This window comes from Erpetoichthys calabaricus, chromosome 14, assembly GCF_900747795.2.
Source record: "Erpetoichthys calabaricus chromosome 14, fErpCal1.3, whole genome shotgun sequence".
Classification (NCBI taxonomy): domain Eukaryota; kingdom Metazoa; phylum Chordata; class Cladistia; order Polypteriformes; family Polypteridae; genus Erpetoichthys; species Erpetoichthys calabaricus.
In genome coordinates, this window is record NC_041407.2 from 85,737,462 (window position 1) to 85,881,640 (window position 144,179).

The following is a 144,179-nucleotide window of genomic DNA, read 5'->3' on the forward strand; positions in this document are numbered from 1 at the left end:
GTTATTTTTGTGAAATTAGGTGGATATTAATTGGCCAGTGTTGCTGGGCTGAATGGCACATTCTCGTCAAAATTTTTTCGATGTTCTAATGTTCTAATATTTGCCCAATGGATTTAAATATTATTCAATAATGCCACAAATTAAACAGTCAATGTAATCATAAGCAGGTACGAGGAAATAAAATGGCCTTTTTATAAAAGTATTCATTTTGTATTTCTGATGTTTTGTAACTATTTTTGTTATTATTATTTTTTTTTATCCTTTGGGGGCATTCTGTTACATACAGTTAAAATGCACAGTGGTGTTGGGGCGAGTGATATTTTACATGGAGTATAATCTTTTCCCTCGCAATGGCACTTGTTTCTTCAGTTGCCAAGGAACCAGCTTCTGTCTGGTAATCTATTATCAGCCCTTGGTGTGCTGCCAGCTTCTTCTTTCATTTGAAAAACATCTTCATTGTCAGTATTTCGTTAATATTAATGTCTACTGTGTTAACGATTGACTTAACGCAAGGAGACAGTTTTCAATCAATCAGTCAATTTAGTCAGTTAAGTCCCATTAAGTGTTTTTTTTTCCCTGTTAATTCATTTTGTGGATGACCCAGTGTCACAACATCAATTCTAACTTTATTTTTAGGTAAATGTTAGTATTTCCTTTCATTTTATTTCTTTACAGTACATTTAATAGTGATTATTCACGCAATGCACTTCAAATACCAATCATAAAGGCCACACCCTGTCCATTGCAAATACTGAACACTAGCCACGATACCTGTCAAATGTAGACAACAGAATAATTTAAAAAATATGTGCTATCTCTTGCTCTACACATACCTTCAGCAGCTTTCCTCTGTATTTGACTGTGTGGACGTCTCTTCACTGTTGCTCCGTCTCTCGATTGTGTTCCGGTAAAGCCTGCTTCTCAGAGTCTGTCACTATTTTTGAGGCACTTTTCTCACCTCCTGTCTGGTTTTATATTTGCCATCTTTGAAGGCGACTCTCTCAGCATTCCCCTTTACATCTCCTCGTGTGTCTCACACTCACACTTCCTCTTTTGTTTCATCACTAAATCCAAACTGACCAATCAGAATGCTCTGAGGGACTGGACACATAGACCTTGCCTTTTTATTATATAGTAGATCTTTTTTAGTATTACCTGAAAATGATAAATTTAGTCTGGCTCCTCAGTGTATCATTGTATATTACACATTATCTATCAGTTTTTATAGTTGGAGAATAGTTATGTAATTATTAATGGGCAACAACCCTTGCCATATTTCTGGGTGATACGTTTGAATAAGGAAAGTACTCTGGAAGAATCATTTCAATTTGACCTTAGCTATAGGTCCCATTACTGTCTTCCTTCACACGCATCACATCACAATATTAACATCGCCACTAGTTTTCTGCTGTCCTCTCTACCAGCATGCTTTGTTACTGTTCCTCAGAATTCCAACATCATGTCACACCTCATGTTTTGGTGAGACTCTGGGCTATTTATGAAGCTATGATTCAGTTTTCATCTAATTCTTACTGAAAATGACCGCAGTTCACATGTGAGGAGCTGGAAGAAGGCAGTGAGCATTATGGATTCCAGTTGAGTGAAGTGACATAGGAAAGTTCTCTAATGGTACTAAAGAGGAGCAAGTGACTACCCTTCCTGGTAAGTGGCACTCAAGATCTGTAGTAGCTTAGGCCGGGGTGTTCTACTTGCAGAAGATGAAAGTTGTTTTGAGAGAGAATGGAATCAGAAGATGACATGGAGAAGTGAAAATTTTACACAGAGATCATAACCAGGAAGACAGTAATTAACAAACTGGTCAGAGGTGCGGTCAGAGAACACAGCAGTACAGGGAAGAAGAATATAAGGGAAAAAGGGTATACGTAACCAGATGCAAGAAATATAAGACGTACATCATTTTTTTCTGAGGGCAGAAAAAAATCCCAAAACCAGATATTCAAAACTAAGAATATGAAATGATAGAAAAACTTTTTTGTTCATAAATCCAATCTTAGATGATCAGATACACTGGGTGAAGGATTTTAAAATGTCATACAACCTCTGGGAACTGTATCCCATTAACGGGATGTTACAGAGTCCTTAAGGAAAACAGCACAGCATTGTGGAATAATGTGAATCATTTTTAACCTAGTTAATACACTAGGAAGCAGAAAATAAATACAACTATTAGATTCCCTGGTCACAGAAACCCTGAAACCATAGCGGAAAAAAAAGAACTAATAAAAAAATCATGAAATAGTACCCCTCTTAATGCATGGCTTTCAGACGCACCCATCAGGCTTGCCAGAATTTCGTCTATGAAATCTATTTAATGACCCTCAGCCCAATGAGCCAAATACTCAATACAACCACCCTGATGTTGTGAATCTAATATTCCTTGGATCTCATATTCCGTGCTCCTTTCTGTCTGAATGGGAAGAAGGGCTGGTTGAGGCCTGTAATAAGAACTTCTAAGTACAGGTTTACATAACAAGACATGAAAAACTTTGGGTGAATTATAAAGGGAATGGTCAGCTGGTAAGTGACTAGACCCACTAATTTGTAAATGTAGAAGGACCAATATGTCTGGGTGCCAAAACACAAGCGCCCTAGCAACAAGTCTCCAATGTGGTGGTATCCACAAGGAAAATAAGATGGTGGTAGAGAAGAATGTGAAGTTAAAAACATAAGAAAGCAAAAAATTTACATGACCACTAGAGTCCTTGGCATCAGAAACCCTGAAAACCATCATCACATGATTTTCAGAGGCCAAGGAACAGTTGGAAAAAAAAACCCCACACCTTTAAGCCAGATCATGACACAAAAGATTCATCTAAATGCATTCCATTTTAGTTCTCAGGAGCATTTTCTGGTGTGTGTTTAGGACATTGTGAGCATATGACATCATAACTTGACATGTGGATTATGCAACACAAGTAATGTGAAATTTTTTTTTCTTAGACCTTTTGATATTGTTTGCTGTTGTCCAGCATTGGTTCCCATTGTTGGACACACATCCATCCATTAATCCAACCCGCTATATCCTAACTACAGGGTCACAGGGGTCTGCTGGAGCTAATCCCAGCCAACACAGGGTGCAAGGCAGGAAAAAAAAACCCAGGTAGGGCACCAGCCCACCGCAGGTCGGACACACATTATATCAAAATCATGTTGGAGAAAACAAGTGGTGACCATTCAGTCACACAAGTTTGTTTATTTAGCTAATAACTAAGGTATCCCAATGTCTCCACCAGATTCTTTTTAAAGGTTGTCAAGGTTTCTGCTTCTCGGTAGTTTGTTGAAGAGTTCCACATCTCTTTGTGTAAAGAAGTGCTTCCGGGCTTCAGTCCTAAACACACTTCCCCTTAATTTCCAGTTTTGTCATCAATTTTGTGATTTACTGTTTAAATGAAAGAAATTTTGTGGATCTACTTTATCATTGGTGTTGAGAATTTTGAAGAACTGGATTAAGTCTGCATGCAGTCGTCTCTGCTCGAGACTAAACAGGTTTAACTCTCCGAGTCTATCACAGTAGGACATGTCGTGGGATGCACCTGGTTGTTCTCCTCTGCCCAGCTTCAAGTGCTGCTATGTCTTTTTGTAGCCTGGTCACCAGACTTACACACAATATTCCAGATGTGGCTTCATTAATGTGTTGAATGGTCTTTGTGTAATGTCCCTTGGTTTAAACTTGACAGTTTTTATGACATCACCTAACATTTTGTTTGTCCATATTGGGTGGATGATGAGAATGTTGTGTTGACATAAACTCCTAAGTCCTTTTCAGAGGTTACCTCCTTTAGCACAGTGTCTCACATCCTGTATTTATAATTGACATTCCTTTTGTCCACGTGTCACACTTCGCCTTTTTCTACATTAAACTGCATATTCCAAGTGTTCACCTGTTTTGAAGCTTGTCCAAGTCTTCTTGAATTGTTTTTGCTGTCTCCTTAGTTTCTACCATTCCTCCAACTTAAGGATCATCAGCAAATTTCACAAGTTTGCCAACTTTTCCCAAATCTGCGTCATGATTATAAATCAGAAGAAGTAACAGACAAACAGTTAAGGTGTGTTCTTATGTTAAGATCTGTCCTTACTCCATGTGGAGAATTCTACTCTTATCTGTACTCTTTGTCTCCTACCTGTTAACCAATTTGCATATTTTATGATAGAATGGGTTTGACATTTAAATGTGTTGTAGCAGGGCCAATGAAAAGGCAGGGCAAAAGCCAAATACTTGGGTTGCCAAGTATCCCACTTAATTTGAACACAAATCATGAAAGTCAACATAAAAGTTTGCTGTTTGTGAGGTTTAGCTTTCCTGTCAGAATTGTTTGGCAGCAGGCTCTGGTCTCAATCTGCACATTAGAAATGTCAACACTGAAATGAGACGCTGCCACCTTCCAGGAGCATTCTGCTTTTATACTGGGTGGACCAGAAGAGGTTTTGAGGAAAAAAGGAGACAAGATCATTAAAGACAAACACCCCATCTCATCCTGGGCTAGTACTACTTACTGACCCTCTGGCGCACAGATCTGATCCAAGCCTCGTGAAATTGTTGCAAACTGGTACTAACCGCCACATCACCCACTCTGAAAGATGACACTTAAAGACAGACTGGTCGAACATTTCTGATGCTTCATTTTCACCTTTCTCAGGCTATGAGTCGGGATAGTCAATGACCAATTGAGATTAAAGCGAAGCAGGGAGTACCACACTGTAAGAAGACTTTCATCCAGTATATTAGATTAACTAGTATATTGCCCATTTCTAATCCATTAATTTATAAAAACATATTACAATTTATGGGTCAGTGTCCATATTGGGCAGACGTCACTGATCTAATACAGACCAGCTACAGTGGACAACTTTAGAGGTGCCCATCAATTTAACCAGCACATCTTTGGAATAAGTGAGTGAGACCAGCAGGAGAGCCCAAACAAGCACGGGGAGAACAAGTAAACTGTGACTGGGCCGAGATCTGATCCAAGCCTTGTGAAATTGTTGCGAACTGGTACTAAGTGCTGCAACGCAACATCACCCACTCTGAAAGATGACACTTAAAGACAGATTGGTCGAACACTTCTGATGCTTCATTTTCTCCTTTCTCAGGCCATAAGTTGGGATAGTTAATGACCAATGGAGATTACATGAAGCAGAGAATACCACACCTCTGCTCAGGAGAGTCTGTGGTGCTCCATTTACAGAAACAGCTTGGCTACTGAGTGACAGAAAGAGTGTATGTAATAAAGAGGCACTCAGGCAGTGTTATATATTCAGGATCTCGAGCACCATATGAGAAGAGCTCTTATGTTGTTTGTCCTAATTTTGGGAGTGCTCATTAAAACCAGGGGCGATGGCTGCAACAAAAAGATCTTCAGCTTTTGATTTTTTGTTTTTTGCTCTGGCTTTCAGCAAACATCTTGGTATTTGGCATAACATTAAAATGAAGAAAAGCAGAAGGTGGACTTATTTGTGACAATACTACAGATGCATTTTGGCTGATTAGATTGCAATTATGTGGTCCTTCTGGCTAAATGACTCTACACATAACATGCTGCTCTTCTACAATTAATTAAGAATGATTTACCCCAAAGTGTCTCCATATAATGAGCTGTTCAGTACCTCACGTGTCAGTGTCTCATTGGGGAGTGAGCTGTCCTTTGTGGCTTTGAGTACTAGCTGGCAGGTGTTAGAGATCAGTTCTCACGTTGTTAAGCCACAGCTCCCTTTAAATAATCTCCACTTCACAAAGATCGGTCCTGACATGAGCAGTTTTGAAAAATGACAGATGGTAATGTCAGCATCATTGTATATTTATAATATCATAAACAGAGCAGTCGTTGACTTAATGTGGTTATTTGGAGATTTAAGAGCACGTCTGATAGTCAGTCCAGACGCGTTCTGCCCTTTCTGCAGCTACTATGTGTGGGTGCAGCCATCCTGGTGTCATGTCATCCATCTGGCCCCTAACAAAATTAAACAAATTCCCACTCAAGTGTAGCAATTTTTTTTTCATATACTTTCACTCTGCTGTCCATTTTGTACAATAATTTGTGCAGTTCTTATCTATCTGTAATTTTTAACACTAAAGGAAATTTATGATTTCAGATATAGATCATCTGCCAATTTTACAAGTTTACCAACTTTACCCAAATCTGTGTCATGAATATAAATCAGTAAAAGTAACGGGCAGACCTCACTCCATGTTAAGGTTTGTCCTCACTCCATGTGGGGAATTCTCTTTTTATGTCTACTCCTTGTCTCCTACCAGTTAACCAATTAGTGCATTTTCTGGTAGAATGTGTTTTACATTTAAACGTTTTCACAGGTTTTCCACTAAACTGGTAAAACATGTTTTTTTTTTATATTCATTCTGCAAGCATGAATGCAACCCTACCCCTAACCCTAACCCTAATTTCACCCAGCATATTGTGTCAACTGGTATATTACTCACTTCTACGTCCTTCCATTAATTTACTGAACCTATTTAATTGGGTCAGTGTCCATACTGGGCAGAAGTCAATGATGTAATGTAGGCCAAATACAGCAGACAAGTTTAGAGGTGACAATCAATTTAAGTTGCACATCTTTGGAATAAGTGAATGAGACCAGAGCACCAGCAGGAGAGTTCACAGAAACATCAGGGGAGCAAGTAAACTCTACACAGAGAATGACAGGGCCGAGATCTGATCCTAGCCTAGTGAAACTGTTGTGAACTGGTACTAAGCGCTGCACCGCCATGTCACCCACTGAAAAATGAAACATAAACAAAAACGGATTGGTTGAACACTACTGATGCTTCATTTTCTCTTTTCTCTGGCTATGAGGCATGCTATTCAATGACCAGATGAGCTTAAAGTAGAGAAGAGAGAATAGTTTTAAAACGCTTCATTGCCTCAAGTACACGACATTAACATTCCCCTTCATCCATCCATCCATCCATTTTCCAGCCCGCTGAATCCGAACACAGGGTCACGGGGGTCTGCTGGAGCCAATCCCAGCCAACACAGGGCACAAGGCAGGAACCAATCCCGGGCAGGGTGCCAACCCACCGCAGGACACACACAAACACACCCACACACCAAGCACACACTAGGGCCAATTTAGAATCGCCAATCCACCTAACCAGCATGTCTTTGGACTGTGGGAGGAAACCGGAGCGCCCGGAGGAAACCCACGCAGACACGGGGAGAACATGCAAACTCCACGCAGGGAGGGCCCAGGAAGCGAACCCGGGTCCCCAGGTCTCCCAACTGCGAGGCAGCAGCGCTACCCACTGCGCCACCGTGCCGCCCAACATTCCCCTTCAGTTTCAGGATATTACTTACTAATAACATAGTGTTTGAAGAGTAAATTCCTTTATAAGTATGTGTTTAATAAATTTTAAGCGTAAAGGCAACTTTGAAAACAAATTTCTGTTAAAACTGATCAATCACTCTTGTAACTGAGTATCATGAGTATTGTGAGACAAGCCCAGACACCATCAGACAGACACTGCATCTTTATAAAATGCACATTTATTTCTCTTCCAATAGACATCATCCCACACAGCACACTGTGCTCCTCGCACCAATCCCCTTTGACACGGGCCTTTCTCTCACTGTCCATGGGCCGCCTTTTCCTCTCTCCACGGGAGCTTCGTCCTGCTCCCACTCCCAACTCCAGCTCACTGTTTGGAGGGAGGCGGCCCCTTTTATTCTCACCCAGAGGAGCTCCAGGTGCTCTGCCTGACGACACTTCCTGGTGTGGCGGAAGTGTCAGGAGAGCACCCGGAAGCACTCCGGGTGTCCCTGGAAAAATCATCCTCCATATTCCTGGGTAGAGGAAGTAGACGTGTCCTGGGCTCCATGAGGCTCGGGGCACCCCCTAGCGGTGACCAGAGGCCCCAATGGGCTTGAACCTCCTTGCTGCCCTTCCGTGGCCCTCTCCCGATCCAGGGCGGTTGCCCCCTCGTGGCCCGGAAGACGAATACGCCACCTCCCGGTCCTTCCAGGCGTCCCGGCCGGGTCTGTCCCCCAACCTCCTGCGACAGTATATGATAGCAGAAAGCAAGTCAAAGCCCCATTGTAGTGTTTACAGGAGAAGAGCCTTTGCAGTAGCAGCTCGGAGAACAAGGAAGCTGTACTATCATGGAAGAGTGAGACTTTCCACTTTCATTACTAGGATGGTCTACTCTTGCACCTTAAGATTAAAACACATACACACACACACCCTATTCACACAACTACTGTATGTTTGAGTGACGCTCTGTAGTATTCCACATAGGATCTATCCACATAAGTATGAGTACGTGATGCCTACACCTCCGTACTCCACACAGGGACTCGCTGTCTCCAGCACTAACAAAGTACGGGTGTCCCTGAGACACATGAAGGCTCATACACTTTTTTGATTATATTCCATTTACCTACCAATGGTGTCTTACTTCTACCAGACTTGTTCTTCCTATTGAGGTGCGACCCATCAGCCTTGATGAACACTGCAAGGATGAGCAAATGGCCATCTCCCCTGCACCAGGTGTCCTAATATTTACTTTATTACTTCAACTACTCTAGATACATAATATAGAAATGTTATAGCAATTTGATATTTATTAAAGTATAAGAATACTAACAGAAGAAAGTATAATAAAAAATAAAATTGATGGCAAAAGTCTTAGAAAAGCTTACTGAGAATCAGTTAAGGGTGGATGCTGAACATGTTTGATTTATCTTGAGTTATGTTCTTCACCATCCAAATTAAATGGTCTCTCTCATTTTTTTTTGTTGCGTCTTGGTCCATGATGTTGTTTCCTATGTCATCTCTTTATTGGACCCTCACACCAGCCATATCTTTATATATAATACGCTACCGTGGCTGTTTGTTTGTCTGTCCAGGATTTAAAATCACCTATTGACCTGAAATTTGGTACACATATACTACGTGACGTCTACTATCCGCTTTCAGGGGTAATAATTGACCTCCAAGGTTATTCCTCTTTTTATTTTTATTTTATTATAGAATCAACTCTCGCCAGCAGCCATGCAGTGCATGCATATGGGTGCCGTTCTCATCCCTACCACCTTCGCCATCACTTCCCCTACCCCTTCATATCTTAAATCATTCTTGAGGCAGATTGAAGACTTAAGTGGCAGCTTAAGTGAAAAATTAAGGAAAACATACTAAGTAACTGCAACACAAACACCGACTTAATCAGTTTTAACACAAAAAGATGCAGACGAAAGAAGAGAAGCAGCGGGCTGCTAGGGTAGAGAAAAGAAGAGCTGCTCAGGAAGCAGCAAGCACATCAACCTCTGAGCAAACGAATGGTAAACGTACAGAGAGAGAGGATAAAAACTAGGAATGCTCAAGTCAAGTGTATTCACTGCACGATTGCAGTGCGCCGTTACTGGTTTATTTAATAATATCACATGGGCACTCCAAAACATGTGCCATTCTTTTTGAAATCTTCTCTGCTTGTATCTGATCTTCCAGACAATGGAATGGTTGATTTCCAGTTGTTTGCCAATCTTTTTAAATCCTTTCCCAAACTCATACGCAGCTATGACCTTCTGTCTGAAGACCTCAGTAAGCTCTTTTAATCTTGGCATGTAGACAACACACACTTCAGCTATGAAGAGCAAATGAAGCTAAATGTCTGATATTTGAATTAGACAGGCTCAGACAAGATCTTCTCTAATGATGTTCTGATCATTTGCACCTCATCTGGTGTCACCTGATTCTAATGTTAGGGTTTTTGAGGTAGTGTAGGGGTGTACTCACTTTTTACATTTATGTTTATCTAAATTATATAGTGAAATATGTCATTCATGTGTGTAGGAGGTATGTGATAACCCACCGGGGCGAGAGGGGGCGCTGTTGCTAACATTTTCTTCTCCTTCTCTCCCCTCAGAGTGATCCCACTTAGCCCCGCCCCTTCCAGTTTGTGTGATATAAGAAGCCTGGATGCCTGGAAGGAGGCGTCTTTTGCACTAAGAAGAATCTGCCAGACAAACCTCCAGTGAACGACCCCTTAGAGCCATATGCCATGTTGTTTTGGCCGTAACACTATTTAGAGTGACGCCAAGAGATGCAATTTTAATTTGGACTGCTTTCATTAGATGGGTCAACCTTCTTGGTGTCTCAACTTTTCATTGGTTTGGCCACTTGTCATTCCTTCAATACAAAATTTAAATCTGGCATGATGTTTGTTATAAAATGTCACCTTAATCTCAAGATGCTGCTTAAAAGAAATCTTAATATGTTCATATATGCTAAAAAAGGGAAAAAAACATTTCATGGGGTGTTCTTTCTTTTTCACATGACTGTATGTGGGACGGGCAGGTGGACCTAATAATGTGGCCTACGGACTGTACTGGGTTTGGTCTCCTCTCCAGCCGGCAGCCCCCAGATGAAGCAGTGGATGAATGCTTAGGTCGGGATGTGTTTGGACTGTTCTGAACACAGAAAGCATCAAAGGCTTTGTTTCCCACAAGACACCAACTATAAGAAGCAGCAGCTGGGGAAGCCATGGTTCCATGATTAGGAGGTTTCTGTCACTACGGTTTACATTTTTTTTTATGTAAAATTATACTCAGGTGCACAGATCAGGTACACATCATTTGAAGATCCTGTCCACATAGGTTTCAAAGGATAAAACATTTCCTGGGGTGTACTTACTTTTTCACATGACTACATATGTACATATGTATATGTGTGTATATATATGTATATCTATCCTGTGTAACAAGGTCAAGGACTGGATTTGGCACAACACTACCGCTTGCTTTGCATGCCATATTTGGCATAGGTGGTAGGGATTAGAGGGATTACGGACCCCCTGCCTTAGTTTTTTAAAGGGGGATGTGCATTTCAGATGAGTGTTGCTCTTGAGTTATCATCTCCACATCATTAATTGAGCTGCTGTCTATTTTTTGTAACCTTGATTATAAATAACATAGAGATCCGGACCACTATGACAGTACAGCGTTAAAGAATAAAACGTGACATAACTTGCAGCATGTTGTTAACAAAAATTGGTAGTTGAAATTTTCTAATAAGCTGCCATATCTTTTCTTGAACCAAAAATAGAAGTGATTAACTCAGAAGTCCTTCCTTGAAGGCAAATGACCGCTTCATTGTTTTATAGTCTTAACCGCTCAGTAACTTGGGTGGGTCTGTAACGGTGCTCAATTTGAAAACTACAAAATGAGATTTAATGTAGCAATGTGCAGGTTAGAGAGTGGTCAGTGGCAAAACTAGACCTGGAATTGGGCTCGTCTTTTGTTTTTTATTAAGAAAACAAATCACAAACAGTAAGTACAGCACAGTTCAGTCAAAGTAGAATTAACACAGTATTTCAAACGTTAGATTAAAAAAATAAAAATCCATCAAACTGAACACTCCATCCACCTCCGCTGCCGGCCCTCAGAGAGCTACTTGACAAGCAGTGGTTTCCTCACTTATATTAAGACAACAGCTTATCAGAAGCTTGCTGTTTTTAATTTAGAATAGCATTAATGATTTTTTTGGCAAATTATGAAAAGAACTGGAACCACTTGTTGCAGAGAGCATGTAATATTATCCAGTTTTACATAATACTGTATATGATCTCACTTTCCCATTGAGATATGTGGGGTGAGTTAAGATTCCGGCAGTTAAGCAAAATGTGTCTTCATGCAGGCCATGTTGTGCACTTTACAGCGTTTTAATTGCATGCTGCTACTAGGCCATGTTATTGAAATATTGCTGTTAAATATATTGTGACATGCAGACAGTCACTTGCTGACCTTTGTCTGAGGGAATGAGTGGACTGGAAGGAGAGACTTATAATTGTAAGGGGCAAAATACACCTCTTAGGGTATAGATAGATAGATAGATAGATAGATAGATAGATAGATAGATAGATAGATAGATAGATAGATAGATAGATAGATAGATAGATAGATACTTTATTAATCCCAAGGGGAAATTCACATACTCCAGCAGCATCATACTGATAAAGACAATATTAAATTAAAGAGTGATAACAATGCAGGTAAAAACAGACAATAACTTTATATAATGTTAACGTTTAACCCCCCAAGGGTGGAATTGAAGAGTCGCATAGTTTGGGGGAGGAACAATCTCCTCAGTCTGTCAGTGGAGCAGGACAGTGACAGCAGTCTGTCGCTGAAGATGCTCCTCTGTCTAGAGATGACACTGTTTAGTGTATGCAGTGGATTTTCCATAACTGATAGGAGCCTGCTGAGTGCCCGTCGCTCTGCCACAGATGTTTTTTTAGTCTTTTTTAGTCTGTACTCAGGAAACTGTTAACCTTGAAAAAACATCTAGGATTGTAAAATCAGCAGCAACAGGCTTTTTCACTTCTTCTTAAGTTGTTTTGAACAAATGTGTTGTAATTTTTGGGCATATTACTGAATCCCCCCAAAGAATTGTGTAACCTTAAGGGCGGAGTGGTGGCTCTGAGGCTAAGGATCTGCGCTGGTATCCCGAAGTTTGCCGGTTCGAATCCCCGTCACTGCCAAAAGAGATCCTACTCTGCTGGGCCCTTGAGCAAGGCCCTTAACCTTCAGTTGCTCCAGGGGCGCTGTACAATGGCTGACCCTGCGCTCTGACCCCATGGGGTATGTGAAAACTAACAAATTCCTAATACAAGAAATTGTATAAGGTGAAATAAAGAACAAAAAAAAAAAAAAAACCTTGTCTCATGATAAGCTGTCTCTGTAAGATGTATCAATTATAAAGGGGAACTCAACCCCCGCAAGATTGGGCTATTGCTGGTAACTGTCAGTGACACAAGCTGACAGGGGCTGCAGTGGTCTCTCTGCTCATCAAGAATAAAGAAATTGCTTTTTTACTCTACATCTGCTGTCTGCCTGCTGTTTGCCTCGAACCTTCGTTCACAGCACCCAAACAGAAATGAAATGTTAAGTGAGGGAGCCAAGAGAAGACCAACTTAGTCATGCCATTAAACTCCAACCAATTTCACTCCGACCATTGCTTAATTAAGTGCTGATTAAACCCGTTCTTTAATTCCTTGGCTTGTTGCTGCTCTCATTATGCAATAGCACACAAAATTGTTGATTTTATCTTTTCTAAGAGCACTGCTAAAATGTTTTGTGGACCTGAGCAGATGAACAATTCTGAGACCTTCATCTTTCTTTATTTGCAGATATTGTATGATGGACACCAGTTGTTTTGGCTCATTTTGTATCTCATTATTGTTTGGCTGCTAATTAAGAAAAAGAAACAATAAGGGGTGTGAGTCTTCAAGTGCAAGTCAATGAAAATAAATTCAAAGAAGTTAATTAGCAGCAAAAACAGGTCACTAATTAAGAAAAGGAATAGAATAAAAACCTGCAGCCAACAGGGCCCACCAGGACCAGAGTTGGGGTCTAACTTATAATATTTAAATAAGGATTTCTATCTAGTGAAAAAAACTAATTTCCTTTTACATACACACATTTTGCTAATTAGTGTTCCTGGTAAAACGTCCTCCTCTGCTCTCTATGTATTTCCGATAATGATGTAGGGTTTTTGATTTTTGACCTGATGACAGTGTATTTTTATTTTCCCAGTTAAGAATCTTGGCTTGTGTTTTACTTCATGTCTCCTCTTCTGATCTCTTATTTTAAAAAATATTCTGTCATCCTTTTCCAAGGCAGAATAGGCCGATTCCAACTTTAATAAAAAGGCCTGAGATTGGCACCAGCGCCCCGTGATCCTGACCCAAAAAAGCAGGTAAGACAATAAATGAATAAACGATCGGTGAAGGCAATCCTGCAAATACTTCACTTTGTAAGAATCCAATAGGCGTAATATGTTGACGATTTTACCTTTTGATGCAACATTTCATTGTGAAAATAACTCTGTGCCATCGTGCCAGTTCATTGCTTGTGCAGAAAGGAGAGGAAACAAATAAAGAGTCAGACTGCTGGTGTTACCTCACTTTATTAGTTTCATCAACTGGATTTACTTTATAAACAATTACAGCAGATCTCAAAATGAAACAAGAACAGATTAACAACAAATGCTAGCGACAGCCACTCAAGAACACCGCGTCGTATTTGGCACAGCAGAGTTAGCTTGGCATTTCAGCTTACAGTAACATCACTTCAAAGATGGTATGTACAAGTACAGTTGCTTTTATTTTACAAAAATTAGCCCACATTGTTTTCTCATATTGAGAATTAAACAGAAATCAATGATGAAACAAATGGCCACAGCACATTAGACAACCAAAAAAAATAATAAGTAAAGAAATAAACAACACATTGCTAAGAGAAATCAAATCACAGGTTCTGAATTTCATTAAAATAGCACTTCTGATAGTAATTGTTAAGAACATTGCTTTTGTTAGTCATATGAAGGAAAATGAAATTCACTTTTTATTATATATGGTGCCTTTCACTGCCAGCATTACTGTCGAGTCCTTATGGAGCAGCATCACCATTCAATGCCTTGGTGCTGCTAATCCATAAAGGACTTGTTAGTTTAAGCGTACTGAGTTTCAGCCATCACTACATTCTTTATCATGCTGCTTGCTGTGACATATGTGTGCTTGGCTGAATGTCACATAAAATGCAATGCCAAAGCAAAAAGTAAATTCTGGGCATGGTGGGTTTTTCTCTTTAGACCTGATATGTCATTTAATGCCTCGTAGACTCACCATCTTTTCATGACCCGATAGTCCTGGTAGCTGATAGTCTTGGTCCATTTTGGCACTAACAGGTGTAGAAGCAGACTGGCGCGGGCACCCTCAGCCCCAATGAAGGCACTGGGAGTCTTAGGATTTATTGTACAGTGTACATACAGATTCACTACAGATGCAATGAGCGCCCAGCCATGGGCATCTCTTACATTTATTACAATTCTTATCATACAAGCCATTATTTACCCTCACCTGACTCCTATCATTTCACTGCTCTAATCTTGCCTCTAATTAATTCTATCAAAATTTCTTGGCTGAGGGGGTGTCAAACGCCTGTCTGTCCAACATATCTTTTTGACAAGGCCTATCCTTACTCCCTTTAGGCTCAGCAGTCACCACCAATATTTATAGTTGGAAAGTTTACATTCCCGCTCTAACAGAGGGGGCCCATCCTTTCCAGCTCGTTTGCATGTCTGATCTTTGGCTTATGAAATACTGGTGGTTTCTGGTTCATACAGAATAATAAAAAATATGTAGCCTTTTTAATCCTCTTATATCTTAATACTTAGTGAAATATAATGTCGACTTTTCTCAAGTGCTTATAATACTTTTCTGATACATAGAGATTACAGATTTTAAGAATACATTTTTCAATACAGGCTAGCGAGAAGTTCACTCCAGTTTGACTCACAAAGCCTAATAACAGGGAAGACCCCCCCCCCTAGGCACAGGCAGAGAATGCAAGACTCACCGAGAAGATGTCCCAGCTGGGAAACAAGCCACTGTTCAAGACACAGGAGCCCCTTCAAGCACCTGTGTTAATCCCTGAGGGGAAATTGTCTTTTCGTATGAACTTTGGGGGGCTTAGAGTGCAGGATCAGCTATTGTAGTACCCCTGGAACAGTCTTTTTCAGGTTAAGGGGTTTGCTCAAGGGCCCAAAGGAGTAGGATCCTTCCTGGCAGTCACAAGATTTGAACCAGCAACCTTCCAGTTTGGATCAATCCTTTGAAGACAATGATGAGGAATGCTGGCTTGCGATCATACGATGCTATTTTTAAATTTACTCCAAAACCCTCTTCACCTCCTTAAGGTCATCCTACTTGATGTGAGTGTAGGCGTGCCTGTTAATGAAGCTCCATCAAAACAGCAAACATTTGTTATGGTAGGTCACCTGTAATACGTTTAATTTGACATTTATCAGTATAATTACATGCATTTTTAAATTCCCATACTAATTAAAGTCACAATGATTAAATTACAGAGGAAAGGGCATTTCTTGGTATTTTTTTGTCTCCTGTGTTGCTGGAGAGCAGCCATCCTTAATCAATAAGAGATGCAATATCCCTGGTTTTGCTGACTGCAAAACAAGCTGGGACAAGCCAATCTGCAACGCACAACTACGAAAAGGGAAACAAATTATTTGTTCAGCAAAAGATACGTTTTAATCCAGATTTGCCATTTATAAATTATTTATATGTAAAACAAGATAAAGACAGAAATTACAATGATTGGTGCCACTGCAACGAGCTCCAGGGCCTGGGGTTCAATTGCTTGTTTCTTCAGGTATTTTGGTTACCTTCCACATGTGCAGGTCAGGGTAAAAGAATGAGTGTGTGGATGTGACTGTGCCTATTAGACAGACTGGCACACCCTCCAAGGCTGGTGCCTGCTGCCAATACCTACTGGATAGGCAAAAGTGCAGTGGGTCAAAAAATGGAGATTACACAAGTGAAAGAACAAATGATGGTGGTGCAGTAGTTAGGATTAGGGTTAGGGTTTAGGTTGACTGGCTTTTTTAAATTGGCCCCAGGCTATCCCATAGATAGATGGAATGAGGCTAGGGATCTGCACTGGCAATTGGAAGATTGCCAGTTCGAATTCTACAAATGCCAGAAGTATTTCCACTCCATTGGGCCCTTGAGGAAGACCTTTAACCTGCAATTGCTCTGTCCTGCGTATGACGTTAACCTGCAAACAAGTCCTCCAGCTTGCAGGGAGAACTCGGGGGTTGGCACTCCAGACACTGTAAAAACAAACCTCACACTGTTCCGTTCCATTCCAACTAATGTGGTATTGAGGTGTTACCCGCTTAACTCAAGTCCTAATTTGGGATCCTAGGTATTTTGTCAGGTGCTGGCTGCGGCAATGCGCTGTACCAGTGCATGCCTACAACCTCAATATTACACAAAGCCCACTGGGTTTTTTCAGCCATCACTTCACACTTAGTACACCTTTAACCAAGAGCTGGATGTCCAAGCTGTCTAATTACAATCTGCTCTTTCTTTCTTGCACAAGCAGACTGGCACACCCTCCAGTGCTGGTGTCTGTTGCCAACACTGACAGGATAGGAAATGCAGCAGTGGGTCAAAATAAATGAAGATAACAAAAATGAAAGAACAGATGATGGTGGTGCTGTGTTTGGCACTGCTTAATTACAGATTCAGGATCCTGAGTTTAAACACCACATCTGGTTGCTGTCTCTATGGAGATGGCACGCTTTACCCCATATCTGTGGTGGGTTTTATTTTATGTTGAATGACTTTTCTAAATTGGCCCCAGGCTATCCCACAGGGGTTTTTCAGCCATCACTCCTTCCATGCTGAACCCCCCCCCCCTTATACAAGAGCTGGATATCCAAGCTGGCTTGCTACAATTCTTTCTTTCTTTCTTTCTTTCTTTCTTTCTTTCTTTCTTTCTTTCTTTCTTTCTTTCTTTCTTTCTTTCTTTCTTTCTTTCTAACCCATACACATTACAGTCGTCTCTTCCGGTTCTCCTTGTATTGTATTTCTTAAGTACTTGAATCCCTTCAATTCACCCTTCAATAATCTGAGGACTCTTTTTCCATTACGGCGTCTCTCGAAACTGAAGACGTTAACCCTGGATGGGATTCCAGTCAGTTGCAGGGTATGCATTTGCACCTACTCATAACATACCCACTCAGGATCACCAGTTAGTTGAATATGCACGTCTTTGGCAATCATTCAGTGAAAATGTTGATTGCAAAAAGGCACCAGGAGCTGGTGGAGTCTTTTGTTGACTCGATGATAAAAGTGGACCAAAAGAAATGGACGTTACAAAAATGAAAGAACGGATGATGGTGGTTGATGAAGGAGATTGGCTGTGGCTAGGAATGCAGTACAGGCACTTAAAAAAAATCAAGAGAAGTCACGGTGGCAATAAAAGTTAGACTATTATAAATACTTGTTTGGCCAATTGTAACAAATGGATGTGAAGGGTGGATATTGAGGAATAATGACCAACAGAAGCTTTTGTGGTAGTGCACTCGGAGACTGAGAGGGTTTCTTGGACAGACCATAAAATAAATGAGTGTTTCTTTTACAGCGAGTGTAACAGGGAAGACAGCTGCTGCCCTAGATACAGAAATTGAAAGTAGAACATTATGATCATGTGATGAGGAAACAAGTGTGTTTAAAGTGGGGCATTATTCAGAGATGTATGGGGAAGAAAGAGAAGGAGGTGAAGAGATGATATCAGATTGGACAGGTGTGGATTCAACACAGCTGCAAGAAGAACAGACAGAAATGGAGGCTTGTCCGGCTCAACACCTACCCTGTTGGAGGCTGGCACTACACGAAAAGTGGGAGTTGGTATCTGTGGTGCAATTTCAGTCACCTTGTTGTCAGTCAGGAGGCACAGTAGTATGGTAGGTTAGTGTAAGTATCTCATTGTTCAATAGTTCTGTGTTTCAGTACCCCCTTAGGTGCTATTTGTACAGAGTTTGCACTTTTTTCTTGGTTGTGCGTGGATTTTCTGCTGAGTACTCTGCTCCCCACCTAAAACATCCAAGTGACTTCAAGCAGACAGGAACTGAACTCTCTCAACTGGGCCACTTTGCCACCCTAATGGCTAAAATTGTCTGTTATAATTGACCGCTGACCCTGTGAGGTTTATTTTTTTCCAAAATGGTGCCAACAGGATTTTTTGTTTTCTGATGTCAACTACCCACAGTTCGGTGATAATGTTAACAGAGAGATATTATTAGGTTCCATTTATGCTAATCAGTTTGAAACTGCTTTGTTTTACTGTGTGTTTAAACATCTGTATCTTTATGTGTACTCATTATGTAATCAGTTTCTTGAAAAGTTTATAACTGTATGTCACTTATGGACTTGTTACAGCACTTTGCGATATAAAACCAATCTGAATGGAACTGAATTGAATATTATCCATTTATTTTTGCTGGATTTGTGGGTGTGAGGAGCATTTGACATCATCATTAACTTTTTTTCCATTTGTCTCCTTAGAATGGAGGAGGAGAAAAGCCCAGAAGACCATTGAGGTCACGTCCTTCACTCCTGAAGCCCCACCCCTTCTGGTCACAATTGAAGTTGGCATTCAGTTACAGAACAGCTTCTGAGGGACCATGGAGCACCGAGCCTCTGAAGTCCATTTTCAGCACGACACTAAGCTAATCATTTATTAAGCCAAAATTAAGTGTCCTTTGCTTTACACAATAACGGAGAAGTGATTCTATCGCCAACTCCCTACATTCACTTGTACCTGCCAATATATGGTATCCAATTAACTTAATGGACACTCACTTCAAAGAAAGCGTGTTTACTACCAGTGTGAATGATACAGGGTTATATTGTCTCCTTCAAAAATCAATAGTTTGCCTTAGAAATTGTAATATAGCATAAGCACTTCATAAGTTATGCAAAATAATTTTACATTACATTTATGGCTGACGCCTTTATCCAAGGTGACTTACAGCATTTGTGATACAATGGGTTACATTTCTTTTAGTTTTTCTACACCACACTGTCTGCTGTACCATGCAGAATACACATTATGCAGTGTGCCACGGCCGGGATGCCAACAGAATGGAAAGACCAGGGGTGACAGCATTGGTAAGGCAATACCTCCCTGGGACACTAGAGGGCAGCCTTCCTGGGTGGCTGTGGTGCCATGGGTTCCCACAGGGCTGGAGTTTGGTACAGCCCTGTTTAGGTTCCATAGGGGCTGCCAGGGGGCGGTGCAGAGCCCTATAGTGGACTTCCACCACACCTGGGAGTGATTCCAGGTAACACTGATGAGCCACCTGGAGCACTCCCAGTAGCTGAATAAAAGGAGCCACCTCACTCCATTCAGAGTCAGGAGGAGGTGGAAGAAGCTCACCAGAGAGGGAGAGGGAGTGGAGGTGGAAAGACAGAATGAGAGAAGAAGAGAAGTAAATGAATGACATTTGTATCATGGTGCTTCATACTGTGCTGTGCTCTGGGGAGCGAGAAAAGTGTCTACCCTCTGGAAAATAAAGTGTGTCGCACTTGCGTCTCTGCCTGTCTGTGTTAGGTTAGGGCAGCTGTACGTGCCCCAGTGGTCCACAGCAGTCAACAACCATAAAGTAGCCAGAGAACAAATAGTTGATTTAATGTTGCTTGAGTGTGAAAATATTTATTCTTCCTCAGCTTTTTCTTAATTTGCTGCCTGTTCTGTACCCACTTTTATTGTAGCCCTGCTCATAATGAAATTGGCAATGCAGGGTCCTTCCACATAAAACAAATATTATTTGTATTCATGGAAAACGTATCTATCATATATAATAAACTGTACTGTTATGGACAAACTCCTTCTCTGCAAACTCTGTGATGTAAATACAAGTGTGCACAAGGCCTGACAGCTCCCTACTTCATGCCATCTCACGGAAAGTCATCTGAATCAACCTCATCTTGCAAATTTTCATGTAGCCAGCACTGAATGTTTAGGATGTGAGAAGAAATAAAGTGTCCAGGTAAAACTCACGTGAAGAGCTAGAGCCGACTTTATTGTGTTAATGACCAGGCTGGCATTAGACATCAAGTCATGTAATGGAAATAAGTTTTTGTTATGTTTCAGGCTGGGGTTATGTTTATTTTCTGTTTACTTGCTGTTTTTTAATTATCCTTTTTCATATTTTTAAATAAATTTTGCTATGTTTGTCTATGATTTAACATTTATGCACTGTCACTTTAAATGTTCTTGTGTTTCTTGCGCTCTGTGGGTGGAAGCCCAAGAGGTGGGGCGGGTGCCACCCTAACGTCACTGCTGCTGTGTCCTCCTTATTTATTTATAAATCGGCTCAGCAGTACAGGACTGAGCTTGTGAGTGAGTTTGTAAGGATTGGATTTACTGTTTTTCATTATTTTTGTATAATTATTATTAATATTATTATTTTTGTTTTTTTTTTTTATTATTTTTCATTTATTTTTGGGATCTCGCATATTTAATAGGATATTAGTACTTGCTTGCTTTGGATTTCCCTTTAGGCAAATCTTTTATGCCCTTGTTTTCCCTTTTTGATAAATAAATTCCTAGTGTATAAAATTTAATGCTTACCTTATGTTCACAAGCTAGAGTTTTATAATTTCCCTCTCACCACTTTAGGTATTTTTGTTGCATAATTTTTGAACTTTACAGGCCTTTTCCCATTTTGGGGCCTGTTTAAGCCACAGCCTGCTGGTTGGAGTTGGGGATTGGCTGCCTTAGAGTGAGTCTCTTCATGGTAGGCCAGTGAAGGTCCTGGCCTGCTTTATGGTAATTCTGGAGACCACATATCTCTTTTTTCCTTTCTTGAAATTTCAAATCACAACAGTATTCTCCCCTGACTTCTGTGTTGTAATGGCATTCTATCTTACAGGGAGTTTGAATCTGCAAACCCAACTACATTAGTTGGGTTTCATTTCATAGAAGTTTTTTTTTTTCAAATTTTACTCTTACATACCTACATTCCTGTGTTTTGCACTGCCAGTTATTATTATTATTATTATTATTATTATTATTATTATTATACATTTTTGCAAAGAATTCAAGCAGAAGTTAACAAAAATTTTCAAACTTATTAAATTTACTTCTACTTTTTAATGTACTACTTTACTAGGTTTGTAAGGGATCCAACAAACTAAAGGTGTGAACTAATCCTGGATAGAGTGGTACTCCATCACACACCCACTGGGCAAATTTAGAATTGACACCTTGTTTGTCATGGTAGGGTCCTAAGATAGCCCTATTCCATTTCCATTCCATTTCAGATGCTTTATTATGTAGACCATAACAGAATTCCCAAATCTGATAATTTTACCACACTGTCAGTATTGACTGCTATTGCAGAGTACCAGAACAGACAGGAGAGAAAGTTACAAATGTATTCATGTATTTTAGATAATATACCATAAATATAAGGAAATTGACAATGAGTGTTAGCAAAATAATAAGCAAAATAAAACAGCCTGGATAATAGGCTACCAGGTGGCTCTCTGTCTTATTATGTTGATTGGTTTCTGGTTCAATAAGGTCCAGAATGGCTGTTGGATAGAACTAGAGAATTTGCCTCTCCTCAGGATGGAAAATGGCATAGAGGGAATGCTCTCTACTTACTGTGGCTACAGTCCCTGGCCCATGTCGTGGAATAAGGAGAGGGTTCAGTATACGCCAATAAAAAGAACAAAGAAAGGCCTCTTCAGTAATTAGGTCGTAAACTGCCTTCTCAAATCTGTCTATCAATCCAGGCTTTCTTCCATGGGGAAATGGGCTCAAATATTTTAGTAAAGCATGTCCAGACAGCCTCACACCCACTCAGGTCAATTCTCCCGCTTCCCATTACAGATGAGACAGAGCATTTAACTGTAAATCTCATCAGCGATCACATGACTAAAACTCTGAAGAATAACAATGGCTTTTTTTCAGAAATCTGCTTTTATCTTTATGTCACCTGAAATTACATGATATCATTCCATTATCACTATATTAGATAATAGAAATACACATAAAAATGAAATCCTTAGCTCGGTTCATTATTCTTCTGAATATTTTTATTAATGAATATATTTTAATCACCATAACAGCACCCAAGGGCAAGCATGCTAGGTGAAAATCAAATTGTAGACCAGGTATTTGTCATATGTGTGCTGTTAAGTAAGAAATCTTAACTATAAAGATCGAAAAACTGAGACATTCCTTTGTACTAGACACTGAAGTAAACATTTCAGAGCAAATTAATGCACACTGTGCCACTAAGAAAATTCCTAAAAGTTTACTATTTTACTTATAATAATAAAAAAGCAACCTGCATTGCTTACTGCACTTTATATAGAATTTAGCTGATCCTTTCACAGAGCATGACAAATTTATGCTCGGCTTAGTAAGCAGCAACTATACGAGAGACCTTGGATTATGGCTATCCTATAGTAATGGAGTGCACATTGGAAAATTAATTGAATAGCTTATATGGATTGGTGCCTGGGTGCATTTAATGCATTCATATAGATTATTACTTTTCTGTGGAAACAGCAGTTTGTCTCAGGCACATGAATGCAAAAGCAAGAATGGTAAAGGTTATCCATCCATCCATCCATTTTCCAACCCGCTGAATCCGAACACAGGGTCACGGGGTCTGCTGGAGCCAATCCCAGCCAACACAGGGCACAAGGCAGGAAACAATCCCGGGCAGGGTGCCAACCCACCGCAGGGTAAAGGTTATCCCACACTGAAAAGAAGAAAAAAGTTTAGGGATACGTTTTGAGTGTTTACCTTCATCAAATGCATCTCTAACATTCTTTACTTTTTCCTTTTGTCGATGCATCCCTTCAACTTCTCATATGTGTACGCAGCTTGTGTGCTCCATCGTTCCCATGCACGTCCCTTTGTCAGTTCAATTATCAGATTCCTTTCTGCCAAGGCCTTCTGTCCGTTGGGAGTTTATACAGCCACAGGACAGTAGCTTGTCATATTTATACAATATGCATGATTTTCAAAATACATCACAGATGTTGTAACATCTGGCATGAATGTTTGTATTTTGATGAGTTTTGAAACTATTTACTTTGGAAAATTATAAATAAGTACAAGCAAATTGTGAAAAATCAAATTCACATGACTGGAATTCAACACTGAATTTTGAAAGTAGCAAAAAAAATAAATCATCGGATGTGTTCTCCAGCACACAAGGCGGAACACAGACATTCCTGGTGTGGTGGAGTGGTTTCTAGCATATAAGTTGATAAATATTTAGTATGTCTTTATTTGTAAGCTAGACAAAGCACATGTAATATTAGACAGTGTTTCAGGAGGCATGTTTTACTTCACTGATGAGAACAGAGGTGCTTTGATGTCTACCAAACCAACACCCCTCCAGTCTTTAGGACTAACTCAGAACGTGGAATTTATGGTGAGGGGGATGGAGCATCATACCACCTTGGCAAGAGTCACTGCGTGTGGACTTAAGAGTCTGCAAGCCATCCACCGCAGGAAGGTCATAGACTGTGTCACACACGTGTGAGTAGGGGGACGTTGTGTGGATCAAGTAAAGGTAATTCCACGCCAGGCCAGGGGAGGGCGGGGTGCATTAAACCTTCTCCTGTTGTCTCTGCAGACCAGCTGCGGGAAAACCTATCTGAATCAAGAATGTCACTTCCTGTTCCGGCGCCTAGAAGAACGTCACTTCCTGTTCTGGCGCCCAGGCTGATGTCAGAAAAACACCACTTCCGGTTACCCTACATCACTTCCTGTCTGACCATTTAAAACTGCCATCTTTTCCAACCTTCATCAGTTCTGTCTTGGACTCAGTACGATCAACAACACTGTTGAATGAAAAAGAAAACCTTTGCAGCTAGGAACATTATACGGATGGCTGCCCTAAACCTTTTTTATGTGTGTCGAGACTGTTCCTTTTTACAACTGACTAAACAAAGCAACTGAGGGATGAGTTGTACCTGAGCGTGTTCATTGGTAACTGGCCTGGAAGAGACACGTAAATTACTTCTATTGGTTTAAAGTTTGGCTGTTAATGACTGCTTTTGAATCAAAGGTCATTCAGTACAATGACAACCCACTGGTTTTCTTTTTTGTGGTAAGAATAGTATAAGGTTGGCCTTTAACTTTGTCTTTCTCACCGTTTAGACATGAAGAGAAGACTATGATGAAGGTAACTCTATCTTGTCAGCCATATTGAGATAGGCATGTGACCTGTTTCAGTTCTCCATTCAATGGCCATGTGGTAGCAAAGCAAGCTAAAGTGAAAATAAGACGAGAACCACCTACTGTATGGACTTAAGGTGCACTGTGTAAGGGTATGGTTTACCAATATTCACATAGTATTCTGCTTCCTTGGTATTTTTGGTCATTTTTTATCAATAATACATAATCACATGTGTAACTTAACTCCTGCCTGTTTCTTTACTCTGTCTAATTGCCTGAAGTTACAGATGTAGAAGGGAAGTGGGGAGGAAGTGCTAAGTTACCTGATCACAGAGTGGTAAGATGTGTGGATTTCATAAATTTCATTAAGGTCTACATAATAAAGAGCATAAAGGGGAAAACAGGGTTACCATGGGACCTGTCAAGATAAAACACCTAGAATCGCTCAATAAGAAGAGAGTAGGGTGTAGCTATTGAATTTGCTACTAGGTGTTGTACGTGTACAGTCCGGTTATTCAGTCTGCCGAGTGGCATTGTGTTGAGTTGATCGGTTGTTTATTCTACAATCATGCATGTGACTTGAGATTTTTTTTTATTCTTCTCCAAGCCACCATGGCAGGTTTTCAAGAGATAATGTTGATTTTTTTTCTAACACTGACAGACTTGTTCATAAAGAGTTTGTTCCCTGTGGACAGACAGTTTAATAGCAACATTACATTGAACTGTTGAAGCTTCTGTGGGGAAGTATCAGGAAAAATACTGCCTGGTGTCATGGAGCACCCAAAACTAGATTTGAAAATGAACCTTGCACACACCATGTTGTCAGTCAAAGAGTTTTTGACCAGAAGCAATACGATTTTGCTTCACACCCACCATATTTGCCAGACCTCGCTCTCTCTGTAACTTCTTTTTTTTTTTTTTTTAATTAAAATTGAGACTGAAGGGAAGAAGACTTGCAACCATGGAAGAAATCCAGAAAATAAGGTAAGTACAAGAAATGTTAACAGGAATAGGAGAAGTGCTGGGACAATTCTATATATGAACAGTTAACTAATCTGATCACCTGTGTCTTCATTAATTTTGTACAAAAGTATTTACTCCTAGCTTGTTTCATTTAAGACACAAAAAATGAGAGTGGAAATATTGGAAAATGCTGTGCATTGAAAGTCAGTCATTTTCTAACCTGCTTATCGGTGAACAGGGTCACTGGGGGTGTGGGAGCCTATCCCAGCTAGTATAGGGCACAAGGCAGGAACAAATCCTGCACAGGGTGCCATTTCATCACAAGGCAAAGACACACACACACACACACCGGCCACACACTAGAGCCAATGTAGGATTCACCCATCCTGCCTGTCTTTAAACGGGAAGCAGGAGCACCCGAAGGAAACCCATGCAGACACAGAGAGTTCATGCAAACTCTACACAAAAGGAGGATATTAACCCTGGGATATTAACCCTGGTCTCCTAACTGCAAGGCAGCAGCACTATCACTATGCCACCATGCCACCCTCAGAGTACTTTGTGAAAGTGGTCAAAGAATAACACTAAATTCTGAAAGCAGTGTTAGATGAGCATGACAACCTTGAAATATGGTGCTTTAAAGGCTTAAAGAAAGATGTTCTGTCTTTTATTTTTACCTGACACTGTTTAGTGGTTTGTCCTTTTCTCCATATAAAAATAGCACTCAATTCAATTTATGAGCCTTACTCTGACCTGAGGCATTCAAGGTGCATTGTGCGTAGTGCAAGATGAGCATGGTGCCTGGACTCCAGTGCCAAAAAGATAAGATGCCCCCAAGAGAAAATCAAATGACAGAGAATCCAATGCCTGTCAGATTGTCCTGTGTGGAGTAACACAAAATGAGCAGATGGTGGGGATAAAGGGCACAGCTTGTCATCAGCTCTCCTCTGCCTGCAAAAGCTCACAGTTGAATCATGACTAAAATAAAGGAAATTAAACTTCAAGCTACCTGGGGATCAAAATAAATGAACTAGGAGGCTAATGGATTACATCCGCTTTGGAAATGACATGCTTTGTGTTGCTTTGCTTAGTTCTGTCTGGCACACCCAGTTTTAAACAGACTGGCCATCAACTTGATAAAATAGACAGTGAGGTCTAATGCACCGGGAGCCGGAGCTAAATGAAACTACCCGTGAGATCAAATAAACTTATTCATTTGAAAATTAGCAATGTGATAATAACAAAACTTTAATTATGTTCTCTATCTATCTATCTATCTATCTATCTATCTATCTATCTATCTATCTATCTATCTATCTATCTATCTATCTATCTATCTATACTGCCTTTCAGATCTATCTATTTTTTATGTAATGTTTGAAATAAAAATTGGGAAGTAAGCAAGGATCAGCTACAGGTTTGCAGCATGTGGTTTAATGTCCCGGATGGGAGATGTCTTAGTAGGGATGCTTTTAGTGTGCATAACTGAAAGCTCTCCAGAAACAGTACTGCTGGTGATGCTATAATGCAGGGAGGAAACTGGGAATTGCTTTCTTCTGAGAGGGTGCAGAACAGGGTTGTGTGTCCTTGGCCTCCTGTTTCCTGTTTGTTCAGACAGGTTGCAACAGAGATGTCTGGCACTTCAGTCATCAGGAGGTGCTAGTGGGCAAGCTCAGACACCTGTGCCCAGCGGAGGGCACTGTGAGGGGAAGGGAGGGGGTCAGGTCCTAAAGAAGTTTGTGGAGTTAGACCTATCCCTCTTGTCTACCTGGAAGTAGTTTAGGATTGGGGCTTTAAAGGAATACTCCACACAGCATGAAGTTTTACTTGTGTCTCTGCCTTTCTGTGTCAGGTTAGGGCGGCTGTACACCTTCTGGAGGTCCCCAGTGTTTATATGTATATATAAATATATATATATATATATATATATATATATACACCTACCTACCTACCTACCTACCTACTTAGGTGGCCACCCTGGCCACCTATTGGTGCCCAACACCCAGTCGATAACTCGCTTCTCTCACTATTCTTGCACGGTAAAATTTTTTCTTAAATGAAAAATAAAAAAAAAAACCCATTTTACAATATTTCACATAGGGAGGACCGAGGACATGATCTCAAATTCTCCTTTCTGCGAGACATCCATACTACCATTGTGCCACCTGCATTGCTTGTTGACTGCTAACACACAACTCCACCCCTACTGTTCTTAACAGAGCAGATGTATATAATGTAGTTGTATATATATACAATACAATACAATTTAGTTTTGTATAGCCCAAAATCACACAAGTGCCACAATGGGGTTTAACTGGCTTTGCCTCTTGACAGCCCTGCAGCCTTGACTCTCTAAGAACACAAGGAAAAACTCCCAAAAAAAATCTTGTAGGGAAAAAATGGAAGAAACCTTAGGAATGGCAGTTCAAAAAGACACCCCTCATATATATATATGTTGTATATGTATCTGTGAAATGAAGAGATAATTGGTAGTATTTACTTCAGATTCTACTCCATTTCCTTCACCATCTTCTGGACAGGGTGGGCCCACCACTGCTTTTTATCAAGCTTACTACAAATAGCGCCCATTTTTCCAGAAACACTTAAAGAATACTGAATGCCTAAACAATTGGGTAATGTTGGCAACATGGAATAAATGATAGTAATACATTAAAAATAAGATAAATAACAGTTTCCATCAGGCAGTGATACTATAAACCATGGTTTGGGAATTGCAGTATTGATATTTGTCCGTGAGATGGAGTGGTGCCCAATCTAGTGCTGGCTTCCACCTAACAATAATGACATGATTGGCTGTTGCTTCCATGACTTTGAATTGGATCAAGGAGGTTACAGTCCATTTTGTTACATTATATCTGTTCTGGGCACTTTATGGTTTATGGGGAGTGCTGAAGGTGCACTGAAATGGGGCATCAGAGAGATTCATGGGAAATGTGATTTTGTGTTTGTGAGGTTTTTGCTTGATTATTTTAGTATCAGAACCTTTACTGACTAAAACAATTTTTTTACAGTACTACAACCACAATCAAATCATTTAGCTTCTCTGTTTGGTATTATACATATATTTAGAAAGATTTATATAAAAATAAATATTTTTATTTTGGATTTTGGTTTGGTGTTACTTATAAAAGAAAACACAAAATAAGAAGCTTAAGGAAAGCTATGTGGAGATGCAAAGCTTATGATTATGAAAAGACAACTGCCAGCAGCCTTGGGCTGGATTGTCCTGTAGAGTGCACATTAAATGAAAACGATGAGTGTAATGCAATCGCTGCGCAGCTAGAGCCGCACAGAACATAATGAGAGTGGGCCAAAACGTATTATGGCTGCTTCAGAGACATGATTTAAAGGCATTATAGGGCTATTGCATTCACAGTAGCAACTGTTTCAAATCAAAGTAGGATATTTCTTAAACAGTAAGTATCTTGTAGGATCTTGGCAACCGTTTCTCCAAAGCTGTAAGTGATTACAATGAAGACATGGCTGTTACTAGGGGTCTACAGCTCTTTACAAGACAGTGCTAATTCAGCCTGATGCTATTTCACTATGAAATTCAGAGCAGCTCTTCTGGTTGCTGCAACAAGAACAGAAGGACGATGACTCTTGCTCAGAATATTTTCAAATCAGCTAAAAATTCTCTTATTTTTATGACGGTAAAACGAAAGGCTTCATGTGAGATATCCAACATACATATTAAGATGTTATCGGCTAAAAAGTGCCTGTCCAGCTCCCCTGCTCCCCAATTTACCTTTTGCAAAATGCACCAGGGTTCAGCATCAACAGAATGACTGAAGTCCACTGCAACTTCACATAAAAAAGGTGAAAACAAAAACTCTTCATAGGGTAAATGTGGATGAGTTTTGTGTGCACTGCCAGATTTGAACAACCCAAGTGATGTTAATTAAAAAATATATCTCTTCTGTTGAATGCCGGATTAATTTCACATTGTCCAGTATTGTCATCTCTGGCAGATAATAAATATTCCTTCAGTACTTGTCTTCAGTTTGTATTCAAAGTACATAGGATAGCAATTATTAGCATAAGCTCCTTAAATTCCATTCACGTCAGCTTCTAAACTCGTTGAGCCTTTCAGAAGTCTGTGTGAACGTGATGATGATTGAAATTACACCAAATATAAGAAACTTCTGCAAATGTTTGTCAGTCACAGAAGTATACACATGTTCTCTTATTGTTTTCTAAAGGAAAAAATCCTAATTTCAGAGTTTATACTTTTTTTTTTTAAATGTAATACATCGAAAGTGTTTTTTCCAGGCTGGCATCTATGACCTTTATCAAATATCTAAAAGGACCAATAACAAGACATGGCCGCTGCATTTCATTTGAGAGCTTCTGTAAAAGTCTATGTGATGGGAGAGTTTGTTGGAAACGCAAAGCAGCTCTAGCAAATCACATAAGGAATTCAAAAGGAGAATCCCCGAGCTAAAGTGGGACGTGGAAAAAAGGGCTAACTAGAGCATTGTTATAGGGCTGTGAAATCCTACCCGAGATCACTTGAGCTGCTAGAATTCAGTGGTAGAAATCTGAGTGACCTCTGACTGAAGCTCTTGCTGGGTTCTTCTAGAACGAGGCCTGTATGGCTGCTGATCCATGTCTAGTCATACTGGTTTCTTCCCTCCTTCTGAAGGTGCACAGACCGAGACTGGCTCCCTTGTGGTGTTCCTTCCTCGAGTGAAGCTATTCTGGTCCATCCTGGAGTGAAAGGGGATGCAGAAATCACGGAAGCATCTCTTGAAGTTCTCATCTAAAAAAGCATAGAGGACAGGGTTCAGGCTACTGTTGGTGTAGCCAAGGGCGATGCAGAGGTGCCAGCTGGCAATCACAAATGGGTTCTTCTTGTCAATTTCCATGAGAGTCTTCACAATGACAAAAATGTGAATGGGCGTCCAGCAGATGATGAAGGCAGCTACAACCACCAGGACCATGCGAGTGATTCTCCGTAAGTTTCTATCCTTCTCCTTTGAGCCTGAGAGCAGGCGCACACTTTTCAGTCTGAGGATCATTAACCCATAGCATATGGTTATCACCAGAACTGGCACGATAAAGGCAAAAATAAAGACACAGATCTTGGTTACTGTGTCCCAGTACCAGTCTGGATCTGGAAACTTCAACACGCAATTAATATTACCTGCAACAGAACAGATGGGCAAAGACAAATAAGAAACTGTTATTTAAAATGTACATTCACAATGACTGCAGCACTTTTCCTAGATTAAGCACAGTCAGCCCTGCTGGACACCATCTATTCATTTATAAATATACTGTATAATACACCACTGGTCATTAAAATTGCAAAACTATAAAAACTGCATCGTAAAGAATGGATAGGTCATGGTAGAGTGTGAAAATTATTACAAGTGCAGCACATGTGTAAATGATTTGTGTGTGAGTTTTGACTCTGGACGTTCCCACACTGGGTATAAGAAGTGCCTGCAAGGGGAACCTCATTGAGTAACTGCTGAAATTTATTGTACTCTTAGGATCCAAACATGGCCCAGCAAAGAGGACGACAGCTATACAGCTCTTGGACTTTGAGTGAGGGAGAATTATGGGAATGCAGAAAAGCAGATTGTCTTTCTGGGAAATCAATTTCGACATCGGTGACAAAAGTATGGCATCAGTTGGTATAGGGCATCTTGTGCATATGGCAGTGGTAGACTGAACATTCACATCACAGAATCTAGCCCAACATTTAGGTATTGTTACATGTCAATTGGTGTCTGCATGCAACCATTTGATGCTGTTTGCAGCTGCAGGGCCTTTGGATACCCGTGACCCTAAACAATGAGCATCAGAAACTGCAAAGATGCCAAGAATGCTGCCAATGGCAGGATGACTTATTTTTGGATGAGTTACCCTGTTCAATTTACTGTAACATAATGGACGGATCGATGTCTAAAGGAACCTGAAAGGCCACCAACACTTACCACAGATGAATTTAAACCTATGGAGGTTGCAATTGCATGTCATTCTAAAAACACACATCCAATGTATCTTCCTGTCTATGCCGGACCATGTACAAGTGGTTATTTCGTGATCATTGTGCGTTCCACATGTGTGAAAAGGCCATACAGTACTTCTAATCATGTATGCCATGTATCATAAGCAATCTGCCAGAGAAATATCACCATGTCTTTCTTGGTGTTGCAATTTTAATGGCTAGCAGTGTATTATGCATTGGGTAGAGATGCTCCAATCAAGGATTTTAGGACTGATACTGATTACTGATTTCATGTTATTAGAATTGCTTTTATCCTTTTCAAGTTTTTATATACTAAGTTCCTTTATAACCAGATGTGTAGAAGCCTTATGTTCCAAATTAAATCGTCAGTCTTGCTACTCTTATAATTAAACTGTAGATTGCAGGGTTTACCTTTTCACTTTTTATTAACAAGATTCAATTATGTTGGCTTACTGTTCAATGAATATAAAAAACACAAAATATATAATTTTTTAAACAAATCACAAAATATTTTATCCATAATACATATGGCATAAAAGAAATTAAAATGCTTGTCATTATTACAAGTCACAATTGTAATAAAATGTTCATGTTTATCAAGAAGATACAAGGCTAAAATGCTTAACAAATATTTATGTAAAATGGGCAAATTTGGCTCTTTAGCTAATAAGCCCACTAACAAACGAGGGATAATTCTTCTTTATCTGTTCATTTTGTGAGCTGCTGTGCTAAATACAAGCTCATTCACCATCAAGGACAACGAGTGTCCATCTTAATTAAAGGACACAATGAAAAGGTCTGAACTCATTAAGGCAGCTTCTCTTTTAACATCTCTCTTTTCTTCTAGTTTGAGTTCAACTGGACAACATCTTCGTCTGCTATTCCACTGCATGCACAGAATGACTCCTCAGATTCCTTTTGCCCAGTTTATTCTTCCACTTTCTTTATTATAAAAATCAATATTCTGGTCTTCTCTTTCTCTTTTCTAACAACTGCCTGGCTACTTACTTACAAAAGCTTCGGTTGCAAAACTGCAAGCGTATTTCTTCAGGTACCGTAATATTTTGCGTAAATGAGCAACACAAATAAATTACAGTTAAACATTAAAAAAACATTTAATTTCAGTATCTTCTATTTTAAGATTGGACAATTTACTGACCACCAGTTGAGTCATTGGCCAATTTAGATCGGCAGTTGATTGATCCGAGTATAACTAGTTTTGTGTTTATGTTGTATTTACTTTTTTTCATACTATATTTGTGATTATTGCATAGCACAATGGATTCATAAATGGAAGTGCTATTAATAAGAACAAATTCAACAAAATTGATATTTGGCTTATAAAAGATTGTCGGAAAGATGGATTAAATTCCAACTCACCTTTATCTGTAACTCTGGTGACAGCCATTATCATTATTGGCACCCCAATGGCTGAAGAAAGGATCCACACACAGACATTAATAATCTTGGCTTTCACTGGAGTTCGAAAGTCCAGAGCCCTGACAGGATGGCACACAGCGATGTAGCGATCCACACTCATCATGGTGAGAGTGAAGATGCTAGTAAACATATTGTAGTAATCAATAGAAAGGACGATCTTGCAGATAAGTTCACCAAATGGCCAGGTGTCCATCAGGTACTTGGCACTTTGAAAAGGGAGTGTGCTTGTGGCCAAAGCATCAGCCAGAGCAAGATTAAAGATGTAAATGTTGGTAGCTGTCTTCATTTTTGTGTATCTGCATAAAAGAAAAGAAAAAGGGCTTTAACATTGGGTTCTGTTTAATTCTATCTTGATTAAGAAATCCATCAGCATTTGAAAATTTAAGATCATTCCATCCATTTTCCAACCCACTGAAACCGAACACAGAGTCACGGAGGTCTGCTGGAGCCAATCCCATCCAACACAAGGCACAAGGCAGGAACCAATCCCGGGCAGGGTGCCAACCCACCGCAGGACACACACAAACACACCAAGCACACACTAGGGCCAATTTACAATCACCAATCCACCTAACCTGCATGTCTTTGGACTGTGGGAGGAAACTCACGCAGACAAGGGGAGAACATGCAAACTCCATGCAGGGAGGACCCGGGAATCGAACCCAGGTCTCCTAACTGCGAGGCAGCAGTGCTACCACTGCGCCACCGTGCCGCCATTTAAGATCATTTGTTCCCTGAATTGTTTTCTCCATCAAAATGTTGCAGACAGCAAAGTGTATCCTGGCAACACTGAGCACAAGACCGGAATCAACAATAAGCAGAATGTGAGAAAATGGCGGTAGTACACGTGTACACGCTTATCATCGGCACAATTTTAGATGGCAGTCCATAGCAGAACACATTCATGGACACTCACCGTGCACTTCAATCAGACCAGTTAATGTAACACTGATACATGTAAAAAAAAATTCCCAGAAAATCCCACATAAACACACAGACTGATCCTAGACTTGAATTAAGACCTTTGGAGATGTGCGCAATGTTATTACAAAACACTAAGTCAAAATTGCACTACATTTGCCATGTGACGTGTCAGTACGAAACAAAATGACACCCTGAAACACTGCTAATTATTTAATAATGATAATAACAATAATAATAATTCTTTACATTTCTCACTACTTGAAGAGTGGGGGGTCACTTCAACCACCTCTATTATGTAGCATCTACCTAGATAACACGACGGCACACAAGCTGTTAGGTGGTGAAGTGGTCAGATAGTTAGCCAATCAGAGACAGTTGACGATTAGGGGGCTAGTATGACTAAGCTATGGTGGGCAATTTAGCCTGGACATTGGGGTACACTGTACTGTTTATGAAAGATGCTCAGGGATCTTTTAGTGCCACAGAGAGTCATGACCTTGGTTTTACATTTCATCTGAAGGATGGCACCATTTTTACAGCACAGTGTCCCTATCACTGCACTGGGGCATTGGGATCCAAATTCAGACCACAGGGTAAGGGCCTCCTGCTGGCCTCACCAACACCTCTTCAGGCTCCCACCTTAAACCTTTTTTAAAATTGTCTCCTTAGCAATTTATGGCTGGGCCTGAACATGCATAGCTTCAGGGGGATGACCTTTTCTGAAGTGCATGTGGTATGGCCGCTATTTACAAATGTCTGCTGCCTCAGGGTAATTTGTTGTGAAGTTCATGATATTGTAAACTTATTAAACAGACAAATGCACAATGAAATGTTACATTTTCTGTGCAACTAATATTAGTTATGCATTTACCTACTTTTGCAGCCGAATTTTATAGAAGCATGACTTAACAATTTCAACATTTTATGTACATCGACTAGAAAATCCTCTCAACATGCTAAATGCCATATATAACACTGTTTTAATATGCCATTATCAATAGATAGACTCAAGACAGGAGAAATCTGAAAAAAAAATATATATGTATATTATAATTATATATATATATATATATATATATATATATATATATATATATATATATATATATATATATATATATATATACGATTGAGTGTTACAGTGATGGCCCGGAGAGTCAACAGAGATTTGACCTTAATGAGTGTTTATACTGCCTGAAGAAAAAGATGAAGAGGTGGATCCCAAGGACCAGGAAATGAAGAAGAAAATACCGATGTCTTTAAACATGCCAAAGGTCAGAAACCAAAAAATCAAACCAAGAATTAAAAGTTCCTGATTAGTGTTATAGTCAGAATCTTTTATAAATTTCTTCTGTTTTATTTCTATGTTTTTGCTCCTTTTTACATTTCTTTTATCTCTTTTGGTTTATTTTATGGGCGCCACCATTTTCTGAGTTGGTCACTATGATAACTACTGAGACAGTGTGACAAGTTAAGTCATTGACACGAGCACATAATAGTCAGTCCGAGGACCTTTGGGCTATTGGTGATTTTATTGAAAATAAAAGATGGATATTCTGGGTTACGATTTGTGTTTTGTTGAACTATAGGCTTGATTTTTTGGTATTTGAACTGAGCTCAGTTCTTGATTACATTTTGTCTTCCAGCACCTCAGAAAATAAAAAACAAATTTGCCTTGTCCCTAACATAAGCCGAATAACCAGAAGTCAACGTCAAAAAAAACTCACCAGAAATTTGTAGTAACCCCGAAAATCAAAGAAACTAACACACCAGGAGAATCATTTCGTATCCTCCACAATCTTGGTCAACCTTGAAATTGTGCACTGCTGGCTTTTATACTGTGTGCAATGATGACACTGCACAGTTCCCATTGTCACATGGTAGCAACCACAGGTAAAAGTTCACAAGATGGTGTCATCTATTGAAAAGTAACCTGCTTTTTAATAAATTTTGATCAAAATAATAGGCAATACTGTATAACTGATACTGCATAACAACTCTTCCATAGAAACAAAGAAAAGCTAAAAAATAATTTTTTAACATTCCCTATTTCAAGACATATACAAGAAGAAAACAATTGAATTGAGGGGGAAAATTCTGTGAGGTTTCAAAGTGAAAAGTTATGTTTTAGTTTATCTATTTGGCTGCTGCTTTTCCGTTGCTCTCTATTTTTAGTTCTTACCGTGATGTCAGATGCCAGTGTCAGCGTACAAAATTTCTGTTAGTGTTTCTGTGTTCAAGTTCCCAAGATGTCCTCTTTTCTGATATGTTCAGATTTCTTCATGCTGTCTTTGGGTTCATTTTGTGTTTTAGATTTCTTTTGTAATCTCTCTTTTGCTTGAATTTGGATTTGTGTGACTGTTTCATATTGATTCCTTCCTAATAATATTTCTATCCCTCTTTCCTTAACTTTATTTGACGTGAGTCCTTTTGTTCATTAAACGAGAGCCTCCTTCGCCTTGTACTACTTACGAGGTGAAGTTCCGTATATACTCATGGATAAGTTCTCCCGCGAATAAGTCCGGACTTGATTTTACAGTATAATTTCTGGTATTTTATAATGTCGGACGTATAAGTCGAATGTGAAAAACACACACTATTGGTCCAAGGGATTATGATTTGCTAACGCCCACCTGAGAGAGTAACCACGGAGCACACTGCCTTCAGTGCATGCTCCTAACCTCTCTCTCTCTCTTGCTCGTGATCTCGCTCACGCTCTCTATTATGCCTACGTGACCACATGGTAATACCCAAACTATTCCGAAGCAACGTTTGCACTGATCTGTGCTTTTTGTATCTCACACCATCATACACCTTTATCGTAAGAGCATCCCTTATCTAAGAAAAGAAGAAAATACGAAGCTGGTCTTAAATTAAAAGTCATTGAAGTAGCGAAAGAAATTGGTAACTGCGCTGGTGCAATAAAATTCAATGTGTCTGAGAAACTGATGCGAGATTGGAGGAGGCAAGAAGATGTTAAAAAAAAATGAATTGTCGCATTTTTGAACGGGCGTATAAGTCGAGGTCTGATTTTATGATTGATTTTTCTGGTTTCAAGACCCGACTTATACGTGAGCATATATGGTAAGTCCTTGTGGGCTCCTCTTAGGAGTTTGGTAGATACACCTTCTATTGGGTTAGGGCGCACACCACAATCTCTGTTATAAAGACTAACCTTTAGATTTTTATTTTTTTAATGCACATTTTATTTTCATTTTTTTTTTGTGTTTTACCATGAGTAGAAGCTCCAGAAAACATGTTGAAATCTTTTTATTTCAATTTTGTCTCTGTCCAGCTAGCCATCCCTGGCAAAGCAGCAGCTGTGTTGTCTTGTTTGAATTGGTTCCTGAAATCTGCCCATGCCTCACTGAATGATGAATGCCCAGCTCCTCAGAAGCCATTCATGGTGGCTGTCCAGTCTCTTCAGGAGGCTGGCCAACTTCCTGGTGGTGATTTCATTTTTATATGCTCACTTCCTCAGTGAGAAACCAAGCTGCAAACATTTAATTGACCATAAAATTGGCGTGATTTAAATTATGCTGTCATTTTGGATATTTTGCACATTTTATGTCACCACCTAATTAATAAAAAAAAACAACTGGATGTCTTTATCATGCAGGCTAATACTTTCTAAATGTTTAGATGAAATGCAGTCTATTGTAATGGACGTTTTCCTAGCCGTTAACTTCCACTAAAATAACTGCTAAAGCTATTTTGCAACACATCTTTAAATTTCACATCCTCTTAATTGCTTCTTTATGGCTGCTCCACTTTAATGTGTTTTCATAACCAGGAGATACCTTACAAGTTAGAATTAGGAAGGCTGTCAGTTGTGGCAAATTCATGGCATAGATAAGAAGGCATTAACACTGTGAGCCCACTAATAGTGAGCACCAGTTCAAGACTCTCATATGCACTTGGCATCCCTGGCATAATTCTCAAATTTGCATTGGCACAATCTCCTTCACATGTGCATTCTTGGCGGAACAACACATTTCATGTTTCTGGGCTTAAACCAAGGAGGCAATCATGCAAATGCTTCTTGAATAAATTAAAGTTCTCAGGCATATCCAAAATGTGCTGTGTGCAGATGGAGCTGGAATTATTTGAAAGGATAATATATGATAATTGCTAAATAAATGTTCATTAAATTAAACAAATGGCCGGGTTTGAATTAACTAGGCTGAAATATATTGTTAACCTGTAATTCTTAAAACCTTTTAGGAAATTAGGTTATTAAAATATTAAAATCTTCTAAAAGCAAAATCACGAACAGTTGAAGGTCATCGTATCTGGAAATAACTGAGCATTTGTTTTAAATATTGTATACATGGCATTTCCCTTCCTTTACTTTTCCAACTAAATCTTTGTTGACTTTTTAGGTTATCATTCAGCTTTCATCCATTTTCTGCACAGTATTTGTCATTTTTGGGAGCTGAAGTCTATCCCAGTGGCAAAACACAGACAGACCCAAATGACAAGGCCTGCCGGGCAGAGCCACACACGGTGACAGTAAAACTTAAATTAATAAGGAAGAGCATGGTCAGAATTTTAGTGGCAACATTAAGAAGAAAATGTCAAACTAATAAGAATAAAAAGTTTGAATCAGTGTAATCAGCCTTAATTCAGGGTGTCCATAAGAACTGTAATGATTTACTTCATGAGGAAGAAGATCATGATAAACCAGAATAGTTGCATCAGATACCTGAACGACAATTTAAATGTTTAAAATCTAAATATCCTCAATTTTAATAGAAATGTGTCATCTTTTTCACCCTCTGATAGAGTTCCTTAGAGGGCTCTCCCCCAGTAAGGGATCGTAAATCAAAAATAACATCATATTTATTATCACTGACCTTGAAATAATCTAAAATGATACCCCATATGATTTATTTTTGACAATTTTTCTTTTTTATTGTTTTTGTAGTGGCTCTTATAGGGCTGGGACCACCAGTAAAGAATCGTATATTAAAAATATGATCAAATTCATGATCAGCAACATTGAAATATCGTAAAATGACTTTCCAAGTGCCTATATTACAGATCCTCACTTTTTCAAGGGTTTTGTAAAATGGAGTAACTTTAACCCATCATATCCCATTAGGAGGTGATCCTCTGGGGTCAATTGAGGTCACTTGCACAAATTCATGTCTGACCATTTTTGCTGCAGACTCTTTATCATAAGGGTTTAATTTCCTGCAGAAAATATGGTCCACAAATGGCCTAATATTAAGCTCTTTCTTTGGGTCTAGAGGGTCAAATATAGGGGGAACCCCAAAAGCTTGACATCTTGCATAATGCCCTGGTATACAAAATCTGCAATTTTTTAAAATAATAGATCTCTATATTTTCATTATATTGTGCTCTTCAAACAAAGATGAACTTAAATACAGGACACTTACATGGGTAATTTAGCATCAAAAGCATCTTCTTTTCATGAATTGTACGAGTATCAATCACAGTAACATCTGTTTAAACAGAGTAGAAATCCAGGAGATGCTTCAAGGTATATTGATTACTTTATAACCAGTGAACGGATGGGTGACCCTAGGACCAGGAATCACCGAATTAGTTTACAGCTTGGGAAAGGAAAGTAAACAGATATACTTTAGCAGATCAGAGTCTGAACCAGGACATCCATCATTTTGACAGACAGCCAATCAGACTTCCCATTGTGTATTCAAACATAACATTTTTAACTCCTAGGTGTAATAATTTACATTTACTTATATTAAATTTCATCTGCCACATATCTGTCCAAGTAATGATTCAACAGATTCCTATCCAAATAATTTATATATTAAAAACAGCAGCGGCTCTAACACTAACTCCTGAGGAACGCCACTCTTAACATCAGCCAATTCTGACAGGTTTCTCACATCATCACCCTCTGCATCCTGTGTTTTAACCACTTCTACACACCTCTACCCACCACACCCCTTTAATCTGATGCCCGACCTCTCACGTGAGACCTTATCAGAAGCAACCTCTGAGACAAATTAGAGGATTTATGTCGACATAACATTCTCATAGTTTAACTAATGTGTAGAAGCAATTCTAAAGTAAATAAAATGTTAGGCTATACTGTATAAACTGTTGGATGTAAATCGAGGGATGTTAGAACATATGATACACTCGTAAGACACATCTGGAGTACTGTGTGCAGTTCTGGTCACCACACTACAAAAAAGACACAGTTCAGCACTTGAAGCTGTGCAGAAGATAGCTACCAAGTGCATCCCAGGACCTAAAGATAAGTCTGACAGACTCAGAGAATTAAATCTGTTTAGTCTCAAATAGGGGAGACTGCATCGGGACCTAATCCAGGTCTACACAGTTCTGAAAGGCATCCATAAAATCGATCCAGTTGAATTCTTTCAACTAAATGGTGAATCACTTACTGAAGGACACCAGTGGAAATGAACTTGAAGTACATTTGAGACTGAAGCCGGGAAGCACTTCTTTAGGCAAAGAGCTACAGGAATCTGGATTAAACTACTGAGCCATGGAGTTAAAGTAGAAACCTTGACAGACTTTAAGATGTATCTGGGTGAGATTTTAGGAAAATGTACCTATCAGCCAAAAAAATTAGCCTGATGGGCTAAACGGTCTCCTTTCATTTATCAAATTTAATTGTAAGTTGTAGCACGCAGGTCATCATATTGTGAGTCAACCTAACATTCACGTCCTCTGATAAAACACAGGGAAATAAAAACTGGAAAATACCTTCAAGGTAAAAGAAGCGATTATACCAGGGAGCAGATGGGTAGTATGAGTGAATGAACTGCACGGCAGAGTCAACTACTTAACAGGAGATACATAAAAGTCATTTCGGAAAATAACGTAAGGCACATTTTAAGATGTAATTAGAAGATTCACATTGACAAAGCTTCAGAAACGACAAGGAGAGAAAGAGTAAAAGCTACAAAGCCAAGTGATCATTTAATTATCCACCTGCTATGGATTGTTGAATTTAATGGCTGCAGTGCAGCCATTTTTGTCCTTGAAAATAAATCAGCCAGACATAGTTCTATCAATTTGTTCTTATGGCTGTTTTTTGATTTTTTTCACTAAGCTTAAGGAGTAAGGTTTACTTTAATTTGCTGTTTTCCAGAAGGTTTGGGAGTGTTTATACTAATTAAGGCAAAATTTATTTTTTATTAGCGCAGGAAATTTTTTAAAGATTCACAGACACTGCAGTGCTTTCTGATTGCTGGGTCAAAGTGCTCCTTTGATGCAGAACGCTTTCATAAATAACTGAAAACTAATGATAATGTCTGTTTGTGTTCCTGTTATATTAAAAGTGTCTAGAGCTGTATAATATCCTTTTAAAATTAGCTGAACTCTTTGAATTTTTATTTTACTATACCATATAAAACACCTTTGAACAGCAAACAAGATTACGTTACAAAGAAACACATCCTTCCTTTTACTGAACCCACTTCATCATATTTCATGGGTAACATGTGGCACAGGGCAGGAACTGACCCAGAATGAAGCACCATCCATCAGCGGGCACCCACTCACTCAGACTGTCACTCATTAACCTTTATGTCTTTGGGCTAAAATACATGCAGAAATGGAGAGAACGTGTAAGTTAAACATTGACATAGACAGAACAAGGATCTGAACCCAAAAATCTAGATTTGTCAATTACGACACCCTAATTAGAACATTAATGTGGGTAATAAAGAGTTGAAAAAGAAACTTCAAAGGAATGAAACAGCTGTATGAGACGTATAAGACTAGTAACTCCATTGTGAATCATAGGGAGCATGAGAACTTGAGGGAAACCATTAAGAAGGATATTAGGGAGGCTAAAAGACAGTTAGACAGGAATATAGCAGATCAGGCAAGAGATGACCCCAAGAGATTCTTTCAGCATTTGAGTAGTAAAAGAACAGTCAAGGAAGAGGTGAAGTGCATCAGGAATACGAACGGGCAATTAAAAAAATACAGACAGTGAAATATTAGATGCTCTTTTATTTTTCTGAGGCCTTCAAATGTGGGGAAGTAGATAACCTCCCAGCAGTTACAGGGACTACTAAGGAGGTACTGAGTGATTAGGAAATTGTGGAGAGAGAGAAATACTTCCTAGATTAAACAGGCTAAACTCAAAAAAAATCATCAGGGCCAGATAATATGTAACCTCAAGTTCTTAAGGAGGTAAGCGAGTACAGATAAAAACCCTTGACTTATATTTTTAGGACGTCACTGTGCACTGGGGAAATTCTGAAGGACTTGAAAATGGCAAATATTATCCTGTTATGTAGAAAGGGTGAGCGGACAGATCCAAACAGCTATAGGCCAGTACATTTAAAGTGCATCAAGATTAATTAATAGAAGGAATTATTAAAGGAAAGATTGAGCAACACATGGCAAATACAGGAGTTTTAGTGAACAGTCAGCATGGGTTTAGAAAGGGGAGCTCATGTTTTACCAACATGCCAGAAGCAAAAAAAAGTATAGGATCAAAGTGGTGCATATGATATTATTTGACTTGCAGAAAGCATATGATAAGGTACCACATCAAAAGTTGGGCATCAAACTAAAAGAAGTAGGGATTTGGGGTGTAGTGTGTAGAGGAGTGCAGAACTGGCTCAGACACAGGAATTAGAGGGTGATGGTGCAAGGAATCTATCAAAATTGGGTGATGTTAAGAGTCCCACAGGGGTCAGGGTTAGAGCCACTGCTATTTTAAATATATTTAAATGATTTGGGTAGGAATATAAATAACAAGTTTGTTAAGCTGGCAGATGATACCAGGCTAAGAGGATTGGCAGATAATCTTGATTCCATTGAATCATGACACAGGATATCATTACACAGGCTTGGGCAGATTTGTGGCAGATGAAATCTAATGTAAGCAAATGTAAAGTATTACATGTAGGAAGTAAAAATGTTAGGTTTGAATACACAATGAGAGGTCTGAAAATCGAGAGTACACCTTATGAGAAGGATTTAGGAGTTGTAGTGGACTCGACACTGTCAACTGCCAGACAGTGTTCAGAAGCCATTAACAAGGCTAACAAAATGTCAGGTTATATAGCGCCTTACTGTGTGGAGTACAAGTCCAAGAAGATTATGCTCAAGGTTTATAACTCACTGGTGAGGCCTCATCTGGAGTACTGTGTGCAGTTCTAGTCTTTAGGGTACAAAAAGGACATTAGTAGCATTGGAAAAAGTCAAACTAGACTAAATCCAGGCCAACGGAGGATGAATTATGTAGAAAGACTAAAAGAGCAGAGCCTTTTCAGTTTAAGCAAAATAAGATTAAGAGGAGACATGATTGAAGTGTTCCAAATTATGAACAGAATTAGTGCAGTGGATCGAGACTGTTACTTTAAAATGAGTTCAATAAGAACACAGGAACACAGATGGAAACTTGTTCTGAAACATAATTTCAAAGCATTCATTCATAATTCTTATGAACACAATACTGAACATAAACACATGTTTGTGGTAAGAAATGATACACTGCACACCATTAGCATAGCAGAGGCAGTTATAAAGAATAGACCTGTAAGGAAGAGAGAAAAGGAGGCTGAAATGGTTTCACTTGAACTATGAAGAGATGGAGATGAAGAGAGCCTCAGTGTCATGATTTATTAGATTTTCTTCAGCACTGAATACATTTTTTTTTTCTGGTAGTATTTTGTAGTTTACATTTTTTAAGGTCAGAGGATTGAAATATTTTATTAGTTCCTCATTTTTCACTAGAGATAAAAAGCTGAAATTATTTAGTTATAATTTCGTTTACTGCACCGCTATTTTTTGGTTCTTTGCCATGACACAGTTAGTTGTTGTATGGGTGGCTCTGAATGTCACTCTTACGCCGGGTTTATACTTCATGCGATGCAATGCATGCTGTAGTGGACGCTCCTGCTACGCAAGCGTTTTACTGTTTATACTTGAGTAAATCTGGAGGAATCCACCAGGTGGCAGTGCAAGATATCATCACAGTGAGAACAGGTTCAGCTTCACTGTGTTGTGAATTGCCCGGCACACCCATTAAATTCTGATGACACCTTAATAATTTTTAATAATTTTTTGCATTTATATAGCGCTTTTCTCACTACTCAAAGCGCTTAGCAATTGCAGGTTAAGGGCCTTGCTTAAGGGCCCAACAGAGCAGAGTCCCTTTTGGCATTTACGGGATTCGAACCTTGCCGCAATATCTCTGAAAAGGATGTTTAATGATTAAATCCATCAATCCAAGGATGAGCCCATTCCAGCTAGCACTGGGCATGAGGCAGAAACAATCCCTAGACAGGGTATCAGCTCATCGCAAGGTGAATACAAGCACTCACAAACACTAGTGTCATTTTAGTGTCACCAAATCTGCATATCTTTGGAAGGAAACTGGAGCACACGGTGGAAAACCCGGAAGGAAAACATGTAAACTCCAGGCAGGGATTACCAGCGACGTGACTCCCTGCTACCGCTCCGCCACCGTGTCACCCCCATGTGTGTAATTATTAACAGTATTCATTATTTAAACAAAATTAACGATTTATCTGTAAAATGTAACATACATACTTTAATGCATTTCATCATGAAAGTGATATCAAGTATAAATCTAAAGACTCTAAATTTGCAGAGAGCTGGAATATCATAAATTTAATGTGTTCTGTGTGGTGTTCTATTGTTGCTTGCCGCTTGTGTCAGGTCAGGAAGAATTCCAAGAAGCTTGTAGCGATTAAAAACTGGGATGACGTTTGCGATGGTCTGCTTTAAAAGTAAACTGCAAGGTCAAAGTGCACATTTCAAGATTAAAGCCGAAATTTCCACTTTAGTCACAATATACACCTTTTCACCATGTCCTTAATTTTTTTTTCTCTGTGGCTCAAATACAGCACTGTACATTATGTTGCTGTTGTGAAGTTGCAAAAAAAAAAAGACAGCACAAAAGATGGTATGTGAGACTTTTAAAATGTCATTACGATTGGGAATATGCGATTCTTGAATATAAAAGCACCACGGATGCATTTGTATGTCGGCATTTTGGTTCACCATATCGAACCATTCATCAAACATCGAAGCACGCACATCGAACCTACTAGGATCTGCATAGTGGCTCTCTGTCACATGTAGATAGTAAACAGAGACTCTGACGTCACGTTCCGCCTTATAACATGCTGCGCCCCCCGACTTTTTGCTGGTACTGCAAACTCGCGAACGCATCATGCTAATATCTGAGGACCTGCTCAGGGGATGCGTCAAATGAAAACTGAGAAACGCGTGGCAGCCATGATGTATGCGCATACGCATTCTGAGCCTGAACTATAAATGAGCCCTAAGTGATGCTGTTAACCTGATGCTCATGTTTACGGATATTCTGTAAACAGAAAAGACAATCTGTGTGAAAGTACAACTTAGCGCTCTGTTCCTTCGAGTGTACTTCTTACTTCTCATATTCAGTGTTGGTCGAAGCCGATTAGGAGCCCTGGGAAGAGTCCTAGGCACCCTTTGCTGTCCATAGCACAGACTGAGGGGCTGCCTGCCTTAAAGTCTGAAGCACATGCTGCTTGAGGTACCATACATAAACGGCACCCCTCATTGTCCATAGTGAGCATTCAATATTATTAGACTTAGAGGACATAGACACAGGGTCCCCTTCAGTTTCCAGATCACGCACCCCTTGAATTTCCAAAATGGCACCCCTTGGTGTCTATATCATGGAGGGATTTCCAAAGCATACACCACTACATTTTCATAAACGGCACCCCTCGGATGACCGCGTCCTAAGGTGGCCACTTAATAGATTGACCAGCTCTGCACGTTTTGGGATTTGTCATAACATTCATTTGGCCTTCTAAGTTTTGATCTCTGCTAGCATTTCGATTATTTATTCATCTCCTGATCCTTTTCCTTTGCCTGTTGGCCTGTCATATTCAAGTTTATAAGAGACTATCCAGTGCTTGATTGAGAGCTTTGGAAGAAAACAATGGATGGAGACACTGGATCTGAGATATCTAGCAGTTTTAAATAAATTCAATCTATGGTGGAGTTTGTGGCTTCTTAAAGTAGTAGGTGATATCAATATCAGACTGGAAGCCAGTGCAGTCATGCCAGATGAGGGGTCAAATAGTTTATGAGATTGATCTATGTTGGACCTTTAGCATTAGCTTTTTGAACCTGTTGTAATCCATCAATATTGGTCCAACAGTCCAAAGAAGAGGTTAGGATTCCTAACCCTGAGTGAAATTAGACAGTTTATGGCAAAAAACTGAAGTTCAGCCTCTGATTAAAATAATCCTTGATACAATCATTGATGCCATAATTATGAGCCATTCATTAATATCACACTTAGATTAATTAAAAATAGTAATACATTCTAGCAATAATCATTGATTTATATTACATCCATTACAGAGTTAGATTGGATATTTTTGTGCATGATGTTTTCTTTTTTTATACAGTGCCTTGATTTATGTGGTGTTTGTTATTGTTTGTGTGCCCACCCACAGTAGATGTGATCGATTTTTGTCTTTCCTGTACTTACTTGAACTAATTCACCTGTTTTACAATCTGACTGCTCAACCCACATGATGTCAGATTTTAAAAAATACACTCAAAGATCTCACTTTATTCTTGCAGGATTTCAGCAGTTCGATTTTCTCAAGCACTTAGACAGTCATGCTTCAATCTACACTGATAAATGGCAGAGTACCAAGGAGCGTGGAAGGCACTAGGTTTTTCTGAACAATTTCATTTGGTTCCAAGCACACTTGAAGTCTAAAGGGACGGGGCACAGCAATTTAAAGGTAAATTCTAAACAGCTATCTGTTCTCATTGATTTCTGTCTGAATTGGCAACTTTAGCTCTTGAAAATTCTTCAAAGGTTTTTCTAGGAAAATAAAATTCAGATCCAGTTGTTTTGCAGTTCTCCTAATGTTTTATAAAAGCATTACTGGGCAGGCTTAGGGCTGTCCTTGTGCAAAGAGGTTGAAATTGGCTCGCACCTAGTGGTTGCCTTTTAGCTTATAGCAGAAAATGAAATGTCTTTTCAAATAAAGGCCAGCTAATTTACAGGGTATGGAAGATCTCATGCATTACCATAATTAGATTTTCAAAGATCAATTAGAATTAAAAATAAGCCTTTTTGTTTTTGCCTTGTGATACATGTGTGTACTGTACATCACTAAGCATGCAGGTCACAAAGCTTATTGCCAAATTCATGAGGACAATGAGCTCCAGTTTACATGTGGAAACAGGAGTAGAAAAAAGACTACAACTAATTGTAATGAGGTGGACAAGGAGTGCATCAAAAGAGGCAGCATGAAGCTCTAGGTAAGACGTTATCAAATTGTATTAATAGCTGGAAATTGTACACACAAAACCTCCTGTCGACTTTTAACTAAGAGTGTTGCTGGACTGTTGCATAGTTTATGTTTGACCATTAGTTATCCTTCGAGTCTCAGACATGGAAAACTGAACAGATTTCTCACTGTGCAAGTGTTATGGATTACCGAGGGTTTTATCCCTGGCTCATGTACATTTTCATTTGAAGTGGTATTTCTATATTTTGTTATATATTTTGTGTATTATGATAGTAATAGCTGGCTTGTTGGGAACATGCACTGATAGCGTGTTGCCACACTCACCTCACGGCGAACCCCCTGGATTGGGACCAGTGGGTGACACCTCAGCACCACAGTGGAACAGTGTGAATTTTTTTTTTACGGTGACTGGAATCATGCAGTATATTGTGTCTTTATGTTCTGAATATTGTTTTCTTTGTTTGTATCCTTTTTACTTTGTTAACATATTGACTGCTGGACCATTTATTACCAGGACACTGCCATATAAGTCTATGCATATATGATAAAAAATGAAGTCTATTAAAACTCATAATAAAACCATTGCTTTCTAACACATTTTTTAACGACAGTAACTCTGTCAAAAATTCAAAGGAAATGTTAATTATTTTAGTTTCACCAGCAACACGACTAAAAGTCCACAATTTAATGAGAGTTCTAGAAGAACAGCATCACGCAGAGCGCAGGTTTAGAAGAACATGAGCCCCAAACATATTTTGTTTCTTTGTGCAACCTTTTGCATACAACACATTTGGTAGTTGGTTCACTGTTTGCGCTCAGTGGACAGCAGAAGGTCCATGTAGTGCTGTCCTGACTGTTGGGTCAAATCTGGTGCCTTTTGATGAAGAAAATACCTTCTGGGCAGTGATCCATATCAGTGCCAGAGTCTACAGGTTTCCATATCACTCAATTGATTGTCACTATGTCGGTCACTGTCATATGAATCTTGCAATAAATCTAGTTGTTTCAAAGCATTAGCACATTTATACCATTTCATGAGGACATAACTACAAAATGTTTATTTATAGCAGTAATTTCCACAAGCTGTTGCCACCAAAAAAAAATTCTAAGGCTATCCACTAGATGGCAGCACTTTAGTAAGTAACTGAGACGTGGCAGCAAAGCTCTCCAGCAAGCTGTCTGCGTCTATAGTGGCTGTATACTGAGGTACAAGTTATAGCATACGTCACACCTTGACAGGCTCAATTAGATGTGACTTAATTCGTACCTCACGTTCAAAGTGTTAAAGGAATACTCTGTATGTTACTTACTCTATGTAGTTTATAGTGATGAATAAAAAACATTTTTAATCTTATATTTTTGTGGAAGATGGACATAACAACGTTTCTGAGTCAATGGACAACAGCAAACAATATAAACATGCTTATGAAAAGATTCTCACGTTAATTGTGTCACATAAGCCACACTTCAAGTTGTAGGCTCACAACTTACATTTATTTTTTTGGTTAAAATGTTGTTGAATAAATAACACTAGAAAATGAAAGTAGTCTACAAAACAGGAAGCTCCTTCAAGGGGTGTTGTGCTTTTGAATTGAAGACAGGCCTCTTGACCAATAAATAAGGGGGAAATTAGATGTTCGATCCAAAATGAACCAACAGGGTCAGTTGACTAGAACAGAGTTCCTCAACTTCCAGTCCCAGACTGGTACTGAGCCATAGTATATTTTTGCTTCTCCGTGAAAATCATCGAATTCCCAGGTCATGTTTTTTAGCCAATGTGAACACTTTTCAGATAACCTGTAGAATCCAAAAAATACGTCATGTTCTGTATGGATGCTCGTAACTCCAAGGGAACCCCCCCACTCCAATATCCGTTTGAATTGTAATACATCTGAACACTCGGAACTCCAGGGGGGAGAACACCCCCACCTGGCATCCAATCTAATGTTACTGAACCCCCCCCCCCCCACACACACACACACACACTGTGATCTAATGTTACTAAACAGAGATGCTAAAAGCTCCCAGAAAGAGCCACACTCTCCAATTTAAAGTTAAAGAAATCTGTGGATGGTACTCAATCTCCACTCAATTAAGAAATTAGACTTAAAAGGAGAGTCCTGGAACTTATACATTTCCTACTTCAGGCACTGGATGGACAAATTATGATACAAAGTAAATCATTTTATTTTATTTTTCAATTCCCCAGTCCATGCCAATTTGCAGGTCCACAAATCAAAAAGGCTGAAAGCCACTTGACTAGAAGATGCGGCAGTGAAACCAGAGGGCACCAAAACCCTCAAATTTACTCAATACGTCTTCTTAGCCATGCAAATTTTCTAATTAAATGGTGTCTCCCGGCCTGAGCTCCAACACTTTTACATTTTTTATCCATCCTTTTACACACATTACAAGACAAAGGGTTGAGTGTGATTCCTGAGGTTTTGTGTTTCAGGCTTTAGATGTTTGCTTTCAAATTTCTGACTGCAAGTTGCTCAGTGCTATTTTAATCAAATTGATTTACCGTATATGTTTTAAGGTTATGAACTTTGGATGTTCCTAATGACCACATTTCATGTCCTGATCACTTTATCCACCTATCTGCCTCCTTGTCTCTGAGGTAGCATGCACTGCATCATATTGCTGGAAGCTCAGGTGAGAGGGGATTGTGGGGATTTGGTCAGTAGACAGAGGTCAGCTAGTCTTTGACTTTATTTATTCCCTTGAGCTTTATTTTTTTCCAAGAACATTATTAACTGGTATTGCTTTTCTCACCTTTGGGGCCAAATGGTAATATCATCTACTGCTCTGGCTTCTGTAATTTTATTACATTTTGTGTAACTTACCATTTGATTTTTCTTGGTGATTCAGTGGTTTATGCTCCTGGTTTACTGTGCCTGATTTCTGGGTTCACCTTCTGATGTAAAAGTACACACTTTGTACCCTCAGTAACTCTAAGGTGCCCCTGTATGATTGAGTGTAGGCGTGAGAGTGTCCTCTGGTTTGCAGGTCCCTTGATCAGGGGTGCTATCTGCCTTGTACCCCATACTGTCACAAGGGAAGCTGGTCTCCCTCCATAAATTGGAATAATTAAGTGAACTAATGGAAATGAATGGGATTTAATACTGAAATCATCTTCTTTTCTGTAATATTAAAAAGAAATATTCAGTCAGTCATCATCCAACCCGCTATAATCTAACAGAGGGTCACAGGGGTCCGCTGGAGCCAATCCCAGCCAAGACAGAGTGCAAGGCAGGAACAAATCCCCAGGCAGGGTGCAGCCCACCGCAGGGCACATGCACCTACATACCAAACACACACTAGGAGCAATTTAGGATCGTCAATGCACCTAACCTGCATGTCTTTGGACTGTGGGAGGAAACTGGAGCACTTCCCACGCAGACAAGGGGAGAACATGCAAACTCCATGCAGGGAGGACGTGGGAAGAGACCCCAGGTCTCTTAACTGCGAAGCAGCAGCGCTACCACTGCGCTACCATGCCGCCCAAAAGAAATATTGATTTAAATAAATTATTTATAAGTGCTTACACCATCAAGATTTCTTTAATACTATATAAATATATGGAGAAGCAATTTGAAGCGAGCTAAAATTTATGTTATAGCTACATGTAAGAGTCTGATATCAGAAATTCTGGGAAGGGCTAAAAAAGGGAAATGACTTTGTATAGAAAGTACATGGGATGTAATCAGAATATAAATAAAATAAGTTTGATGCAGTGTTTAAGACCACAAAAATACTCATTGGTGACATTTAGAGAAAATAATCTCTCACAAAAATCCAATTTAGATTACTACAGACAGCATATAGACATGAATTGCTTTCACAAGGAGTTCACTATAGGAGCTTCAATCTATGGAGTTAATCATTAGTTGTAGACAGAAACTCCACACGTTAGATTTTATTCTGATTTAAATGAAATAAACACAAATCCTTCTGCTATGAAATGGATATACATTGCATCACCATGTCCCCTGGGTAAAGTTTTCCATGTGAGAACAGTTATTTTTTCCTTTGCATATTACATTCAGGCGGTTATTGATTTTTTTTTTCCTGAATCATGCTAAACCAGATTTAATATCTTTAAAATTGCCTAATTGTGTGGGCACTAATGCTCTTTGGGTTACATATTGCTCCTGAAACCTTTCAAAGATTAATGTAAATAACTTTTGGGAATTATTAGTTTGATGCTAGAGGCATGAGCTGGTAGATTTTTCCTTGTGATTACAATTCAGTTGCTTATTGCTGCCTCGGTAATATTTATCAAATAATAATCTTAGAAAAGATCAAGGGAAGACATTGAATAGCATTCTTTTAAAAGAAAACAGTTTTCGGCATTGGAATTCTAGTATTAAGGTTATATTTCGTGATTTTTTTTTAAATAAATGATAAATTGCTCATATCATTTCTCGTCTCCTGGCATTCTTTTGATACAGCATAATACAAACGGATCAGAAATAATATTAATATTGAGTTTTAATGACAGAAGTAAATGTATCTTTTACAAATATAGAATAATGTATTTAAATCATTTAACTTAATTATGTTTCCATTGGAAATACTGACACGATTTAGAGATCTAAGTTTGGTACTGCTATGGCAGCGCATAGTGGCCTACAAAGGGGTGGCATGGTGGCTCAGTGTATAACCCAAAAGCTTGGATTCAAGTTCTTCTAATCGATTGCTACACTTGAATTTGCAAGTTCTTCACAGGTTTCATCTAAGAGTCCTCTGTTTCTCTACCATGTTGACCATGCTGCAGTATTCCTCTTTTCAAGTGGGGCTGCATGTGTGAGTAGACCTTGTGATGGACTGGCACCCTGTCCAGGGTGGATAACTTGTTTTTAGTGCTGCTTAGATAGGCTCTCATAGACAAAAGTAGTCACAGTCACAATTCTGGAGACTTGGGCCAAGTGGTCACTCATCTTTCTCCTGGACATTCTACAGCAGGGGTGGGCAATGTCAGTCCTGGAGGGCCGGGGTGGCTGCAGGTTTTCTTTCCAACCCAATTATGTAATTAGAATCCTATAATTACCAATCTCAGACCTTATTTAATTTTATGGCTTGTGTCACACACATGCGCATGGGAGGCAGCTAAAGGGTTTGAATGTGGGTAATTCCATGCCGATTCAGGGGAGGGTGGAGTGCATTAACCCTTTCTCTCTTCTTCCTGCAGACCAGTCACGGGAAACCCTGCCTGACCCTGATAATGTCACTTCTGTTTCAGGCCCTGATGACCTCATTTCCTTTGTTTAGCTTGATAACCACCATTTTGTCAAATCTACAGCTGTTCCGTTTTGAACTCTGAAAGACCCATTTCTTTGCCTTGCCAGAGCAACCTTCAATATACGGGGAAGATACCTTTTTTTGACTCCTTTTCCTTTTTTGTTGTGACACTTGTTAGTTTGCAATATTAGATTCTTATGTTGTAGATTTTTTCCTTTCCAAGGATATCGTCCAAATGGTTTGAAGTCTAAAACGGATAATTTTCAGTCTGTCACGTTTTTCTATTAAGTGTTTTATTAAACCAAACAGTGCAGGATGAATCCAGCATGAAGGTGTAAATGGAAACAAGGTTAGATGGAGAACCGCTGGCTCCTTTGTCAGGGAAAACAGGGAATGCAGCTGTTTCAGACCAAAAAAAGGATTTAAGGGTGGGGAACCTTAACAAGAGTGACCACTATAATGAAGCATCAAATTGTCACTTGAGCAGTAAGTGCATCATCAGCAATGATTGACTTCTCATTAAGAAACTGGGTTGGAACAAAGACCTGCAGCCACTGCAGCTCTCCAGGACCGACATTGTCCACCCCTGTTCAACAGAGTAAGTTTGTGTTGTTCAGTCTGTTAAGAAGACAGCATAAGATTCCTGTTTGTTTCAAATCATCACCCATTGTTCTGGTCCTAAAGACATTTATGGTAATTTGACTTAATGGTTACTTCAATAATCATTTGACCCTGCCTTGTATGATATCTTTTCCAAACCTGCACCAGGACCATCCTCATTTCTTTTTCAGAGGAAACAGGTTAGTAGAGGTTGCAGTTAACCATAGGCCTCTATAATATCCTGTTCTCTCCTGTTTTGTCTGTGGATCTTTAACTTCTTGACAAGCAGGATACAATGTATGCAGATGGGCTCTTTCAACGTGAGTACTGGTGCTCTGAAGACTTGTTTGGTGGTCCTTCTGTTATCTCCCCTTTACACCAATGACTGCACTGCTAAAGATCAATCAGTCAACCTTTTGAAACTTGCTAACTGAACATTAGTTGGTCTCATCACTGACAATTAGGAGAAAGTGTAAATCTTGGACCCATCTGGTATTATGGTGTACAGTAATCCCTCGCTATATCGCGCATCGACTTTCGCGGCTTCACTCTATCGCAGATTTTATATGTAAGCATATTTAAATTAATATCACGGATTTTTTGCTGGTTCGTGGGTTTCAGTGGACAATGGGTCTTTTAATTTCTGGTACATGCCTCCTCAGTTGGTTTGCCCAGTTGATTTCATACAAGGGACACTATTGGCAGATGACTGAGAAGCTACCCAATCAGAGCAAGTATTATGTATTAAATAAAACTCCTCAAATATATTGTGAGCAGGAGGGCTGTTTGCACCCCTAGAGGATACGGACGCTCCTCAAAAAACGCTGAAAGACTCCCTTCACAATGCTCCCTTCCTTGCTGGGCTTACTTGTTGCTGCTTTGTTATGCGATATGCTTCCCGCACGGTACTTCGCATACTTAAAAGCCCAAACAGCACCTATTGATTTTTGATTGTTTGCTTTTCTCTCTCTCTCTCTCTCGCTCTGACATTCTCTGCTCCTGATGGAGGGGGTTTGAGCAGGGGGGCTGTTTGCACCCCTAGAGGATATGGACGCTCATCTAAAAAACGCTGAAAGATTACCTTCACATTGCTCCCTTCCTTGCTGGGCTTACTTGCGGCTGCGTTGTCAAGCGATATGCTTCCCGCAGGGTGCTTCGCATACTTAAAAGCTCGAACAGCACCAATTGGTTTTTGATTGTTTGCTTTTCTCTCTCTCTCTGACATTCTCTGCTCCTGACTCACACTCCTTTGAAGAGGAAGATATGTTTGCATTCTTTTAATTGTGAGACGGAACTGTCAACTCTGTCTTGTCATGGAGCACGTTTACAGCACAGGCTTACACAGCTAGTGGTTAAAAATCTTCTGACCCATCCATCCATCCATCCATTGTCTCCCGCTTATCCGAGGTCGGGTCGCGGGGGCAGCAGCTTGAGCAGAGATGCCCAGACTTCCCTCTCCCCGGCCACTTCTTCTAGCTCTTCCGGGAGAATCCCAAGGCGTTCCCAGGCCAGTCGAGAGACATAGTCCCTCCAGCGTGTCCTGGGTCTTCCCCGGGGCCTCCTCCCGGTTGGACGTGCCCGGAACACCTCACCAGGGAGGCGTCCAGGAGGCATCCTGATCAGATGCCCGAGCCACCTCATCTGACTCCTCTCGATGCGGAGGAGCAGCGGCTCTACTCTGAGCCCCTCCCGGATGACTGAGCTTCTCACCCTATCTTTAAGGGAAAGCCCAGACACCCTGCGGAGGAAACTCATTTCAGCCGCTTGTATTCGCGATCTCGTTCTTTCGGTCACTACCCATAGCTCATGACCATAGGTGAGGGTAGGAACATAGATCGACTGGTAAATTGAGAGCTTCGCCTTGCGGCTCAGCTCCTTTTTCACCACGACAGACCGATGCAATGCCCGCATTACTGCGGATGCCGCACCGATCCGCCTGTCGATCTCACGCTCCATTCTTCCCTCACTCGTGAACAAGACCCCGAGATACTTGAACTCCTCCACTTGGGGCAGGATCTCGCTACCAACCCTGAGAGGGCACTCCACCCTTTTCCGGCTGAGGACCATGGTCTCGGATTTGGAGGTGCTGATTCTCATCCCAGCCGCTTCACACTCGGCTGCGAACCGATCCAGAGAGAGCTGAAGATCACGGCCTGATGAAGCAAACAGGACAACATCATCTGCAAAAAGCAGTGACCCAATCCTGAGCCCACCAAACCGGACCCCCTCAACGCCCTGGCTGCGCCTAGAAATTCTGTCCATAAAAGTTATGAACAGAATCGGTGACAAAGGGCAGCCCTGGCGGAGTCCAACTCTCACTGGAAACGGGTTCGACTTACTGCCGGCAATGCGGACCAAGCTCTGGCACCGATCGTACAGGGACCGAACAGCCCTTATCAGGGGGGCCGGTACCCCATACTCTCGGAGTACCCCCCACAGGATTCCCCGAGGGACACGGTCGAATGCCTTTTCCAAGTCCACAAAAACACATGTAGACTGGTTGGGCAAACTCCCATGCACCCTCCAGGAACCTGCTAAGGGTATAGAGCTGGTCCACTGTTCCGCGGCCAGGACGAAAACCACACTGTTCCTCCTGAGTCCGGGGCTCGACTATCCGACGGACCCTCCTCTCCAGGACCCCTGAATAAACTTTTCCAGGGAGGCTGAGGAGTGTGATCCCTCTGTAGTTGGAACACACCCTCCGGTCCCCCTTCTTAAAGAGGGGGACCACCACCCCAGTCTGCCAATCCAGAGGCACTGTCCCTGATGTCCATGCGATGTTGCAGAGGCGTGTCAACCAAGACAGTCCTACAACATCCAGAGCCTTGAGGAACTCCGGGCGTATCTCATCCACCCCCGGGGCCCTGCCACCAAGGAGTTTTTTGACCACCTCGGTGACCTCAGTCCCAGAGATGGGGAGCCCACCTCTGAGTCCCCAGGCTCTGCTTCCTCATTGGAAGGCATGTTAATGGGATTGAGGAGGTCTTCGAAGTACTCCCCCCCACCGACCCACAACGTCCCGAGTCGAGGTCAGCAGCGCACCATCCCCACCATATACAGTGTTGACACTGCACTGCTTCCCCTTCCTGAGACGCCGGATGGTGGACCAGAATCTCCTCGAAGCCGTCCGAAAGTCGTTCTCCATGGCCTCCCCAAACTCCTCCCACACCCGAGTTTTTTGCCTCAGCAACCACCAAAGCCGCATTCCGCTTGGCCTGCCGGTACCTATCAGCTGCCTCCAGGGTCCCACAGGACAAAAGGGTCCTGTAGGACTCCTTCTTCAGCTTGACGGCATCCTTCACCACCGGTGTCCACCAACGGGTTCGGGGATTGCCGCCACGACAGGCACCGACCACCTTACGGCTACAGCTCCGGTCAGCCGCCTCAACAATAGAGGCACGGAACATGGCCCATTCGGACTTGATGTCCCCCACCTCCCTCGGGACATGGTCGAAGTTCTGCCGGAGGTGGGAGTTGAAGCTACTTCTGACAGGGGGCTCTGTCAGACGTTCCCAGCAGACCCTCACAACACGTTTGGGCCTACCACGCCTGACCGGCATCCTCCCCCACCATCGAAGCCAACTCACCACCAGGTGGTGATCAGTTGACAGCTCCGCCCCTCTCTTCACCCGAGTGTCCAAGACATGTGGCCGCAAGTCAGACGACATGACCACAAAGTCGATCATCGAACTCAGGCCTAGGGTGTCCTGGTGCCAAGTGCACATATGAACACCCCTATGCTTGAACATGGTGTTCGTTATGGACAATCCGTGACGAGCACAGAAGTCCAATAACAAAACACCGCTCGGGTTTAGATCGGGGGGGGCCATTCTTCCCAATCACGCCCTTCCAGGTCTCACTGTCATTGCCCACGTGAGCATTGAAGTGTCCCAGCAGAATGAGGGAGTCCCCAGAAGGTATGCCCTCTAGCACCCCCTCCAGGGACTCCAAAAAGGGTGGGTACTCCGAACTGCTGTTCGGTGCATACGCACAAACAACAGTTAGGACCCGTCCCCCCACCCGAAGGCGAAGGGAGGCTACCCTCTCGTCCACCGGGGTAAACCCCAATGTACAGGCTCCAAGTCGGGGGGCAATAAGTATACCCACACCCGCTCGGCGCCTCTCACCGGGGGCAACTCCAGAGTGGTACAGAGTCCAGCCCCTCTCAAGGAGATTGGTTCCAGAGTCCAAGCTGTGCGTCGAGGTGAGTCCGACTATATCTAGCCGGAACCTCTCAACTTCGCACACTAGCTCAGGCTCCTTCCCCTTCAGAGAGGTGACATTCCACGTCCCAAGAGCCAGCTTCTGTAGCCGAGGATCGGACCGCCAAGGTCCCCGCCTTCGGCCACCACCCAACTCACACTGCACCCGACCTCCTTGGCCCCTCCCATAGGTGGTGAGCCCATGGGAAGGGGGACCCACGTTGCCTCTTCGGGCTGTGCCCGGCCGAGCCCCATGGGTGCAGGCCCGGCCACCAGGCGCTCGCCATCGAGCCCCACCTCCAGGCCTGGCTCCAGAGTGGGGCCCCGGTGACCCGCGTCCGGGCAAGGGAAAACGGCGTCCAAAGTTTTCATTCATCATAGAAGGGTTGAACCGCTCTTTGTCTCATCCCTCACCTAGGACCAGTTTGCCTTGGGTGGCCCTACCAGGGGCATAAAGCCCCGGACAACAGAGCTCCTAGGATCATTGGGACATGCAAACCCCTCCACCACGATAAGGTGGCGGTTAAAGGAGGGGATCTTCTGACCCAATAAATTAAAAAAGGGGAGGAAAAAAAATTAGTAAGGAAGGACAATACAGTACTTCTATGTAATGTACAAACTTTAAAACGTAAAAATGAATTTCGATTTTCTACAGAACCACAAAAACACAGACACACATACAGACCCCATGCTAAAATCAAAGTTTTTTCCATTGTTTTGAACATTGTAGAATCAGAATGTGAACTGAACTCGATAGCCAACGTGTCTTGTATGTTTTTATTATTTATTACTCCACTGTCCTTAAAGCAAACACATGGTGCAAACTACTTGTATGGAGGTAAAATAAAGCTGAATCCTGCTCTGAATGTTGTGTTATTTAACATCACACACCATTAAGAGGCACATTACAGTTCAGAAATGATTAGAGAAGTAACCTCCAGTTTCAGACTTCGTCTAACCTCTGTGGCCGGACATCTTGATTTCTTCCGTTTGCACTACTGAGGCTCATTTTTTACCTTCAGCTTGCAACACTCGGAGTTGTAATTACTCTGTAATTTTTTTAACTGAGTGTACTGGATGTTACAATTGCTCTAGGTAATGCTGTGCTTATTTTTACAGAACTAATTTGAACACCGTTCCTAAGATTTGTGTCTCATGTGAATTTGCTGCAGAGTGATTTGCAAATTTGCCTTGGTATCTACTAAATTATTTGATGTTAATCTAATATAAACAAGGACAGCCTATTCCCTCTTTTTATCTTCCTGGTACCGTATGCATTAATTACTGAACATGAACTAAGTGAAGGTTAACTTAATAAACAGAGCTGGCGTTCTATTTTTGTTTTGTAGCAGATTTATTTCATAAGATGGTGGAGCTCAGTATTAACTTGAAAATCCAAGTAATAATGCATTGCTTGGCTGACATTCAAAGCTGAAAGAAGGAGCCATTTTTCAGTTCAATGTGAACAAAGACAAAGCACTAAAATATTCCAAAAGCTATGCAGTTCACAAAAACGCACATCGCTCAAGCCAAGCACGTATTGTTTTCTTTAATAAACATCCTTTATTGTCTTATATGTAGGAAACAAGTAAATTCAGTATGGATTCTGTTTAAAAAAGAGAAATAAAATGGGTGCATTGAAATGAAAAAAACAACTGTATATATTTTAAACTTCAAATTACCTGTCCATGACAATCCTACTTCCTTTCTGTTGTCCATCCCATTCCAGCAGCTCTGCCCCAAGTGCCAGGACACTATCACATAACTTCATTAATGGAAAATTGCTTTTAGTATTCAGATGGGTGGTTTTATGTTAATTTATGATGAAAATTACGTCAACAAAATTCAACCTAATGAGAGATTACATTTCAGAAAATGTAAGAATGTGAATATATAATGGATTTAGGAAGTATTCAGACTCTTCCACTTTCTGCACATTTTATTGTGTTGGACATTTAATTTTAACTGAATACATTAGGCATTCAGTCTACACTCAATAACCCATAATGACAAAGTGAAAACGTCTTCAGAAAGGTCTGAAAATGTATTACAAATAAAAAACTGGAATCTCTTATTTATATAAGCATTAAAACCATTAGTTCAGTCCTTTGTAGAAGTCAATTTGGCAGCAAGTTCAGCTATGAGTCTTCTTAGTAAGTTCCTACAAGCTTTGCACAACTGGATTTGGGAAGTTTATTACATTCTTCCTGGCGGATCCTGTCAAGCTCCGTTAGATTGGATGGGAAGTGTCTGTAAACTTCCATCTTTTGGTCTCTCCACAGATGTTCTATGAGGTTTAAGTCTGGGCCGCCTAATAACATTCAGAGACTTGTCCAGAAGCCACTCCAGAAATGTATGTATGCTTTGAGCCATTGTCATGCTGAAAGGTGATGCAACGCCCCAGTCTGAGGTCACCTGCACTACAGAGCAGGTTTTCTTGAAGGAAATTCATCCTTGTACTGAATTCATGCTTCTCTCAATTCTGACCCATCTCCACTGAGAAGTACCACCATAGCATGATGCCATCACCACCATGCTTCACTATTGGGATGGTATTAGACAGGTGGTGAGCAGTGCCTGGTCTTTACCAGACTTGCTTGGAGTTTTGCCCAAAGAGTTCAGTTTTTTTCTCACCATCGTCGTGCTCTCAGAGTCCTTTAAATTGTCTTTCACCTTTTCCATTTGGCCACTTTACCATACATGCTTGATTGATGGAGTGCTGCTGAGATGATCATCCTTTCAACAGAAGACTTCTGAAACTCTGTTAGTGATCATTACATTTTTGGTCTTCTTCTTGCCCAGTTGGTTCTTCTTACCCGGTTACTTAGTTTCAGCAGGCAGTCTGCTTCCATTTCACAAGTATTGGAGCCACTGAGCTCCTGGGAACAATCGAATCTTTAAAAATGTTTTTTTCCCATTGCCCTCATCCTATGCCTCATCACATGTTGATTGTGGAGGCCTACAGAGAGGTCCTTGGACTTCATAGCTTTTGGTTTTTATCCTGACATGCAGCGTGAATTGTGGGCCTTATACACACATGTGTGTGCCTTTCTAAACAAATGTCCAAGCAGCTCACTTTGCCACAAGTGGACACCTCAAGCAGAATTAACTCAAACAGAAGGCACCTGACCATAATTTGGAGTGACGCAGCAGAGGGTCTGAATAACTGTATGAATGAGAGTTTCCTATTTTTTTGATTTTTAATAAATTAGGAAATGTTTCAGGAAACGGGTTTTCACTTTGTCATCGTGGGTTATTGAGTGTAGATTGATGAGCAAACAGAGCAAATGTACCCATTTAAAATTAAATCAGCAACACAATAAAGTGTGCAGAAAGTGAAGGGGTTTGAGTACTTCCTGAATCCACCGTAAGCCAGGTAAACCACGTACAGGGGTTGAAGCAGAAAGAAAATCCAAAGCTTTATATTGGGTCATCTTCATTTGCTTTTCTTTATTCAATGAATGTCATAAACTAATAGACAGGTGAAACTCTACACCAATGGGGAATCAACTTTTTCTGGCAGGGTAATTAATGAACAAAGAAGTTGAGACATAACAGGCATTTAATACTTCCATCCATCCATTTTCCAACCCGCTGAATCCGAACACAGGGTCACGGGGGTCTGCTGGAGCCAATCCCAGCCAACACAGGGCACAAGGCAGGAACCAATCCCAGGCAGGGTGCCAACCCACCGCAGGACACACACAAACACACCCACACACCAAGCACACACTAGGGCCAATTTAGAATTGCCAATCCACCTAACCAGCATGTCTTTGGACTGTGGGAGGAAACCGGAGCGCCCGGAGGAAACCCACGCAGACACGGGGAGAACATGCAAAATCCACGCAGGGCGGACCCGGGAAGCGAACCCAGGTCCCCAGGTCTCCCAACTGCGAGGCAGCAGCGCTACCCACTGCGCCACCGTGCCGCCCCATTTAATACTTACACCACATAGCACAAAACACCAGAAAGGAGATCCTTTGTTCAGGTTTTCCATTGTTTAGTGCATCATATATCTAGCAGTGGCCTTGTTGCCCACCACGTTGTTGCTTACGTCTAACCTAACTGGACCACACATTGTTCCTAAAGTGTCTAGAAATACCCTTCACTCTTTTTAGTCTCAACTGCAGGATTTACAGCTTGCTCAAATCATCATTTTTGTTATTTTTTATTTAAATGTCAGGTGTAGTTTCAACAAAACAGCGTGTTTTGCCTTTCTGTTTTATCATTTTTCTTTTTGCTGCACCAGTGATGTCACCCCTATAATCAATAATCTCTAGATTTAATTTCTCCTGAGCTTTACGTATACGATACTGTTTTTTTCACAAATCAACAATACCTGCCATTTAACTTATGCAGTCACAGCATTTAAATCATGTGATCATAATCTGATGTTTTCATTGATAGGCGGTCTTTCCTCATTGGTCAGTGGAGTTGCCAGGTTTTTGTCTTGCAGTATCTAAAATACTGTGCACATACTCACTTCTTCCATCGTTCTATGACCAGAATGAAGACATATTTGGCCATCACCACTACCTTATAACATGAGGAAAGACCAAGTAACTCCAAAAACTAAAAAAACTCAATTTTGAAAAAAATGGCAGCTATGAGGTTTTTCCATTGCACGTGAGATTTGGTCCTCATTCTGAATGACCATCCATGAGGAATTTTACTTTTCTGCAGCATAATAACACATCAAATGTACAGTCTCATTAAAGTAGCCTATAGGCTTGTCCTCTGATATGGGCCTCACCCATATCAGCCAATCAGGATTCATACTGTTCTTTTAAAAGTGTTTTAGGTCTGATTGGGCAGATTTATGTATGTGAGGATTGAAGTGTAGTAGCAGTGTGTGCTGGAGATCTGAACACTATCTGTGTGTCTGTACTGTCAGTGAAAATGTGGACAATCCTTGGTTCTCTCTTGCATCCAAGTCACACTGATGGTAGATCCAACCGTGCCTAGAGAGATCTTGTAAACCCGCACAGAATGAAACCTGCCTGGACTTTGAACACAGGTTGCTGGAGCTGTAAGGCAGCGAGGATTACCACTAAAAGAAGAAATCTGTAGAAGCCTGAAGAAATTCGAGAAGCAGGGAATTATTATTATTGGCTAACTGAAAAGAGCTTGCTGAAATGCTGTGATTAATTAGAAATAAACAAATGTGTACAGAAAGATGTAAATTAGCAATTAGCAATTACACTTAATTTCCTTGTTTAAATCCTTAAATTTCAGCCAACATCTCCATCTGCCTCTGTACTATTATCTCGTGGATGAATGACCATTGTTTTAAACTCAACCACTCCAAGCTGTATACTTTCTTCTTTCTGGTTTTCTCCTCATATTCCTTTGTCTAAATATTACATTGGATGATTCACCACCATGAACCTGTTTTCCGATATGTTTATTGACACGGTGCTGACCAAGTAGCTTCTTTCTTTTCAACTTCCATGAGATCTAACTGGCCCTTCCTACTTATGCCATTTCAGGTCTCATTTCACCTTTCGTTTTGTTGACAATGGACTCCACGCTGTCTGACATTCACCCAGAATGCCTCTACTAGACCAGTGCTGCCTTGTTGGTTGCCACCCTCACTTTTCTGCTATGCTTGCGTTTTTTGGACTCTTCTCTCCAGTTTGTAGCCATTGTGCTGAGCTTCAGTTTTCTCTCAGTTCTGCCTTGACCTGCTTGCCAGCTGTTCTTCCTTCCTTCCTCCAGACACAATAAAAATGTGCAGCATATGTCTCAACCTTCACTCTCAAGCTTCTACTCTTGAGCATCATGTATACCATCATTCAGCTGTATTCTGGTATAATGAAGACTAATGCGTAGCATGATAGTTTTTTAGATAGATAGATAGATAGATAGATAGATAGATAGATAGATAGATAGATAGATAGATAGATAGATAGATAGATAGATAGATAGATAGATAGATAGATAGATAGATAGATAGATAGATAGATAGATAGATAGATAGATAGATATCTTTACTAAATAAGTTTAAGCCACACTATGATTGTGATAATAATGTTTAAGCGTAAGCTGTATAAACCAGCTTTTTTATTGAATTTATTAAAATATATGTAACATTCCCTACAATCAAGTCAAACTTAACAAAACTAAATTCAATTCAACCTCCACCCATGAGAAAGAGAAAAAGGCCAACAGCCAGAGTCAAACTTTTGTGAGTAGTATAGAGGGAAAGGAGTCTGTCTTCCCAGTATAAGTGCTTAATCTAAAATATTATTTATTAGATCCTGCCAGGCTTTAAAAAAAGTTTTGAACAGATCCTCTAAGAGAGAATTTGATTTTTCCCAATCTTAATACATAATTCGCCTGCCTCCTCACTCACTCACGTCCGTCCGAAGCCGAATGCGCAGTCGCCTTCTGCACAGCTGCCCGAAAAACCTTACGAGACCGACATCCAACCCCAACATCGCGGCAGGTGGCGGATTTATGGCCGCAAAAATTCAAAGAGAAAGGCGACTTCGATTAAAGCTCTAGAGGCCTGAAAGGCGATTTCGACTATAGCTCAAGGCCTAATTACGCATTCTGATTCAATTACACATTCATTCAATACACCTATATCAGGTTTGTGGTGCTTATGCTTATTACTATTCCATATTGTACTGGAACATTCATCATTCAATAGTATACTATAGGCCTGGAAAATTCATCAACTAACAGCACAAGCCTGTACAGTAATGAGTAAAGCGGACTACAATCATTACAAAACAACTTCTTCATTACTTATCATTTGTTCTTCATACACTGCTGACACAAACTCGTGTCCGTTTCATCTTACGTTGTCGAAACGGGCTATTTATCTAGTTTCAAATAATATGTAACATCAGTTACCCACTGACCTAACAAAGGTGGGTTAGGATTGTTCCAGTTGAACAAGATAAGTCTCCATGCTAATAGTAAAATAAAGACAATTACCGTTTGTTTGCCCTTCTCCATTTTATCTGGGAGTACACCAAACACAGCTGTTAGTGGATTAGGAGGGATTGTGACACCAAGGCTGTCTGAGAGGCATTTAAAAATTTTGGTCCAGAATGATGTTAATTTGGTAGACCCCCAAACCATGTGGCCCAGTGAGGCTGGAGCTCGATTGCAACATTCGCAGGTTGGATCTTGCTCTAGGATAAACCAGTTGTTGCTCGGGCACTTTAATGACTGAGCAGTTGGATGGAGCTACACACGACTAGAGTCTGGATGGAGATTTGATGCCACTTAGAGGTGGTATAACCAGAGACCATTAATTAGCACACTTGAGTGGATGAGGAGGAGAAGAGCTTGACTACCTCCATGTACATGGGTGCTGAATCATTTACTACTCTGTAGGCAACCACCAATAATTTGATCTTAATGTGTGCTGCTACCCGGAGCTCCTGGAATGACCTGCAAATGAAGAGTGACATGCGCTCGTCTCGGCTGGTTCAATACAAGACATGTTCTGCTGCATTTTGAGTCATCTGCAGTGACATGTGTGGTGCCCGGCGGGCATCCATGCCCGGCCGGGACGCCCAGGAGGAGTGGAGGAGGGCTTGTGCCTCCTCCAGGACATGAGAGGGCATCCTCCCTGGTGGCTTTGGGGACCACGGGTACGGAGCTTGGAAGCTCAACCCTGTAGGGGCCCGTGGTCACCACTAGGGGGCGCTCCAATGCCTTGGGAGTGTTGGACCTCAGTACTTCCGCCACACCGGGAAGTGCTGGGGGAGAAGAGAGATGGAGACACCCGGTGGACTTCCGGTTTCACCGCTGGGGCTTCCGCCACACAGGGGTGTTGCTATAGGCCCTCAGGATGCAGCTGGAGCTCATCCGGGGTGAATAAAAGGGGCCGCCTCCCTCCAGTCAGGAGCGAGAGTCGGGTGGAAGAGGACGAAGCTTGGTGGAGAGGAGTGGAGGCGGACCAGAGACTGATAAGGCATTGTGTGGTGGCCAGGACTTAAAGGGGTGATTGGTGCCGAAGCACTGGGTATGTGCACTATATCTTGTATAAATAAACACGTGTGTGGTAAAACCATCTTGTCTGCCTGTCTGTGTTCGGGCTGTTCCCCACACATGGTAGCGTGTGATGAAGGTACCTGTGCCAGTTAAGACATGATAAGACTAATTCGTAAAACATACAGTAAACTGTGCTGCATACTCAGTCAAATACAACTTGAACATGCAAATGTTTATTTTGAAGTTGGTCTAGATAAAAGTGTCTGTTCATAAGTAACGTTTTAATAATAATCCATCAGTCTTCTAACCTGGCATTCCAGTTCATTATTGAAAGTTTGTAATGGCCTTCTCGGTAGATCTGAGTCAAAAGTAATAACACTGACTAGAAGCCACTCCAAACCTGTACATTTTTTTGATGCGGAAGTTACAATGGGGTCCTTATACCCCAGTTACCTCTCTCTTTTGTCCCAAGTGGCTAAGCCTCTCTCTTTGTTCCATTTTGTGTCCCCCTGAGGTTCTCCTTTTAGATTCCTCCACTCTGTCCCTTTCTACATCCAGCAATGGGAAATTGCTTTATTTAATATTACTGCAAAGCTATTGTCAGGCTTTTGGTGGACATCCCCTGAATCCGACCCTTAAGTCTACTGGAAGTTATCCTTATTTAACTGTCTGTGTCACTATCAACAACTCATCTAGTTAAACAATTTCAATATGGTAATGTGCAGTTTCATTGATCAAAGGCTTGGTGGGAAAGTCTCATGATGCAGTGTCCTCTATCCTTTTTTGGATTATTAGAAACTACAAAGCAATTTATGAGAACAGGTCATTCAGCCCAACAAAGTTCACCAATCCTATCCCTCAAATTTCTATTAAATAACATCAAGTCAAGATATAAAGGTCTCTACATTTCTACTCTATATCACAGTACTTGGAAATGCATTCCATGTTTCTGTGGTTTTCTGTGTGGTGAAAAACTTTCTAGCATTTATGCAAAATGTGTAAGTTTCCAACTATGTCCACTTGTTCTTGTTGAACTCACTATAAAGTACCAGCCTGGCTCCTCTGTACTAATTCCTTTAATTCTGTAATTTTAAACAATTTGATCATGTCAACTGTTATTCTCCTTTAGCTTAATGTAGTCTTTCCTCAAAGGCCATACCTCTTAGTCACAGAATCCAGCTTCTCTGGACTTCTTCTGGTGCTGCTTTGTCTTTTTTCATACCCCAGAGACCAAAATTACAAATTATTTCATGTGCAATGTCACTAGTCTGCTAAAAAGCTTAAGAAAAACCACCCTTGACTTGTTCTCCACACCTCATGATACATAACCTAACATTCTATTTGCCGTCTTGTTCACTTTTGTCCATTGCCTTGATGTAGATAGTGTGGCCACTGGTGTGACACCAGCCATTCAAACCTAACATAAACAGGCTCCAGGCAGAAGTCTTTGCAACACACAGGCCTTTATTCAGTGGGAAACACTTCCCAAATTATTTCCCACAATGTTCAGCACCAAGCACAGTACGAAAACTCCAGTAACAGCAATAAAGCACTTATCTTCCTTTCTCTCTGTCTTCTTCTGCCTTCACTCCTTACTCTGGCAAATGTCATCCTCTCATTCCTGACTCTGACTACCTGAATGAAGGCAGGCGGCTCCTTTTATGCTGCACTTGGGAGTGCTCCATGTGGCTTGTTAGAGAGGTCTGGAAGCACTCCCAGGTGTGGTGAAAGCCCCACACCATAGGGCTCTGCAGCTCCCCCTGACGGCCGCCATGGCACCCAGCAGGGTTGAGTTGCAGAACTCTAATTTCCATGATGTACTGTGGGAAAATGTACAGCTACTGCAACTCAGGAGGACTGCAATCTAGTGCTCCGGGGGAGGTAGTGCCCTGCATATGTCCGCTACCCTGGTACTTCCATTATGGTAGTGTCCCAGTCGGGAAACGGCATTGGCCGTCAGTCACAATATCAATGAGTTCACTTTAACTCCAAGGTCCTTTTCATAAAGAGCACTTTCAAGTTGCAGATCTTCATATCTAGCATTTTTACTTTGCAAGTGCATTCGATTATCTGCAATTCCACTATTCCATGTCATTCCAACATTCCATACCATATAATTCCATTCTTTTCTTTACTATTCAACAGTCTTCTCCATGTGGTGTTGGACTGCTGCCCATTTTTGTTTGTTTGTTTGTTTGTTTTTTTTAAATTGACATTTCCTATGTGGAAGCAAAACGCTCTTCTCAAAGAATTGGAACCAATGTAAGGCTAATCAATATGACAGCATTATTGGAGCAAGCCAGCAGGAAGCCATGGCAGACTGACAAACATCTCTGATTAATTAATCAAAGTCACTTTCTTTTATAGATGTTGCAAATCAGGCAAGAACTGAAAAAAGGAGATAAATATACCTTGTCTTACAGTTTTGTGCAGCAGAGCCGTTATATATTTGGCAGTATGTTAAAAGTTAAATGAGGAACTAACTTGTTACCAACTTGTCCTAGTTATAAACTCTTTTCTTAGCAAACTACTTATGGCAGCACTTTAAAACAATTTCAATCCAAAAAACATTGTTTTTCTTGACAATATTTTGGTCATCTCAGTCAAAAGAGTCAGGTAGTAAGCCTTATAATAATAAGAAAACCTACTTTTGTCCATCACTCACTTCAGAAGGTCTGGAGCGTTGGGTTGGTAGGCTGATATTTTCATGGTTCCCCCTAATTCTGTTGTTAATAGTTAAACATAATTCTTGTTCCTTTTTTAACTTATTATATACATTTTAACAAAATGGAGTACCTAGAGATAAAACATAAGCAGATACAGGAACACAGCTTGGCAATGTCAGGACCCCAGGTCAAGAATTCAGACTTTGGACTCTGGGGAGGCACAAGTGCAAATCACTATGTCACCTGTTCCCCTTTATAATAATAATAATAATAATAACTAGGAGCCTGCTCGCTTCACTCGCCCACCCCCGGGTTTGGTTTACCGGATATACAATTTAAAGAGATTGCTATTTTCATGGGAATTGTTACATAAGCATTATTTTCACCTTACTTGTCCTTTATTTCCATCCCCGGGTGTGATTAAATCTCTTTCTCGCAGAAAGTATAACGCTGCTTGTATTGTGAAGGGGAAACGGCTGAATGCGCACTAAGGAGATGCTGTTCGATCATCTGCTGGCTTGTTGCCTGTACAGCAGCTGTCCTTTTGCCACTTCGCGTCTCTGCCGCTCACGTTGTGAATGTTTAGCTGAATGCATGCTAAGGAGCACCAGTCGGATCATCTGCTGGCTTGCTGCTGCTGACGAGCTGTGTGTTCTGCTTGTTGCTGTTGTTGTTGTTGTTTTAAAAGCTGGGAGCACATGAAGTGTGTCTGCCAAAAGCATTCCAACAACTGCTAGGTTAGATCTCAGTTAACTTGTTTTAAATGTTGTCTCACTGCCTTGTCTCACATGACGTTAACGTGTCTCTCGCGGGACATAAAATCATCTTCCGAGAAGATCATTTCTTGTCTCCCTAGTCTCCCTTCCAAGATTTTTTTTATAATAGAGAGATAACAGAGGTGGCACAGTGGCGCGGTGGCGCAGTGGATAGCGCTGCTGCCTCGCAGTTGGGAGACCTGGGGACCTGGGTTTGCTTCCCGGGTCTTACCTGCGTGGAGTTTGCATGTTCTCCCCGTGTCTGTATGGGTTTCCTCCGGGCACTCTGGTTTCCTCCCACAGTCCAAAGACATGCAGATTAGGTGGATTGGTGATTCTAAATTGGCCCTAGTGTGTGTTTGTGTGTGTCCTGCGGTGGGTTGGCACCCTGCCCGGGATTGGTTCCTGCCCTGTGTTGGCTGGGATTGGCTCCAGCAGACCCCCGTGACCCTGTGTTCGGATTCAGCAGGTTGGATAATGGAATCATAAAGAGATAATAATAATAACTATTATTGTTAATATTATTGTAATTATTATTGATTCAGAAAATGAAAGATGATGATGGATTTATTATTAATATTATAGCCACACTTGGAGCAGGAGGAAAGGTGTTGACAAGAACTTGACAGGTGGGAGAATGAGAAGCCAGTGGCTTTGTGAGTGTGTTCCAGGAGGTATTAGTGAGGAGCACTGGAGAACGTACTCCACTAGGCCACTCATTAGTATAACTTGACTAGTTTAGGAAGACCCGAAAGGCCTTAAGGTATGTCACTTTGCCTTAATTTGTTCCTGAAGTTCTTCTCTTGTTGCCTGTTTGTAACAACATAAGAAAGGTAGGTGACAAACGAGAGGAGAACATTCAGTCCATCATTGTATTTGTTTAACTAATAGCTAAGCTGTCCCAATATCTCATTCATGTATTTGTTAAAGGCTGTCATGGTTTCTGCTTCAGCTCCATCACTTAACAGCGTGTTGCAGATGGCCAGAACTGTTCTTGTAAAAAGAAGCGCATCCTAAATTTCAATCTTAATTGCGCTTTTTCTTATTTTCCATCAGTGTACTCAAGAATGAAATATCCTATTTAATTGAAATATCACTTTTACCTATACCTTGGAGAATCATCTTTGGTTAAATATTGTGTGATGTTAGTCTACATGCTTTTGCATTTTTTAACTTTCTTGGTCTTATTTTCAGGTCAGGGATTGGCCGCTATCATTCATCTCATCTCATTTCAGCTCTCATTTTCTGAAACTGCTTTTCCTGGTGAAGGTCATGATGGAAGCAAGTCAAGCAGCTCAGCCCAAACTTCCCTGCCTCCAGCTACAGATTCCAGTTTTTCTATGGTAAATCACAGGCATTTCCCAGCCACCATGAGAAATATAGCAGTTCTGGGGAAGCCTTCTGGGAGATATCCTTACGACATGCCTAAACCACCTCAACTAATAATAATAATAATAATAATAATAATAATAATAATAATAATAATAATAATTTTATTTAATAGGTGCCTATCTTAACACTCAAGATCACCTTACAATGAAATTAAATAACATTAATAAACTAAAAACAAAGAGAATGATAAAATAGAAAGCAATAAGGTGCAGAGGTAGTACCAAATATACAAAGATAACTGGCAGTAACAGTGTTAATTCATAGTTGGTATGCCAGTTTGAAAAGATAAGTTTTGAGGGCAGTTTTAAAATGTGTTATTGAGTCTAGTTGACGGATATGAGAAGGAAGAGAATTCTAGAGTTGAGGAGCACTATGAGAGAATTGCTCAACCTCCCATAGAATAGAGTTTGATGTGTGGTACAGAAAGCAGAGCTGTAGATGAGGATCTGAAGGAGTGAAAAGGAGTGTAAGTCTGTAGGAGATCAATAAGATAGGGAGGAGTGAGGTTGTGGAGAGCTTTAAATGTTAAGAGTGGTATTTTGTATTTTTATTCGGTAGTTAACAGGGAGCCAGTGAAGTTGGGAAATAATAGGTGTAATAATTTCAGTGAATTTAGAACAGGTTATTATCCTAGCAGCTGAATTTTGAATAAGTTGTATGTTTTTGTGGGATGCTAGATAGAATAGTATTACAGTAATGTATACATGAGGTGACTAGAGCATTAACCAATACTTCAGTACTGTGTTGCGTAAGAACAGGATGAAGTCTAGAAATGTTTGGAGATGGAAGAAGGCAGTCCGAGAAACATTACTTATATGGGAAGAAAAAGAGAGAGTACTCTCTAGAATGACGCCCAGGCTCTTAACCTGGGAGGAGATGTTTGTGTTAATATTGTTAATTAACAAAGTAGAATGGTTAACCTTAGCAAGTGTGGATTTAGAACCAATGAGGAGCACCTCAATTTTACTGCTATTTAATTGGAGAAAATTGTGAGTCATCCATGACTTTATGTCTTGGAGACATGCCATAAAAGTATCTGGAGGGAAAACAGAAGTGAATTTAGTAGATAGGTCAACTCAATCCTTTCAATCTGGAAGAGCTGCGAATCTACACTGAGGTTTTCCCGAATTGCTGAGTGTTAAGTGTCAGCTCAGCCATCCTGCATAGAAACCTCATTTGCTTCACTTGCGTTTACAGTCTCACTCATGATTTAGGTGAGGCCTGGGATGTAGATTGACCAGTAAACCAAGAGTTTTGCTTTTAGGCTCACCACCACAGACCGATATAATCCTCGCAGAAGAGCTGCTCTGCTCCAGGCTGCTTGTGGACCTCATAATCCCACAGTTTTTCATCACTCATGTACAAGATCCTGAGATACCTCAACTCCTCCACTAAGGGCACTTGTCTGCCATTGCTCTGTCATCATTGAAAAGGGATAATAAGGAAGACAAATTAACAAGTCTGACCAATGTTTAGAAACAAACTGCTAACAAGTGGTGTTACCCCGATTGCCAAAATCCAAAAGACGTACCCAAGAAAAACAAAAAAATGGATAATTCAAATTTTGCCATATAAAATGGATACTGAAAATCCGCCTTGTTTTTAAAGCAGAGCAAAATTTGCAGCTGCATATTTTAACATAAAGAAGACTCTGTGACAGTTGAGAACAAAGCACAACATGTCTGAAAACCTTTTGAGTCTCTAGTGACGTGAACGTGCACACGCATACGCACACAAAAGAACTAAACAGGAAATTGAAGGCTTAACGCACAATAGTTAGAATTCAATGACTGTGGAAAAGAAAATCACAGAGGTGCAGGACGCAATTATTTTATTCATCGAATCATGACAACGGAAACTATAGACGTGTTACTGTAACAAAGAATTGTGCAAGAGTATCTAAAAATGAATAAATTATACATGACAAAGTCATTCTGAAGGGCCTGAGTCAGTCAAAAACAGAAGAATAATGGGGAGCAGATGGTGTGGATCTGGGCGTTTTTCAGGAAATGGAAAAAAATCAGCAATTTATAAAGGCATTTTTATCATAGAGAGGGGGAAGCAGCAGCCTCCCAGTGCCATTAGTACTGCAGGTTGAAATTAGCACACTGTACACACTAAGTGCACTGGGCACATATTCAGTCTGTTCACTAGGAGTGTGTCCTTGGTCACCAATATGCAGAAATAAATGACCTACTAATGACGGCACACCGTAGGACATCGATTGCACCACAATAAAGCCGGACTAAGCATCTCACTCAATTTTGACGAATCGTGATGCGGCCTTCCTCTTTGTCACAACCCTTGAAATGCCATCTATCACCTGGGAACCCCTGTATTAGACGGTAAGCTGATAATAGGTACTCGAAGTCAATGTGTTAAATGCAGAAGATATGGACAGATGTAAAGATCAGAGTGATTTTGATAAGGAACAAATCATTATGGTCATGGCGACTGAATGGCAAGGTTTATGTGGTGGTTAAAGGACGACCATCAACCACTGACAGGGTGTTGGGTGGCCAAATCTCATCGATGCAAGAGGTCAAAGAAGGCTAACCCCTCTGGTATGAAGTAACAGAAGGGCTACTGTGGCATCTATCTATCTATCTATCTATCTATCTATCTATCTATCTATCTATCTATCTATCTATCTATCTATCTATCTATCTATCTATCTATCTATCTATCTATCTATCTATCTATCTATCTATCTATCATAGAGTGCCTTTTCTATCTCTCTGTCTATATGTCTATTGTTAAGCATATTCACTTAGAGGAAATCTTTAGGGCTCCATATAGATAGGCACTACCACCCCAAGCAGAGAGGTGCAGATGACACTGACACCATTTTCTGTTGCATCTTAAGTATGGGCGGGTACCAGAATACCCATATGGATATTAATTTGACGTACATCACCTACTCGGACATCATTGCAGACCAGGTACACCCCTTCATGGCAATGGTATTCCCCAAAGAAGGTGGCACCTTTCAGCAGGATAAAGCACCCTGGCACACTGCACAATTTACTAAGGAATGGTTTGAGGAACATGATGAAGATTTTAGGGGGTTTCCCTGGTCTACAAATACCCCAGATCTCAATCAATTCAAGCATCTGTGGGATGTATTAGAAAAACAAGTCCGATCTGTGGTGGTCCGCCTCATATCTCGCAGGAGTTAGCGGATCTGCTGCTGGCGTCCTGGTCTTGTAGTGTCCATGCCATAGTGAGTCTGAGTTATTTTGGTGGTACACGGAGAGCAACAACATATTAGGCAGGTGGTCATAATGTTTTGACTCATCAGTGTATATTTTAACTGGTAAGAGACAAATTGATCAGCTTTCACTAATTTTTTTTTTGTAGAGGAGATTTTCCAATTTGTAAGTAATGATAATGTGTTATTGAAAACCTGGATGTCATTTTGCACAATTTTTACAAATCACTTATATCTTGATGCACCTTTTTTTTATAAAAAATGTTGAATTCAGATACCTTACAAAGTTTTGCCAGACCATCGTTATCTATCTAATAAACCACATATTTTAAATGCAGTCTGCTAATGGAAAATGACAAGTTTAATATTGGAGAAAGTGCACTGCTGTTTATCAGTTTTGGCCAATGCAACTAAGGGCAGCAGCAGATATTATTGTTGGGTCAGTCATGGACAGGACGTTATTAGAATTGCAGTAAAAATCTACGGCAGTGCACAGTGAAGTCCACCACGAATGGTAGAATTGCTCAAATTAAAGTAAAACTTGATAAGTGATGGGACCTGGAGATGTTCAGTAAGCAGCTGCAGGCCTCTGATAAGCTGTTTTCATTACAAGCTGTGAGATGGTGGGGCATTTGTGTGGTTTACTTTGGACAAACTGCTCACTTAACTTTGCGGTTGGAAGCAATACTTTAGATAACATAATGGGCTACTCAGACAACATGTGTACAACTGCTGTAAATTATGGGTGCTCACTCCACAATTCAGTCCAGCACACTTGGAGCTGATGGTCCAGCGCCGACACTGTATGGGACTACAAGGGTTTGGGAAATGAAAGGAAATGTGTTACGTGGTGCTTGGTTTTAAATTATAATAACCACAATATCTGATTCTCCTGCACTTAAAGAGTATGGCTATCATGCAAAAGAGTAGATGTGCTTAATAATAAATATTCAAGCAAAATATAAACTATTGCAATTGTATTAACTGTTGTGGACACCAGGGTGTGTTCCAGCTCTCCCCAAACACCCAACACAAGCAGACTCAGACACAAGTATAAAAGGCAAAGAGTTTCACACCACAGCCAAAAGTATAATTAAGCACAAGCACAATACAGCACAACTCTTTTCTTCCTTGTCTCTCTGTCACTGCCTTTTCCATGTAAGCATTGTCCTCCTCTTCCCGAACTCTGGCTCATTGATGTGAGGCAGGCAGTTCCTTTTATTTAATCCCCAGTTGTGCTTCCAGTGATATGACGCAGCCGCTCCAAAGCACTTCTGGTTAAGGTTGGGAGTCTATGGAGTAGAGACTCCCAAATCCTGCAGCTCCCCCTGGTGGCCCCCACAGGACCCAACAAGCAAGTCCCCTGGGACTGCAATACCCGACATGCCTTTTGGGCACCCATGCGGGCATCTGAGCCTGGGCTCGCTGCCATCTAGCATCCTGGAAGAGACAACACCCTGTATAATTTGCCTCCCCCTGTCTTTCCACTTCAAGGGAATCCCAGTCGGATAAGAAAGGCTGTCCCTCACACTGTTATATAAACCAATCATACAAAGTCTTTAAATTACAGACAGCATTTCCAAGTCTTTGCGTGATCTCCTCAAAAGAATCAAAAGAGAATTGCAGTAGTACATCTCAGTGCAGCAGCTGTTCCTGAGCTCCTCTATCTTCTCATCTCATTTTTGCAACCATTTTTTTCTGGTAGGGGTTGCAATGGCAGCAAGGCAAGCATGTCATCTCAGACTTCCCTGTCCCCAGTTACAGATTCAAGCTCTTCCTGGGGGGTTCCAAGGTGCCCCCAAGCCAGCTGAGTGATATAATGCCTCCAGCCTGCTGCAGGGCCTCTGCCCAGCTGGATATGCCTGAAGGGAGCTGCTCATGGGGTATCCTTACAAGATACCTAAACCACCTTGACTGACTCCTCTCGATCAGGAAGAGCAGCAATTTTACTCTGAAGCTCTCCCGAATCACCGAGTTTGGTTATTACCCTTAGCACATGAACAATATGCTAAGATACTTCAACGCCTCCATTAAGGGCAGTTGTTGCCCCTGGAGGGAGACCCATGACCTCAGACTTGGAGGTGCTGATCCTCATCTCAGCTGCTTCACTCTCACCAGCGAATCGCACAAGTGCATGTCAAAGATCTCAGACCTAGGAGGCAAAGAAGACATCATCATCTGCCTAAAGCAATAATGCTACCTCTGGCCTCCCCAGCTGAATTCCCTCTGCAGTGCCTTGATAGTCTGCCTATGAAAACCACAAATAGGATTGGTGACACGGCCCTGATGGAGTCTGATAGCCACAGCCCCACCACACCCACACCTCTACCTTGCTGATAAAACAACGGTCTTATTGTGGCATTAAAGGGCAATTCACTTATAGGTTTGCCCCTTCCCACTTTTACATTAGGACCAGTCAGAAATAGAATTACGGGACACAAAAGGCAATTTCCATACCAGCTCTGTTCAGCATCCTGTATCATGATTTTGTGGGAACAAAATCCACTCTGTATCTAAATTTAAATATTCAAACCATGCATTAGCGATGGAGACTTTGATACTCATTTCTTACAAGTTAAACTGGCTGGGATCTTTAAATGCAATGCAGTTAGACCCCAAGGCCTTAGTGAGACCGATAACTTAAAAATAAGTTAAATAAGCAGCAGGGTATCCTGATGTTTCTGTTCATAGAACATCTTGTCTGCTCTTTGGCTATATCTGTTGTATATCACTTGGTGCTACAATCTCAATTAAGGTGACTATTATAAAGATAACAGACCACCCTGGCCCACCAGTGAAAGCTTGGTCTAAGAACTGAATCAGGCCAGAAATGGATTGATAGACTCAGATTAAGTAGAATCCATTTCTTTGCAGTCATTTCATTAATAAAATGCTGTTTTTAATACAGGTATCTATCTATCTATCTATCTATCTATCTATCTATCTATCTATCTATCTATCTATCTATCTATCTATCTATCTATCTATCTATCTATCTATCTATCTATCTATCTATCTATCATAGAGTGTCTTTTCTCTCTCTCTGTCTATATGTCTATTGTTAAGCATGTGTACTGAGAGAACAGCTTTAGGGCTACATATAGATAGATAGATAGATAGATAGATAGATAGATAGATAGATAGATAGATAGATAGATAGATAGATAGATAGATAGATAGATAGATAGATAGATAGATAGATAGATAGATAGATAGATAGATAGATAGATAGATACTTTATTAATCCCAAGGGGAAATTCACATACTCCAGCAGCAGCATACTGATAAAGAACAATATTAAATTAAAGAGTGATAACAATGCCGATAACAATGCAGGTATACAGACAGACAATTACTTTGTATAATTTTAACATTTACCACCCTGGGTGGAATTGAAGAGTCGCATAGTGTGGGGGAGGAACGATCTCCTCAGTCTGTCAGTGGAGCAGGACATTGACAGCAGTCTGTCACTGAAGTTACTCCTCTGTCTGGAGATGATACTGTTTAGTGGATGCAGTGGATTCTCCATTATTGACAGGAGCCTGCTCAGTGCCCGTTGCTCTGCCATGGATGTCAAACTGTCCAGCTCCATGCCTACAAAAGAGCCTGACTTCCTCACCAGTTTGTCCAGGCATGAGGCGTCCCTCTTTATGCTGCTTCCCCAGCACACCACTGCGTAGAAGAGGGCGCTCGCCACAACCGTCTGATAGAACATCTGCAGCATCTTATTGCAGATGTTGAAGGACGCCAGCCTTCTAAGGAAGTATAGTCGGCTCTGTCCTTTCTTACACAGAGCATCAGTATTGGCAGTCCAGTCCAATTTATCATCCATAGATAGGCACTACCACCCCAAGAAGAGAGGGGCAGATGACACTGACACCATCTTCTTTTCCATTTGCAGTTCAGAGGCCCACTGGCGTGATGATGAGTGGCTTAACGTCTGCTTGGGCCACAAAGCCCCACCCCTTTCAGACTGGCACTTTAAAAATTCTCTAAGTACAAGAGTGTTATTTTAACATGGCCTTCTCATAACTTCACTGTAATTTAATCCTGATACTCTGTATATCCAATTCATTATAATAACTATTCATTCAAAATCTGTACTAACCCCTGCTCTCTCTTCTGTTTCCTTTTCCGGTGTCCTTTTGGTGGTGGGCGCCACCACCATCTACCCAAAGCACCATGATGTTCCAACAATCATGGATGGATTAAAAGCCAGAAGTCTGTATGACCATCAGCATCAAGTGACTCCATGAGAACCCTAACTACAAAAAGGACTATTTCATTTATGTTAGGTAGAATGCCCAGGGGGGACTGGGTGGTCTCGTGGCCTGGAACCCCTGCAGCTTTTATTTTTTTCTCCAGCCATCTGGAGTTTTTTTTGTTTTTTCTGTCCACCCTGGCCATCGGACCTTACTCCTTTTCTATGTTAACTAATGTTATCTTATTTTAATTTTGTATTTTGTCTTTTATTTTTCTTTTCTTCATTATGTAAAGCACTTTGAGCTACTTTTTGTATGAAAATGTACTATATAAATAAATGTTGTTGTTGTTGTTGTTGAGGATAACAATGAAGAGAAAGATAGCAAATTGCAGTTGATGGAGTCATTCTGCATTTCTTCATGATTTTTCCTCTGGGGCATCCCATCTGCGTGTCAAGAAAATAAAATAATACAAGCCCGGAAAAATAACGACAGCACAGTTACATTTTATGTGACTTTTTGGGAGGAGGAAGGTTTTGAATGACAATTGTTCTCAAGCCTAAGGGCACTGAAGCTTCCCTTGTGCTCAGCACCCCCTAGCTACAGTATGCGCTAAGGTCAGGCTCTCCCTTTGACATGGCTGTAGACTGTGGTGGTGCTGTTCTCCTCAGGCTCAGCCCTGATGGCAATTATCCATCTTCTGATAAAATACAGTGGAATCTCTTAAGATCACTTTTACATCCCTTTATATTCTTAAGCAGAGCTGGAGCAACAGCAACTACATTGGCCAAGTCAGCGTTTAGCTCTTGTTCTGGTGAGCCTGAAACGCAGCCAGCTAGAAACACCGCAGCTCAGCAAAGCAGCGTGTGGAACAAACAGCTGCTCTTTGTTGTAAGGGTCCCTTGACAAGTCACACTGTGTTTAAATGTGTGTTAGCACATTGACAGAATTGTAATAGCACTGCAGGGTCATTCATCATTCGTACTGAAAACTACCATTATATCTTCAGGGGTAAATGAAGTTAGCTTTGTTGAAGTGATTTACATTCATTCTTTAGAGGACTTTTTATGGAAATTGTAATAAATAGCAGTAGATGGTACTTGGATTAAGAGATAATCTATCAGTAAAAGAGTTCTAAGGACAATTAGACTGTTTTTTTATTCAAATACCATTTAATGTCCTGCGGTGGGTTGGCACCCTGCCCGGGATTGGTTCCTGCCTTGTGCCCTGTGTTGGCTGGGATTGGCTCCAGCAGACCCCCGTGACCCTGTGTTCGGATTCAGCGGGTTGGAAAATGGATGGATGGATGGATACCATTTAATGAACAATCATACACCATTTTAAAATCCAATTAATGAAATTATTGGGAATGCTGGGTCATCCTTTTACCAAGAAAGGCCACTGAATTGATTTGGTATTTACACTGGACGTCGAGATTTGTATGCAGTGCCATACAGTGCAAATAGAACTGCAGTTCTACTCAATCTCTTGAATGTTTCAATGGTCTGTTGACCATCTGTGTCCAGGAAACCAGAAGCAATACCTCGACTTCCTGCAACCCAGTCAGTTTCAACACATAAAAATAAAAGATCTTTGCTGGGGGCAAACCCACAGAAGCTAGTGATTATAAAGTTGCTCACTTGCTCATGGTTTCATAGTCTGTCAATAGATATCTACTGTACAGCCATGTAGCGGTGTCATATATTCTTCTTTGTGGTTTAACTGTGTATATAGCATGTCACTATTGTGGATTTTCCCAGAAAGGAGAAGGACCACATCAGCATAATTCTCAAACCTGGACGTCATGTCTTAAGACTCTTCTTTTGAATCATTTGCCACAAAGGAAATGGTGGGACAGGGAGGTGAGTCAGGCCAAGAAGAGTCTACTACTGGATCTGAATGAGTGATTCAGAGGTCGTACTGTATATGAGGAAACTTTCAGTGCTTAGTTTAACAAAAAGACAAATGGATGAAGACAATCCAGAATCATCATACAGCCGAAACACTGATGCTTCAAGATTCCGGTGTGATCGATAAGATTGCTCTTATTTTGGGATGCTATTCATTACATTGATAGAAGTTTGATACACTTTAGTGGCTTTATAAGAGACTGATCAAATTGGGTAGAAGACATCTGAAGGTCTTAATGTTTAACGTATTACAGTATATGTTTAGGTGTCTTTGTGGCTGTTGCTATTATGTTCCTCTTTTATTTCACAAATTTAGGTCTTTTTCTCAATAAAACCATTCTGGTTATCTCGAGTTTTACTTCTTGTAAAGAAAGCTTTGAAATATGAGCTGTCAGGTTTTCTAATAGTGATGAGCAGCATTTAGCCTTAATAAACAAACTAATCATCTACTCTTTTAGAAAATTTTTGTTTGTTTGTTTAACTGAATGGAAACTTTAATTTTATAGGAAATTACACCCTTATGATAAAGAGTCAACCAATAAGTGTCTTCAACAAAAATGATCAGAAGGACTTGAAGCTGCGCAAGACATATAAAGTGACCCCAAGGGTTCACCCCCTAATGGTATATGAGAGGGCAAAGTTCTTCTTCTTATTCTTCTTGCTCCCGTTAGGGGTTGCCACAGCGGATCATCTTCTTCCATATCTTCCTGTCCTCTACATCTTGTTCTGTCACCCCCATCACCTGCATGTCCTCTCTCACCACATCCATAAACCTTCTCTTAGGACTTCCTCTTTACCTTTTGCCTAGCAGCTCAATCTTTAACATCCTTCTCCCAATATACCCAGCATCTCTCCTCTGCACATGTCCAAACCAACGCAATCTCGCCTCTCTCACTTTGTCTCCTAACCGTCCAACTTGAGCTGACCCTCTAATGTCCTCATTTCTAATCCCATCCATCCTCATCACACCCAGTGCAAATCTTAGCATCTTTAACTCTGCCACCTCCAGCTCTGTCTCCTGCTTTCTGGTCAAAGTTACTCCTTGCAAAACATAAAAAAATGGACATCAGTAATATAAGGATGTTGAGGGTCGCTTTATGCTGTTTCAAGGTTGTTGATCGTGAACATAATATGTTTGATATTTGGAGGTCTTAACATTCTAAGAGTCACTCCAAGCAGGTTAAAACGACAAATTTTAAACATAAGCATGTGGAGTATTATTTTAGACTATTTCAAGGTCAATGATTACAAATATGGTGTTATTTATGATTTTAATCTGTTACTAGGGGTCTAGCCCTCTATGGACCTCTATCATAGGGTGTAAATTAAGCAATTTCTATTACAATCAAGAATATTTGGAGTTTAAACATTTCAATTAAAGCACACATTTTAATATTTCAACTATGTGATGCAGCTATTCTTGTTAATTATGCACTTTCACCTCGTGGTTACATTTCATATGAACACCCCAAATTTTAGGGTGGCTTACACTAATTCAGACTTTTCTTTATTTAAAGTCATAGTAAAACACTGATCTTATTTTATGCACAATTTCCTTTTGGTCCCTGGAACATTCAGATTAAACGGGGCTTCCTACAGGACCCCAACCCAAATTTCTTTGTCTTTTGTTTCATATTACACACACCAAAACAAAGTTAACATTTCAGAGATCACATGCTGGTTAAATGATAATGAAAAATCATTAAAGTCAATAAGAAAAGGGAGTAAACACAAATATTTCTAAACACAAAAACAAACACATTCTTAATTCTTAATTAAACACACATTTGTTCATGAAAACCACGTCAAATATCCAGCTTAATGAAAGAATTAGTGTCTGTGAGCGCATTCCGGTTGCTGTGTCTGTGTTGTTCCAAAAGATGGTGCATCACAAACATTTGTAGTAATAAAATGCATTGCAGTTGTCATTCCAACAGATGACGCACCACAGATATTAACACAGCTTTTACAAATCCGTACCAAATGGTATTTAACCGAGACTTAAGCACTGCATGATGCTCTTGAAACACTCTAACGCTGAGGCCTACATTGATTACCTGGAGACAGGTAGCACAGCTAGTATTTTATAATAAAAATATTTCCTGTTATTTCCTCAACTCTGACATTTTTCCAAAGTTGAATGAATAAGAAGACTGGTTTCAGTCTGCTGAAAGCAGAAATTAAATATAGGCAATGTAGGCAAGTATAAGAAAATTAAAATTACTATTAAAATTCAGGAAGAAAAAAAAGTCTTTGGCCTGGATGTGAATGCCAGAACTGCAAATATCCTGAGGTCAAAAAAGTGAACCATGAGAAACCCTTAGAGTTTTAAAACTGGAGGTTTATTCCTTGTTTAATGCATTAAATTAACCTTTAAGGTGATGTGGATTTTGCTGGCACAATAAGATAAACTAGCCAACCCACGGCGTACCATACACCGCATAATCAGGCTGGGTTTTTAATGATTTTTAAGCACAGGGAAAAAATTTACATTTGAAAAATCCGGAGGAGAGGGGAAGGACGCCCATTACGCCCCATCCGTCATGCTAGTCTGCTGATTTCTCGTTCAGTAACCTGTGAGTAGTGATGGGCGGGGTGAAGCCTCACGAAGCATCAACACGTTTGAAGCAATTGTGTCGGAAATCGTATCGAAGCTTCGAAGCATTTAACACTTACCTCTCTAGTGACACCTCCTGGCCATTTTCATTAACGTTACAGAAACTTATGATACACTTCAATGACGTTTGTTAAAACTCATATTGGTTTTATTTTTTCGCAGCTACAGACTGACAACGAAGAGAAGGGTTCGTCAGCAGCTTCTAGTGTGTGATGTGTAAAAAATATAAATATAACTTCTTTAACTGTCTTGTGACGCTGTAGTAGTACGGCTGCTTTGCAGTAAGGAGACAATGGAAGATTGTGGGTTCGCTTCCTGGTTCCTCCCTGTGTGGCTAGCAAATTATCTGCAACAAACAAACTGTTTTACACGCTGCAAACCAACCCGCGCCGTTTTTTCAATGTTTTTTAAGCAGAGGGAAAAAAATGAAATTTGCAAAATCCGTAACGCTGCTTTCAGTAAGTACAATGCACACGCGTTTAGTTTGTTGGTGACTTTTTTCCAGCTGTCTTTCCTGGTTTGGGCTGTTTTTGCAGTGTTACCGCTTGTGCATATTAAATCTTGAATTCCTTTGAGTAACTAATTAACTAACTAACACCCACCCACTCAGCTTGTGTGAAAAACAATGCTCCCGTTCTTTCATCATTTTGTTGCAGCAATATACATTGTGTTTCCATTCATCTCGGATTATTACATCCAGCTAATCTGCTACACGACTGCGTTTGAAAAACCGACTTATCCCAGATGAGTTTCACCGGCATTAATAATTAGGAATCTGGTTGGAAGAAAACCCTGCAGCCACAGGGGTTCACCAGGACCGAGTTTGGGAAACACTGCTGAACACAGACGAAACCAACTCAGGTGAGGAGTTGGGGCAGGCAAAGTAGTTGTTTAACTGCATTCTCTGTCTTGTAGCGCAGTGGTAGTGTTGCTGCTTTACAGTAAGGAGACTGTGGAAGATTTTGGGTTCATTTGCGCTGCATTTGTAGTGTTACCGCCTGTGCATATTAAATCTTGAAATCCTTTGAGTAACAAATTAACTAACACCCACCCACACACACACAGCTTGTGTGAAAAAATGCGCCCGTACTTTCATCATTTTGTTGCAGTCTATCAAAGACTTGCTGCCCCCAACTCAAGGTGGCTCAGAGGTCCATGTGTAGCGTACAACAGGTAAACATAAATGACGCCATTTTTTCCGAGGTGTCGCGTCCCAGTTAGTGGGCGTGGCTCTGCGAGTTGTCGTCGTATCCAATGGTCATAGAGTAGAGTTGGTGGGCGAGGCTCTTTCCTACTTGTCGGCGGCTTAGTGAATCCACGCCTCTTCCTGCGTGCTTTCATGGGTGTCTTGTTTTGGTGTGCGTGCTTTCATGGGTGTCTTCCCCCTTTGGCAGCGACTTTGTGAATTATATATATTATTATTATATAGATATATTAGCATACCTGCGAGCGTCACTGTCACAGATCAGGGATTTGCTTAGAAATATTAACAAAGAATGTCGAAATGTAGAGCGCATTTCCAGTAGCTATCTGTGAATTCCTGGTTGGCCACACAACAGCCTTCCTGTCAGATTTAAAATGCAGTTGTGCGTAGAACAATGGGCTCTGTGGAGACCCCTAAAGATAGCTGGTAGGACCGACAGAAATACAAGATGAGACACAAAAATAACCAGATTGGTAAAAACATATATACATTAATTGATGAATTACGGCATTCTAAGCATTGTCACCTTCTATAGACTCCCCCTCCTGATCTCTACACAGCTCCATACGTATCTTCCATTGATTGAAACAGTGCTGGAAGTCTTCTTGTTTGAGGCTCTTCAACCGTTTGATGTTTTCATCCGTCCGAAACGAGCGTGGTCGACCTGAGTGTTGAACGTCTTCCACATTTTCTTCTCCTTCCTTGAAACATTTCTGCTCCTCAAAAACTGTTATCACCGTACACTGTTTTTATCATTTCACAGGTTTCTGTGGCCGTTTTGTACAATTTCGCGAGAAATTTGATGTTGATTCGCTGTTTGATTTTTTCACCCGACATTATCACGGCAACTCGTGTAGCAAATATTGTGCAAATACTGTCTGGGCTGTTCACAGGATATACCTAGCTGGTCGGCGGTTTGAGAGGGGATGTAGTTCTATGATGGTTTTCCAGGAACGCCCCAAGCCAGTGCGGTTACTTTTGTGTCTCACCTCGTGTTGTAGTCAATTCTGGGTTTGTCAGTGAATTTAGTTTAGAAGATTACAGCTATAGGCAGCCAGAGTGATTCAATGGCTTAGGCAATCGAATTTACGTTGTTTCTTATTGAAAAAATGTACTGAATTTAAAAATTGCATTACAATGAGTACATTCAGTGCTACATCTTTTTAAGTCGAATCAGATGCTCCTTCCTCTACCCATTTAGAGAGGAGAAAAAGAAAAGGGTACTCACCCAAAGACCAAAAAATCTATTTAATCAATTAATGATAGCATTAATAAATGGCTCACTGATTTTAAATAATTTTTGCACTGATCCTTATAATCTAAATTAATTTGTTCTAATTTTAGTAAAATTAGACATTCTTTTGGTTAACAATCTTCCACTTAAAGCCAATGTCACATTCTTCTGTAAGAGAAAATTATGGAGGTAATAATGGTAATGTATTTTGGTTTGCAGTGAAAATGGTTTGCATTGAAATATATACAGAAAGCATTTGTTTGAAAAATGTCATGAAGAGATCTACTGAAATGGTTAAGTAAATAAAAGATAAGAATGCACTAGAAGAATGGTAGATGTAATACAGAGGATGCACCAGGAGATGAGTAGGAGATGAGCAGATGTCCTGTATGTGGTGTAGCGGGTCCACAGCTCACGTCAAAAAGGCCACTGTTTTAAAATAAATAATCGGCGCACTCACAGCTTAGCAAGGGGGCATGGTGTGTGTGTGGCTGAGCGGTCCCTGGGGAGTTCGTGATGCAGGTGCACAGGTAAGGAGTCATCCGCATCCGTAATTGTTCCCGGGAGCTGCTGATTGCCACAGCTTATCCAAGTCCCCATAATAAATAGAAACGTGAGGCGGCTAGCATGGAGTAGATAAAGAAACAAAGAAAGACAAGACAAGACAACTACGGATGGACAGCCGTTAAGGGTGAAGAAGACGGCAGGAAGCAGGAGGGAGAAAGCTGGTGCAGGAGAGAAGAAGAATGAGCGAGCGCAGGCACGTGCTGATAACAAGCACCTGGGGCAGTGATCCCGAGTGGGGTGTTTGGCCAGCACCTGAGGTCCGACAGTAGCGTTCGCTCCTGCTGAGCGCTTGTTGGGAGCAGGAGTGACCAGGAGAAGGTTGGCTCACCGCAGCAAAGGTAGCGGGAGTCAGAGATTTGGAATAGAATCCTCAGCGTGAGCGTCCTGGCCGTTGGGGAAAAGCCAAGTCTCGGTCTGGTAGGGGCTAAACGAAGCCAGGGATCGGGAGGCCACCAGACCAGTCGAGTAGAGCAAAGAAGGTCAGCTGCATGTAAGGTGACCCCCATAGCCTGGATGGGAGAAGTAGGGGAGTCTCCAGTAAAAGAAGGCACCGTGCTTTGTGTTTTTAAAGAGAGTTTCCAGCCATTGTTTTAACTTTGTTGTTTTTTTTTTTAAGTTTTTTTTTCTAATGGATTTTAACCTCCACCCTTTTCACTTGTTTTTATGGATTATTTATTTAAGGATATTTTGATACACTGCATCTGTTTGAACGCTTGTTTTGTTGGTTTTGTTATTAATAAAAGCACTTTTGCATTTTTTGCACCATCCCCTTGCTTTGTTGTGCCTCACTGCCAAGTTAATCAGTGACATTACCGATGGTGTCGGGTTCAAGGGCTCCCAGAAGGAAGATGGGAGCGTGGAGCAGAGCCCACATCGTCACACTGTAAACAAGAAGACTGGACAGTTGTCACATACACAAGGATTTCAAGGGTAATGGCTGAACCTAAGAGATATGAGAAGAACAAGAGTGTAGTAGAATAGACTTTTATTTGGATAAGTTATTTGGATGTGCAAACCAACAGACCAATCAGTGTAAAGTATCAGGTGATGTGTATGCATTAATTCAGCACTGCTTACAGGTATGTAAATTCAGTTAATTATACTGTAAATATAGACCTCTGCTCTTAACCTCTGCCCAGGGCACTGTCCTTTAGTAGATTGTTGTACAGAGTACTCATTCTTTTGGACAAGCTTCCTCCCACCTGGTTCCTGATTCAAAGAGGTCCTAGTTGAGGACAAGATTCTTTTTTTAATATACTGTATTTCCAATTTATTCCACACTTCTACTCATTGGGTATGTCCAAGTTGCCAGCTGCATTGTTGACCTCATCATCAAACCATGTCAGTTTAAGTGAAAATGGCTGGGCAAATCTAATTAAGTGACTGCATCCATTGCAGTTGTGGTCACCTCTTTTTCTGACAATAAATAGCGTGCATCCTGGCAGAGCTGATGCTGTACGAAGGGTTAACAGGTATAGTGAGATCAGTTGCCTTTTTTTATCTTTTATGCATTCTGCCATGGTACATAAAACATGAAACATTGGATAGATGAGTTTCTCTTCTGTCTGTGAGGTCCAAAACACCCATGTTTCTTATTCCTTGTCTCTCCATTCTATGCATTGCAGTTCCAGCTGAGCATTCATTGGTTGTCAGCTCTCATGCACACAGGGCCCAGCCCTACAACTAAAGACAAAATCAAACCTGCTTAGTTTGGTTGGAATGAGTCGCTGGGCATGTCACATTACAGTTCACGATAGGACATCGCTATCTGCCTCTGACTCACTAAGATTATGGAAATGAAGGCTACAAATGAAAATTGATGGAAAAGTCATCTAATGCTGGATGGTGTGCTAACAAATGATCCCACAAGGCTGTTCATCAAGCGATAGCATTCTCCAGATTTCACCCTGAATCAAGTTGTCTGAGGATTAGGAATTGTTGTGAAACCACAAATAATCTCTCTGAAATAAGTGAAGATGTTATTCCAGTTAGATCTGAGCAGGGAACAGTATGTGATATAGTGGAGCAGGTGATTGATGACATTACTCAAAATTAAGGTCTTGGTCCAAATTCAGGTTGGATGATCTGAGCTCAGAAGAATTTTTGTGACGGACAATTTGGAATTGAGTTACATGATGTTTTCCCCAGACTGAGGAGTAGTGGATTTTATCCATTCATAATCTGAAAATCTGATTAAAAAATCCTGATTTTGTCTGAGGTCTCTTAGAGATACCACCTAGATCTTAATTGCAGCTAGAAAGAATATTTTCATTAACAAAGTCTTTAATCTGCTTGTAATAAAAGAAATGTGTTGATGAAAGGTCCCACTGGAAACAGAGTTGTTCAAAGGCTGTTCATTCAATGCCTGCCTCAGATTCCTTGCGTGGCAGTAGTTGAATCACTTCTCCTCGCTGTGCTCCACTTGTTAAAAATTTAAGCAAAAAGCTGGACTTCAACCTGACCTTGTAAATCAGCCAAATATAATGCGGTGTTCCTCAAAGGAATCATGCAGGGCACACTATGAAACTCTTTTTAGACTGCTAGGCACACTTCTTTATTGTGTAAATTCTCCCCTCTCCTACTTCTAATTCCCTACCAGTAACCCAGTGCTTTAAAGTCCTGGGCACAGCTTCACAAACACACGACGCATACAGCCTCGTACTCAGCTCAGGTTGGCTCTGTACTCTGTTGCTGGTGTCCTGAAAAGTTCTACCATGCTTTTGGCTCCTGAGGCCCCATCTCCTTGGCTCTACTTCGAAGAGGCAAAAAGTCAGGAGGTGGGAGGCTGGAGGGCTGCAGTGACACAAATGTGTTTTGAAACTTTTGCTGTTTCAGCATTTTTGGATTATTTTTTTACATGTTTGTATGGTATGCTGAAGAACAATTATAAACATTTCATAAGTTTCAAAGGCTTTTATTGGCAAATACATCACATTTATGTAAAGAGTCAATATTTACATTGTTGACCTTTCTTTTTATAACTTCTGCAGTTCGCTCTGGCTTGCTAGATATCAGGGCCAAATCCTGACTGATGGTGATCCATTCTTGACTTTTTAGTGCTTGGAGTTAATCACAATTTGTGGGCTTCTGGCTTGTCTACCTGCTTTTTGAGAACTGACCACAGGTTCTCAATGAGGTTAAGATCTGGAGAATTTCCTGGCCACGGGTCCATACTTTCAATGTTATGATCTCCGAGCCACTTCGTTATCACTTTTGCCTTGTGACATGGTGCTCCATTATGCTGGAAAATACCAGCACACCAAATTGCGCCTGGATTGTTGGGAGAAGTTGCTCTTGGAGGACGTTTTGATACCGTTCTTAGGCAGGATTGTGAGTGGGCCCACTCACTTGGATGAGAAGCAACCCCACACGTGGATTGTCTCAGGATGCATCACTTTTGGCATGACACATGGTATTGTTCACCTTTTCCTTCAATTTTCCAGATGTCCCAAATAGTCAGAAGGAGGATTCATCCGAAAAAATAACTGCACCAGTCCTCTGTTGTCCAATCCTTGTACTTCCTGCAGCATTTTATCCTGCCTTTGTAGTTTTTCTTGGAAAAAATTGGCTTCTTTGCTGCCCTTCTTGACCCAAGGCCGTTGTCCAAGAGACTTCACCTCACTATGCGTGCACACCAACCTGCTGCCAGTACTGAGCAAGCTCTGCACTGGTGGCAACACAATTCTCTAGCTGACTCTTAAGGAGGTCCTGTCGCTTGCCGGACACTTTTAGCTAATCGTTTTGTGCCAGGGCCAAAATAAGTGAAAGTGGATTTTTTGAGATAAAGTTAACTTTTTATGCTAATAAAGCTGTTAGCAATGAATTAATAGGCATCTTGATCACTCTGCACAATAATATAAAAGTGATGTGAATTGCCACCACAATAACTGAAGGCGCAAATTTCGCAAAACAAAATATTTGTGTCACTCCCAAAACGTTTGGCCAGTACTGTATAACCTAATCGTTGCTTAACACACAGGATTACAATCCAAGCATTTTGTTTTAATGCAAAAGTACTCAATCCTGTCACAACATTGCCCCCATTCTAATACGTTCATTTGTCCATTTTCTTGGTCTGATTTTTTTCTGCATAAGTTCATGGGGAGTTGGATCAGACTCAAAGCATGAAGCATTGGTCCACCACAGACCTGAAGGATTCCTGGGGGGTTCAAATTCTTTTACCAATTCTGCTCTTTGAAAGATTATTGTCTGTGTGAAAGTTTATATTTAAGACATTTAAGAAATAGCAAACTATATAGACGAGGACAACTTCAATATTAGTTCAAGATGGCCGTCATTTTGATGAAATCTTAAAACTGGCTCTTGTGAAGAACTGTATAAATGACAGGGATTTCCAGTTAAAAGCCAAAGACCATATGAAAGATGAACTTCAGTGCTGCCCATGAATCCAAATGGGGAAGCCACAGCACTTCACAGGACTGAGGTTTCCAGGGCAAAGATTCAGACATTCAGCAACCCAACTCCGTAGACTGCTTTTGGCTTTCCTCTCCTATGTTGTCAATTTGATTGATCTTCTGCTGATGTTCATGGATCCCTGCAGTTCTACTGATTTAAATCAACTGGCGTGATGAAGTGCTCTCCAAGGTTATGTACATTTCATTTATGGTTTTGTATTTGTCGCTTGTTGTCAGAGTAGTGAGAATGCACGAGATGAAGATGCGTTCAATTCAAGTTAAATCAAGGGGTTTGGGCACATCCCTTGTGATTTTGAAATGAATGGTTTGTTGAGCATTTTTCTAACTTGGAACCTGAAGAAAAGGAGATGATGTGGAATAAAGTGTTGCAAACCGAAACAATCTCTAATCACAGAAAGTGTTAGAATTGTAACTTAGTTGAAAGAAACGCAGATAAAACAAAATGGAAGCATATCTTTGTTTTTCAAGTTTTTGGTCTTCCATCCACACTAAAAATGGAATTTTCAACTACTAAAAATAAATAATTTTGAAAACGCCCTCCAGAATTAATAAACTTAGAAGTGCCAGCTCTTGTATAACAGTGTGGAATGAGACTGTTTTGAAAACACCAACATACAATTGTCTATACACAGTATGTCTATATATTATATTGTCCATATTTTTATGGCTTGGGTTACCTTAAACTTGTTTGTTTCTGTTCAAAGCAGTTGTAAATTGTTTGTCCAGACAAAATAGTCTGGTTTGGTGTTTTCTTCAAGTATTTGATGACAAACTTTTAGAAAATTATCTGAAAATGCCTTTGTGAAGAGATAAACTTTTTAAAGTTAGTGTCAACTGATTTGATTACATTTTTGCGAAACTCACACAAAGATCCATTGTAATTCTGAAACACGAAACTCACTAAAGAGTTTTTTAGGGCTTCAAAGCTTTTTTTTGTGGGGGGGGGGGGGGGGCAGAAAACGAGGGGCATCACCTCCTAAAGCTGCATTTGCACTTCCCTCTTTACCTATATTCTTTTCTGCAGCAGTCTAGTGTACATATTTTGCACCACAACGGTAAAATAAATTTTATTCATGCGTCTTGTTCACCATCGCCACAGAGAAGCACAGTATGTTTTATAAAAGCATGACCTGTGAAAAAGAATATTTAGAATTAAGGTGCTTCAGTCTTTCCAAATAATAAAAGTATGATGCTAATAGAACTATAGGAAGCGTGACACTTATGCATTAAATAAGGATGTGTTAAGCTATTTGAACAAATGTAATCTAATGCAGATACTAAAGCTATAAGAATTTAATTTCTTATAGTTAACGTAATGTACTGAACTAACTTTTATGTAACTTTTGATATTTTATGAGCAATGTGCATGCAAGAAAGAATGAGGAAATGTGTATTGTCTAAATCTGCTTAGGTTGCACACATCCTGAGACAGTTAGCTGGGAGAACGCTGCAGTTGATCTTGTGTGTATTGATGCTGACAAGGGCTATTGCTTAAGACTGTGAATGTGCTAATAACTCTTTTAACTGTTAGAAACACTGTGTGCGCTCCTGCATGTTCCAGTTCAGGGTATGACCGCAAGCTATAACGATCTATGTTTGACCTCAAAATGAACTGCCATATTTCCTCTTTTTGTTTAAGAATAAAGACTGGTTATAAAAAGAGATAAACTTCCTGCTTTGGGCAGGTTGTCTGATCTGACCTGTCAGTAGCAACTTGAGCTGGCAGGAGGGCTGCCTCTCTGACTCACCAAGAATAAAGAAATTGCTTTTTACTTTTTATTGGTGTCCGCCTTCTGTTGTTCTTGACTTCAGTGACCACACATGCTACATATTTTCCAGATAAACGACACATCAAAATTACTGTGTCTTCTCCACAACAAAATGCCACTACATGGAAAGCCGCCAGTGCTAAACCCCGCCCACTGTTACCTAGTAACCACCTTATCCTAGCGATTACCGTATATACTCACGTATAAGTGGGGTCTAGAAACCGAAAAACTCAATCATAAAATCAAACTCCGATTTATACACCCATTCAAAAATACGACACTTACACTTTTTTTTTTTTTAAATCTTCTTGCCTCCTCCAATCTCACATCAGTTTCTCAGTCACATCAACTTTTGTTGCAGCAGCAGAGTTACCAATTTCTTTTGCCACTTCAACGACTTTTAATTTAAAACCAGCTTCATATTTTCTTCTGATTGAACGTTCCATCGTAGATAAGGGATGCTCTTACGATAAAGGTGTATGAGGGTGTGACATACAAAAACACAAAACAGTGCAAACGTCGCTTTGGAGTAGTTCGGGTATTACTGTGTGGTCACATAGGCACAATACATAGAAAAAAAGGCAGTGTGCTGTGTGGTTACTCTCTCAGGTGGGCGTTACCATATCATAATCCCATGTACCAATAGCGTGACTTTTCCACATTCGAATTATACGACTGACACTATAAAATACCAGAAAATATACGGTCAAATCAACCCCACTTATCCGCAGGAGAACTTATCCAGGAGTATATACAGTATATGCACACTTCCCATAATTTGCTTTTATTTTTGCTAGAGATTTTTAATAAATTACTAAATAACAAGCAGTTGCCAAATGAATGCATGACACCACTCCCAGGCAAGAACTAAATGCCTTTTGTCTTGTTGTGAATGGCATTTACTTTGCAATCGCTTCTCTCATCACTAGTATTGACTAAGCCTACAGCTAATAGTCTAGATAACCAACTGGGTAGAATATTGATTCAAAAAGAAAGTAAAAAAACTAGGAGATTGAGAGTACTCATTGAAACCATCAGGATGAGACAGAAAATGCTACACGGGACACATTCTACATGAAGACATTTTATCAAAAAGCCCATTTGGATTAGAGACAGGTATAATTAATTACATTTATATTCATATAGTTCTTTTCTAACCTACAGTAGGCCCGTTACACAGACACTAGGGAATCAGTCAATCACCACCAATATGCAGCGTCCACCTGGATGTTACAATGGCAGCCTTTCTCTCACCAGTAAACTTGCCACATAGTAGCTATTCGGTGGTGAAGGGGTGAGAGAGAGAGATAGCCATTGAGGGACAGAGAATGAAACACTGTTCTCTTTTCGGAAGATGCCCAGCGATCTTTTATGAAAAGAGAGAGTCGGGAACTTGGTTTTATGTCCCATCTGAAGGACAAAACTATTTTTACAGTACGGTGTCCCCGTCACTGCACTGAGGCTTTGGGATCAACACACAGGCCACAGGGCAGGCACACCCTGCTTACCTCACCAACATCTCCAGCAGCAACCCAAGTTTTTTTCTAGATGGTATCCCATCCAAGTACTGGCCGGGCCCAACCCTGCCTAGCTTCATTAGTATTACCTGGTCTGAAGTGCAGGTGGAATGGCTAAAATGGGAGAGGAGAAGTGATAAAACAGCTGTTAGATGAAAAATGGAAGGCGTACAAAATTGAAAGGAGAAATGTGAAGGTTGGAGAAAGCAGAGGGTAGAGGGTAGGAGTGCTTACACTAACACAAATGTATATTTGTTAATGATTGAAATGAGGTTAGTGTGCCAAGTACCCCCAATATTAAAATACATTTCAAAAATTAAAGTATGGCTCTAAGTAGAAAGCGGCAAGCTTGGGCTCATTTTGGGGCAATAGCTCTACTTCTCTAAGAAGAAAGTGTAAGACAGCTGCTGTCTAGAGTGTGCAGTATGGAGTATTTTGAGGCCAAATCTCTTCCCATTCCTGTTAGGTGAGTCAAAGATAGGAACTAGTTTTGGATAGCATATCAAGCCTTAGCAGAAAGCACTAACACACACCAGCACATATTCACTCTGGGCTTGTAGGCAATCATCTAATAACCTAACACGCACACACAAGTCCTTAGGTAGCCTGAGAAAACCTGCACCCATAATATTAAAGGAATGTGCAATCCCCACCTAACACAGTGACTGCTTTCTAGAGCCACTATGCTACCTAACTGACCCACACGTGAAGCATGGCGATTCTTTAGTGTACATTCATGCTGACACTAAGGATATTAAAAAAAATTTAAATTTGTAAATGATTATATCAACTGAATATTAAAAAAGGTTTTTGTTGATTAGCACATTTCCCAGGAACAGTTTTCTCTTTCTCTATATCCTCTACCACCTCACTTTTGTTCTCACCATTCACTTGATGTAGGTCTCTGGTCACGTCACATATTTACAAAGAATTAGACATTTCATTTATCCCTCCGTCATCTAACACCCATAAATCTTTACTGATTGTTTGGCAGGTTCTTTAGAAACTCATCATGAGTCCCAAGCACTAAAGAGTTCCAAAGCACGTAGTCTCAAACACTTTCAATATTACCCATTAGAGGGGGATATCTCCATCAAATCCCAGCTAGTACTAAGGGCACGCTCAGAATCTTTATAAAATCATTTATCATTTATAATATAACTAGCTGTGTAAGCCCGTGCTGTAAAAAGCCTGGGGTCCTAGAAACTATTGAAATTGTCAGAAAAAAAATTGAAATGTAGAGATGTCAGGTAATTGAAAGGAACTACTCTGGGCATCTCGCTCCTAGGAGGATTTGTTTTGCTGATGTGCTCACATCGCTTGTGTATTAGCGGCAAGAGGAAAAGTAAAAATGATACCGTTTTTCCGCTGTTAGTGGCTGTGCGACTTTGTCTTCCTTCTGCGGTTTTGTTTTGCTGACGTGTTATTAGCAGCTAAGTGAGTTTTTTGTTTCCTCAGAGGCAGAGCCCTTACCCCGACTCCACCTCTCACTCCTGGTGGACAGACACACACACTTCCACATGAAGACGTTTATATATTAGACAATGAGGCTCTGTGGTGCATAAAGGCAAAATAGAATTTCCTGTAACAAGGCAATCCAATTTAAACAAAGTCCCAAAACAGAATTTCCAAATAGAATGGTCAATAAAACAACAAAAATATACAATGAGGCACCAATTACAGCAAAACACAGATAAGTCGCACATACACAATGAAACACCAGAAACTGTGGAAGACCCTCCAGATTTGTAGAATGGTGGGCAGTTCCTTCTGGTGATTGGCTGGTGGCCCCACCTCCTGGGGAAGCACCCACAAAAACACTTGGAACATAACAAAGGCAGCAGCTTATAAGCACAGACAAAACCAAAAATCAAGAATGATTTAACAAAAATAAGACAATCAAAAATTAACAAAAGAGACATAAACACAAATTTGAAATCCAGTCAGGGCAGAAACCCTAGCTGAGACATGATGAAACTATGGAAATTCGGTGTCTGAATTGCTTCTTGTGATTTTTATTTCTCACCTTGATCTCTTTTTCTCCTGTACTTAGCCTTTTCCGATTGACTGTGCCCTTTCCTTTTACATTTGTAATAGATGTTATCGTATTTCTTGACCTTGTGCTTGTCTCCGACCATACTCTTGCCTCTTTCATTTTCTTCGCCTGAACATTTGCCTGACTTGCTCATGTACAGTATGTGTGACCTTGAGCCAGAAGTAACATGGTAACAAATCCTCCTTTAATGAAATCCTTCAACACCTCTCACCTCATCTTGATCTTCTTTTAACTCAAGACTTAACCTCTGCAAAAAGGGTATGGAAATCCCAAGCACAGAGGTGAAGAAATTGTGCAGGTTGACAACCACAGATGATTCTGGTGTGCCAACATTATTAGGCCGTGATGGCAGGATTTAAGCTAATGGGAGGGCATTACCAAGCCATGCTGGTGGGATTCGTGTGAATGAGGATATCACCATGGACCCCTGGAGGGTCTGTATGAGAGGTGGCAGCTAAGGCTCGCCACCAAAGACAGTGACGCCCTTTTGAAATCATCCCAACATAGCCTGAATGCAGTGCCTAAGAAAAGTATTCACTCCATGGAGTTCTTCACATTTTTTTTGTTATACACCACTGAACCAATGTGGATTTAATTTGACAATTAAATTTGTAATTATTTGAGGCGACTTTGCAAAGATCTGTTTTCACTTTGACATAAAAGCCTAACTAAATCCACTGTAATTCAATGTTGTGTAACAATAAAATGTGAAAACCTCCAATGGGATGAACTCTTTTTATAGGCAATGACCATTAATGCATTTGACAATAACAGGTGGTTGAGGTTGGTTGAACTTGAGATTAAACCCACTGCTGCTTTTCAATATCTACTTGCTTTTTTTTTATTCAAGAGGTAAAATATTTCCCTGGATGTTAACATTCCTAGTAGTGACATTTTGTTTCCAATATCTCATTCTCGGAAAAACATGTCTAGGGACATTTTGGCTCTGCTGTAAAGACCTAAAGAATGGATTTAGTAGGATGTTTCAATTACGGACGAGGACACTTTGAAATCAATGTGTATTCCTTCTGGAATTCTCTCTTGGTGCATTTTTATTTCAGCTGCATAGATTTGTAGTTGTGACTCTGAACAAATTAGTTCCTGGGTTCTGATACAGGGTGAACCAAAATGAAGTACCACATTTCAAAAGGTCATTGCGCAAGGCAGAGGCAGCCGAGTGGGTTGGGGTGGGGGTCCTTTGATAGGCGATCCCTTGTAGTGTTCAGTCAGCAACATGCTTTGGTCCAGTGCGCATCGTCCTTTTGCTGTCGAAGCGTTCTTCAATAACAACAAATCCATCATCACTACGCACCTTCTAAACGCACTTCAGCATTCCTCCTAACGGTGACATCCCAAATCAGAAAACAATTCTTCAGAGAGTGGCTAAATTTAGACAGATGGGTACAACATTGAACAGAAAATCTCCAGGCCATCCTTGGACTGCACGAACACCTAAAATCATCCAAGCTGTAAGGGCATCAATTTTGCAGTCTCCTAGACGTTCAGCTTGCAAACCTGCTTCGGCCTTAGGCATTTCCAACATGTCTTTGAGGAGGACTTTACATGAAGACCTTAATTTCCATCCATACAAAATGATGGTAGTGCAGGAACTCACTGATAGAGACTGGAAGAGCCGTAGAGAGTTGTGCGCGAACATTCTGCAAACCGGTCATTGAGATGCCATCGTCATGTACAGCGACGAGGCACATTTCCATTTGAATGGTTGCATAAATAAGCAAAACGTTCGCTACTGGGCTGAACTTCATCAGAGACCCCTGCACAGTGAGTGTGTTACAGTTTGGTGTGCCATTGCACAATTTGGCATTGTAGGCCCTTACTTTTTGGAGGAAGGGGGAGCAACGGTCACCATCACTTCAGAACGTTACATTAAAATGCTAGAGACCTTTTAGTGGCCCCAACTGGAAGAAATGGATATGGTGGATGCCTGGTTTCATCAGGATGGAACAACAGCTCATACTACATGGAGAGCCATGCAAGTTTCTGGGGAAGCTGAACTCCCTGCATGGAGATGTCGGGTGTCCTTCACATTTGCCTCATCTCGCTCCATGTGATTTCTTCTTGTGGGGCTATCTCAAGTCGAAGGTAAACACACACTGACCTCAAAACCTTGAAGCCCTCAAAGGCGCTATTTGCCACAAAACTGCCGCTATCCCCCTTGAAATGGCCAAACGAGTGATGTGAGCATTTAGAAATCGCCTTGAAAAGTGTATCGTTAATGATGGCCACCTCCTTGAAGACATCATTTTTAAAACAAAGAGAAAAACATCTACTTTGTATACCCTTTCTTGTGTCGTAATGAAATTTATTTTATCTTGTAGCGTTTTTGCAGAATAAACGTTTGAAATGTGGAACTTCTTTCTGGCACATCCTGCACTAGAGTGTTGTATTGTGTTAGCCATTATGGATGTACTGAGAAGTCAAGCAAAATGACACCTTTTATTGGCTAACTAAAAAGATTTCAATATGCAAGCTTTCGAGGCAACTGAGGCCCCTTCTTCAGGAAAATGTAATGAAGAAACTGGAATTCCCTGTGTTTAGATAGACCCTAGGACTGATACAGCATTGGAAATCCTTTATGTGAGACATCTTAGATGTAAAAAATTAATAGACCTCTCCAGGCTAAGATTCGTTTAGCAAGAGAGAAGAACAATTATCTTTTAATAAGATAACTGTCCAATAAAGTCTTCTGAAGTTTTCGATATGAGTTTTTCCATACAATGTGGATCTGTAGTCAGGTTGTGTTGGTCAGTCAGAGAGATGCCAACAATCCTCATATCTGGCCATAAAACTCTTGTCTCTATTTAAACCATATTGTAATGTGTTAAATTTTAGCATCAGTCTAACTTCCCATTCTTTTCTCTCTTGCTCTGTCTTGATGTTGCCCATGAACACTGTGAATTTAAAGTTCTTCTCACAGTGTCCATGGATGCTGAAGTGATCTCCTACAGGAGCATCCCTATTGCCATGCTTAATGTGCAACCTGTGTAAATTTATTTTTGGTGGAGTGTTTGTCTCCCACATAGAGAGGAGGAGAGGTTAGGAGTACACAGTAATACAGCGCATTGCCGCACCCACCACACGACAAACCAACTCAAGATCCCTGATCAGGACCCGAGTGCAGCCATGCAATGGGTGACACATCAGCACCACACTAGTTCAGATGGAATGAAACCAGTTTGAGGTTTTTTTATGGTAGCTGGAGTGCTAATTTTGCCACCAACCCCCAGGTTTTTCCCTGCAGGTAGGGGGGCCAACATGCAGGGCTGGATGCAAATTAACGTCATACCCAGGATGGAGCAATTGCAGGTTAAGGGCCTTACTCAAGGGCCCAACGAAGTAGAGTCACTTTTGGCATTTATGGGAAAACGCCTTCCGATTGCCAGTGCAGATCCCTAGACTCAGAGCCACCACTCCGCCCATTCCCACATAGAGGGCAGTACAAAATCTTGCACTTGCATTGTGTCGTCCATGTTAGACTATATCCATCTTTTCCACATTCTGTTTGTCTTTGGCCACACTGCTTGTTTACTGTTGCATAGCAACCTCAGTTGTCTCCCAGTCACCTGTGAGGCCCTCGTGACCCTTCTAATTTCGAAGGCTCTTTATAAATAGGAAATCTTCAGTAGCTGACCCAGTTTCAAGTCTTTCAAGTCCTTGAGTTTTCCTTGACGCAGCAGCATTTTTAGATCTGTCATCTTACTGTTGTTAATAGTGAAGAGGTAGAAGGGTATGAGGGCTCCCAAGTTTCTGATTGGGCGCAGTCATAATGTGAACACCACCATGCAACTTATAATGCTCATCAGCAATCTCAGTGATAGTGCCTTTGTTTTCATAGGGCTACTGTTTTACACATTCAGCTCCATTCATTATGTGTACATGTCCTGAATGTACAAATAGATTAAGAATTCAAATCCCAGCTATCATATCTCTAGTTGTCTGGGTTTGAATCCTGACCTGACCTGGTCACTGTCTAAAGCAGGGGTGGGCAAAGTCATTCCTGGAGAGCCGCAGTGGCTGCAGGTTTTTGTTCCAACCCAATTGCTTAATAAGAAGCACTTATTGCTCTAGAAACATCTTCTACATCATTTTAGTCATCTCCCTCATTAAGATTTTGAACCCTTATTGCTTATTTAAGTCTTAAACAGCTGTATTTTTGGTTTTCAATTGTTCCTTATTATCAATAAGATGCAAATGACAAAAGAAACCAGCATTTATCCATTTTGCTTGTTACCCTTTACACCTGTGTGTATTTATTGTGCACTATTTGGTTTAATTAAATACTTGGAAGGAAAAGGAAGGATTGAGAATTACCCATCCATTTTACACTTCAAAGTATTTGGATGATATCCTTAGAATGGAAAAAAAAAATCTAGGATATGAGAGTGACTTGACATAGCAGAGTTAAAGCACTAACAAGCCATGAAATGTAATTATTGGCAAGGATTGTTTTCTAATTAAGCAACTGGGTTGGAACAAAAACCTGCGGCCACTGCGGCCCTCCAGGAATGACTTTGCCCACCCCTGGTCTAGAGGGAGTTTTCATGTCCTTCTTGTGTTCATGTGTATTTACTGGCCACTGCAATAGTTAGTGTGGACATATTTCATAAGCGGACACTGCATTGCACTGGCATGACTGCTAGGGTTGATTACTGACACCCAACTCATACTTGGTAGGTTGATTGGCGTCAGTCCTCCAACACCCAAATTGGTTTTACAATAATCTTGAAATCATTCATCCATTCTTTCATTTGCTTCCAAACCAGCTTAAGTCAGTTTTTGGAGATGGCACATATCCTACCAGTCTGTGGCGTTTTACCCATCTCTGGACAGGATGCTAACTAATCATACAGCACGCCCTCAAATACACCCACACTCAATAACGCTGACCTAAATGAAAGACGTGTAAAGAACAAAACATAATATAACACAATCCAGCCCACTTAATCCATCTCAGGAGCGCAGCAGGCTGGAGGCTATCCTGGCAGAACCCAGGAGGTAAAGGTAGAGGATCACATGACACATTCACAGATAACTGGGAACTGGAGTGAGGAGGGGCACTCGAAGACCTTCTTATCTCGGCTACATCATAGTCACGAAAAGGTAATGACAAGCTCTGCTGCGCTGAACAGCCAGTTTGCAGGACAATGCTCGTTAAATTCTTCTTATGTTCTTAAATATAACACACACTTTATAAAAGCAGATCAAAACAATGAGTATTATATAGAGACACTTAATAACACTGTACCAATTAAAATATAATTATGATATGATATGCACATACTTAATAAAAGCAGCCTAATTAAACAATAATTATGATATGTTATGAGATGAGATATGATACAGTTAGGTCCATAAATATTTGGACAGAGACCACTTTTTTCTAATTTTGGTTCTGTACATTACCACAATGAATTTTAAATGAAACAACTCCGATGCAGTTGAAGTGCAGACTTTCAGCTTTAATTCAGTGGGGTGAACAAAGCGATTGCATAAAAATGTGAGGTAACTAAAGCATTTTTTGAACACAATCCCTTCATTTCAGGGGCTCAGAAGTAATTGGACAATTGACTCAAAGGCTATTTCATGGGCAGGTGTGGGCAAGTTCGTCGTTATATCATTATCAATTAAGCAGATTAAAGGCCTGGAGTTGATTTGAGGTGTGGTGCTTGCATGTGGAAGATTTTGCTGTGAACAGACAACATGCGGTCAAAGGAGCTCTCCATGCAGGTGAAAGAAGCCATCCTTAAGCTGCGAAAACAGAAAAAAACCCATCCGAGAAACTGCTACAATATTACGAGTGGCAAAATCTACAGTTTGGTACATCCTGAGAAAGAAAGCAAGCACCGGTGAACTCAACAACACAAAAAGACCTGGACGTCCACAGAAGACAACAGTGGTGGATCATCGCAGAATCATTTCCATGGTGAAGAGAAACCCCTTCACAACAGCCAACCAAGTGAACAACACTCTCCAGGGGGTAGGCGTATCGATATCCAAGTCTACCATAAAGAGAAGACTACATGCAAAGGTAAATACAGAGGGTGCACTGCAAGGTGCAAGTCACTCATAAGCCTCAAGAATAGAAAGGCTAGATTGGACTTTGCTAAAGAACATCTAAAAAAGCCAGCACAGTTGTGGAAAAACATTCTTTGGACAGATGAAACCAAGATCAACCTCTACCAGAATGATGGCAAGAAAAAAGTATGGAGAAGGCGTGGAACAGCTCGTTATCCAAAGCATATCACATCATCTGTAAAACATGGTGGAGGCAGTGTGATGGCTTGGGCGTGCATGGCTGCCAGTGGCACTGGGACACTAGTGTTTATTGATGATGTGACACAGGACAGAAGCAGCCGAATGAATTCTGAGGTGTTCAGAGACGTACTGTCTGCTCAAATCCAACTAAATGCAGTCAAATTGATTGGGCTGCGTTTCATGATACAGATGGACAATGACCTAAAACATACAGCCAAAGCAACCCAGGAGTTTATTAAAGCAAAGAAGTGGAAAATTCTTGAATGGCCAAGTCAGTCACCTGATCTTAACCCAACTGAGCAGGCGTTTCACTTGTTGAAGACTAAACTTCAGACAGAAAGGCCCACAAACAAACAGCAACTGAAAGCCGCTGCAGTAAAGGCCTGGCAGAGCATTAAAAAGGAGGAAACCCAGCATCTGGTGATGTTCATGAGTTCAAGACTTCAGGCTGTCATTGCCAGCAAAGGGTTTTCAACTAAGTATTAGAAATGAACATTTTATTTCCAGTTATTTAATTTGTCCAATTACTTTTGAGCCCCTGAAATGAAGGGATTGTGTTTAAAAAATGCTTTAGTTGCCTCACATTTTTATGCAATCGTTTTGTTCTCCCCACTGAATTAAAGCTGAAAGTCTGCACTTCAACTGCATCTGAGTTGTTTCATTTAAAATTCATTGTGGTAATGTACAGAACCAAAATTAGAAAAAAGTTGTCGCTGTCCAAATATTTATTACAGAGATAACTGTATATGGTATACACACACTTTACAATAGCAGGCCCATTAAAAGATACTTATGATATGATATGAGCACACTTAATAACAGCAGAATAATTAAACATTATAACATGATATGATATGATATATTATGCACACAATAACAGCAGACCAGAAGATGAAGATATGATATGATATGATATGATATGATATGATATGATATGATATAAACACACTTCACAAAGTGGACTGACTAAACAAAAATTATGATATGAAATGAGTTGAGATGAGATATAATATAATATATGATATACACACACTTAACAACAGCAGACCAATTTAAAGATACTTATAATATGATATGATATACACATTCTTAATAATGGAAGACCAATTAAAATGTATAATATACAGACACTTAATAACAGCAGACAAAATTAAATTATATGATATGATATGTTATGCACACAATAACAGCAGACCAGAAGATGATGATATGATATGATATGATATGATATGATATGATATGATATGATATGATATGATAGAAACACACTTCACAAAGGTGGACTGACTAAACAAAAATTATGCTATGAAATAATTTGAGATGAGATATAATATATGATATACACACACTTAACAAGAGCAGACCAATTTAAAGATACTTATAATATGATATGATATACACATTCTTAATAATGGAAGACCAATTAAAATATATAATACACAGACACTTAATAACAGCAGACAAAATTAAAATATGATATAATATGATATGCACACAATTAATAACAGCAGACCAGAAGATGATGATATGATATGAACACACTTAACAACAGCAGACTAGTTAAACAATAATTAAGATTTGAGATACAGACACTTAATAACAGTAGACCAATTAAAAGATGAAGTAATATACACACCTTTATAATGCTGACTAATTCTAAGATAATTATGATATGATGCAATATGATATACACACGCACACACACTTAAGCACAGTGTTAGGTTGCTGGAGAGTTAAATGGGTGAGGTGTCAATGCTGAGCAGCTGCCAAAGAGAATACAAACTTAGCAGTTTCATGTGCTTCATGGCGATGTGGCTTGGAGGTGAAACCCAGGACTCTGCGATTGCATTGGATGGATTTAAAATTGTGAGAACACAGTGACGCCGTACAAGAAGGACCAGAACAGACTGGACTTCCAGGGAAGACTCAGGTCTTTTGATGTGTGCAGCAAGCTATTTGAAATGATTTGGGGACGTGGGAGGAACTCGCACATTTCACAGGATAAACTTTCAAACCCCACACAAACACAATTCAGACCCAGAATTCTATCATCATGAAGCATCAGCTTACCCCTGTGCCACCGTGCCACCCATATTTGGAATATAGAACTGTAACAGCACGACTCAGGAGATGAAGTACAAAGCTTATAATAAAAGAACAAGAGACAATTTTAATAGAAGCTTGAGAAATGACACATGACAATGAAGAGCTGATGACTGGAACAGAAGACAGGCCACCTCGGGTGAGCCGAAAGGAGAGGTGAGATCACGACACACGGCCGCTGAGGAAATGTTCACCAAAGAAGTGACAGCAGAGCACATGGAGTTCGAATAATGCTGTGTTGCTTTTTGTCACATTTTAGCTAAAACACTGAACATCAGAACTTGGCTCAGACAAGACAGTTGTGGCAGAGGAGCACCTTCAGGGAGTGGTGCTTTATAAATGAAAGGTCGATTGATTGATAGAATAACACTGAGCTTACTTTTAGTTTTCCATAGCTGCTCAGGTTAAAGTCAGTGTGTCTCATTCAGCCCTAACAATACTGGGCCAGCTTAAAAGAAAGCGATGAAACCAGCCAGGCTGAGCCATTAATGTTCTTCAAAGATAAATCACAGCCATTATGATTACCAGCAGGATTGGCACATCACAGTGCAATGCGGTGCCTAACTAAAGAAGAAGAAGAAATGAATACGATTACTATAAACATGAGTGCCTGCACACAGAATGAAACTTCCAAGATGATGGATAATGGCAGTAAATGGAAAACACACAGACATTAATATCACAAGCAAGGGTGCGACTATCTGGGCCTGCATCTACAATAAGTCCTCGTAAAGTCCCATTGCTTGTCAACTGGGACGTGTGGCAATGACAGGATGCTAATGACTTGGTGACAGTGCTCTCCTGCTGCTATATAGTACACATGAGAGGAGGTGTAAAATATCAGGAATACATCAGCATTAGGGGCAAGGGGGGCACATTTGAAGGTCACTAATTACATTAGCAGGGGCCGGTCATAAAGAAGCATTGTCAGACACATGAGCGATATCAAAAAGAAGCAGACTTCCATTTTTTTTTAGTGCTGCTTTGAATCAGAAGCCATCTTTAACTGCAGAATTTGAGGTGATTGCTAAGTGTTCACTCTCCACTAATACATTAAGTGTTGTGAATTGGTCTTCTGGCTCTTAAGACATTCCATCAGCCCGTAATTATCTCTGAATTAGAATTGTCTACTTGAATATAATGAGGATTTAAAATCATTTCATTACATGAATACACTCCTGTACTCATAAATTAACGGAATATTCCTGGCCCCCGCTAGAGCTGCTGGGATAGCGCCAGTCCCTGGCGGCCCTGAACCGGATTAAGCAGGAGTCAGAATGTTTCAAAAAAGTTTTTCTATACTGAAAAAGGGAAGTGTTTTTAGAGCTGTACAGATAAACTTCTGAAAAGAGAAACTGACAAAGCGTGTTCTACCAATCCATGTAATGGAGATGTTAACAGCGCCGCAGACACACCTGAAATGCAGGCGGCAGAACGACCTGACAATACGGTTGGGTAATTGCGCTCCTCTCAGAATGACATGCCAGCGTTTTGCTGTGCCCTTTCACATCTCCTTGACAACCAGCCTCCATTTATTTTGATAGGGCAATTTTCATAATTCAGTTAATTATCATAAATTATGTCATTGCTACACAAATGGAATAATGTTAGTGCAAGGTTCCTTGCTTAGCAGTGCTAATGATAACATTGTTCCTCTTCGAGCAGAAGTGGCTTTACCTCACATTAATCCGCACACGCCACCGTAAACCAGACGCTGAAAGCCACCATGGAGCCTTGAGTGCGTAATGAGGCAAATATCAGCAAAAATTAGCAAAAGTGCTTAAGAGACAATACGATCTCATCCTAAGAGCAGATTTCACAGTACTGTGCCAAGGTCCTGACCGGTTAAACAAAACCTTCTCATTGAATAGAGCAACTCTGTAAAGTAAAACAAAACCACCCAGTCTCGCAGGTGAAGTGACTCGATCAGCGTCACACAGAGAGGCTCTGGCAGGAGCTGCGCCCACAATCGCGAGGGTCGGAGTCCAGACAGTCAGCTAAGCGTCGAGCCGCACAGCCTACGGGGCACCACCGCTCGCCGTTCATTCATTAGCTACACGTCACAACGCATTCGCCTTCTGTGGTCGCTTGGAGTTACAAAATGAACACATAAATAGCGATTTGTGTTCCCCTTAAACTGTTACAAATATACTCGGGCTCGTTCAACTTCGTTTAGCAAATTCACCTTATTTACAGCGATAAACATCATGACTTTCATTGCAAAAACTTGGAAATCCAACTTTCATTGACAGTCAACCCTCAGTACCGCATTAAATGAAACCAATCAGTCAGAATAGTCCAAGAAACTGTAAAGATAAGCCTTACGTCAAGCCGTTTCTTCCCAAAATAATATAATGCATTGGATTCGGTTTGTTATTCATTTAAACACATGAGTTTAATGTAAAGATATATTCAAGTAAATGTTCTGATCATTAAAGACTCAAAAAGAACAGAACCCATATCATGAACACACTGAAATCAATTAAAATGATATTCTTAGATAAATGCATACATCGACAAAATTGTATAAAATAGTGCAATTATGTAAAAAATATAATACTGTACATTATATTTTATGTCTGAAAAACGTAGATGTGAAAGTTTCTATATAAAAGGTAGAGATTAATATGAAAGGCACTACATTATAGATCGATAGATCTGAACGGCGTTATATGATTGATATAAAGGAATGAATAGGAAAGGCATTATATTAGTGATAGATAGATAGATAGATAGATAGATAGATAGATAGATAGATAGATAGATAGATAGATAGATAGATAGATAGATATGAAAGGCACTATATGATAGATAGATAGATAGATAGATAGATAGATAGATAGATAGATAGATAGATAGATAGATAGATAGATATGAAAGGCACTATATGATAGATAGATAGATAGATAGATAGATAGATAGATAGATAGATAGATAGATAGATAGATAGATAGATATGAAAGGCACTATATGACCGATAGATAGATAGATAGATAGATAGATAGATAGATAGATAGATAGATAGATAGATAGATAGATATGAAAGGCACTATATGATAGATAGATAGATAGATAGATAGATAGATAGATAGATAGATAGATAGATAGATAGATAGATAGATATGAAAGGCACTATATGATAGATAGATAGATAGATAGATAGATAGATAGATAGATAGATAGATAGATAGATAGATAGATATGAAAGGCACTATATGATAGATAGATAGATAGATAGATAGATAGATAGATAGATAGATAGATAGATAGATATGAAAGGCACTATATGATAGATAGATAGATAGATAGATAGATAGATAGATAGATAGATAGATAGATAGATAGATAGATAGATATGAAAAGCACTATATGATAGATAGATAGATAGATAGATAGATAGATAGATAGATAGATAGATAGATAGATAGATAGATAGATAGATAGATAGATAGATAGATCATTTCACGGATTTGAAATCTTGAAATGACATCCTGTCAGGTTATTAATAAATAAATGATTACTGCCTTAAATTCTTAATTAAGCCACCCTTTTTCGTTAGCAATATAAAGATGCATCATTTTATAATGTTTTGACAACAGGTAGTAATTACCTGGCTTCTTTCTTTATATGTACAAGTTGTATTTCAAATGTATTCTGTAGTGAAAGAAAGAAAGAAAGAAAGAAAGAAAGAAAGAAAGAAAGAAAGAAAGAAAGAAAGAAAGAAAGAGAAGTTCACAATGTTATTTTTGTAAACTCTTTTTATACTGATTAAATGCTACTAGTAAGCTTTTGTTTCTAAAGCAATGTCTGAATTGCCTCGAGTTCTGTTTATTTAACGTGAAAAACTATTTGGCTCTGAAGTCACAGCTGCGCCCTCTGCCGGGTAGTTTCCGCAAGTTCTGTCCTTTTTAAATTGTACTTTTGTAGTATGTGACTCCCACAGACTCATTAAATAAAATGCAAGGGAATATCGCATAAATGTCGTTTGTTTAGGCTGGTTTTCGTATAAAGATGTTCAAACTATTTGCTAGTAAAACTTGTAACGCGTCGACTGTTTTCGGAGGGGCTCAGCTTATTGCTGGTGGGTTGTTTTTGAGAAGGGCTTTACTGATAAAGGTAATCACTTTGGTGCAGAATGGTTAATCGTTCTAAAATCATGATAGTAAAAATGTAGCCATACAAATGTACGTAATGAGAACACATTATACTCGTGTAAATTTGCATGTTTGACTCTCCTTTTGTTTCTTTGTTACCAGCTGTGTTATTGTTTCATGTTGCCCTTAGAAGAAAGTTATAATTTAAAACGAACGAATTACAAAATGTTCGTTTGTTGAGAAGTGATTAACTCAGCCGAACGCACAGATTCCACTAAGCCTTTTCATTTCAAGATACAGATACAAACACACGACAGTGCAGCCCAAGTTGAGGCTTATGGCAGTCCGAACAGCACAGATGATTTCTAGCAGCCTTAACTCGTCTTCTCAGTCCGCTCGTCTACCCCTTTAATTGTATTTAGGGGGACACGTGCTGCTTCCTCCCGTTAAGCAGAAATGCTAATCAGGATTACCAGCATCATGTGAAGTGCCAAACTCCGTCCAGTCACACTGGTGGGTTTCCCAAAAGGACGGACTCGTACATATTATTCTCACAAAGACCCCGGCATAAGGAAAGCTCTCCCACTGTTTTTTTTTTTTATTTTGTTATTTTTTAAAATTAATGTCTGTTTACTCCTCCCGTTTCCTAAATCGATTAAACCGGTTCAGTTTCGCTAGTGCTACATTCTAACATCGGACTGCTTGGAGAAACCCTAACTACACGAGATGAGAGTTATGAAGCATTCACTGATCCATTCATTCCTAATCGGACAATTCTGATTTATTTCAGGACTGAAAGGCTATGCCTGCCACATCTGACACAAAGCAGGAGCCAGTCCTAGACGGGACGCCAATTGTGAAATGTATCCTAATATAATTGATATACTAATTTAACTGTTATTTAGAATAATATATACCTACAGTCACCAGGTTAAGCGATTTGAAAAATAAAAGGGTAGATGCTTATTTATCGTCACCATGATCATTCACACTAACATCCATTTTTAAAACTCAGTTAGCTCTCTAGGGTTGAAAGAGAGGATCCAACCTTAGATAAGGTGTCTGTCCTTCTAAAAGCACACCCACATCCTAGAGAATTACCTAACATGAACAGTTTTGAAACAATGATGGCATGAGAAGCTTCAAAGTCACCAGGCTACTATGAAAAGTCCACTCAGGCAATGGCCGGAAAGCGAATTGAATTCAGGTCCTTGGAGGCAACAGCGGCAGTTGAGTAGACCAATGAAAATAATGATAATAATAGCAACAGCTGTAAGAGAAGAAGACAACTAAACGCTAATTATGATGTCCAATTAAATGTATGAACTCCTTGGTGTCCCTAGAATTCAGATCATGCTTTCAATAATATTATTTACATGGGAATGGACCTTTTCAGCTGCCTCGGCAGCATGAAAGGACTTGCATTTTTAATTCTTTTGTCTCGATGCACTGTAGTCCACCCGTTAACAGTCTCCCCCGGCAGAGATATACATTTAAAAAGTGTACATTATTTTTTTAAACGTGTTTGAGTGATTTGCTGGCGCGTAAATCGGATAGATATTTCAATTCGCTTAAAGCTCATTAACACTTTTCATTCCATTATTGATCACCGAGCAGATAACAGAGGTTCTAGATACGACTTACCGCACGATGCCGTACATTACAAGGATATTCCCAAGTAGTCCGACCACACAGACCACCGAGTAGAGAGCGGTGATGGAGATGGCGATGATGATGCTCGCGTAACTGCTCTCCGGGATCGGCTCGGTCTCGTTGGCACTTCTGTTCGACATGAGTCCGTTTGGATATTCTTGAAAGGTGTTATTAAACGGGAAAGCGGAATATAAATCGGCCAAGTCGAGTCCTGAAACCGTGGACAGCTCCATTTCTCCTACTCGGCTCCTTGAGCGAGCTTCAAAAAACTTCTGTTCACTTATCAGAAGAAGAAAGGTAGCAGTTCAGCGCTGATTTAACAGTGGATCGATTTTAGTCCGTTGAGAGGCCTTATCTCATTTGCAATCATTAGATAAAACACCAATCGCGTCCCCGCTTTTCTTTTAAACCCTGTGAAATGAGCGCCGCTCTCACGACTCATCGCAGTCTTCAAGCGCTCTGCTCTCGGTTATGAAACCAGAGTCGGGCTTTTCACAGGGGTAGGCGGTTTCTTACTTTATAGACGAGCATCCGGCGCTTGTGCCCTTGGTGAGACAGTCCCAAGACTGGGCTCTAACTTAACTCTGCTCGCAGCAGGTACAATATACGTCTGGCATTTGGTCCTCTGGTGATTTCTTATAAAACCTGACAGCTTTGTTTACGTCAAAAGCGCGTAGTTGGCTGAGAATCAAAAATGTTCTTGTCAATCAAGAATACAGAGAGAGAGAGAGAGAGAGAGAAACGGAGAGAGAGAGAAAGGAGGAGAGAGAGAGAGAAAGGGAGAGATAGAGAGATATTAATTAGTTTTACAGCACTGAACACTTAAACATAAAAGAATGTCCCTTGGAATTGTGTAGAAAACCAGGCAAATATAAGACTTTGAATTAACGTGATCAAAACACGCGTTGTACGTGCTCGAACACCAGTTATTAACCATTCTGTGCTTCACCAGTCTAGAGTCTCTTTCAACTAGCAGGGACCACCTCACTAAGTTAATCAAGTTAGAAGAAAACCTTGCGTTAATTGATCGAAGTTGTGACCAGCAAACATATTAAGTTCAGAAAAATGGCAACTTTCTTCTCGGGGTGTTCATTTCATTTGTTATTTTATGAAAGCCCTGCAAGTGCACCAAAGTGTTAGTATTAACAATGAAAGGACAATTGCAAAGCTTGCAGGTATTATCATTCCGTTGAGGGCGCTTTTTTTTTTTTAAAGGAAACAAGAACAGGGTGGGATTTGTTTTGTGCGTGGCCCATAATTAGACGTGGGAAATAAAGAGCGTGGGACAAAGAGGAGTGCTACAATGTTCCTTAAAAGTGTTATTTAACTTCCTTCCTTTTAAAATGTTTGAATCTGTGTAATGTTTACTTTGCAAATTAACGTAAATAAATAAATAAAATCATAACGTCTTTCTATAGTTTTTCAAATGCAACAATACAATATATACGTACAAGGCTTTTCCTTATTTTATCAGTAAGACTCAGTCCAACATTTGGATTACTATTACTCCTGCTAATTATAATAATCAGTCTACTATCCCTGCACATTAAATCGAGCACTTATTAATCGTCAGGCTTATAGTGGAAAACTTGACAGCTTTGACAAAAGCCGTGACTCACTCCAGCTCGCGGCACCAGAGGGGTGTCGTGCTGCGCGGCGGAGATCTGCTGGATTTTCACTACGTTAGTCTGCATCTATGCATCAGTTTCCATAACTTTCTTTTTTCCTAGCCTCATATTCTGTGTTATTTGTTGTTGTTCTTCTTCTTCTTATTATTATTATTATTAATAATAATAATAAATTGTATTTATATAGCACCTCACTTTCTGTGTTCAATAAACATCAAATTCAGGCAATCTAGACTATTCTTTCATTGTATGTTTTATACTACTACCACTAGTGCTGTTACTATTCCTACTTCTATCAATAATACTACTTATAAAAATTCAATTTTGGATTCGTACGTTCATCTAATGATTCTGAAATTCTTAACAGCTGGCTACTTAACTCCTGCGATTAGCTTGTAGCCTTCACATTGATACGGGAATGGTTCGATATTACTCAATATTTTTCACAAATTGTGAAAAACAGTAAGAGGCGTGTTGGTTGATTGTTCAGTCAGTAACTATTCGCAACTGAACATTGGCGATCAGGCAAGAAATAACGGTTTGATGTCCCTCATGGTCTCAGCGTGACTGAGTGTGGGATGTGTAGGCGATAAGCTGGCATTTAGCCCGTAGTTGGGTCCTGCCTTACAACCATTTGGGTCATGTTTAGCGACCCTTGTGATTAGATTAATCTGATTCAGAAAATAACGAACTGATGCTTGCATATTAAAATAATGTGTAATCATGAAAAACAGAACTCCGCCGTCTCTGCTAAAAATGCCGTTTCAATTTCAGCACCCTGGATAGCGCCCGTCTCCGCGTAGAGACGAGCAATTCTCACATCAAGATGAACAGCGCTAGTGCTGCACATTTATCTGGAATGGGAGTGAATATAATTTATACTGTATATTTCTTTAAAAAAGGTTCTTACCGTATGAAGTATTTACATTTAAGATTTCCTTTCTATATTGACTTTTTTGTCCAGATTTTCCACTTTTCTTCTTCCATTTTAATAATACTCGATAATTTCAGAATCACGGTGAATAACAGTTTTTCTACCGCTTTATTAATGGCAATGAATAACTCAGAATATTCACAATTTACAGTAAAGATTCCAGAAGTCAATATTTTCATTCATTTACGCACAAAAACAGAACCATTTCATTGATAGGTTCAATGACATTGCCTTTATGCTGCAATGTAATACAGTAGATACCCTAATAGAAAAAACATATCCAACAACTAGCTCTTGAAACATGCAATTCATTATATTTTATTTCTCACTAATTCCATAACATATCAGAAATATACAAAAGGATAATGAACAACACAAAGCATTATAATATTTTCAATGATTTACAATCCAGTCCAAGATTTTCTCAGCTTTTATATTTATTGTCTTCTGAATAGGCTGCTACTTCATTGAGACCTGATATAGAACATTTAAAATCCTAAGACAAAAGTGTTACAAATCAACGACTTAGGGAGTTCAGAAATCTGGGACACCAGTAGAAGTTACATTAGAGGAGTTACATTAGACAGACAAAACAGATAGACACATGCCATGCCATTTTCAGCAGCCTTTCATAGCAAACTGATTCCTTACACTTTAGTCATCTTTAGGACTATTGATGCTGGATTGGTGGTCCGCTTTGCAGCAAACGCTCCTTCCATCACAATGGTCAGAAGTGTTAATAATGTCAGTGGTCTATAAAGGCACAGTCTCTCACATGCCTGACATTAAACTGCTTGCTGCTAACTTTATATATATTGTCATATATGTTTGCACTGGGGACAGCTTAAGGGCTCTGATGATGATAATTTCCCACTACTCCACAGGTTGGCTCTATTTACTAACACCTTTTCTCTTCCTTCTTCTGCTGACCGGGAAATTTATGGTTTTAACTCCATTGATGTTCCTTCCAGTGTCCTACCACCTGTACTTGCTTCTTCCTTCCAGATGTCCTTAACAACAAAGAGTCACCAACTTGAGCAGTCAAGGTTTAGACTCATGTCTGCAAGACATCATTTTTCAATGCTGTTTGTGAAACCATATTTTATATAATTTCAGTTATATAGCGTTTGTCTATGGGTGCCCCAAAATTTTATGAGTCTCTATTTACTTTCTTACTATATATACTATACAAAATGTATATACATATACCGAAATAGAAAAGAGAGAAACTGCCTTCCAGGACAATGGGTTCCCCCTGTGATGGCTGCTTGGGAGGTGCAGTTCTGGCAGACAGCCAAGGTGGTGTCCACAGGTACTGCTAAGAGTTGCTGCTAAGAGGAGACTCTCCTGTCAGTAAAAGGCTCTGCCTGAACCAGAAGTGCTTCCTGGGTATGGCACTGATGTGAGGAAAATACTTCCAGGTCCAGCTCATAAAGGAGTCCTCTACATCAGCCTTTGTCAAAGTTTTTGACTTGTGGACTGGCAGAAGATTGAGAAAATCTTTGCAGGGCTGTGAACTTGAGTGTCAAGATTTACTAGCATTTGATTGGAGATGCTGGTCATCCTTCAAGAGTCAATCATTCAGATTTATTAATATTAGATTGGGGAACTTGAGGAAATCTCTATACATATATATATATATATATATATATATATATATATATATATATATATATAAATACATACATACATACATACATATATATATATATATATATATATATATATATATATATATATATATATATATATATATATATATATGGAAGAGAAGGTCTGTGATACGGTTTGCATATTTGCAGTTGGAGATCCACAAAGGGAGAAAAAACGAATCACGTATCATAAAATAGTTTTATTCCTGAGCTTTCAACCCCTGTCAGGGGTCTTCATCAGAGGATAATGCTTAGACTTACAAGAATCAAAGGCAATATATAGCAACACATTCAGTGGGGGGTGGGTGGAGGTGACTAAGTCCGTATGATCAAAGGGGGGGGGGGGTGTATCATTAAATTAAAGTGCATATGTCCTTCTTAAGTTGGCATATGCTGGGTTTATGTCCAAGTGTCTGTTGATGGCATTTTCATCTGATAGCCAAGACTCGGCCAACTCTCTGGCGCTTTTTGTACTGGCCTTAAATTTTACTTTCACGTTGTCCCAATTGAATGTGTGTCCTGTCGATTTAGTATGTGCATATATCAAAGATAGTGTGTCCTTTCTTCTGACGGCGTTGCGATGTTCCTGTACACGTGTTGAGATTTTATATATATAGTGGCGCAACGTTAGGGGCATCGCCTCTGGCACTGACGTCCGAGGTTCGATTCCCGAGAGGGAGTGCAGTGGAGTGTGTACACCTGATGAGCCCAGAATGAGGGCGAAACACGTGTCGTGTACTCTTTGCATTATTTGACAGTAAACTATTTCAACCATTCTATGATCTGCTCTTCACAAACTGAGGGCACCGTGGCGGATGTTAGCAGATTGCTGGCCAACCACAAGCATTACCTGGTAGGTAACCACCCATACAATCAGATTGTGACACAGACTACGAATGCCGTGAATATATATATATATATATATATATATATATATATATATATATATATATATATATATATATATATATATATATATATATATATATATATATATATACATGGTTGAAATAGTTTACTGTCAAATAATGCAAAGAGTATGCGACACGTGCTTCGCCCTAATTCTGGGCTCATCAGGTGTACACACTCTACTGCACTCCCTCTCAGGAATCGAACCTCGGACGTCAGCGCCAGAGGCGAAGCCCCTAAAGTTGCACCATGGTGTGTGGTTCGTTTATTTGACAGCATGTGGATTGGGGTAATTACATTCACGGCATTCGTAGTCTGTGTCACAATCTGATTGTATGGGTGGTTACCTACCAGGTAACGCTTGTGGTTGGCCAGCAAGTCTGCTAACATCCGCCACGGTGCCCTCAGTTGTGAGAAGCAGATCATAGAATGGTTGAAATAGTTTACTGTCAAATAATGCAAAGAGTACGCGACATGTGTTTCGCCCTAATTCCCGAGAGGGAGTGCAGTAGAGTGTATACGTCCTTTTCAGTTCATGGTGTGTGAGGTGGTCCTTCATCAGTTGGTAAGAGAAAGAGAGGGAGGGGTAAAGAAAGCAAATTTATAGATTCTCTGTCCAAATCCTACAGCCAATAGGGCATTGCGGTGCTTAAAGGGTTCTGATGCAAGCCAATTCCAAACAGCTATACTTCAGACCAATGGGGCAGATAACACCTACACACCTGCCCCCAAAACCATCTGTTGAGCTGATGTTTGCCAGATAGGCAAATCTGGTTTTCCTGTGGGGATTGCTTGAGAGAGTCCTGCAGAGAATCACTTGCCAAACTGGTTTGAGGCACTTCCCCCAAGCCTGTCGCAAAATTACAAAGAGACTCAATCCTAAAACGGGATGGGGGTACGTAACCATACAAATAAAGACATACAAAATATTTATCAACTTATATGCAACTTTCACACCACAACACTAGCAAACCTGCTTAGTGTAACATTCTGAATTAAATCCTGAGCCAAGGTGGACTATTTTATTTTATTTCATTGTATTCAGAGATATTCCATGCCTGGTGTTCTTCCCTGTAGCCTTTACATTCATGGATGGGATTGAATAAACCTAAAAATGGATGGATTGCTAGATACATGTATGTATGCCTTTCCAGTCTTCTTCATTATATCGTATTTTGTATGTTATATGTGGGAAGCCATGGAGAGATGGGAAGAGGTCAAAGACCAAAGAAAAAGATTTCATTACCACCATTCAAAAAGAAAATGGGATTGGCCAGGGAAGGGGATGTAGCCAGAAGAACAGATGAGAGCTGGGCTATAGAAGCTTAACATTGGATTCGTAAAGATAAAAACAGACCAAGGACTTGGCCCAATTCAAAACAGCTGGTTGAGAGAATGAATTTTACTGGAACAATCAGGATACAGAAGACCAAAATACGTTCATTGTGGAATAAGCTGGGAGAGGCCTTTGTCTAGCAGTGGACAGTGTGATGGGCGGCCAGGTCCCATGCTTGGCCAGTATGCCCCTGCTCCATATCTTCCGGGGGAGCAACCATGGGCAGCTCAATACCTCCCCCAGGACGCTTGGTGGCAGCCTCCCTGGCCGACGGTGATTCCCCAGCCTCATGCAGGGCTCCATGGGAGATGGAGTCCTCCACAGCCTGGTTGGGAGCTGGGGTGGCTGCTAGGGAGTGCTGCCTGGATTCCACAGCCCTGCTGGACATATCTTCAGCCCCACCAATTAGGACCAACAAACACTTCTGGATGGGCTATAAAAGGGGCCAGCCACCACCACTCGGTGGCCAGAAACAGGAGGAGAGGATGAAGCTTCAAGGGAGGAGTTGTGGTGCCAGAAGGGCGTGTTTTGGTTGTGGTCAGTGCTTGTTTGGGACTGTGTATTGCCTGTGGGGTTCACAGGGAAGACGTGCCCCACAGGTGAAGAAAAATAAATATTTTGATTTTTATACATGCCTCGGTGTGAGTCTGTGCCGGGATGGGCGCAAGAAGGTGCTATTGTTACAACAGTTAAAATGCCAACAAATGACGATGAAGCTGATGTAGGAAGATCTGAAAGATAAAAGGAACTAAAGTCTAAAATCTAAAGTCCATTGAGGTGATTGAGGCCAGTCTTGAAATGAGAACTTCTTAACGCCATGTTACATTTGACGACTTTCCCCGCGATTTTCAGTTGTAGTCTTCATACACACAATCTTAGTGCATCAGAGGCAGTCGGAGGCGCACTTGCGTGAAGGTCACTCACGTAATGCAGTATGCCAACTAGTCTGCAACTCATCCCAAAGAGTTAACTTATGCTAGCTTTAGCTGTAGGGTCAGGTTCTGTGGACATGAGCGCATCCGATGAATGCTCGTCTGGAAGTACAATGCATATAATGCAGCAACAAGGAATAAGGATCATGGGTGTTTTGGACCTCACAAAAAGAAAAGAAGTTCACCAGTTCGACGTCTCATGTTTTATGTACCACAACAGAATGGAAAATGAAAAAAATGGGCCAAGAATTGAAAAGCAAAAAAAAAAATGGGCCCAGATTGTAGGTGAAATCACTGACCTGTTAACCCTTTGTACAGCACCAGCTCCATCAGGCAGAATGCTATTGACCGTCAGATAAAGGGGCGCATACAACTGTGCCAAAGGGTCCGCATGCAGTTGCTAAATTTGACATGCTCAGCAATTTTCAGTCGTGTAAACTGACATAATCCTGCAATGAGATCCACAACTGCGTTCTGCAAGTGTGGTGTGCCCCCTGACTAGAAGTCACCTAAAGCGACTTAGGAAAGCAGGTCTCAGCATTCTTGTGGTAGCACCAACAGTTATTGGATCCTTGAAGGGCAATTGAAAGAATTAAAAAAGATTGGAGGGATACATGTCAACACAGTCATCCATTTAATCCAAAAAAAATTATTTTGCCTTTGAAGATCTGATAAAAGTGGACATTTGCAGTGGCAAAGTGGATTTCCTGTGGAAAATTGCAAAACGATTGCAGAATTTGAGACACGCTGACATTATACCTTACGAAGTGTTGAGTTAAAAAAAAATTTGCATAAAGTTGGAGTAAAAATAAAATAGGGAATGTTTAGACAATGCTCCAAAGTATCTGTCATAATTTAACTTTAATTAAGTACCAAAGAAATGTTTTGTTTCTGTTCTGCTAGGGATTATTAACAGCCTTCCTTTGTTGATTCCACAGCAGGATTCACTCATCCAGACATTTCCAGGGAAACGCTGCCTTCTGACTGGACTGATTACTTGTCTTCATCCATCTGTCACCAAAATTCATTGCTGCGAAAACAAACGTCTCCTGCACAAAGCAATTCCACCCAGATTGCTTGATGGCACTGCAGCTAATATACACTTTACTTCATATTTCTGCAATGCATAATCATGTCAGAGATTTTGGCGAAAATCTTTTAGAATGGTATTAAATATTTATAAGGAATAACTCGTTTTTCCACTGAGTATAAAGCCTTAGTGCTAAAGTTGATGACATCTTGCAATGTTTTCATTTTTTATCTGTTGTAATATAAAACTGAATAATATTACATACAGCAAAAGGAGACTTGGAGTGAGTGGATTTCAGGTGCACTATACTCTGTCTGTCTCCCTTTCTTATATATGAATCCCACCTGACTCCCTGATCATCAGACTGAGGCTCAGTGGGCAGTTATTGTTAAATTAGGAGTGGGGCTAAGGGCAGGTCTTGAGGGTCTTTTTCTTGTCACATTAGGAGTTAAGAGGAGAATCCTCCATGGACATATCAGAAATACGAGCTTCCAAATTCGATCTACAAACGAAGCAGTCAAATCATTCTGAAAACAGCAGTGGTGTGTACAACATTCATTAAATGAGCTGGAGGAAACCACGCCCCTGGGGGGGTGAAAGGTCGTTAAGGAGGAAAACAAGAACTGAGGTAGAGGGTAACGCTGGTTATTTTAAAATGGCTGAATCTCCTAATATTGACATGACATGTATAAGCTGTTTTACAATGTATGTGTAATCACAACATGCAGAACAATGCTTAATAACTTTCTTGACTTGATAAATAAACATGCTTGGTAGGTTTTTAGGCTTTTGTTTTCCAGTTGGGACACATGTCCTGTATCTTCTATTATAAAATGCAAGAGTAAACTGTTATGCCCAGCAGGTATGAAATATCAGAGGGTGACTGGAAGATAAGGACATAGTCAAAAATAATGTAATGAGGGTCAGAGCCAGGAGAACAACTATTAATAAACCTAAGCTGAGAATCTCAAGACAAAAGCAAAGACAGAAGGAACACAGAGAGTTCAAAACCACAGCAACAAAACAAAAAAAAAATTAAAAGGTTTGAAGAGTTTGGGATCCATGTAAATGGATAGGGAAGCATACACACTGGATGACCTTTCATCCCACCACATTATGATTGACAGGCCATGACCTCTGAAGTCACGACCACTCCTGGGCAGTTCTAGCAATGGGATTCTACAATAGCACCGGCAAAATGGCGGCGATAAAACAGCTCAAATTACAAATCAAAATTAAAGTCATAACTATATTTAAAAAATAAATGAACCCAATGGATACCTTAGGGCACGGGTGTCGAACTCCATTTCTGGAGGGGCCACAGTGGCTGCATGTTTTCATTCTAACCATCTTCTTCATTAGTGACCAGTTTTTGCTGCTAATTAACTTGTATTGCCTTAGTTTAATTAACTTGACTCAGGCCCCTTAGTTGTCTCTTTTTCCTTAACTAGCAACCAAACAATAATGAAACACAAAACAAGCCGCCCCATGACCAGCTCACCTGTGCCCATCACACAATATCTGGCAATAAAGAAAGGTGGTGGTCTCAGTAAGGCTGATCTCTCAGGTCACCAAAACATTTTATTGGTGTTCTTAGAAAAAACAGAAAAATCAACAGTTTTGGAAATGTCTGCTGTGGCAGAATGAGAGCAACAACAAGCCATAGAATTAAATAACGGGTTTAATTAACAGCAAGAATTGGCTTCTCATTAAGAGATTGGTTGGAGTGAAATTGGATGGAGTTTGAAATCCCAGTTTAGTTGGTCATCTATTGGCTCGTTTCACATCTCATTTCTGTTTGGTTGTCATTTAATGAAGAAAGGAATAAATTCAGAGGACTGAATCCTTAAAAACAGGGCTATTAAAATGAAGTGAAAAAGAAGTTAATTAGCAGTGAAAACCTATCACTGTTTAAGAAAAAGGTTAAAATGAAAACCTGCAGCCACTGCGGGCCTCCAGGCCTGGGGTTCGACACCCCTGCCTTAGGGAGTAGTTTCTTAAATTGGGTCACAACCCATAATGGGTTGTGGGTTGCTGGCTTTTGGGTTGTGCAGAAGTTGTGAATCAACTGGAAATGGTTGAATATGGGTGGCAATATGTCCCTTGATGGGTTATCGCCGGCAGTTTAAGTAATTCACATTTCTTTTATATAACTGTCAGCAGTGATTTACTGAGGGAAACACAAATCCCCCAGTGGAGATGACTGTTGGCAGCAATTCTTCAAGGGAGATAACCAATAACAAATTTGACAGTCGACATGGGCTGGGTCTCGAAGACACTAAGAAGAGCAAGACTGGGACATGAGCAAAGACAGTTAAGAAACATGGCATAAAACCTCCCAACAGAAGCAAATGATATTCAAAATAGGAGTCACTTACACAAGCTAGTAAATATTTTCCATAAATTAAAAAAACAAATTAACTCTAGAACATAATTTCTTCTGGAAAATTTAATATATACCAAGTTTGTGAAGAAATACCCTCGACTTGAAAAATAACAAACTTATCCTTTAACATTCAGTCAATTTTTTGTTGAGGTCTTCAACTAAACGTTATTTAGATAAAGCTGTTGATATCCATGAAAAGATGCATATCTATATAGAAATCTGCCGGAGGTAGGTCAATCTCAGCAGGATAATGTCCAGTGTTAGAAGAACATAACAGGTCATATTGATGAAGTGGCCTCTACTGTCACCATATGAAGGTCCAAATCCCATTACAGGATGAGATAGAACAACATATTAAGAGGCGAGATCAGATATGGGTCAACTTGGGCCAAGATTTCTGCGTTCCATGTTTAGCACTTGGTTAACTCCATGCTGAGACGTGTTCCAGTCTATCTGAGAGACATAGGAAGGAAGACATAGGGAAACAATTTGCTGTTAAATAGTGTGGATAATAGGAAGAAATGTTGAGGAATTTCTAAACCCAAATGAAAACTAAAGAAGCCAAAAGAGTCAAAATAAAATTATACTGTATGTAGACAAATATAAATGTAAGGGAGAGATATACAACAACAGAAGAAAATAAGAATACAAAATAAACAAAGTGTCATCACTCTTGGCCTACCAACACAAGACTGTCCCTTTGTATCTAGTGGGGTGGGTGAGCCACCTGCCACCACTGTGGTACACAAACACACATCTGTAATAACTCGTGTACTTCTCTTACTGCTCGTCTAGTTTCCCTTTTTCCACCTGTTGAGCTTTTCAGTGCTTATCCTCTTGGTTCTGGGGTGACTTAATTTCCCTTTTCTATTCACTTCTGATCCTGCCTGCTACTCTGCATATTCAAGTCTTCCATCTAGCTTTGGATCTATGACTTACAGAGCACTATGACAGCTTCTTAGAGGGACAATGTCCTTCTAAATGACAATTTCCCCTCCCTCCTTGGGGATATGAACATATTTCCTTGAAAGTCATTCCTTCCACTGACCTATTTTGGAGCCACATCAGGATACACCATCCCCTGTTGGAGTCTGGAGTATTGTACTGGTAAGACAAGCTTAGTGTTCCTTGTTGTTACATAGCTCCCACCAGTTCATGGGGAAATGAATGGCATCCCTGTTTCCTCCAGGTCCAGCTATTATACCTTGTGACCACACTATACTAGGCGTATCTAATAAAGTGGCCACTCAGGGCAGAAACCTAAAAAACGATGTAAAATAAGTTGAGTTTGCGGCACAAGGCAAGACTGTCCTTCAAACCAAAATTTGTGTTATAAGAGGGAACCAGGCAGACAGACAAGAAAGCCAAAGAAAGTTTGAATAAGTTAGCAGGACCTCTGATCTCAGTTAGAGTCAGCTTGGTAACTGAATGGGCTGGCTTTACAGGGCTGAGACTTGGAAGGGGTTTTATAGGGGCGGTGGGACAGAGTTAGCCATCCTTCTAGGGTGTTTTATATTGGCATGAATGAGGAATGAGAGCCAGGAAGGTAGTCCCAGTGTATATCATGAGACACGGATTGCCATCCACCTAGCCATTCATTTCTTAAACCCCACTTATCCAGAGGTGAACTGCAGAAAAGCTGAAGCCTTTCCCAGCAAGTATCAGGTGCAATGCAAGAAAAACCTTGGAAAGAGTGCCAGTCCATGAAAAGGTGAACACACACACACACACACACACACACACAAACATGAAGGCCAATTTTGTAACGCCAATCCACATAACCTGCGTGCCTTTGGAGTCTGTGGAGACACAGGAGCGCCAGGAGCAAACCTATTCACACACAGGGAGAAAATGCCATAATTAATTCACCAGTGCATGAATGTCGAGGTAATGTAATTGCTTTAATGCAATCCAGTCATGGTGGAAGTTAATTAATATTTACAAAATGCTAAAGTATATGTTAACTATTAGCTGTGTGTGTATTTGCCCTGTTATGGACTGGCACCCTGTCCGGGGTTTGTTCCTGCCATGCACCCTGTGCTAATTGGGATAGGCTCCAGCCACCCTGCGACCCTGCGCTGGATTAACCAGGTTAGAATCCGAAATGAAATTACATTTATTGATTAATTTATTTATCTTCTTTCTGTGTGGAGTGCCATACAGATTTGAGTTATAAGGGAATATTCAGTGGATTCAGAAAGTATTAGATGCCTAAATTTTCTTCACACTTTAATGTGTTATAGATTTCATTTCAAAAGGATTTGTTTGCCATTTCCCTCCATCGATCTACACTCAGTAAGTCATAATGACAAAGTGAAACATGATTTCAGAAAGATGTACAAATTTATTAAAAATCAAAATATGAAATCTCCCATTCATGGAAGTATTCAGATCCTTAATTCAGTAATTTGTAGATATTCCTTTGTCAGCAATTCCAGTTTTGGGTCTTCTTGGTTACGTCTCTATAAGCCTTGCACACCTGGATTTGGGCAGATTATTATATTTTACCTGGCAGATCTTCTTAAGATCCATTAGACTGGATAGGAAGCCTCTGTAAACTGCCATATTCTGGTCTCTCCACAGATGTTGTATTGGGTTTAAGTCTGGGCTTTGGCTGGACCACTCAAGGACACTTGGAGACATGTCATAAAGCCTTTCTAGTGTCATCTTGGCTCTATGCGTCAGGCCATTGTCATCCAGAAAGGTGAACTATTGCCGCAGTCTGAGGCTGGATGCACTCTGGAGCAGGTTTTTTTTAAGGACCTCTCTGTATTTGGCTAGATAGATAGATAGATAGATAGATAGATAGATAGATAGATAGATAGATAGATAGATAGATAGATAGATAGATAGATAGATAGATAGATAGATCTTTATTTGTCCCCAGGGGTAATTTTTTCTTTTAATAGAATAAAATACAGTAAATACATACACAAGAAGTATCAGATCCCATTAATATAATGGTCATGAAAGGTTGTTTAAAGAATGGCCTCCAGTGTGCTTTAAACCATTTTTTCCTTTCAGTATAACTATGAATTTGTGGGATAACTTATTCCTTTAAACTCACAGGCCCCCATGACAACTGATAGTAATGATTAGTTTCTACATGATGATTTACATGTTCAATTATGAGCTCAGCACGTCACATATGGTGTACAGAATTTAAATTTAAAGTAATGAAAGTGTCAAATAGCAGGAGCTAGTTTTTCATGTTGGAAATAAAGACCTGGAGTGGAAAGTTCTAATACCTGAGGTTCAGGGTAATGCTGTTGGCACAGACGGGACAAAACAGGTAGGAGACAAGAAGGACATTTGATCAGCACGCACATACATATACAGTACAAGAGCACTGCAGCTGTAAAAGAAATGAAACAAAAGTGCTCTCTGTGCATCCAAGCAGGCAGCTCCAACAAAATTCTGGCATATTACCATACATTGTAACCACCCCAAATGACCAACATTTAAAGCCTCATTTTGAGCATTGGTGCAAATTATAAAAAAGATGTATACGAGATAAGACGAGACAAGATAAAGAGTTGGAGTTCCAAGGCGGAGGTCACATTTAATGGTGTCTTGAAAATGAAAAGTGTACGGTAACAGAAAGATCGCTGTAGTTGTCAATATAAATTTTTAACGATTGTTAAGGAAAGACTAAGACGTCTGGTCTTTCTGTTTCCCAGACAGTCAGCAGAGCGGAAGAGTTTGGATTCTATAGTGTGAAAGGAAATGCTGTCACAGCTCTTCCTCAAAGTCGTGGTCAGTTTAATATACTGTATTTATTAATAGCGCCTGATGACCCCAACTCTCTTGGTTCACTGACCCAATGTCTTACTTGTGTTTCTGAGTAAATAAGTAGTAATTTTCTCAAACTAAATAAGGAGAAAACAGAACTCTTAGTTATTGGAAAGAGAAAACAGAACTCTTAGTTATTGGAAAAAATGGAAATAGTGAGGGTATTAGAAATCAACTTGATCCACTAGAGTTAAAAGTCAAAATGGAGGTAAAGAATTTAGGGGTAACTATTGACTGTGACCTAAATTTTAAATCACATATTAATCAGCATTTTTTTCACTTAAGGAATGCAGCAAAAGTTAGATCTTTTATAACTTTTCAAGATGCTGAAAAGTTAGTTCACGCTTTTGTTTTTAGTTGACTAGATTACTGTAACACACTCCTCTCAGGACTACCCAAAAAAGACATCAATCGATTGCAACAAGTGTAGAATGCAGCTGCCAGAATCGTAATTAGGAAAAGAAAATCTGAGCACATCTCTCCAGTTTTGATGTAACTACATTGGTTACCCGTGCCATTTAGAATTGACTTTAAAATACTGCTTATGGTTTACAAAGCCTTAAATAATCTCACTCCATCCTATATTTTTTGGAATGCCTGTCACCTTACACTCCAAGTCATAACCTTAGAACCTCTGCTTATAATTTCAAGAGCTAAACTTTAAAGAAGTGGTGAGGCGGCCTTCTGCTGTTGTACACTGTGGCAGGCGGCTGGGTGTCACACCCAGCCGGGACACCTGGAAGGAGCAGGAGAGGGACTATACCTCCCCCGGGCCACGAGAGGGCAGCTGCCCTGGTTAGTATGGGGGCCACGGGAACCGAGCTTGGAAGCTCAACCCTATTGGGACCCGTGGCCATCGCCAGGGGGCGCTCGGAGGATCTTAGAGCCCTGGAAGCCTGCACTTCCACCACACCAGGAAGTGCTGGCCAAAGGAATTCCAGGGTCACCCGGAGTGCTTCCGGGTGCTCGTGTGGCACTTTCACCACACCAGGAAGTGCCGGCGGAAGTTCATCGGGGGCACCTGGAGCACATCCAGGTGGAGATGAAAGGGGACCGCCTTCCTACAGTCAGAGAGCCGGAGTTGGGTGGAAGAAGGCAACGCTCGGGAGTGAGAAGGAAAGGCGGCCCAAGGAGGACTGTTGAGAGACCCTGAACTGAAAGGTGTTTGGTGTTGGAGCACTGTGTGTGTGCGGGTCTTGAATTTTGGGACCTTGTATAAATAAACGTGTGTGTTTTTTAGAACTGCCGGTGTTCGTCTGTTTGTGTCCGGGCTGATTTCTCACAACACCTAAAATCTGGAATAACTTACCAATAGAAATTTACCAGGCTAATATAGTGGAGCACTTTAAAAACTGCTAAAAGCCCATTATTTTAACATAGCTTTCTCATAGCTCCATTTTAGTGTATCCCTGTTAAACTGTGTGTGCATTGAATTATCATTTTTATCATGGCTTCACAATCCGTACTAACCCCTACTTTTTCTGCTGTTCTTTTACCAGTTTTCTGTGGTGGTGATCTGCGCCACCACCACCTGATCAAAGCACCGTGCAGTCCCTTCATTGATGGATTGAAGGCCAGAGGTCCACATGACCATCATCATCAAATTCTTTCACATAAAGCCTGAAAGCCATGAGGACTGATTGAAGTTATGTTGATTAGAATACCCAGTGGGGTCTGGGTGGTCTCTTGGCCTGGGAACCCCTGCAGATTTTGATTTTCTTTTCTTCAGTCCGTCTGGAGTTTTTTTTTTTTGTGTTTTGTTTTTTCTGTCCTCCTGGCCATCTGACCTCACTTTATTCTTTGTTATTTAGTATTCCCTAATTTTATTTTTGTTACATATAAACTTTTCTTTCTTCCTCTTGTAAAGCACTTTGAGCTACACCATTTAAATGAAAATGTGCTATATAAATAAAAGCTGTTATTATTAAAGGGCAAAGAGGGAGAAGATGTTATCAACAGCGTCCATTCAGTATCTTTGAAGAAGCTCCCGTAGCGCACATATCTGACAAAATGAGGGCTTTTCCATGTAAGTAATTCAGAAGAAGAAGATAAAGGGGAGGTGGATCCTGAAAATGGATGAGATTTGAGTCTGTGGTCAGCTGTGATTTCAGAGGTCTGGATATGCTCCCATCTTTTTGAAGACAATGGGTGGATACTGGTGTTTATTTAAAGGATGAGCCGGTGAGCTGAGTCAGGTTTATCTTCAGTGGAGACATACAGTCTGTAGAGAAAAAATACAAATATGTCACCTTTCTGGCAGTACAGCCACTCACTGTGTTCAGTTTATTTTTGTTTCCATGAAAGCATTAGAAAAATTGCAACGAGAACAGGCCATTCAGTTCAACAAGCTTGCCCATCCTATTCACTGAGATTATCCAAAAGAAGATCGAGATCTGAAGGTCCCTAAAGGCTTACTGCCCACCACACTATTTGATTGTTTATTCCTGTGTCTATGGTTCTTTGTGTGAAGATAAAGTAACATTTGTGCAAAATCTGCCCTCAACAAGTTTTGTGTGGCAAAGAGATGTCAGACTGGTCACATTCAATGACACACGGCAGAAAACTCATTGTGTTTTTGTGACTATTAAACATGTCTCTGCTGCCAAAAGTGATTTACTGAGTGCTCCAACATTCAGAAATCCAGTCTGGATTTAAATAAAGAAGCATCAATCATCTCATACACTCCTCCATTAACTGTAGCACACTGTGGGTGCTTTCCTTGCAGTCACACCATTTAAAAGGCAAAAAAATAGAAGTTAATGGATGAGTATGAGGAAATTGTAATCAAAATGTAGCTGCAGTATTATAGCTAGTGTTTGCTCCCTGGCTTATGAATCTTATCCTGTTTATTATTATTTTCAAGTATTATTTTATGTCAATTCTGTTAACATTATGTTTATTTATTATGATGTATTTTTGCATTGTGAGGTTAACTTTGGATGTGTATTATGCAGATAGAACCTCCCCCCAAGAGGCGGGGCTACAGTGATGTCACCGCTGATGGACTGCCCTCCACTTTTACGTTGTCCTGAAGGAGATGGATTTCCTTAGAGTGTCACTAAGTGTTGTTGGAGTTTAGAATGGAGACTACTGTCCTCATTTGGTGTTCTGGTTTTGTGGACTTTTTGTGGATTCTTTCAATTGTTAGATTTCGTATTTGGACTTGTTTGCTCTGGGTTGCCTTTTTAGTCTGCCTTTTCTGTTTAATTTAAATTAATTACCCTTCTTTTATTAAGTGTCCACATTGGACTTGTCTTATTAAGCCAGAGGTTGATGGTAGTCCTCTCCCTTGAAAGGAATTTTTGGGCAATTTTTTTGAATATAAGGTATATGCTGTAAACCATAGGTGCCCAACTCAGATACAGCAGGCTTTCATTCAAGCCCCTCTCTTAATTGGTGACCAGTAATTTCTACTAATTTAACATAATGCTAGTTTTTGCTACCTTGTGACAGAAATTTAGAAGTGGCATTGCAGTACACTTGGGAGCACAAATGCTGGGTACTAGAAGAATGTGGAGGCACATCCTGATCAGATGAACCCCAGCTAGTGTGGATTAATACTAAGAAGGCCAGGATTTGGCAGAAACTGAAGGATTCAAGTCACATTTCTTGTCATGTCTACATAGTACAATGACATTCTAACGTAGGTGTTTCCTCTGAACAGCTAACAATAAAAACCAGTAGCCTACTAAAGGCAACGAAAGATTTTATTCTTTTTTTTGTAATTCTTGTGTGTATTTGAGGGAGGTTTTGTTGTCTATTAAATGCCACTTCTTATTCTCCACAGTTCAGTCCCTCAGAGGTTTGTTCAGCAGTGCAGTAGGACTGTGAAGAGCAGATTCCATGGTTCTCACTTTATAATGTATCGACTGCAGTTTCTAGGAAAAAATGATTACCATAGTAATATTGTACATTGACTTAGGCATGGGGATTTGGATGTTTCCCATCCATTTTCAATTTTGCTGATCCCACTGAGATTAAGTATGAGATGGATTCAGTCCCAGCAGGTATTTGCACAAATCACAGGCCCTCAACCTGAGTTGGACACAGCCTTGTTACAGAGCTCAAACTCACATTCCCAAACAGAGGCCATTAACTTGGAGACAACCACAAATCAAACAGGCTCTCTTTCAGTATGACATGGTCGAAGCTCATACGGGGGTACATTGAGATCTGAAGCAGGCAGCCAACACCTGCATGACTAGAAACCCATAGGAAAGATTGATCTTTGATGGCTCATGAAACTTAAAAGGGATTCTCATTTATGTTTCATGTAAGAATCAAAATATGTCACAGAATGTTTCTCCTAAAAGTCCTTAGGAAAAATAACATGACATGAGATAGAACTGAAATAACAAACTAGAGAATTTGGTTTGACTTGCATGTTGTATTTAGTGAAATCTCTTTCTAATCTTGTTGTAATCTCTTTCAAGACTTATGCCTTTATCCAAGGTGTCTTTCAACATCTGAGGTACGATCGGTTATGTTTCTTTTGTTTTTCCAAATGGACTACAGGCTAATGAAGTGGTGACACAATGGTGTCAGTAGTGGGATTTGAATTCACAATCTTTGAAATCCAAAGTCTTAACCACTGTGCCATGCTACCTGTTTTTTTATTTTTCCAGATGAGTATGATCGAACTAGAGCACAACAATAGATAGATAGATAGATAGATAGATAGATAGAAATAAAGTATCTATCTATCTATCTATCTATCTATCTATCTATCTATCTATCTATCTATCTATCTATCTATCTATCTATCTATCTATCTGTTGTTGTGTTGAATTATGAATTGTGTTGAATATGAATTAGAGCAACTAATAGTATTATTCAGAAGCAAGAAATACAACTTTGTTCTATTACTACCGTCCATACATTTCACCAGCTATTACTAAGCACACAATGCAAATTCTTTCAAATTGCAAAAAAAAAAAAAAAATAAAAATAAAAATGCCAAGACACCACTTTGGGGATTTGAACCCATTGTGTGATTTTGCTGAGATCTCTGCTGAAACTCAATAGGAGACCCTTGTGAGATACAGCGGCATTTTGTTCTCAGGAAAAAAATCTGAAAAGCCTGAGACAAAAGGCAGTGTCCATTTTATTTCTTTCTGATCTGATTGTTGTCTAGGAGAAACCAAAAAAGACATTAATGAGATCTTTTTTTGTTTTGATTTTTCATTCCTGTGGGAAGATCCCCACACAGACAAGTGCACACAGACTCCAGGCTGCCATGGTACATACAGAAAGAATCCCTGTTAGCTTTTCAAACGTGTTGAAATCTAGAAAGAAAGAAACACAAAAATAATGCAGAATCGGCACGACATAAGACTAAAGCTTTTTAAAAGTGAGTAAAACAAATGTGAAATTCAATAATATTGTAAAAAGTGCATGCAATGGATTGAGAAAGTACTCAGACCCCTTCACTTTCTACACACTTTATTGTATTGAAGTTTCACAACTTCCAACTGCTGTTCCATCCACCCCACCGCTGTAGTCAACTTGGACAAAAAGTTCTCTCAGCTCAAATTGTGTTTATCTGGGTGTGAGGTGCCTGGATCTGTATAGGGTAAATAATATATCATTATTTGGAACACCTGCATTTCATGTGTGTTCGTGTGTACGATAATCTGGGTAAATATAGGATGACGGGAAATGCAAGAAATGTTGAACGCATGCCTAAAACAAACTTTTTTTCATGTTATAGTACTAACGACAAAATTTTGACATGTAGTGTATAACTGGGGTGGTGGAATGGGACAGCAGGCTGCTTGTGCTGATCGACACATTTACAACACAAAAGATGCTGATGGAGAGGTGTGATGGGATTTAAGGTGGGCCGGGATTACAAGTTTTTTCGTAGGCTTCAGGAATTCTAGTGTTAAGGAGGTGATGAAAAAACAAATGGTCACTCTAACAGAGATTCAGAAAAGAGGTCCTCTGCTGAGATGATAGGATGTGTCAGAAGGCCAACCATCTCAGCAGTAGTCAGTCAATCAAGTGTTTAAAGTGGATGGGCTAAGTCATTCTTGATGTTTTCCATATGACAAAGAGCATGAGGTAAAAGATTCTCTGGTATTCAGAGACAAAAATTGAATTCTTAGGGCAGAACTCCACGCATTATGTCTGGTGCTCATCACCTGCCGACTGTTATCCTTACGGTACAGCATGGTGGTGGCAGCACCATGTTATGTAGTGCTTCTTAGCAGTAGCAGGGACAGGGAGACTGGTCAGATTTGAAGGAAGGAGTATAGGAACCTCATCAAGGACTTTGTTAAATGGTGCGACTCAAACCACTTACACCTGAACACCAGCAAAACCAAGGAACTGGTAGTGGATATTAGGAGACCCAGGCCCCTCCTGGACCCTGTGATTATCAGAGGAGACTGTGTGCAGATGGTACAGACCTATAAATCCCTGGAGTGCAGCTGGATGATAAATTGGACTGGACTGCCAATACTGATTCTCTGTGCAAGAGAGGACAGAGCCGGCTGTACTTCTTTAGGAGACTGGCATCCTTCAACATCTGCAATAAGATGCTGCAGATGTTCTATCAGACGGTTGTGGCGAGTGCCCTCTTCTACGCGGTGGTGTGCTGGGGAGGCAGCATTAAGAAGAAGGACGCCTCACGCCTGGACAAACTGGTGAGGAAGGCAGGCTCTATTGTAAGTATGGAGCTGGACAGTTTGACATCCATGGCAGAGCAATGTGTGCTCAGCAGGCTCCTGTCAATCATGGAGAATCCACTGCATCCACTAAACAGTGTCATCTCCAGACAGAGGAGCAGCTTCAGTGACAGACTGCTGTCAATGTCCTGCTCCACTGACAGACTGAGGAGATCATTCCTCCCCCAAACTATGCGACTATTCAATTCGACCCCGGGGGTAAACGTTAACATTATTCAAAGTTATTTTCTGTTTTTAGCTGCATTTTTATTACTCTTTAATTTAATATTGTTTTTGTATCAGTATGCTGCTGCTGGAGTATGTGAATTTCCCCTTGGGATTAATAAAGTATCTATCTATCTATCTATCTATCTATCTATCTATCTATCTATCTATCTATCTATCTATCTATCTATCTATCTATCTATCTATCTATCTATCTAAATACAGAGAGGTCCTTAAAAAAACCTGCTCCAGAGTGCATCCAGCCTCAGACTGCGGCAATAGTTCACCTTTCTGGACGACAATGGCCTGACGCATAGAGCCAAGATGACACTAGAAAGGCTTTATGACATGTCTCCAAGTGTCCTTGAGTGGTCCAGCCAAAGCCCAGACTTAAACCCAATACAACATCTGTGGAGAGACCAGAATATGGCAGTTTACAGAGGCTTCCTATCCAGTCTAATGGATTTTGAGAAGATCTGCCAGGTAAAATATAATAATCTGCCCAAATCCAGGTGTGCAAGGCTTATAGAGATGTAACCAAGAAGACCCAAAACTGGAATTGCTGACAAAGGAATATCTACAAATTACTGAATTAAGGATCTGAATACTTCCATGAATGGGAGATTTCACATTTTGATTTTTATTAAATTTGTACAGCTTTCTGAAATCATGTTTCACTTTGACTTACTGAGTGTAGATCGATGGAGGGAAATGGCAAACAAATCCTTTTGAAATGAAATCTATAACACATTAAAGTGTGAAGAAAATTTAGGCATCTAATACTTTCTGAATCCACTGAATATTCCCTTATAACTCAAATCTGTATGACACCCCACACAGAAAGAAGATAAATAAATTAATCAATAAATGTAATTTCATTTCGGATTCTAACCTGCTTAATCCAGCGCAGGGTCGCAGGGTGGCTGGGGCCTATCCCAATTAGCACAGGGTGCATGGCAGGAACAAACCCTGGACAGGGTGCCAGTCCATCACAGGGCAAATACACACACAGACACCAGGGCCAATTTAGCATCTGCAATCATGTCTTTGGACAGTGGAAGGAAACTGAAGCACCAGGAGAAACCTTATTCAGACACAGGGAGCACATTCAAACTCTACACAGGGATGAACTGGGACGTGAACCCTGGTGTCTTTTCCATTGCGCCACTGTGCTACTCTGAATCAGTAAACTGACAAAGGTATTTGTATAGATTTGCAATCTGATGTGTCTAAATAGTTAAATATAGTAGTTTTAACAGCAATAATTATACATTTTAAGTTGGACTGAGTAGAAAAAAAAAATAAAATCACAAATCTAACTCGAGAGTCCAGCTTTTAAGAGGCCAGTCATATATTACGAGAATAACAAATGTGAGTCTAAGAAAGATTCTTGAGTGAACTTTGGAAATAATCAAAAAGTGCTCGTTGCAAGTGTCAGTGGAGACAGCAATATAAGGTGAGAAAAGTGATCTAAGAGAGGAAATTGGGCTCAGCGGGTTACGTAAAAGAAAAAGCTGGAATTAAAAAAGGATTCATAGGTGTTGGAAACTATGTGTGACATGGGAGAGGTTCACAGGAAAAGCAGAAGTGAGTGAATTACTGTAATGAGATGTATTGGTGGAAAGTCAGGATGAAGGATGACGCGGATCTTTAGATCCAAAACCTGGGGATGATGCACTGTGACATAATAATGCAGACAAGCATCATTCTCCTTAACCTCTCCCCAAAAATAAGCTCAAACCAGTATGCCACCCTGCAGATTAGCATTAACGAGTGATTAAACTTAAATGCATTTGACAAAAAATCTTACCATAGAACAACATTCAGAACACAAAGGACCAAGAGATGTGTGGAGGGAATCAATCCAGCAGGGTGAAGATGGCTTGATATGTTTGCCTACATTACAGGTTTTTATTTTATATAAAGCTTTGCAGTCCTGATGTCCTCACTAGCATTTTAAGAAGAACAAGGGCATTAATAACAACGTTGTCATTAATAACATTCAGTAAAAGTTATTTACTATTGACACACTTATTTAGCAAAACAATCCATCAACTGATAATGCTGACCAGGAGGAATTAGATCACAGTGCATTTTAGCTTTTCCAAGATTATCACGGAAAAGATTATCATATGAAAGCTTATATCACAGAAAAAGAATTGATTATTGAACATGGAAGAATAAATAATTACTGTTCTAGGCCCTGTAGAAAAGAGAGGATTCAATGCTATTACCAAGAAAGTCACAAATGGTACAATCTAGGGTAGCCCTACTTATTTCTTTGTTTTTGGGGCTCTACGCTGCAAATGCATCTCACCATTTGCTTTGGTAGTGCTGACATGGATTAAGGAGGTTGGGGAATGTTATGTATGTTAAGTTATACAGCGCCTATTCAGAGGATTTCACATTTTATTGTTATACAACATGCTCTGGAGATGAGAGGAATGAAGGTCAGTAGGAACAAGACAGAATACATGTGTGAATGAGAGGGAGGTCAGATGAATGGTGAGGATGCAGAGAGTAGAATTGGCAAAGGTGGATGAGTTTAAATACTTGGGATCAACAGTACAGAGTAACAGATATTGTAGAAGAAAAGTGAAGAAGAGAGTACAGGAAGGGGAAATGGGTGGAGAAGAGTGTCAAGAGTAATTTGTGACAGACGGGTATCAGCAAGAGTGAAAGGGAAGGTCTACAGGACAGTAGTGAGACCAGCTATGTTAAATTGGTTGGAGACGGTGGCACTGACCAGAAAGAAGGAGAAAGAGCTGGAGGTGGCAGAGTTAAAGATGCTAAGATTTGCATTGGGTGTGACAAGGATGGCAGGATTAGAAATGAGGACATTAGAGGGTCAGCTCAATTTGGATGGTTGGGAGACAAAATCAGAGAGACGAGATTGCATTGGTTTGGACATGTACAGAGGAGACATGCTGAGTATATTGGGAAAAGGATGTTAAAGACTGAGCTGCTAGGCAAAAGGAAAAGAGGAAGGACTAAGAAAAGGTTTATGGATGTGATGAGAGAAGACATGCAGGTGATGGGTGTGACAGAGCAAGATGTAGAGGACAGGAAGATATGGAGAAAGATGATTGCTATGGCGACCCATAATGGGAGCAGCCGAAAGAAGAAGAAGAAGATTGAATAATATTGGAGTAATTTGCCTTTTTTGACACTGATCAACAGAAAAAGGCTCTTAAATGTAAATGCGAAAACAGATCCCCACAAAGTGGTCCAAATTAATTATAAATATAAACTACAAAATAGTTGATCACTACTTCAGTTTAGCATACCCTGACTAGAGCTGCAGATTAACTGTACAGACAGCATCTCTGTTGTTAGTCATTAGCACTAAAACATAAGTAATATGATGTTTGTTACTAACACTCCCCTATTCTATTTCTCTTCTTGCTACTCAAATGTGGCACTTGGTGCCACTGCCCACCTACCAAGTTGTTTTTCATGCCTAAGGTAAAGTCATCTCTGATGAAGGATCGCAGGACTCATCAGGTAGACGGGTTCTTTCATCGGATTGGCTGGCCCAGCACTGACTGGCTGTGGAATGTCCAATAGGGGGAGGCAGCTTGATGGCCGAGGTCTTCAGGACTCTGAACAAATCCCAATCATACTATGTGATATTATCTACTGTTGAATTCTGCTCTGTCCTTGCAATATTTCTATTGCACTATTATTTTATTGAGGATTACTTGTGTTCTGTGTATTGTATTGTATTGACCCCTTCTTTTTGACACCCACTGCACACCCAACCTACCTAGAAAGGGGTCTCTCTTTGAATTGCCTTTCACAAGGATTTTTCCATTTTTTCTCAACAAGGGCTTCTTTTGGGAGTTTTTCTTGTCTTTTTAAAGAGTCCAGGCTGGGGGGGCTGTCAAAAGGCTCATTGCAGCACTCCTTTTGTGATTTTGGGCTTTACAAAAATAATTTGTATTGTATTGTATAATGGAGAAGCCTTGAATGTATGTATGTTAAGTTATACTGTGCCTATCAAACATGTGCACCCCTTCACATTTTATTGTTGCACAACTCTGAATCATTCTGGATTTAATTTGGCTTTTCTGACACTGATCAGCAGAAAAAGACTCTTTCATGTTAACGTGAAAACAGATCGCTGCAAAGTGGTCTAATTGAATTACAGCTATAAACCAGCTATAAACTTTAATATGGCACCCATAAACCATCACTGGTGCAGCCAGTTGACTTTATACATCACAAAATCCAGTCATGGATGTCTGTTGGTCTGACGATGACACTGCTCAGCTATTTGCCCATCTCTGTCACTCTATTTCCTATGTGTAAGATAGTGGGAGAACAGCCCAGTTTGGGAAAGGCAGACCTGGGGGCATGACAGGCAGGAGAATTATTACCGGGGCCCATGTTGGGTAGGAGAATTATCATCTGGGCCCGGTAGGTTGGCATCACAAGAGATCTCTTGCTGCTTTCTTCTCCTCTCGTCAATGGGTCTGTTGTTTGAAATGGTGGGCTCCTTTGATAACAGTTTGTGTTGTGACAGGCAGCCATGATCATTACCTGGCCAGGATGACAGCTGGATAGAAGGACTGGGGGAGAGCGCATCTGTGAGACATTATCTTCCCTGGAACTCTAGAGGGCAGCCCTCCTGGGCAGCTGTAGTACCGCAGATTGCCACAGGGCATGCTGGGAGTTGGAGTTTGGTGCAGCCCTATTCAGTTCCATGGGGGATGCCCGGGGGAGCTACAGAGCCCTACAATGGACTTCCACCACACTTGGGAGTGATTCCAGGTAACGCTGATGAGCTACCTGGAGCACTCCCAGGAGATGAATAAAAGGAGCCACCTTACTCCATTCAGGAGTCAGGAGGAAGAAGGACGAAGCTTGCAGGAAGAGGAGTGGAGGTGGAAGGGCAGACAGACAGACAGACAAAGAGAGAGAGAAAGAGAAGAAAAGGACTGTGAATCCTGTACTATTGGTACTTTGTACTGTGCTGTGCTCTGGGGATTGAGGAATAAGCGCTTCCCAGCTGTAAATAAAGTGTGTTGTGTACTGCACTTGTGTCTCTACCTGTCTTTGTGGGGTTAGGGTCGGCTGTAAGTGCCTCGGTGCTCCACAATCTCCAAAGCACACAATCCACAGTAAGTGCCTCGATCTGCCTAAGGGGGATGGAACAGGCCTTGTGTGTCTGCATGTTAAGTTAGACTGTGCCTGTGCCTATCAAAAGTGTTCATCACCTTGAAAGTCTTCACAACACTGAATCAAAGTGAATTTAATTGGTCTTTTTTGACCAGAAAAAGACTCTTTAATATTAAAGTGAAGCAAATCTATAAAAAGTGGTCTAAAACAATTACAAATATGAAACAAAAAATAATTGATGGCATAAGTATTTACCCTCATTAATATGATAAGAGCCAATTGGCTTCAGAGGTCACAGAATTCATTCAATGAATATCAACAGTCTGTGTTTCAATTGATTACAGTCTAAATGCACTTGCAGGTGCACAGTCCAACTTGTGGTGAGTCAGTATGGTGGCCTAACCTACACAATGAAGACACAAGAACACCCCAGGTAACTCTGTGAAAAGGAGATTGAAAAGCACAGTTTAGGGGAATGGAGATGGAGATATGAAAACATCCAATGCACTGAAGATCCCTTGGAGTCCAGTTAAATTCAGAAATGGACAGAACATGGCACAGTCATACACCTGCTAGAGCAGGCCATCCACCAAAACTGAGTCATTGTGTGGGAAGAAGACGAGTGAGAGAGGCCACCAAGAAACCTGTGAGAACTCTAAAGAAGTTACAAGCTACAGTGACTGAGACTGGAGAGACTGTGCAGACAACAACTGTTGCACCAGTTACAGCTTTAAAGGAGACCAACAAAAAGAAAACCACCATGAAATAAACACACAGGATATCTTAATTGGTGTTTTCCAGAAGGCATGTGGGAGACTTTGAAGTCAACTGGATAAACATTCTGTGCTCTGATGAGTCCAAAGTTGAGATTTTCCTCCATCAGACTAAATGTCACATTTGGTGTAAGCTTATTATCAAAAACACACTAAACCCATCGTGAAGCACAACGATGGCAGCCTCATACTGTTTGAATGCTTCTCTGCAGCCCTGCAAGGCTGGTGAGGGTAAAATAAATGCAGGACAATATGGAGAAATCCTGGAGGAAAACTTGATGAAGTCTGTAAGAAACCTTTTTTTCCAGCAAGACAATGGCCCCAAGAATAAAGACAAAGCTACTCAAGAATGGCTTCAAAATAGCAATACTGATGTCCTGGAGTGGCTGAGTCAGAGTCGAGATCTCAATCCAAATTAGACTGCATGGCTTTTCACTCACAATCCCCATGCGACAATCCCCTGGCTGAGCTTCAGCAGTTTTACAAAGAAGGATGGGTAGAAATAGCAAAATGGAAATGTGCAAAGCTGATAAGAGACCTGAGCATACAAACTCAAGGCTGTCCTGACTGTTAAAGGCACATCTACTAAAGACTGACTTGAAGGGGGTGAATACCTATGCAATTCACCATTTTACATTTTATAATTATGCTTAATTTAGACCACTATGCAGAGATCTGTTTTCACTTTGACATTAAAGAGTTTTTTTTTCTGTTGCTTGACGTCAATTTGTCAAATTATTTAATGCTGTATAACAATTAAAATGTGAAAACTTTTAAGGGGGTAAATATTTTTAATAGGTTCTATGTTTTCTTCTTCTACAGCAGAGCTAGAACAAAATGATAGAAAACTGACAGCCTAAATCTGACAGAAAAATCTAAAAATGAATAGAATCTTATGTACTTATTTATGTTTTGCTTTGGAGGCTCCACATAATTTGACCATAGGCTGTTTGAAGTTTGTGTGTACCCACCGCTGTGTAAATGCTTATGGAGCAGAATTCCAATAATATTATTAATCAAGGTTTGTGTCCAAGTGAACTGGTACCACATCTAGGATTGGTTTCTGCCTTGTACCCAAAGCTTCTAGGAAAGACACCACCAGAATGTGAGCCTATCTTGGAATAAGCAGGAGGGGACAATTAATAGATGGATAGATGAAAGAATATTCCCCTTGTTCAGATTAATAAGTTACTTCTGCTTATTCTCTGTTGCTAAGCCTTTTCAGACAGGAGGTCATTTCTTGATGCTTATCAGCTGCTATGAAGTGGACTCTTGTTAGTAATGTGATGGCTTTAACTTGCATGAAAAATGGGTTATTCAGGTCTTTCATGATGGCATCCCCTGTTAGTAGGCAGACCTGTGCAAAAATAATTCAAGATTTATAATGAACTGGCTAATGATAAGAGGAGATGGTCTTATTTTCCAGATATCCTATCAGTACAAGGACAGACAGACAGATAGAACAATTGTGACAAGACTGGGTCATTCAGTCCAATAAGCTCATCCATCCTAGCAAATCAAGACTGGAAGATGTTTAAAGTCCAACTCTACACAGATAGATAGATATGAAAGGCCCTACATAATGAATAGAAGTAAATAGCTAGATATATAAATTACTATAAGATAGACAAGACATGAAAGGCACAATATAAATAAAACACTATAGATAGATAGATAGATAGATAGATAGATAGATAGATAGATAGATAGATAGATAGATAGATAGATAGATAGATAGATAGAATGTTTTCAAATGTATTAGAATGATTAAATTATAATTACATTACAAGTTAGAGTTGTTTTACAGATGTAGAAAACTAGCGAGACAAAAGGAAAGTGATGAATACCAAATGAAATGTAGAAAATGGGCTTATTATTAGTAGAAGAAGAGTAACTCTGGAAGAAAGCACTTTGCATCTGTAACATAGGTATGAAGTTTCATTCTTAATTCTCCCCCTTCTATTATACTAATCACAATCATTTTATTCAGGGCAGAACTAAAAAATACATTAAAAACAGATTAGTAATGCACATTTTCATAATGTGAATTTTTTTTCCTAATTGTTATGGTTATATTAGTTCTCTACATCTTAAAAACTGTCATAAACCAGGCACACACCATGTCATGGAGAGTCAGCTAGTCATGTCGCTTGTGACTGTTATTCAGTCAATGACAAGATAAACTTCTGTCACAAAAATGACAGATAAGGCACTTTGTAACTCTAATCAATCTCCATTGTTTTTGTCAGACAGACACAGTGGGACTATTATGTTATATTAAACTATCTTTCCACCCCTTTGACTTAACCTACTCTGCACCATTTTTTTATGTTCAAAAGGAGCGAGTGCTTATTTGTGCAACATCAGGAACAATGACAGAACCAATGAGTGGGGCATAAGTCCGTCACAGACACACTCATACTTCCACCAGATTTGCCAATCACTTTATCATGCAGATAATTTGAATATACAGTAAAGTTAAATTCAGAATATGTAAAGATAAGGTCACATGGAACATAGAGGCTTAGAACTCAGTCTCTGGCACCTTTGAGGTGGCAATGCTAATCTCTTCTCTATCCCGTACCACCATCTGATATTTTGATCATGCAGATTTAGAATATGGTTAGTTTTTTGGAATTGCTTGACTGTTTTAATATTTAGTTATTACTTATCATATATCACCACCCTACTCATGTTATATACAGTAGATTCAGAAAGTATTGAGACCCCTTCACATTTTACTTTCTCATATATGAAGTATAGGGAAAGTAATGGAATCCTCTAAAAATTCCATTTTGAGATTTTGATTAATCTTGATGTTTTAGACCTCCCTGAGTCCAAAAATACAATTTTTGGAATTATGTCTGTGTGTGTGTGTCTGTCTGTGTGTGTGTGTAAACACGATAACTTGAGTACGCAGTTGGGGGGAGAGGGGTGACCAAGAACCTAATGATCACTCTAGCTAAGTCCCAGAGAACACGTGTGGAGAACAGAAAAACCTCCAGAAATACAACCACTGCTCCACTACTCCACTGATCTAAGCTTTATGGCAGAGTGGCCATGTGTAAGGTTCCTCTCAGTAAAAGGTGCATGGGGGCCCACTTAGAGTTTGCATAAAGGCACCTAAAGTAATCGCTCAGACTGAGACAGAAACAAGATTCTCCAGTTTGATGAAACCAAGATTAGTGTCATGTCTGGAGGAAACCAGGCCCAGCCCATGACCTGTGCAATACCATTACAATGGTGAAGCACGGTGGTGGTAGCATCATAGCATGAGGTTGTTTTTTGGAAGCAGGCGCCAGAAGACTACATGGGGTTGAGGGAGAGCTGATCTTAGCAAACTACAGAGATATCTATAATGAACACCTGCTGCAGAGTGCTCTGGACCACATTATGGACAGAGGGTTCACCTTTCAACAGGAAAATGTCAATAGCACAGAGCAAAGACAACACAGAATGGCTTGGACTTGAACACAATCAAACATCTCTAGAGAGACCTGAATATAACCGTCCACTGATGGTTTCTGCTTAATCTGACAGAGCTTAAAAGGATCTACAAAGAATATCCAGGTTTACTTGTGTGAAGTTTGTCACATCACATCAATAAGGTTACAGGATGGAATTGCTTGCCAAGGGGCTTCAGCTAAATACTTAGTCAACGTTCTAAACACTTGTGTGTTTCCTGAAGAGAGGTATTAGCTCTCTGGAAATGTGTTCTTTTATATTGCGGCGTTTTAATTAACCTGAATTATAAATTATTATAAATTAAAATGGTATTACCCCACTCAGCATGCAATGGCGGTTACAAGCTTACACGACAAGTTAGGATAATTCTAACTCTTTAATAACGGCTTACGCTGCATAATTAACGGGGAAGACACACCACAGTACTCAGTCCAAGGGTGGGGACCTTGTGTATGGAGTTTGCAGTCATCGTCACAGCGTTTGGAAGGATTTCTCGGACCAAGTCGACATAGTCTCCTGTAGTCCGGGCGTCAAGTCTCCCAATGGCTGGCAATCCTCCAAGATGCTTTATAGTATTTCTCCACGTGCAAGCCCCCAGATGGCACAAAGCCCATTTCCAAACAAGGGTACAAACTTTTAGCTGACATCAGACAGTAAGTTTTTATAACACACAGTTCTCCTTCAGGCTGACGACAGTCCTCCAGCTGTCCCTGTTTGTCTTATCCTAATGCTTGGCCCAGCAATTCTGAATAATGACACTCTGTGCTAAATCTGGCTCAGCTCTGCATGCTTACAGAAAAGAAATGAATTTATACAGTTTAAACAGATAAAGTGACAATTAATCTCAATATTGTAACAACATTCATATAACATTGTGCCAATGGGATATATATCACTTTTTATTTTCAATTAAATTTACAATTCCTAAAATCCTGTTTTTGCTTTGTCATTCTGGAGTGTTGCTTGGTGAGGAAAAATCCATTCAAATGGTTTTAGCACAAGACTACAACAAACAAAATGTGCAAAATGTGAAGGGGTCTGTGTACTTTCTGAAATCTGATATGCCATGGGTAGCACAGTAGCACAGTGCTACTTCATAGATCTAGCATTTGGAGTTAACCTCATCCCACGTTTGTTTTCTATGTCTGTTTGCAGTCGGCACATTCTCCACATGTCTGTGTGAGGTTTCTGCTGGTGCTTTTTCTCCTGGAACTTCACCAAAGACATGTCGGTTGGGTTAGCCAACAGCTCTAAATTGGCCTCAGGTTTGCGTTAGAGAGAGTGTGAGTGTGCCCTGCGATGGACTGGCACTCGGTCTAGAACTGCTCCCTGCCAGTCCTGGTACAGGGAGGGTTAGTTTCCTGGCTTAGGTTTAAATGCAGTTTTATTGTTATTTTTTAATGCTTATTTTTATGTGTTTTTTATTTTTATATATACTATGTTAATATCATTATGATTACTTATGGTTTAGTATTTATGCGGTTTGCCTATGTCCCTTGTTTTCTGTCTCTGCCTCTGTCTGATGGGACCACCATGAGTCACTACTGAGTGACCAACCCCAGCTTTTATGTTACAGACTGAGTAGGAAGTCCCTCAGAGGTTCATTGATAGTTGTAGTGGTGTGCATTTCGTATTGTGTGTGTGGCGTTTCTTTGGTTATTCTTTTAGGTTACTGAATTTTGCTTTCTGATTTTTGAGTTTTGTCATTGGTTAGTGATTTGGATTTGTTTTCTCTAAATTTAATCTTTAGGTGAATCCTTTCGCCTTATTTTGCACTTATGATGGTTTTTCTGCTTCTTTTGTTCTTTTTAACAAATATTTCATTTATAAAGATTAAGCCTGAAGTTTACAGTCATCCTCTCCCTTTTACGAACATTTTGATGTAGCTTAGAATATTTAGTCTACTTTTTTGAACTTTGAAAGCCAAGCCACATTTTAGGCCTGTGTTGGGGTCAAGCAGCCTGGGATGAGGCCTACTTCAAGCGAAGGTCCTGGCTTGCTTTGGGAAAAAAATTGAAAAATTAGCATAAGCCACCCTAATTCAGGATGTTCATAAGAAATGTAATAATAACAGTACATAAAAGACAAGAATGGTTGTGTCAGATACATGAAATATTAAAATGTGTACCATAATTTAAATTTAAGTTTAAACATTCTTGACTATAATAAATATATAAAAAATAAATAAATATTCTCCTGGTTTATTCTCCTGGTCCCATTTTTTATATATTTGCTCTGTAGAACAAAAATGAGTGAGCACCTAGAAAATGTACATTGGGAGTGCGACCCGTAGGCAAAATGAACGTTAATTAGAAAAAAATGAGGCAAAACATGGACTTACGGTAAGCAACTACTGAAAACGATTTAGGGCTTTACATTGAAGCAACTGTCTCTTTGTACGGACAATATTCAGAAGCAACTAAACATTCCAAAGCAATGTAAAATTATACTGTAGAATCCATTGAGTATAAATCAAAGCACATAGTCTCAGACTCTATAATGCACTTATGAGACCCCAAGAGGTGGAACACTGGGTGTAGTTCTGGTCACCGCACTACAAAGGTGAGATGTGTAGAGGAGACCAAAGTAGGGCATCTCACGACTAAAGGGCCTGTCCTGCTGTTACAAGCCAAGGAAATTAAATCACTTTAGTGCTGTTCCAGGTAATCAAAACTCTTAAAGGCATCAATTAAAGTTGATCCAAAATACAGAGTCATCTGCAATAGGAAAATATGACAACTTTATAAAAGTATGTGAGTGAAATATTGAAACATGTTAGCAATTAGGTAACCAAATTAGCTGGATGTGCAAAATGGTCTCCTCTTCTAAGCAAAACACGTCATGATATTTTTTTGCAGATTTTCATACATCCCTGGCTAGTCAAGTTGTGGCCAGGAGAAAAGGTGATTGTGTTTTGTCCAACTTTCAGGGAGTGTTTCAACCCCAACCATGACAACCTCCAGTTGGTGGTCACTGCCTCTTCTGTCCATCCTGGCTTTCAACTCATCTGCTTCCTGATGTACCAGTGCCAGCAGCAGTCTCTCTCTCTCTCTCTCTCTCTCTGGACTGCTGTTCTTCTGTCTTGGCCTCTTAATCCTATCTTGGTCATCAGACCCCAAAAATATTGTGAGGCAAATTCCTGACAGCCTACCTCTACTGGAAACAGCCAGGATTGTCATTCTTTTTCTTTACAGCGATTTGCTAGCTGTTGGTATCTGCTGGTCTTCCATTCTGTATATCTCTTCACAATCTTCAGCTCTACTATAATCATTTTCTTCCCTTCTGTTGATCAGACAACCATGCCTGACATCAGGTTATTGGATAATATAGCCTCTGGAAACGAGAGCTTCCTTGCCAGGTCAAGTCTCATCTCCCATGTTATGTGTTATGTTATCCATTCTTCTTTGGACCGCCATGGTGTTCTAGACAGTTGGTGTACTTGTGGGTATTGTGGGTACTGTCTCGGGCAATATACTGTACGTCCTGCACAGGCTCTGTTCCTTTGCAGCATCAAAATTGGTTAACACCGGTTTGCGAATCGATGAAAGGATTGGATGGATGAAGAATTTCTAGATTTTTTTATGTTACCATTAATACTTAAAAATGACTCTAGCAAGTGCAAAGGGTATTTCACAAGAGAGTAAAATGATTCAGAGTATTTCAATGGATTCACTTTTATACACTGCAAGGGATGATTGAAAAGTAATGAGATGGATTTTTTTATTCAGAATTGGATTGCTCAGAACATTCCTATAGGATAATTTTACTTCTCAAAGGTTGATGTTTAATGGCTCATGAAACATAAGAGATTCTCATTTATGTTTCATTTGAGAATCAACTTTGTCACACATTGTGATGATGCAGGTTCGCTCCATGTACCCATTTGATTTCTGGGAGCTCTTGAACCCGACACTGTTGGTAATGTCACCGATGAGCTAGGCAGTGAGGCACAACAAAGCAAGGGGATGGTGCAAAAAGTGCAAAGTGCTTTTATTAAAACCAACAAAATCAAAATGTCCAAAATAAATAGTGCAGTGCTTTAAATATACATTATTAAATAAATAATCCATAAAATAGGTGAAAAGTGGAGGTTAAAATCCAATAGAAAAAATCTTTTAAAAAACAACGAGGTTAAAACAATGGCTGGAAGCTGTCCTTTTAAACAAATCCTGGTACCTTTCTTTTACTGGTGACTCCCCTGCTTCTCCCGTCCAGGCTATGCACCAGGGGAGCCACCCTACCTGCAGCTGATCTGCTTTCTGCCTTCTTCTGCTGGTCTGTTCATCTTTTTCCTTTTCTCCCCCCTCCAAGCCGCCTCACGCTTCTATTTATTACGGGGACATGGATCAGATGTGGCAATTAGCAGCTCCAGGCACCAATTACGGATGTGGACGACTCCTCACCTGTGCACTTAAGTGAGGACCATCTGCATCACACATCACCATTGGAACCACTTGGCCACACATATCACGCCCCCTCTCTAAGCCGCGGCAACTATTTATTTT

The 144,179-nt window shown here is 40.3% G+C and overlaps 1 protein-coding gene across 1 annotated transcript; it reads right to left on the reverse strand.

The window, feature by feature from the left end:
- Positions 1-27,870: 27,870 nt before the first annotated feature.
- LOC114665137 (delta-type opioid receptor-like) lies at positions 27,871-109,476 on the reverse strand. The gene is made up of 3 exons (XM_028819542.2): positions 108,815-109,476; positions 32,893-33,248; positions 27,871-30,678 (listed from the first exon to the last, which is right to left on the reverse strand). Exons 1-3 carry the CDS (start codon positions 109,054-109,056, stop codon positions 30,149-30,151), a joined length of 1,128 nt encoding a protein of 375 aa, XP_028675375.1. The 5' UTR covers positions 109,057-109,476; the 3' UTR covers positions 27,871-30,148.
- Positions 109,477-144,179: the final 34,703 nt, after the last annotated feature.

Bases quoted from the DNA above. Each gene is read 5' to 3' on its own strand.
- LOC114665137 (XM_028819542.2), bottom strand. From the start codon at position 109,056: ATGGAGCTGTCCACGGTTTCAGGACTCGACTTGGCCGATTTATATTCC. The intron at 33,249-108,814 runs GTAAGTCGTATC...TCTTTTATGCAG, and splicing joins GTAATGTACGGCATCGTGCG to ATACACAAAAATGAAGACAG. The intron at 30,679-32,892 runs GTGAGTTGGAAT...GTTCTGTTGCAG, and splicing joins CACCAGAGTTACAGATAAAG to GTAATATTAATTGCGTGTTG.